Here is a 144,179-nt window from a genome sequence, read left to right as displayed (position 1 = left end):
CAATAGAGCATCACATCTGGAAAACAGTGCCAGAAGTGACTGATGTTGTAAGGCATTAATATCAATTATCTGGTGTTATGAGTTAGCAAATATCCAGTGGGTAAAATTTTACAGCATTTGTTGTCTGTCTCAAACACTTAAAGCCACAGAAAGATTTTGCCATGAGATAAGCACAGGAAGGACAGACAGAATGGAGGTAACATGACCAGGCCTGTCAGAGGCAAGATCTGGTTAGCACATCCTGGTAAACACATTCAGACCAAAATTCCCATTGTGTGAAGAAGCAACTGCATCTACACCTTTCACTGGTCAAACCAAGATCACCCCAAGTTATGAGACAGATGACATCTGCAACCAAAAATGACCACCAAAGGTCCCTCAAATACACCTCAGTAGATATCTGGAACTTGGACTGTAATTTAAGCCTCCCCCAAGCAGGAACTTGAGATAAGACAGAGGTGGCACTATTTTCTGGGTGTCAACTGTGCTCCATCAGCTCCCACTGGGCAGAAGGTAATGGATCAGGGGGAGATCATAACCACTGACTCATGCCCCACCAAGCCAGCAAACCCACCACCCCAAAAGAAAAGAAAGGCTGAGCATGCAGACTAACCAGTATTAAAATTTAGTGAATTATTTAACCACTAGAATGAGAGATCTGGGTAGCTAATGAACAGTAATTCCTTTGTTTGCTAAGATGTATAAATAGTGAAGACTATTGGACTATTATTGGACTACTTCAGAAGCTATATCTGTATACCATATATATATATATATATATATATGTATGTTCTCTCTTGATATATATATATAGTATATATATCTATATGCCATATCTATATAGATGAAAAAATATATTTTATTTTTTATTATTTATTTTTTGTACCTTATGTATTCATACATCTATATTTTAGGCATGTGCAACCTCCAGAAGAGATATCTAAGAGAGTACCTCAACAATATGTGTAAGTATCCAAAAGGAATGCATCAAAGAGGATGGAGCCAGACTCTGCTCAGAGGTGCCAAGCAATAGGACAGGAGGCAATGGGCAGAAACTGATGCACAGGAAGTTTCCTCAGAATGTGAGGAAGAACTTAGTTTCTGTGCAGATGACTGAGCACTGGAACAGATTACCCAGAGAGGTTATCTCCTGGATTATCTCTCTCGCTGGAGATAATCAAGAATCATATGGATACATTCAAGAATCATCTGGACACAATCCAGTGCAATGTGATCTAGGATATCCCTGCTTGAGCAGAGAGGTTGACATGCCCTACTGTCATTCCACTTCTAATCCTACCCATTCTGTGGTACTGTGATTCTGTAATAACATATGCTATAGATATTAGAAAGAAAAAAAAAACTTTATAGGAAATTATACATGCCAATTTTTTATTTTTAATTACTCAGGAAAGAAACATGCCAGTGTTACAGAATTTTTGATTAAATTGAAGAATCTCTTTCAATGCCTACCAGTCCACATTTCCCCATCTAGATAGCTGGAGAATTAGACAAATGACAGACCATATACTCAACCAGATTAAAGTACAACTTTCTATCTTGGGAGAAAAGAGATGCTTAAGGGACAGATGAGAAACAGAGGTCTTTCCCTTACTTAGCAAGATGAGAGTGGTCACAAGACTGGGTGACTAACAAGGGGGTAAGACTACTCAGGATTCTGAATAGCAGCACAACTTAAGGAACCCTTTGGACTGCTCAGAAAAGATATCTGGGCAGGTGGTAACTTGAGGAGTTAGCCAGGTTTCACAGCAGCCAAGGAGGACAGCTGGGTATGAGGCAAGATGAGAAGCCAAGCATTCTGCCTCATTTCTAGCCAACCCACCATCCTGGGGTCCAATTGGCAAAGATAGTAGCTGAGCATAGTGGCAGAAAATCAGATTAACTAGCAGCTGGCTGTTTGGTCAGGCTATCAGCATTTCTGATTTTCATTGGTGTTTCTGACAAAATCTACATGTTCCCAAACAACCATTCAGTTCCATTCAGAAAAGTATTTTCCATTATAAAAACCTTTTGAAAAATAACCTCACCAGCTCTAGCTATATAGTATATAGAACAGAATATATGGTGAACAATATTGTTATGCATCAGTGTAATTACATATAAATATTTTATTGAAAACCTCAGGAATTCTTTCTTTATGAGATTTCCAGATACCAAGAAGAGGTGAATTACTTATCTGCCAGAAAATATCTGATTTAGGCCTATTCTTCTCCAGTATCTTATCTTTTCAAAGATAATTATATTCTGTCTGCTTTTGGTCATCCTGACTTCCTTAATGTTCACAGTTTTTCTCTAATATAGATTAAAAGTCCTCCTTTACACCTTATTCCTCAGTGAAAATATTACTTAGAGATGGATCTACCATATATCCCTCCATTATCTCAATATAAGCTTCTACCACTTTTTTTTTTCATATATTACTTCCTTAGTCAAATTACCAAGATACTTCACTTAGTCATTTAAAAATTCATATACCAATGAGACTTAATTTTTCAAAAATTGTTTTAGGATAAACATAATTCTGTGTTTTGCTATTCTTACTGAGTTGCCAGTTTTAGACAATGAATACAGTTAATCTTATGTCTTGTAGTCAAAAATAAAGAAAAAAATTGCTGTTGTGCAAATTATTGAAAAAATGGGCATTAGCTAGACTTAAAGTTGGTTGGGAAGTCTTTAAACCTATAAAAGATATTTTCTCTTTCTGGATTTTCCCAGTTTCTCATATGTTGGCGTGTCATTCTTTGGTTAGTGTTGGATCATATTCCCTTTATACGTAATTTCATAGTCACTTAGAATACACAGTACAGAAAGTAAACTGTATATGCCTATATATCCCACATATTTGGATTCATGATTGTGGCCAAATATTATCACCACTGTAATTCATTGAGAAGGGCACCACCGATGGAATATTAATCCTGTGCATTCAGGGAATAAAAAAGATTACCTTACCAATCAGATGCCTTCACTGCTGTAATTGGAAAATTTTGGGTCACACCTGGAGCCATTGTTTTTAATCCAAAAATTTAAGATTATCAGAGGTCTGGGGAGCATCTCCCATGAAGGCAGACTGAGACAGCTGGGGCTGTTCAGCCAGGAAAAAAGAAGGCTCCAGGGAGACCTAATAGTGGTCATCCAGTGCTTATAAAAAAGGTGATTATAAAAAAAAGGGTGAGATTTTTTACATGGACAGATATTGATAGACAAGGGGTAATGGTTTTAAACTAGTAGAGGAGGGAATTAGATTAGATCTAGAAATACTTTCTGTACTGTGAGGGTGGTGGGGCACTGGAACAGGCTGCTCAGAGATGCTGTGCATGCCCCATCGCTGGAAGTATTTGAAGACAGGCTGCATGGGCCTCTGACCAGCATGACCCATGGCGAGGGAAACCAGATGATCTTTAAGGTCCCTGCCAGCCCAGGCCTTGCTATGATTCTGTGAAACCTCCACATGGTTAAAACTAATTAAACTTGTCTACCAAGATAAAATCAGCACATTTAAATATGTATATGTGGATATGTCTGTCTTCATTATCTGAATCGCTTTGTTTAAAGCTCTACAAACTTCAAAACAAATTTCATGGATGAGATTATCACTTCGCTTGAAATGTTGTTTCTTGCTTTTGGTTGTAGGCTTTTTTTTCCCACCAGAAACATATAAACATCTCTTAATAGAACAAAGGAAAAAAAAAAAGGATTTAAAAGCTTAAGAAATGCATGTGAAGCAGAATGTGTTAACCCGCTAAGTCGATAGAGAATAAGACAAGGTGAAACACGGAACTATTCATACAGCCTCCTGAAATTCAGTATCTTTTTTTTTTTTTTGTTTGTATGTTGCTATACTATATACTCAGAAGAATTTCTGTTACATATGCAAATGTAAGTAACATAGCTAAATGCTCAATAGATGTAGGAAGTTACACAAATATTTTCTTAAACCAGAACAAATCCTGGATTCCTAGTAAAACAGCATAAGTCTGAAGAATAGGAAAAAATATTTTTCATTTAGAAAAACCCAAGTTTTTGTAAGGCCATTAAAAACATAAAGGAGAGGTGAGAAAAGATAAACAGGTACCCATCATTTATATAATGTAAGGTGAAAAAAAATTTTGTTAATCAGTATTGAAATTATATAAACCCAGTATTTTAGAACTACAGCAATTTTTTTCCAGTTCCACTCACAGTTAGAAATATCCTTAACAAAACAATAATCCCCCATTCAATGTTTAAGTCTTGGACTTAGAAAAATTATAAAATATTTGATTGACATGAATACATTAATTTCTTTTGGTTGTCCGCCTCAGGCAGCAAGTAGTCTTTGATATCATCGGGGCACAAGAATAGGCTAGAATAGAATAGACTAGAATAGACTAGACTAGACTAGACTAGACTAGACTAGACTAGACTAGAAGTAGAAGTAGAAGTAGAAGTAGAATAGAATAGAATAGAATAGAATAGAATAGAATAGAATAGAATAGAATAGAATAGAATAGAATAGAATAGAATAGAATAGAATAGAAGTAGAATAGAAGTAGAATAGAATAGGAGAACAGAATATTTCAGTTGGAAGGGACATACACTAATCCAGTCCAGAAGCCTGAGTACTTCAGATCCTCATCAGAAGTGTTTACTTTAACTGTGCTTTAATTATATAACTGATTCTAAAAAATCTCATTATTTTGCCTGACCAGACATTTTCCTACTGTCCAACTCCTCACAAGAGACAAACCTTCAATTTTTTAATGTTGTTTTCATTTCAGATATTCTTATGCCAAGGTGAAATCTTATGCACAAACAGACTAACTTTACCTACAATGAACAACAAACAAAACCATCCAAGCAGCTTTGGGGAAAAACTTAGTGCAGCCTTTTTAACTCTTGAAGGGACTTCTGATTCTGGTTTGTGACAACGTTGAAAAATAACCAGAGGCTGTATCACCCCCGATGGCTCCATGAAGAGCAAACCTGCTAGAAATGTTGAAATGGGACAAAAAAGAGAGAAACAGTAAATCACATGTTTCTATGTTCCATGGGAATCACTGTGAGCTTCTCTAACAGAGTTTCACCAGGTCATTCCTCTACTGGATTAAGAGGCTGCTGGAGGAAAAAAGGTAAAGGTAAAGAAACAGATGCTCTGTACATCTTGATCCCCTGCTGATCTCACAGATAGAACAGCAGGTGCTTGTGCAACTGCAAGAAGCTATAAAGAATACACAGATCATCTCAGGCTACCTCTGTACCATTCTAGTGAAATGTTAAAAATGACTTTTTTCACCTATAAAACTTACCAAAATATGGCACAACACATTAAAAATAATAAGATCTCTCTGTGTTTTGTGAAAAATTACTTAATTGTGGGAAATCTCCAGATCTCTGTTTTGTCATGACTCAAGTGAATGTTTGATCCATTGTACTATTCACCCTTCTATAAGGCTGTATCACAAGATATTCCCTCATGTATGTGAGATGATTTTCCTAGTGCAAATGTTATCAGCAAATGTTATCTCTTGAAAAACTAAATTTTTGACTAAATATTCTTTTTTGACCAAAAACCTAAGTCTTTGAAAATTCTTAGTCAGCTCTGATAGTGAGACTAAAGAATTTGTACTGCTTCTTGAATATATAGTTGTTGAATGCAATTAACATTTGACTATGATAGAGACTTGGTTTTTGATTAACCACTTATTTTTTGTATTATTTCATTCCATGATGATAAACAGAGGCAAAAACTTATTCTTCTTTTATTCAACACAGTGATGAAAAACATAATTTTCTTCCTGGAGCTGCAGAAGCTGTTATTCCTTCAACTGTTAGTAATTTGCTTTTTTTTTTTTTTACTGAATAGAAATCACTAGTCCTCCAAAACTGCTATCTTATTTTTGTTTTGAGTGAAAACTTCTGAGATTTAGTTAAAGAAGAGTTACATGAGCTGAAAGAACTTTTGCTGTCCTGTGGAAGTATTTGACTGAAATAAATTGAATAACCCATGTAGCTGACCTAGCAAATTAGAAAGGCAATGTAGGTATGCAGTTTAACTCAGCTGAGAATGTATTGTGGACTCCTTCCCTGATACATTCACTGCACAGTAGTTTTACAGCAGTGTTTAAAGCTGTATATTTGTCAGTGTGGGTCCAAAACAGAACCTTAATATTTTAGGAGGAAAAGATGAGGTAGAAAATTTTATTGAAATTGTGATATTTGAGATGATCTTTGGTTTCTATTATCTATGTATTATATAAACATTGTTATTTCTAGATTTACAGAGTAAGCAGTAAATCTGCTGAGAGTTCTCTTGTTCAAGGTCTTCTGTGAAATTTTGGCCCCACTGAAAACTGTGGAGCCAGAATCTCTATTTCTGATACTGTTCTCTTATACTTCTTGAGTTCCTCTCACAAGAAATAAGATTAATAAGAATAATGACAAAAAATTCTATGTGGACACAGCTTTTAGCCTGAAAAGATGCAATAGGATGTTGTTTCCAGGAACATTTAATTCAGATGGATTTAAAGATGACATTTTAGATGTTCCTGTGAAGTAAAGTAATGGTATGTATCTTCTCATATTTAACTGACTAGGAATTTGCCACAATGAAATCTGGCAGTTCAGAAGTTTTAAGAGCAGAATGACAATAATTAGCCCTATGAAGTTTAAAATTTAATTATTACGTGGGATGTGTACAACATGAGGATATCAAGTTTTAGTTTATGGTGTCTATCCAACAACACAGAGGTACTGCACAGAACCCATATAAATCAGGACGTCTGCTGTAGTTGTGACCAGCACCAGCAGTTCAGGAGAAAAAGATGCTAACACTGAGATGTCAGAGTATCCACATCCATACATCTCAGTTCCAGTTTGGATGCATAGCCAACCTTTCACAGACAAGCTGATTTCTTCTTATTTAAGCTGATCAGTGGTCGTTATCTGGGGCAGTACCACCTGCTGTATCCTTCTTCAAATAAATAAATTTGTTAATTTGTGCTTTTTTGCTTCTTTTCCAAATGCACCAAAACTATTAGAGAGGGCAGATGTAGTTTAGAGCTTTCAGATAAGCCTCTCATACAATCATTATCTTTTCTCTGCTTGCTCTGCCAACCCATAAGTGAATCATCTAATGAATCACAGCTGTGCAGGTGTTCTAAAAATCTCATTTAATTTCACAAATACTCTTGAGTATGTTTTACCTCCAAAGTGTTTGAGGTCTTATTTGGTCAAAGGAAGAGTTCAGACTGGTGTCTTCACTTGGCCCCTCAACTGAGCAATATTTTGAACAGATATAGAAGATGAGACGAAGCCCATGAGTGTCACAACATAGTATCTCAGACTGTAAAAAAGTGAATGAAAAGTGTTATAAGACTTTTTAAAAATGTTATCAGAATGTTGTTAACTAATAATGAAAAAATCAATGCAAACCCCCCCAAAAATAAAATACACCAAAATTTTGTTTTTATCTGTGCATAAAAGAACACAAAAAGAGCAGAACTCCTTTTGTTGATTATTTTTCTATTTGTTGTATTACTTTCCTTGAAACAATAGGGAATTCTGTGTTAAGTTCAGATTGAGAAATGATATTTTATTCACCTGTCAGTGAGAGCCAGAAAAGTCAGCATATACTTCTACTATATTCTAGAATATATAAAATATGTATTTCTAGGAGTACAGCAGCAAAGAATGAATTATTTTGTTTTGTAGTCTATAACTTCACATAATGTACTTTTAAAACTATCTAGAAGCTTTTCTTTTGTAGTGATATGGTTCAATGGAAAATCTTTTTGGGTCAGAGAACTTTATTAACATCTGTGTATCACACCATTTTTGGGAGAATGAACTGCAACTGACTGCTGTAAAAAATTAATAATGGCATGGGGTCTAGAGCAAAGGGTAATAATATATTAAGTAATACAGAAAGGTTGCCTGTCAAGAAGTAAGCAAAGAACTTTGACACAAACAGGTCTGAGAGAAGTATTGTGTACAAATGTAATCCTATAAACTAGAAAAATTTCAATTTGTTTTGATGAAATTTATTAGTGTTTCAGCTATCTCTGTATAGGACTTTAACATATTGATTGAAATGTTGCAGTGGATTGTTGTTGCTGAAATCCTGTATTCTTTTTCTATGAGTGAGAGGGTTGAAGCTAGATGATCTGTCAGCTTCTTCCAACTCAAAACATTCTATGATTATATGATACAAGTTTTAGCAGTAACTTAAAAAACTTTCCCATTGAAAATGTAATGCTGTGAGAAATAAAATGTCATTTACACTATTTATTAGAAACATAAAGCCATAACAATCATATTCTTTCATGCATGTTATCTTTATGCATCAGTCTTGAAAGAGGTATCCTCTTTGCCATCAAGTCTGATGCTATAAAAACACTTCCAAAGTTTGGTATAGCAGTAAAAAGCTGAAGCAGAAAAAACATAAATAAAAATATATTTCAGTAATTCACATGATAATTATGTATTTTTATTTTTTTTTAACATTGGATTCTTTACCCCTCTAGCTACTTATTGCTGTGACATTTACTGACACATGACCTGACAGAAATGGAATTTTCTAGACAGCATGACTGAGCAGTTGAGCACTCAGCAGTTACTGAACTGAATGTTTTCTTTCTGAAATAAAGCCATGGGGAAAAGAGTCATCATTCCTGTCAAGATCCAGCTCAAAAAAGTTTACAGAAACAGCAGATTATTGGCACATAAATCTGCAATCTCAGGTACTAGTTTGAGTAAAAACATTATGTTAACTTTTGAGACAGTTAATTGTCCCTTATTACAACTTTGTGTCACATTTTTTAATGTGGTAATATTCATTTAAGTCTCTTTATAGCTATACACTTTTTAAAAATCCATACTAGTTAGTTCTCCACGTCGAGCTGAAATAAACTGGTGATTTTTGGGAAACGGTGTAGAGAACCAAAAATTATTCTTTTCCTCCAGAGTTCTGGTATCCTGTTAATTAATCAGCTTTGGAAAATCAACCAGTATCTTGAACTTTGGTGTATTCCATACCTATCAGGACTATTCAGTTTATTCACTATAAACTGTGAAACCAAATGTAACTTGGCAACTTGTAGTTGAGTGACCAACCAAACCCTAAACAATAGAAGAAGGCTCAGAATCACAGGGTCATTTAGGTTAGAATATGAATATCTAGAATATGAATATGAATAGGTTAGAATATCTTGTCAAAGAGACCATGGCATTAAGTGCCACATCCAGTCATATCTTGACACCTCCAGGTAGTGTGGCTACACCACCGCCCTGGAGAGCCTACTTCCAACACTTTACAACCCTTTCTGTGAAGAAATTTTTCCTAATATTTCATCTAAACTTCTTCAGACATCGCTTAAAGACATTTTTGCTAGTCCTTTCACTAGCTGCCTGGAACAAAAGGCTGACCCCTACCTTTCTACAGCTCCCTTTCAGGTAATTGTAGAGTAATAAGGGGTCCCCTGAGCCTCCTTTTCCCCAGACTAAACAACATGAGCTCCCTCAGCTGCTCCTCATATGATTTCTACCTTGCAGCCCCTGAGCACAAATGATGTACCTATGAAGCTCAAGGGAGAATGCAGGGGCTGACCAAAACTGTTGCAAAGGAAGTCAAACACCACAACAAAAGGGACCTGGAGACTGGATAGGATAGGATAGGATTTAGATACCTACCTGTAAAAGTTGAGTGAATCAACTGGCTATGTTACATGACTGTAATTACCTGTGTAAGCAACCTTAGGTAATTGTAGAGAGCATTGAGATCTCCCCTGAGCCTTCTTTTCTTCAGGCTAAGCAGCCCCAGCTCCCTCAGCTGCTCCTCATAGAAAAGTCCTTCTTTAGACCCTCCACCAGCTCTGTTGCCCTTCTATGGGCTCACTCCAGCATCTCCATGTCTTTCTTGAAGTGAGGCACCCAGAACTGGACACATGTCCTAGTTTAGGGCAAATTTGCAAGAAAGCTCTAAATGGGGTTCCCCCAGGAAAACAAAATTCAAATGACCCCTCCCCACAACTGCTCCAGGAAAGGAAAAAAAAAATTCTTTGGAGAGAAGTGGAAAAAGCTGTTTATTTAACAGAAATTGAATAATGTTAAACAATAAAACTTCTCTCCGTTTGATGGGATGGCAAATCTAGGAAGAAAAGTCCTTTTCATGTGGTGTAGCTCGGCTCGCTCAGGTTCTTCTCAGTCCTTTCGGTACTGGAAAGTGCTAACCCGGTGGGCCAAAGGCATGAGGTCCCAGGGTTTGGCTGGGTGTTTTTCAGTCTAAAGCAGGTTTGCACAGATCCAGGAAAAAGGGGAAAAAAAAGGTCCAGGGAACTCCTCTGCCTCAGCTAGCTAAAACTAACTAAAAGCCAGAGAGAAGCTCTGTCCCGCTGTCTGTCCGTGCTGCAGACACCACAGTCCAGGAGCAGCATGTGTGGGAGTGATGTTTTCTTTCAACACAAACTGTGGCTTCTTCTTCCCCCTCTCTTGCTCTCAGAGCCAGTCTTAAAGGTGCAGAACTTAATATATAACATAAACCAAGTGGCTGGGGATACCAGTATCGGAAAGTCACTCCAGGACAACACAGCACTCCAGAAACAATGGGATCATCACTTCCCTAGTCCTGCTGGCCACACTATTTCTGATACAAGCCAGGATGTCATTGGCCTTCTTGGCTACCTCGATACATACTGGCTCGTTTGCAGCTGCTGCTGACCAGCACCCCCAGGTCCTTTTCCATCAGGCAGCTTTCCAGTCACTCTTCCCGAAGCCTGTAGTGCTCCATGGGAATGTTGTGACAAGTGCTTGGCCTGGTGGAACCTTACACAATGACTTCTGGCTGTCAATCCAGATCCCCCTGCAGATGTGTCAGTGTGCTGTTCCTGGCCACATTCTGCATTTAATAGCTAGATACCACAGGATATATGCTAAAGCCATTCTTTCTGCAGGATTGAATCAACAATCTGATAGGAATGTAAGAGATGCAGAACCATAATGAAGCAAGGATGGGGGAATATATGTCAGTAAACCAATTCAGCTCTTTTCAAGTATGCTGAAAGCCCTCCTCAGTGAGGCACTGTGAATGTCAAAGGAAGCATGAAATATCTCCAGTGCCAACTTGTATGAGTCACATAAGGGTGATTAATTGATTGAAATCCATATGCATTCTTAACCTTTCTTGTCTCTCTGTTTAACTAATTGCTCTTTAACATTTCCTTCTTCACATATCCCTGGTGAATGTATTATGTAGAAAACTTCATCCAATTTTCCTTTCTTCTCTAACTGATTCTACTTTGTTTTCTGCCTATGATGTAGTGACTACAGAGTACACCTCCTTTACTCTTATGCTATATTCTGGAGTTTAATTCTAATGGGCCGAGCTTCATTCCAGCTATCATTAGCAGTGTAAAAGCCAGTCACATACATCCAATCAGTCATCCTGGCTTCCTGCCTTCCCTGGTAAATGACACTGAGAAGGTGATACATTCCATCTATTAAAGACACCAGTCTCACAGTGGGATGACTTGACTTCTGAAATACTTTGTCTCCCCCTCTCTTTCTTTCTTTCTTTCTCTCTCTTTCTCTCTCTCTCTCTCTCTTCTATCTAGAGATGGGTTGGTTTTTAGGCTTTACTCATAATTTGGCTTCCAAACATCTAATTTTAGGTGAACTGCACTGTCTGCCTTGGTTCTTAGACACCATGAATGTAATTGAAGATACTCTGTGTTTACAAGATTCAAAACCATTTTGTGAAGCAAGTATATAAATGTCAAAACCCTAATTTTGTTAATCAACATGTATGAATTAATTGAATGTTTGATTTTTACCCCATGATGCATTATTAATATTTATATATTCCTCCAAATGAAAACAAGGTACCTGAAAGAATTGATTTTTTTTTCTCCAGAAGTTGCAATAGATACTGATCATACAATAACATGTGACTGCTAGGACTGAAACTCTTGATTGAATATTTGGCTATAACAGAATATTTTTAAAAGAAAAGTTAGTAGATTTGATAGCTTTACATGGAAATAAAATGAAAGATTTCAATGAGGAATGGTCTAAGAAGCAAATAACATATTCATATCACTCTGAGACCATATTAATTTTTATAATATGTGTTTACAATGAGCCAGATGAAGATGATGTAATTTTCAAATGTTATTACTTGCTAAGCAAAACAGTAGCACAGACAGATTGGTTCCCTTTATGCTTTATCTACACTTTTTCTATCTAATGAGGGGGAAAATAGATTAAATATTTATATATATTACAAAAAATATTTGCAATGTTTATTTTGATATGACATATGTTCTGGTGTTTTTTAATAGAAATCATAGCCATACTAAAAACCACAGAAATGCAAAATGATAAAATAAGGCCATATAAGGCATGATAGCATTTAATTTGAAGTACATGATATTTTGTATATTCTGTGATACAGCAGTGTCTACTGTATTGCCATTAATATGCAGTACCTGTTTACTGAAGACTTGTAAACTATTTTTATTGTCTCTCATTGAAATATACTTTTAGGAAAAAGAAATAAAAATACCCACATTATTTTAGAAAGACCTTTCAAAATTTCATTAAATCTTTGATCATATTTATATTTAAAAAGAAGAGGCAATAAACCTAGCAAGTAAAAATAGATATTATAGGATGACACAGGAGGACCTCTACTTTTACATCTCAGATTAATTTTTCTAGATATAGTCTTATTTATAGTTGTCAGGAATAGCTAGTTTTCTATGGAAATGAACAGACAACATATTTCCTACAATACCACATTCAGCTATTTTAAATTCTAGCTGACTCTAAGCATAAGCATAAGCATGAAGCAAAATACTGGATATTTAAATTAGCTTTTTAGGGTAACTTTTGCTGAAAGATAATTCAGGATATCAAACTTGTAGTGAAATGTTTCTAAATAACATCTTTTTATACACTATAATGTTCAGTGTTGACTCACACTAATTAGATAGAGGATTAAAAAAAATAAATGTAAGTGAGTGTATCCTTAGCATCTGCTGTGATGCATCTTTTCACCACTATGGAAATGTATCCACTAATTGCTTAATAGCTATTCTAATATGAAGGTAAACACAAACTAATTAAAATTTTCAGTTGCAGTCCTTAATATCAAAATATTCTTATGTCAGAATAAACTGTACAATATAGATTTTTCTTGAAGTATGGAAACTTTTCACCCACTTCTGTAAATATAACTGCTTTCCATTCACTGGCAGCTCAGAAAAGTGAGTGCCTTGGAGACCGCTAAAGCATATTGATGGAACACTCTCCTGAAGTCTAATGTAAGCTGCCATGTGTTTGACAATACAGCAAAAATAGAAAAGATTAAAAAAACCAATCCAATTAAAAAAAAAAAACAAAAACAAAACTGATGCAGAAATCTATTTCAGATTTTGAAGCAGTTTTTTATTACACAATACCTATCTATAGTAGGCATTTATAGCATAGCAGTACATTGCTAACTAAAAGTTGAAATTATTTTTATACAGCATTTGTGATTATTTTTTATTATTTCTTGGCAAAAAATGTATAACAGAACATACAATATAGATACTACACAGATTACTTGCTCATTTAAAAAAGCCATTGCTAACACAATTCCTCCTAGCACTTGACTGAGGAGTGTACCACAGTGTTTCGAGCAGCCTACTCTACCTGTGTTTTCAGCTCTTTCCAGAAGAGTGATTTTAAATTATTTAGAAATATATTTCTTAAAAGCTTTACTAAACATATTCTGCTCATTTTGTCTGTGCATTCCACCTTCATGAAAATTATTCAATAATTTCTCGTACTATGTCAATATCAGGCAAAAGCTAACACTTGCATTACAGTTTCTACTAAATTAATATTGGCTTAAAACTGTAGAGAGTGAGTGCCATCAAAATGTTTCCAGCACCCAGGATTTTGGTGGACTCAAAATGCCCCTCTAGACTTGCTAGGATATAGAATTAAATATTAATTTGATTTCTAAGTAGGATTTTAGCATCTATATTATTGAAGGTACAGCAGAAAAATATGCAGAAATTGCCCCTAATGTGCCTATCAAAACCAAATTTTGTAACATCTCTAGTAACATCATTATCATTAACTTCCAGGTCTACTAGATTGTAGTGCTGTACTACACTCTTTCATAGCTGGCATCCCCAAACCAACATATTAATTATTCCATGTCACTGAGATGCACATAATCTATAAAAGGTTTCATTGGCTTCTTCCCATGAGGAAACATTGATTTGATGAATGATTTTTGAGCATCTGTAATTACTTCTTTTGTAAGTATGCTATAGATGTAATCTTGAAACTGTTGCACTTAAAATCTTTATATGGGCAAAGGAAATAGAACATACTGGAGTGAAGAAGTTTTTGTTGAACAACATCTTTTTTAAAATTATTCTAATATATAAAATTATTCAATTCAGATGGAAAGCTTCACAGGAAAAGCTTTCACAGGAGAATGAAATAGTAATGCAACCTCCTCTCCTGCCTGGTACGTTTATATTTCTTCTAGTGCAATGTTTGCTCTTGAAGTGGTCCTCTGGGTCTCAGGGCTTACACTTCTGTATGTCTAAAGCAGAAAATTATGACATGACAACACCATCCTGATATTGAATACCTAATATGCTTACTTAATGATAAATATTGTTCTAGAAATTATATTCTAAACTTCTCTAACTTGGTATTTAAAATGAGGAGATATCTACAAATTGGAGGTGAAAACACACATTAAAAAAGTATGGTAGAAATTAAATCATATTAAGATATAAAATTTGTAATAGTGATACTAGTTTTTAAATACACAACTTTGTCTTTCCACATGTAAGTAATCAAATAGGACTGCATAGAGGAGTGGAGTCTTTAGGTTGCTTATTCTTCATATTTTTCATGGTTGTTTCAGAGTCTGTTCCTTAATTGTTTTGCTTTAAATATTGACTTTTCATTGTTAAGGCAAAAATTTTGCCTTTTTAGAAACTAATGCTGCATTTAATGGCTCATTTTTTAGAATATGGTTTATATCTATAGTTTTTTCCAGCTTTCCACGTGTTCCAATTATATATTGCATTCTCCAGGGGTCCTGATTCAGTCATGGAATTTTCACTTTCCACATGTGTACTAATGGCAATCTGCTCTATTTTCCTTTAGAAGCTTCTATCCCTGACGTACCCTTAGCATTTCCTGGCTGTTTTTAAATCACCTGTGTCTGGATGTCATTCGATATTCTGCAAACAATCAGTAAACAGGGCAAAAAGAGTTTGGTTTCTTTGTTTGTTTCTAAAAGATGTTGTGGATACACTATCTTTGTTTAAAATAAATTCTTTATTTAGAACAGTATATGTGGTATGTCTCCATGGCTTTGTTAAATGTTGAAAGTTCACTTTTCAAGGTCAATTTCATTGTACTGGAGATCTTGAACTCAGTAACATTTCTGTTACTCTTTTCTGTCCCATTAAATGAGATCTCTGCCTTACTAAAGAGTAAAAATATAATTCTGAGTTCAGTGTATTTAATATCCAATCCTAGCTCTTCTTTCCTTTATTATAGGTAGGCCGTGGTCTGACCATTCTTTGGAGAGCTAAATATTAAATATATTATTACTAAACTGCTTAAAAATTGATATTTTTCTTCATAATAGAAAAAAATATTAGAAGGGAACTGAAACAAGTTCCATCCTCACAAGGTTTTACCATGAATTTATCCCTAAAAAGAACAATCAAAGCATAGGATTTTCATATGTTCAACATATTTTCTTTTCTGGCTTTGTGGATCTTACTGTTCCATCCATAAGAGTACCATTAGACATTTTTAAGAATAGAGAGAATATTAGCAATTAACCTGAGAAATCTTTCAGTGTTAAGATGAAAGCTTAGTCTTTCATTCTAATAACATGAGGACTTTCCTGATTATGAAAGGGCAATCATAAGATCATGAGAGCATGAGATAGATCATTTTCTTTCTGTCAAGGTTACACACAGCAGAAAAGGATTTGGTATCCAATAAATTCTTTTTCACAGAATTTGTTCAATGCTTTGCTGTTGCCTCTGAAAGTGATAGTGAGATACTGAAGTTCTGGAACCAGAGTGGACTGGTGTGTGGAAAACTTCAAAGAACCAGTTTTGGGCAGGGAGTTGGACTATAATATACTGATCTCTAGGGAATGGAATGATTCAGCCTTCCCAAAAGAATCTGAATGATGTGTAAATGTTCCAGGGAAGATTTCAGTTGAAAGGTATACTAACCAAGGGATAAAAAAAGTAAAGATACTGAGAATCTGGGGATCGCAGTCAGAAGTGCACTTTCACAGTTTTCTCTCAGGTAGCTGAAAACTACCTTTGGCTATTTGGCTCTTGCTATGGTTTGTAGGGGGTTGTTTGATTTGGTTTGCTTTTTTGCTTTTTTTTTTTTTGTTTTGATTTGTTGTTCTTGCAGTTTTTTTGGTTTTTTTTAATAAAGGACATTTCTCTTTTGCTTTTATTAATACTAACAAACCTAGGTCACCCATTTGTAGACTTATAAATACTATGTAAATATAGGGAATGTTGAAGGGTGACAAGTAACTGTAAATGAAATTTAAACAGCATCAACTATCATAATTAACTTTTAAATATTGCTTTCTTATGAAATAAGAAAAGAAGAATCGCCTGTAAAAAATGATTATGTGAGTGACCAGATTTCAATCTAGGTAGATTAATAGTGAAGATTCATAAGAACATTTCTTTGTAACATGAGACATCTCTGACAGAGATATGACTGTTAATGACTTATTCAGAATCTCATAAGGGTATTATATGTTTGTTTGGTATTCCATTTTTAATGGAAAGATTGCAAAGAAGAGAAGTGATTAAGGTTGCCATTCACTGCTAGAGACAAAACAGACTATAAAATTATTGCATCACATGGAGAAAATAAAACTTCTTGGGAGACGTGGACATCATTACAGAGAAATTATTAAGGGAATTATCTGAAAATTGCTAGTAAAGCACATTTTGATTATCCCATACTTCATTTTTACACCTTGATAGACAAGCAGGAGGATCATACTTGATCATACAAACCAGAAAGGAATTGTTGCTTTCAGAAGTAATTATCAGTCTTTACTTTTCTATGCCACCCTTTCATAAAAGTTTATCTGCTAAGTTCTCTGTCCTATTTCTGAATGATTAGCATGTACTGAGGACTGCAATCTGAAGGCTAACAAAGATCTATTAATAACATATTGCATTTCATAAAAGGCAAGTTGCAGCTGGAAATACTAATGAAAGATTACAGGCACTGCATTGATCAATATCTTAAATATAAGCTGAGAAAGGGTGAATTAGTTAGGGTGAAACCTGAAAACTTAGGATAAAGCTGGTTATATTGGTATGATTATATGACATGTTATGATTTCAATGCCATTTTTAGCAGAGGATTACTCTAACTGAGCTGAAATACATGTCACAGCACTATATTAATTTCCAAAAAAAATATTTTTCTTTAAATAATACACTTTTCAAAAAGCTTCCCTTCTTTCTTCTGTTGGAGACAATGACCTAGAGTTCAGTCTTCCTGCTGTCAGTCTGTCATTAACTCATACAGCTGTGAAGTAGGCACAAATACATCTGAGAGGATCTGAGGGAGATACAGTGCTTTCTGAACCCAAATTTTCAATACAGTGTTTTATCTGCAAATAAGAGACATCAAGTCTTTATATACAACAGTTTTGTGTCTTAAATTACAGAGAAGTTACTGTACTGCTGTTGTGAGATTTTAATAGAAATCCAGGTGTATGATAAGCAGAAGCTGACGTATTGCGTTATGTTGGGGGAAGGGAAAATGAAATTCCTGGTACTCAGCCAAAACTCACATAATAAGCATCTAAGTAGTTAAAGATTAAATTCCCCACAGGACTGAAAACTTCAAGTTCATGGTTGTTTACACAGCCGACACATCCTGTTATACAAATGGCAAATATTAGTCTTCTTTTTCTGATCATACCTGCAGAGCTACTGGTGTTTTTTACTAGTAAGTGTGTTGGAAATAATGGATGAAGCAGTGTGTAATGTACAAAAAGACCCCCAAAAGAAAAAAGCCCACAACATAAGTACATCTGCAAAATTCACAGACCTATAGTAAATTTTACACTCTAATAAAACACTTAAAATTTATCAACAAAAAAATTCAGATTAAATTAGCAATGGGATTTATAGATAATTTATAATGCTCAATAATAGCATTTGATGTAGGGAACTTTTTCCTGAATATTTAAATATTCTACTTGTATATGGAGAAGAAAGTTTACTTCTGAGATTCAAAGCCAGACAAGGATTAAGGAGAAAGACAGTATACAAGAAAACACACCAAGAGCAACAACTCATACAGTGATAGGGGACAGGCACTGAGTTGATAGTTCCTTTTCCTTTCAGTTTTGCGTTTATTTATTCATGGTATGCCAAAATAAAATATCAGTAACCTTTTTCTGCCACAATGTTATTGCTGCTTCTTGCTTTACTAAAATCCAGGCCTCGGTACACAACAATACCTGATTCTGCCATCATCTGCCGTCTGCTGCCTTGAGCAACTGACAACATTGCTTTGCTTAAAAACTGCTCTGTTCCTGCCTATTGTGGCAGAAATCTCTCTGCTGCATAGATCTTTAAGAAAGCTTGTTCTGAGTTCCTGACTTTTAATAAAAAAGGAATTCTTTGTATCACAGAAAATCTGATAAACAATCTTTAACTTTTAAATAAAATAGTTATTTTCCATATTGCATATGCTGCTACAGTGTAATAAATTCCAACATAGGCATGTCAAGAATCTGCTCCATCTTAAGTTGCTCCAGCAGCTCAGAATCAAACAATGCTAAGATCAAATATTCCTTTCCCCTATGCTTAGTGACAGTTTGGAAGAAATTATGAAAATAGGACTAAAACCTAAAAATAGTGACCTTTGTTCTATAAATGATTTCACTTTCATTCCTTCAGGGCTTTTCCCCATAATAAGTTCTCTTGTAAACCACATACAAAAGTGGTATCCTGGTTCTGACCAGCACAGTTTTGTAGTAGCTACGAGGGGCCAGAGCCAGGACTCAAATGTTATTTTATGTCACCTCACATGATTGTTGGGGCAGGTGGAAGGAGTCTCTTGTGGAGAGAAGAGGTTCCTTCCAGTGCAGTGAGTGTGGCACTGGCTCTGAGCTGGAGGCAGTGGTTGGGTGGTGCCAGTTCCGAGCCAGAGGGAGCAGCTGGGACATTCCAGCTCTGGGCTGGAGGGAATGGTCAGGGCAGTGTGGCTGCACTTGTGTCAAGCTCTGTGGTGAATGCTTCTGCACGTGAATCACTCTCTGTTTTGTACACTTATTGTCTCTGTAGCTGTTCATATTCCTATCTCATTGGTGTCTCCAGTAAATTGTTTCTATCTCAACCCATGATCTTTGCCTTTTGTGCCTCCACTGTTCTCTTCATCCCACCACAGATGGGAAGGGCAAGGGGGAAGCAAACAGGCAGGACATAGTTTGGAGAGTCTCAGCTAGAGCACTTAACTGGGGAGTACCATTCCTAAGCCATGACAAATGGGTTTTAGCTGAGATTTTTTTTGTTGCTTTGTTAGGGGTTTTTTTAGGATTATGATTGGAGGTAGGAGGGGTGTGTTTATTTTTCATATATTGCATATTTTATAAAGTATATATTATCCTTGAACTTTAAGTAGGAAAAAAGATCAGTTAAATACAGTCTTCCTTGCTACTTAGCCACAGGGGTCACTCTATGCCCCTCCTCATGTTCCCGGTGTTGTCAGATATATCTTGCTTCACCAGTTACTCAAATTACTTACAGATAGTTTGTTACATCTCTAGCATCATAAGAACATCTGTCACATTGTGCTGCATAGAAGTCAACACTGACTTTGCTTCTAGAACTTGAAATTCTTTGGCAAATTTTGTATCAATTACAGGATGGTTATACATCAGTAAAATTCAAGATTTTATTTAAATATGCTAAAGGATTATCATAAAGAGGATGTATTTAGAGGCTAAACAATGTGATGCACTGATAATTCTAATTAAATATATTAAAAAAACTCCTGTTTTTTTTTTTGTTTTTTTTTTAATGTCTGGAAAAATTGCGAAGGAACATTACATCTAAAACTCTGTCACTCCAACAGAATTTGGCATAGACTATTTCAGCTATCATTTTCTGTCATATGAAGGTGTCAGATCACCTTTTAATAGAAGAGAATTTAATGCACTAGTCATGTATATTGCACCAGTGTTATGTTTGGGAAAAAAGCGGAGGGCAGAGTGTTGCAGAAATCTCACAGCATATTTACATTCATTTATAGTACGCTGTCTAACATATGAAAGCTGCAGTGTGCTTTCATAGTCTGCAGAGTTTGTTAGCATGACAGTAAGCATATGCCAGTTCTCTCAGCCTTTAAGAAGAAATTGGTTTTGTTTGCAGTAAAAGAAAGAAACCCTCAAGTCAGTGGTTGTCACTATCTTCTCTCTAAGTTTTAACTGTTTTCTTGTTTTACACTCTATGAGAGAGGGAAGAAAGTTCAGATAATTTTTGACTCATGTTAATTGGTGGAGAAATAATGAAAAAGCTTTCATAATGCATATCAGAGTCAGAAAACTGTCATGCTGATGTGTAAGATCTACTCATATGTCTAGCCAGTCCACTGTCTGTGTATATTTCTTAAATATTAAACCCAGTGATCTGTCGCTAGAGGGCATCAAATCTGTGCCCTAAGAAATGATGAAAGAAAATCTGCAGATGTTTTAATAGAACAAAGAGAATTTACATCTCTGCATGCCAAGTGCTGTTCTGCAGATCATGAATCAATTCATGTGTATTTTTAAAGTCACTTTATGGTAGTTAACCACCTCATAAAGCTGTGCAATAGAAAGCCTTTAAAAAAAAAAAAAAAAGAGGTCATCCCCCACACCCCCAAATAATATCAAAGATCTGACTTTCAGACTCCAGAGGAAGACTTACGTAGAGCTAAAAGGTGGAAACACAGAGTATCTTCCATTGCTGTTTACCATCAAGTCAAGGTAATTATGGAAAAGAAAAAAAAGAGCAAACAAGAAATGGGCAAAGAAACACATACTTTGCACATCTCCTTTGTTTGGTGTCTTCTAAATATAGGTTTCTTTTCAAAGCCACTAAACCTACTTTTACAGTACCTTCTAACTGTGTATGCACGTCTGTCTCACACATACTTTTGTGTCCATTCTTTATTCACTGTCAGATGTCTTTTGCATTCTAGGATATACCTCTCTTCTGGAACTGGACATCCTTTCATGTACTACTTTTATGTATTTTCAGGGGTCTTAGCACCTAGGAAAGAAACTTTCAGATGAGGTCATAACATTATATTGCGCATGAGAATAAGGGAAACTCTCAAACACGGAATAACTTTAGGGTTGTATGTAATGAAGTTTTTGCAAGATAGTGTCATATTTAACCCCAGCTGGTGACTAGCACCACACAACTGCTTGCTCCCTTTGCCTCAGTGGGAAGAGGGAAAATGAGAAAAATGCATTAAAAAAGTTAAAGACTGTTTAATAGGAAAAGTGCACACACAAGCAAAGCAAAACAAGGAATTCATCCATGAGCAGACAGGTGTGCTACCACCCCTGAAAACAGGACTCTATGACTTGTCATGCTGACTTGGGGAGAAAAACATCATAACTCCAAATGTCCACCCCTTCCTTCTTCTTCTTCCCCTGCTTTATATGCTGAACATGATGCCATGAGGTATGGAATGTCTCTTTGGGCAGCTGGAGTCAGATATTCCAGCTGTGTCCCTTCCCAGCTTCTTGTGCAATCCAGGCTCCTCATTGGTGGGGAGGTATGAGAAGCAGAAAAGGTGTTGACTCTGTGCAAGCACTGCTCAGCAGTAATGAGAACTCCCTATTACATTAACAGCTGCCAGCACAAACCCAAAACATAGCCCTATACTTCCTACTATGAAGAAAATTATCTGTCTATCATCCAAAACCAGCACAGATAAATACAAATCAAAGAGATTAATACCCAGGTAAATTTGGTGTGCTTTGATTTCCATAGATTTAATACTTGACAGATTTAACAAACAAATCTTAGCTACTTAATAAATAAATTAAGTAATTCCTGTACCCTTAAAATGTTCTTAATAAAATCGAGGTAACATCAGTCATATTGATTTGATATTGCTTGTTATTGCAGTAGATCCAGAGTTAGCTAGACAGCTTCTCATTTATGTAATGAAGATAATATTGTGTGTTCTGTTAGTTGTTTACCTGCCATATTTAATTTTAATGTTGAAGGGGTTCTCCACACAAATGAGTATTTTGATTTGAAGTTCTGATATAAAAGTATCCGTAGATTTTCTGCATCCAGAACAGTTCAAGATTCTCAAAACCTAGCAGGAAATCATCAACATCAAAGAGAACAAAAGAAAATAATAATGAAATCTCCCATGCAATATAAAATTTTTGAATAGAAAAAAATGTAGCAAAACAGATTGTATAACTATTTACTGTTCTGAAATCTTAGGGAGAAGGCAGTACATACCTGAGACATGGGATATAGAGAACTCCTAATTAGTAAATGTGACTTTGATAGCTATGGAGCACAGCCCACCTCTCAAAGTTTCATTCTTGTACCATATCTTTAACTGTCAATGGAACACAGTGGTATTCCAAAAACTCTTAAGGGAGCCTGTTATTCCTAGAAGTTTTAAAAAATTATTATCCAGAAAAGCACAGGGAAGAGAAATCTGTTTCCGCCACATTATTGCAATTGCTATATTTCTTTCTCACTTACTAAGGCACCTACAAGGACACTAACCTTTTAAAATAAACTTTCATTCCCAGTATTTTGCCTTGTTCTTTAAAGTTTAGAAGTCAATATGTTAAATCAAGCAATACCATAAGGGTTTGATATCTTTTTCTTACTGCTGTTCTAAGTGCAGAGATGAGATTTTATAGAAATGCCATATTTTGTATTATTTTTATAGCTGTTGTTGCATTTTTTACCTGTCAATGATGTCCTCATCAAATAGATCACAGGTGCTGATCGCAAAATAACCTATAGTTATTCCCCTTATGTCTTCACATAGAATTCTGTTATTCACTTAGTTTTTGAGTAGATTTTGGCTAAAGATTCTCTGAAAGCCCATAAAATAGTACAAGCTTTTTACTATTTAATACTGATAAGAGTAAATAGTAGACAGAAAGAATTAAATCTTTATTTAAAACTTAGAAAAGGAGATGGAAATTCATTTTAGAAGATTACATAATATTCCACTTGTATATGGAGTAATAAGAAGACATCATATAACACAGGAAATTGTTGGAAAGACTTTTTCTCTAACCTGAAGCAATTCTTCTTGATAGACTGCTTTATCCCTTCTATTTCTGACTTTTCAGTTTGAAAATATGTTCCCTCTGTATAACAGAATAATATACAGAATGCCTTTCAAAGAACAAGAAAAATAAAGGTAAACCCTAAATTCCAACATCAGTATTTGGTTAAGCTCCGTGGGTTTTGTCTATTTTTCAAAAAAAGGGTAACTTTTTTAGTCTGTTGCACAGAAAAATCTCTTAGTTCTATAAGTACAGTGAGTTCAACGAATGGTGAATTTATTAACAGATTGAAATACCAAGTGTTTTGATCTCTTAAATATTTATTTTGTCTTTATGTTATTTTGTTCTATCTTCCTTAGCAAATGGTAGCATATAAACTATCCATCTAATATTTTATCATACTCAGAATAGGAGTAGAATGGGAAGAAAAACTCTCAAAGACAGCCTGAATGCATTATTAAAACACATTGTCTGTATATCTTGTTAATATCCAAAATTAAGTATTCTTTTATATTTTTCTCTAAATACTGAAATTTAGATAGAGAATTTCAAGGTTACAGCACTGTACTGTAAATGAGACCTGTCCTTGTGACTAACAGAGGAAGACACAGCTGAAAGTGTGGTCATCCTCACTAAATGGTCACTCACATTTTTCCTGAGTCTATCTAGCACGGTTAATTATTTTGTAGACACTTATCCTGGAATTAGCCCAGGGATTCATTTTGCTGACATCAACACTAATCACCACAAAATCATAATGACTTTTTGGCCTCAGGTGTGACAAGTTCATACAGCATCAAAAATTTTAAGCCTCAGTCTGAGAAAAATCTTTTTTTTTTTTTTTAATAGAAGTTGATTGATTCTACATTACTGATTATTAAGATATGGCTGTGTGTCTGCATCATTTAGTAATTGCTAATAAGGAACACAATGGGACAAGGTTGTTACTCTTAGAAGTGATGACAACCTGCATTTATTTAGTCATGTGTTGTCTCCTAATGTGATCCTGCCATTAGTATCCTAAAAATGAGCAAAAAAAATTACTTCTGAAAATAATTAAGCAAATCAGTGCAGAGCAGTAACTGAAGTACAACATTTATTCAGAGAAAAACAGTGTTTATACTTCCTGAGTATAAATCAAAGCTTGTAAATAAGGTGGATTTTAGAAGCCTTTTTCTTAAAAAAGAATCTGTAGTTTCTCTTCACTCAAAATCAACATCTTCTTTTAATGTTTACATTTGTGCATTTGTGCAACATTTTTTTTTGTTTCTTTGAGTATTTTTTATTCCTATAAAAATTGTTATCAAATTAATTTTCTTTGTGTACCACATGGAACTACACTCATGAACTCACAGAGCTTTTTCAATTAAGTTCCTATTAGCTATTAAGGACATCAGCTGCCTGTGAGATTCAGAGTTTTTCCTTACATTTGAAATTGTGAGGCAGATAGACAGAAAATAAAGTGCAAATGTTTTTCATTCATCAAAGGTTATCAAAAAGGCAACATGGGAGATGTAATGATACCTAATTTTTTTAGTGCAAATTAATTACAACACCATCCAGCAGGCTATGGGCAGGAAAGGGAAAAAAATGTCAGATAAAAGTAGGGTTTACCTCCACCACCAAAAATAAGATTATTTCAAGGAATATAAAAAAAAAATATTTGAGATAAAATAATTTATCATGTTGGTTGGCCAGCTTGTTGGCAAATAAAGTCCAGAAGAGAGTGACACCGTTTTCAGTTTAGGGCACTGCAATGTGTAGCAGGAAATCTGCCTATGTACCTTGTACCACCATAAGAGAGAACAAAACCACAACAAACAGTGACACCTAACTACCATGTGTGAACATTTGATTGTTTAATTAACATGTAAGTGCTACAGTCATTTTCTATGGTCTGTCTCACAATAAAACTTGACAAAGTATTTATGTATTTGCAAATGCAATAAGCAGTTTGACTGATTTTGATCTGTTAAACTCTATTTTCAGCTTTAAAAAGATCTCCCCATACATGTTTAATATTTACATTGTTTATATTTGGGATTAATTATTTTAATTTTTTAGAGAAAAATTTTAGGCAAAAACCCAAGCAAACAAGCCAACCAAAACCAACAGCATTCCTTAACATTATTTTAATTATCTGCATGCTAAATCAAGGATTGATTATTCTTCAATCTCTAACAATTAACATAAAATCTCGGTTGTTCACTATCATAAAATAGAGCTTTCAGTATTCAGTAATTCTGACAGTAATTTACTTTTTGTTTCATACTACCTCAACCCTCAGATAGATTTTCCTTGCAGTGTTGGACATATGGTCATGATGTTCTAACTTGCTTAGGAGCATACTACCCTGCAGAACATAAACACATTGATTCACAATAAAGCCAGTTACAATAACTGGAAAAGAGCAGGCTGAATTATTAGTTCTATTGCAGTACAGTAAAGAGACAGAAGATTAAAAAAGCAAAATATCTGAATGTTCATTTTGTTTATCAATGAATGGAACCATAAGGAAACTAAACTGTGTTCTATTAAACCACGCTGTTGTAAGAAGAATCATAAGAGGAAAAGAAACTGTAGTGGTATACAGATATGTTAATAACAAATATAGGGATTATAGCTTTATTATCTGTATTAAGTCTCATGCCTCAATTTTAAACAACACATTTAAACTGACTGGGAATTTTGAGCTGGCATTAGATTTGATCAACATCAAAGTCATAGAGATCTCTCTGACTCTTCAAAATTTCAGGAAAAACTAAACCAAAAATGCGTTGGCTGTGCTTGATGCCACTCAGATTGAAATATAAAAAACACCCAACAAAACAAAGAACACTTTTCTGTGTAGAACAAATACAAAACATTTCAAGTCAGTTCCAATTTGCATTTCATCTCACAAGTATGCTGTTTTACATCAAATCCTGGGATCGTTTTGTCCTTATTTTCCTCTTGGAGGGAAAAAAAATTGTGCAACTTTTGATCAAGCAATATATTTCATCATAGAATATGGCTCCTGAATATGGCTCCCCCTTCCTCCCAGTTTTCAAAGCATCCATTTGTCAGCAGGTATTTAAACTTTAATACTTTAGTCTAAATCCAAAGTCCCTTATACATTGTTGTAACATTGGCAGTTCAGGATAGAATAGCTTGTGCAAAATGCTTGTCATCTTTTCCATTTTTACTATTGATATATATGGTTTCTGTGAAGAGCAAAAGCCATGCTGTGTGTTTGATAACATACAATTTTCAGAGTGTTGTAAAACTCTCTAATATTTAGTTATTAAGTAAATCCATTTCAATGAGAATGAATGCATAGGTGCATCAGCAGCCTAAACTCCACAGGAGTCATGCCAAAAGGAAACCAAGCCCCACAGAGCAAAATTGGAGGGGATTGTAGTCCTTTCAGACTTTTTTGAAGAAAGTGATCTGTCATTAAAAATTCACTAGTAGCAGTAAAAAATTAAAAACACCACTACACATTTTGAAGATTCAGACGATGAGAATATGGGAATTCGTGGTGAAGTGAATGGCATCCACAAGAAATCTGGCCGGACAGAATGAAGGCATGCTAATTTCTTCCCTGAGGTTGCTTGCAGTAGATTCAATAAGACTGTGTTTTCATGTCAGCTTTTAAAAAGGTAAAAATTTTAAATGATGGTGATGGTATTTTTCCATTTTGTATACCCCTAAAAAATAGGGTCTGTATATGACAGAAATACAAATACATGTATCCCAAATTGTCTCCACTGCTTTAATCCTGTGCTTTATCTGAAAAGGACGTTTAGTATATATCACATGCTCATAGACACATATACATACTAATGTTTGCATCTATATATCTCAACTTCAGTGCTACAATAATAATTATTCATTCCTGCAGTTATATATTAGTGTATAAAAGTGTTTATATTAGTGTATAAAAGAGTTTCACCAGGGATGGAGAACCAATAAACAGAAAGAAAATTAAAAAAATTAAAATTAACAAGATCGGAACCATAATTCAACTCAGAGTAGCCTCAAAAATGGATATTATAGCAAAGCTTAAGCAGTGATGCAAGAGAGGAGAGAAATGAGTTGTGAGGAAGGAAAGGGTAGAAAGTGTTTGAATTGAAATTGTTATTCAAAAAATGCATGAAGACCCATAGTAACACTTTGTATATATTTTTTAATTTTCAGTTTTTTAATAATATACCCTTACTGTTAGGGATTTTGTTGTTTTTTTGGGTTTTTTTAAATGAAACCTGTATTGTTCTCATTGCTACACTTGTCTACAGTTTACACCCCATGATGAATTTGATAAATTTACCTATCTCTTACTTCCTGTGAAATAATAAATCAAATTATGTTGCTAACAGTAAAACAAAAAAGCCTGCCTCAGACTCTTGGGTAATTGGAATGTATTAGGCTCTGGTTAAGAGAAAATTTTGCTTATCAGTTTGAAGTCATACTGTCAATGACCATATCTTAAGGAGAAACCTTGTTGGAGTGTCCAAAAAGAAGAAAAATATACCTTATTCCTGGGACAGACTAATATAATTCATGAGAGAGGAAGCCTGGACACAATGAAAGAAGTCAGTCTAGTCCATAATTAGGTATGTAAAAATTAATTCAAACTTTTGCAGATATTCCTGACATTTATCGAACTTTGACAAATGATTTTTTGTTAAGAACCTGAGTTTCCATTGCAAGTGTTATATAATTTACTTGTTTTTTGTTTTTTAATGCCCTGCTCTTTTAATCCTATAATCATGTAATAATCTCTTTTTGGCTTTGAAAAGTAGAAGCTTGGGTATTTTTCAAAGCAGATACTTGAATATGCATAATGATGAAATGATCCAGAATATCCAGGTCATCCTTAATCTACATATCCATAGCCTCCTGTTGAATTCCTGGTGATCTATAGGTGGCCTCCTGGCCTTTTTGTTGTCTATTCATATTCTCCTACATGAGGGTTGAAGCCAAGGGAAAAAAATATCTCCTCCAATACTACATATAAAAACACTTCCACCTATTTTGGTCTTTATCTTACCTCTAATAATTTTTTTATTCTAATTTCTCAGGTAAATAGATTAATATCATTTTTAGAGAGCTGTTGCATGTTGCAGTAAGCTTTTGCTGGTTTAATTGTTTCAGGTTTTTTATGTTTATTTCTACAATAGAGCAAATCTCCTTGCCAGGGAGTGGGAATGTGTGTATAGACAGACAGATATGCCTGATGATATCCCATAATGAAAATATGTTACTTAGTGTGTAAGTGTTAATCACTTCACATATGCTATTGACTAAATTTTTTATCTGGATGTCTGTATATAGACATTGGACCTGCTTCTATTCTTATAAGTTTATTGTTTTGAAAAGACAGGTTTACGTTTTACAAAGCAAAAATCCTAAATTTGTTTTAAATATCATGCTGGCTTGGTGATTGAACTGTAACTTCTAAGAATTTTGGATCCTTTTTTTCAGCTATTTTTCATTAAATACCTCAAGGAGATTGATTGCTAAAATTTTATCTTGCTGTTCAACTCAGACTAACTTTGACAAACCCTGACTCAGAACAACCTGTAAGTTCCTTAGAATAGCTGCAACCTGTGTCTGGCAAAGCAAGCCTGGGCTATGACTGAGACCTTGCATTTTCTCATCCATACAAAGCCTTTGGTCTTTTACTAATATGGGCAAAAATTCCCTACAGCAGACACCTGCTTGATAGTCCTAATCATATTCTCTGTCTTGGTCACTTGGTAAAACCAAGCAGAGAGTTCTCTGAGCCTCCAGAGAAGCAAGAGTTATGTAGAAAATATCTGCTTCATTTGGCAACAGACTTTCTAACCTATTTATTAATGTGTTTATATATTGTGTTAAGTTCTACAGATCACAAAAAGAAAAAAAAAAACAACAAAAAATCAGTTTAGTAATCTATTGTTTGAAACATTAATTTTAAACTGGCACCAACTCCTTAACTTATTAACCTAGTTTTAGGTTACTTGTTTCATGTTACCAGAAATCCTGGAAATATAACATGATCTCATCTTACTCTAATCAGAACCAAACCTTCCTTTGCACATGAGCTCAAAGGCTGATCTTTTTTGAGCTGTTCATAATTCATGCTTGCCATCTGTTTTTACTAAAACAAACTAACCAATTTTTTATTTAAAGATATATTTCTGGGTAGAATAGTTATTAAAAAAAGGATTGAAAACATGATCTTAAAAAGCTCAAGATTTCAAGTATTAAAAAAATTACAAGTGATTGAAAAAACAATAATGTCAGTATTGTTATATATCCTTATTCCTGCATTTTAGTAATTGTTCTGTATACACAGAATATTTATAAAATTGAATTTTACATTTTTCATTATATCCCTACTCTATTTGTTGAGGCAGCTATTGTCATAGACATCAGTGGGTTTTGTTTGGGATTATGGAGAATCCCATAGTATTTTATAGCAATAAACAGATCAGATAACTGAGCTAGTGGGAGGGTGAATGGATTTCAGCTTCTATTTCTCACAGAAATAACAACCGTAGGAAGTGGAGAAATTTTATGCTAGGAGTCAGGAACAGACCAGGAAAAAATAGTCTCTAAATGTCAGACAGAGTAAATGAGCTACTAATTGTTGAAAAAAGGTAGAGGTTTGGTTTTTCTTTTCACTAGAGTATTGGGTGCTAAAAAATAGCTCCCAGAAGGTTATTACTTGCATGAAATTAATTTTTTGTTTCAAAATCCAAATTTGTTTCCATTCCACATAGTAAATTATCGTAAGGGAAAACCTATCTTAGATCATAATTGTCATGGTGGTTAAAAAATTGTCTATTTTTTCTCTGAGGGGAAAATCCAAAATAATAAGAATGCAAACAACCCCCTTGATCACCAAATATCCTTACTTTTCCTATTACATATTGATGGTGAAATCTGAGATTGTAGATTCACAAATCAATTATGATGCCACCGTGTGAGAAAATCATAACATTATCTTACAGTATTCAGAAGCAGAATGTATTTATTTCTATGGCTTGGATTTTTAAATAAAAATGACTGTGAAAAGCCATAACATGAAAACTGCATGTAAGGATGTAAAAAGTTAATATTAATCTTCAGTCTTCATTGTTACAATTTTGTATTCCAATCCTATTTGTTTCTCTAGATTAAAAGTGAAAAGTATTTGTTTATGTATTGCTTTCAAATATCTTTCTAGTGGAAGAAAGAAGAAATGGTTTATTGAAGGAGTTTTCCCTATAAAAGCACAGAAATAGAATGTGATAATTAGAAGAATAATACTTATAGGAAATTTAGACTTGAACAGGTGACTGTTATCTAGAAAAGTTATAAGGTCCTCATTCAACCTTCAGTGCAGGGTCTGACTGTCCTCTGTTATGTTTGTCTCTGACAAAAAAGTATGGAAAGAACTTTTTAGTAGATGACATTTCAAGAATGAGCAGAAAAATTGAGTTTGTCAACTAGGTATGATTTTCACTTAGAGTAAGATCATGACATTTCAATCTTTTTTAAAATATTACTTTATATTTATGAATCTTTGTTTACATTCCCTACAGGCTGAGTTGTGAAATTCTGGTCCATTTTTGCTTCTCTTGTTCTTCACCATGAGTGTGGCAGTATATTCAGCTTTGCAATGCAGGAAAGATAAGAGAAAACTGTTATGAGGCTTGGGTGTTGACTCAGTAGTTTGCTGAAAAAGAACATTTTGCTATTAGACAGTAATTTACAGTACAGTTTTGTAGTAGCTTGACTTGTGACATAGTATTCCACCAAAGAAAACATCTACCTTGTTCTTGTATATTGTTCTTGTATTCATTCTAATTAATTACAGATACATCAGTGTTCCTGCTGTTACCAAGCCTTTAATAACTGCTTCCTTGTTTTTCAATGATTTTTAACCTCTGCCCATCTTGATATTCTTGAATAATTTTTCTCAGCTTGATGCTACTTGAAGTCAGATATCATTTGATAAAGTTTCCATTTAGAAAAACACTTTGCCTTCTACATTCTTTCTAGAACATTACTTTGCACATCCTGAGACAGAAGTGACTGATAACTTATATAATAAGCTTAAATTCTAGCAGGGAACTGACTATCACTGAGGAGACGTCTGTGTTCTGTAAAGAAATCTTTGTTTTCAGTTATGCATCTTTGAAATTAGGTAATTGATTTCTTTTTGCTTCATTGACAGTATAAAATAGACATGAGAATGGTTATATTGCAAATCTCCTTGAACATTGTAACACAATTGCTTGAACTACAGCTGCAAATGTTTGAAAATTCAGAATCTGCTTCTTTTGTCAAAGAGGTCATCAGGTAATCCTGACAAAATTTGCTTATATAGTGTCCAGGGTATTGTGAGTATTGATGAGGGTGTAATGGAAACAGATTATAAATGTAATTTTTATTCATAATTTCTATTTTATTTTATATAGATTAAACATAACAGATGTGTAGTGTCCCAACCATAAAGGGAATGGAGCACCCAGGATTCATAGATGCTTGTGTTCAAAAAGAAAAGATGTAAATCAGAGGGTCTGCAAAAACTTGCAAAGATTTGTTAGTGTGTTATATACCTGCCATGGAAACTGCTGTTTCCACATGGCAGTGGGTTTTGAACAAAGGAGTAGGGGAGATGGGGAGATAGTAAGGGAGGGAGAGAGAGAAAGGAGGAAAGACACATCAATAGTCCCAGATTGAGTCCCAGATCGATCCATCTAATAGGATGTCCATGGTGCTGGGGTGCCCTGGTGTTGTGTTCCCAGGTGTTGTGAGGGTACCATTATATAGACAATTTTTTCCCTACTCTGGATATATGTTTCTTGCTTCCTATGCAAATTAGTTATCATGCAGGGTCTGTTCCTCTAGACAGAAGTGGTGGTGGAACTGGCTCAGAGATCTGTGGGAGTCTTTGGTGGCCTTGATCCCCACATGCAGCCCATGCCTTCTTCTCGACCTCATTCCTGTACCTGTACTGTACTGTGCCTCTTCAGGACCCAGAACAAGGACTTTTGCCCCAGAAAATTGTTCTCCTACCTCTGTATGTCCCCATTTCCCAGCCACATCCTGTTCTTTCTCACAGTGTGTTCTTACCAACAATCCTTGGCTGGCTTCAGAGCTGTCTGGCTCTCGGTGTTTGAGACGTGCTCATCATCTCCTGTAGCCTTCTAGGCTTCTGCAGTGTGCAAAGAGGAAAAAAGACACCTTAATCTGTAATATATAAGTTTAAAAACATGCTCTGCCATTGTATTGTACTTCAATTTGAATGGGATGCTCTGCCTTTATTCAGACATTGCTTGTTTATTTGTTTTGCTCCCATGTACTGTATTTTTAGATTGTCTGTGAAGAATCTAAACCTCAAAGGCATTAGATATTCAGAAGAAGCTGCCTCACTGGTTTTGTTAAAAAACTAGTGTCAAAGAGGGAAACTCAATCATATTCCATCCACCTAATTTATGGAATTTTTTAATCTTGAAAGCATTTTTAAAAAAATTAAATTCTGTCTGCAATTTAATTATTCACTAGGTTTTACAGTGGACTAGGTTTGAAGAATTCCTCATATACTCTTTTAGAATTGTTCCCAGAAAGGAAAAATAAATTCATAGAAAGAAATATAGACAAATAAAATATATGAGGAGGTGTGACCTAAGATGACAAGAGATTCCCTGAAGAAAAAAAGATTAGCATATATTCTTTTGGTTTCCTAGATGTTTGAAATCCAAAAGCAAAAGAAATTATTTCTCTTTACAAATTATTTAGCTGGAAAGTTTAGTTTTTGTTGTTTTTTTTTTTCTTCTGAGTAAAATGTGCTGAAAACCAAGCAGTGCATTTCACAAACTTTCAGGTTTTGAAATCTGTATTAGTCCAGAAAACAACAAAAATAAATATTTCAATTGTGTTATGTTTCATACATGTCTATTAATAAAATCTCTAATGTACAGGTGAGAAAGACAGGACAAAGATAACCTCCAGTACTATTTATCTTAGTGACTTCCACCAGAAGTGTGACAAGTCAATGAACAGGTCTCAACAGGACAAGCAGAGACTTAGATCCCCTGTGAGTCTCTAAACACACATTTTTATGCATGTTTTATGTCTATCTTTATGCTCTCTCTTTTGTAATTTTTCTACTCTTCATGAATCATTATATATGGAGATGAGGGTTTTCTTGGTTTGTTTGGGGTTTTTTTTTTGTTTTTTTCTTTTTTTTTCACAGAAGTACTTTTTTTTTTTACAGGAAGTCTTTGTTCAGTATTTTCTGTCTACCCTTGCATTCTTTCCAGAATTATTATGACTCCTGCTTTCTAGTGATCTTCTACATTTCAAAGTTGCCATCCTTTCCACTAAGTGCAAAAAGTATTGGAATCTACTTTAGAGAGACTGCACTTTCAAAAACTCTCTTGGGATTTCTGGAAGGGCAGAATTTATGTGTGCTGACTTCACTTTCTACTATAACATCCAACTTGCTATTTTTATGAAGTACACCGGCTTTGAAGCCTAAGTCTACTTCAGGCATATTCACTTTGGATGTTTCCAGAACATGCCTGGTGGGTTTTCATTTAGTATTTCCTTTTCTGTAAGTACTATCCTAGATACTAATGGCCAAATGCTGACCATAGCTAGTTCTGGGCACTGCTCACATTCACTGGAGGAGGCACAGAGCACAGCTGTGACAGCTTAGTCATTGCCCAGGTAATAACTTTATTTTACTCAAAAAGTGAATGAACACCTATTCCCCACTCTTCTGAAAGGATTTTGGTAGAGGGAGTATTTGGATTTTTTAATTTTCTTTTTTTTACTGTGTGGCAAATACATTATGAAGTTACTGTTCTGACAATGTATAAAAGCAGTCCATCCTGCTCATGTTCATGAACATACTTATATACAGAAATGAATATTACACAGAGCTTATAAACAAAAATATTAGCTAAAATAATTGCTCTGCTAAGCTACAAACATTTCATCTAGGTTCACCTCCTAGGTCAAGTGAACTGATTTGCATTACTTTTCCATAGGTTATTTAGTAAACTATGGTCTCTAAAGGCTGTTTCAGAAAGAATTAATTTACTTCAAACCCAGACTGTTTAACATTGCTGAATGTTGAGTTCAGGTATGAATACAGTATTTAACTTCCGATGGTCTAATTTGAAAAAGTAATAATGCAGCATGTGAGCATGAGAGAAACTTCAGTCTTTCACCCACAAAAATTAAAATAAAAACTGCTGGACCTAAGTTCCCTACCTTTTCTCTTTACTTCTCAGTTTTATCCACTTACCAATTTTTTTTAATGATTTATTTGCTTTGAAGAAATCTTTCAAATTAATTCACTTCTATACAATAACATACTTACCATCAAATATTAAAAGCTGCCTACTGAAAGCCCCAGTTAAATGACAACTTAAAAAGTTTAAAGCAGCCTACTAATTTCTTGAAAATCTAAACACATATCAAAGCTGCAAAGAGGACTATACTATAAGTAAAATGAAACAAAACAGAAAATTATCTGATTACAAGTATTGCTCATCCTAACTTTTTAATACTGTTTGTTCAGAAGGGGTACATTCATGACACCACACATCCAGTGTGGTGTTTCCAAATCACTTCATTTATTGGCTTTGTCTCATAAAAACTTATGGGACACCTATATGTAGCTAATATCCTTGGGTTTGTGATTTACATATTTGTGTCTGTAATGTCCTCTAATTAAGAAATTTACAGGGTCATCATTTTGAATTACTTTACTGATAGAACAAGTTTTAAAAAGTGTGATCACATTCCCAGTAAATATTGTCCTACAATAAGACTTCTATTATCCATTAGCATCAACTGAGCATCTCATTCCTTAACATACTTGAATGTCCATTAGTTTGTAAAAGTAAAGAGATCGATGTTCTAGAAATAATAACTCTGTAGTATGTTCAAAACACTTGAGATCATGTTTTCATTTTTTAAAAAAAAGTCAGAAAAAGTCAAGGACTTTTTAGTTCTAAGATGCCTTAGGCTGGAAAACAAAATAGTTATAAGATGTAATTTAAAGTCTGGTTTCCCAGTGCTTATTGACTCTTTTTAAAAAGGCATCAGAGAAAGCGAAAAAAGAACCCTAAGGCAATTTTTTCTCCTAAACCATTTCTTTTGCATTCTTGCTAAAATGTGTTCACAGTTAAAAATAAAAAAAAAAATAAAAAAAAAAGTTAAAGTATTGCTTTTTAATTTATCATCCTAATCAGATAAGATGAAGAAAAATACATAAACAGAGAATCGCTTATTTATTAAATTAAGTCATTGACTGCTCAAATATCTATAGTGGTATATGTACCTATATAGTATCTATATACATAAGAAAAATAAAAGGTATTACAAGACAATGGATATTTCCATTATATCCATTTGACTATATATGATATATTTGAGTTCTGGAGGAGTCAAAGCAGTTCCTCTACTGTGTCTGTCCATGAAGAGCATAATATTGGAAATAATATTGGTCTATTCTGTGTATTTTGACTGCATAAGGCAGAGCATGGTACAGAGATTCCTCCGAGTCCCTGCTAAACTGACAACCATCCTGAGGCATCTTCCCAGCTTGGATCCAGCTACAGCCTGTCTCTATGTATGACATCAAACTTGTGCTAGTGATACTCTGTTGCAAAATGGGGGCATTTCTGTTTGGTTTGCTTCTCCTGTCCCTCCTGCTGCCCACTCACAAGGAAGACAGCAGCAAGCCCCCATGCCATGGGAAGCAAGGCTTGGTGAGGAGTGAATGACACCCTTGCTGACTTCGTTCACTTGGCTTTTTATCACACAGCTGAGGACTTCTTTACAGCTGAGCAACTAATGATTATGTCACAGGAAATATTGATATTGGCCAGCCACTATTTCTGTTATTTGAATACCTTTCTCAATCTTACACCTTGGCAGATTCAGCTTTCTATTTGACATAGCAATAATTAATGTTTTCTATCAACATGGGAGGGGAAGAAGGGGAAAGAGGTCTCCTATGAATGTAACCTTGCTCAGCTATAAATGAGCAGATGGCATCTTCACCTTTTTGCTGTGAACTTTCTAAAACTTCTCAGTAAATTTTCTAAAAATTTCTGTGCACAAGGCACTGCCAAAATTAGTCTGGTCACTTGCAACAAAGCAATTCACAACTTTGAATAAATAGTTTCATAGTAAATCCTCAGGGAAATGCAAAACACTTCACCCATCTACCCTCTCCGGAAAAAAATTATATGGAAGACACTCAAATCCAAATCTAAATAAAGAAAAGCCCTTACCCTCTCACAAAAAACCCCCAAACCCAACCAACCAACCAGCCAACCAGAAAACTCCCTAAACCACAGAAAACTTTAGAAGTTTGTTTTGTTTTTTTTTTTCGGGGGGAGTTGCTTGGGTTTTTTTAATTCTATCTCTTTTCAGGTAAGTTTATAAGAGCCACTAAAGAGATATAAGAATATGCAGACTGTCCATTCTAGGAAACATTACCCATTATTCTTCAACTAAATTTCAGCTTAATTTATGCCTGTCATGGAAAAAGCTTCCTGATGTCAGATCTGGCTGTGTGTAGGGCTGTGCAGGGGGATCAAGCTGTGCAACTCTTTAGGATTCCTGCCAAACAAGTGACATTTCCCAAGAACATAAACAGAATTTTAAAAAGTTGTCTTTGTCCTTCTTAAACAGTAGGTCTAAAGGGGACCTAAGGAAAAGAAGAAGAAGAAAGAAAGAAGACATCCTGATAGGGATACATGGTTGCTAAGAAGGAAAATAACAAAGCTATTCTGAGCAGGGAACAATGTTCCCTTTAAGAATAAACTATGGAAATTAATAATTTGTCCTTTGTAAATGGCTTAATTTCCTATTGTAAAGTGTAAAGTAATTAGAATATTTTTGAAGACAAGTATTTAAATATTTAGCAGCATATTAAAACTGAAGAAAAGGGCATGACTAGATTTAGAATTTTTCCTATCTACAGCATGGAGGCATGGTTCAGTTACTCATCAGGGAGTACAGCAACAAGGATGACAGCATAATAAAGGACTTCAAACTGACCTGTAATTTACCTTTTGAATATTCATTGCATAATTTAAGTTACTGAATTTTTGAATTTTTTTCTATTAAAAAGGTAAAAAATAGTGTGTTTGAATTGAGATGGACAATAACTAATTCCTTAATATTTTGGGGGTTGAATTGAGTAATAGCTCAAGTAGTTTAGTTCCTAAGCAAGGACAGGACCTTCATGCTCCAGGATATGATCTAATCTTTGACTAGAAATAAAAAAAAGAAAAAAAAATAAGGAAATGCTTTGAAGGGCATATTCCAACTTTGCTGACTTTAGCAATTTACAGATAAATTCCTCACCTTAGGCAATATATATATATATATATTTTATTGAAAGCCAAAATTGATCATTAGTTTGTCTATCTTCAGTGCAGAATAGCATTGTTGTGCTTTAATCCTTCATGAAACTTAAAGAATAAAACATTACAATTTATAGACATCTAAACTGTGTGGCAGTGCCAAAAAAGTGAAAGAGAAAAAGGTTAAAACCCGAAAATTTCCATTTGATTAAAATTAAAAATGGTTAAGGGGAATATTGATTTCATTACAGAAGGGAGAGATTACTCATCTCCCAAATTTTGGAAGAAAATTACAGAAAATAATAAAGTTTGAGAATATAACAGATAGTTCATCTAGAAACATTAAAAATATGCTTAAAACTGAATTTCTGAGTTCTGATCAGTCATCTTTGGTCCCCAGAACTTTTGGAGCTTATTTAGTATTGATACTGGAGCAATGTGTTTTTATGAGACACTTTTGAAAGCTGAGACCTTGTTGAAAAAAGTTTACATCCTCTAGGAGAGGAGTCCGGAAAACATTCCAGAGACTAAGAGCGTTACTTAAGAGACTAAGAGCTTTTAGAGACCTTAGAAGGTGACAGATGAGTCTCTGGTTCATCAGAAGACCTAGATTTCTGTCTCCAAAACCAGAATGTCTCCATACCAGAATGTTTAGTTTTCATTTGAAAAACTCTAGGTTCAGTGTCTGTTTCATATACTGCAGTTTTCATGATTTGTAACCTGCCCTTCAACTAGCCTTTTATGTTTTACATGAAATTCAGAATTCCTGTTACAAAGTAAGGACCTGAACCTCAACCGAAGTCAGAACTTCTGCTTTCATAACTTGGAAGTTTGGTCTTGTAGTAGAAAAAAGACTTTCACATTCCTCAGTGTCTCATTGTAACATGTATTTATTTACCACCTTCAGATTTGATATGATGCTTTCTGAGATGAAGGTGAGACACAGTGTATTATGCTTAGAACCTACTGATCTGTACAAAGGCCTCTATTCCTTGCCTTGTCAGATAGCCTCAGTCTCCCACATCTTGCTAGATGAAGTCCAAATCCTACCTGAAAGGAAACATTCAGCCCATGGCTCACTCCTGCTCCCCGCTGAGCTGAGATTGCTGCAGTCTTTCATGCTGAGCCTCAACCGCAGGGGCAATCTGTGCCCACGAATAACAGCATAGGGTTTTGGGCATGGATCTGTTCCTTTCTACAGAAAGACAAGCTCTGCATGATAAAGGAAGTGAGATCTTTCTGCAATGAGAAAGCTCTCAAGAAAAAAAATGCATAAAACAGAGTAACAAAATAATAATTAAAAACCTCTTTGTCTTTTGGTAGGAAAAGGACTATTACATCTATTAATGTTATCAAGATGATAAAATATTGTAATTATATAATATTTTCAGAGATGTTTAAAATGTTATTGCATTATCTGCTTTACAGAATATGCAATATGACAAGTGCACTTATTTCTAATGTTAAAGATAAAAATCTGATAAAAGAAAATGTCTTAAAACTTGGAGATTACAGTAACTAGAGACTGCTAACAGCAAAAAAAAATATCCCTGAAAAGATATCAGAAATCCTATTTCAAGCAATTGAGTTCCCAGCTCTTAATTGTTTTTGGTTTTACTGACAATTTAGAGTAATGAGTCCTTTGAGGTTAGTCACCTGGACACTCTTGTAATTTCACAGAGGATGCCACTATAAGGAAAATAATCTAGACAAGTAAAACAATTACATTTACAATCTGTGTAAAAAATGTAACTCCAAAAAATAATAGATGAGAATTATTTCTGCCATTATCTATTTTATCAGTGTACATTTTTAAGGAAATCTTTAACAGACCCCAGCTTATAAAACACCACTGATTATGAAACACCCTTTTTGTGACTCTTCTAGATAAGTCAAGAACAGGGCTAAAATATTAAATGAATCATCTTTTCATGTATAATTTATTATCAAGTAGATTGCAAATGAAAAAAGTAATTGACCAGCTAATTCATTATTAATTGAAAAAGAATTAAAGGTTTTGTAAGTAGACAATGTGAGAAATTTTCAGTGAGCTCTATAAAACAAAGAGTATAGATTTTAAAGAGCTGTATTAAAAAAGAGAATTTAATCTGCATTCATACATTAATGTCAGATTACTAAAGGCTTCTATACATCTTTCTCTTTAATTTGTTTCTTTCCTGAGCACTCTTTCTAGTATCTGACAGAAAAACTTCTGCTACTTTAAAGCACAGTATTTCTCTTTCAAGTAATTGAGCCATAGGAACAACCAAAATTTATAATTCTTACAAAGTGGTAAATTTTGATAAACTCCTTGCCACCATGCTGTAAGGATGATTTGAGGCTATGGAAGATAGCTGTGTATTGAATTCTTTGTTCCTTATCTCCTTTACTTGTTCAAAAGAAAATAGATGAAACAAGATGAAAGTATTTGAAAGGACATCTATTGAAATTAAAAATGAAAACAGAATGTTGCTTCTTGCTTCTCTAAGAACAATATAAAATATTATCTTTACATAGCATAACTAGGCATTTAGGACCACCGTTTTGAGAACTCTGGATAGATTTTTGTTGCATGGATTTAATTAGTTGTTCTCATCTCTTCATTGTTTCAAGACTTTCATTGATGATATCAGGGCATCTTAAATTCATGAATTTTAATAGTTCTAATAAATATGCAATGAAGTGACAGCAGTCTATTCTAATCTGGATCAAAGACACAGACTATCCTTCAAGTTCAGGTTTAATTCTTGAGTTCTTGTCTTTCTGAGATAGTCTACTTTTCAAAAGAAAGAAAACAGAGGGTTGTTTTTGTTTATTTGTTTCTTTTTGTCCAGATAATATTTCTTGTTTTGATCATCCCTGAATGTTTAGTTTTCATCTGCAAAAGTTTAGGTTCAGACAATTCTTAGTTAGTTTTTTGGTTTTTTTTTTTTAATTTTAATTTACAAGGAAACTTTCACTTCAGAAACCCCAAAGAAAGGATGAGTCATAATTTTTGTTATTGTTGCTTAAGCACGTTGTAAGCACTTCTCTCTGGACTCCAGCTCCTCAGGAGAAATTAAAATCTTAGAGCTGAGTTTGACAAATCAGCATTTTGTCAGGGAAGAAAAAGCATTTCACCAATAGAAAATTTTCAACACTTTAATTAAGGTGACTTGTGTTCAGACAGGAATTAGAAATGATCTCTAATTCTTTCCATTCCTACTTCTTGCCTTCTGTTTGACCCTGTGTATGTGTAACATGGAAGCCTGAACTGCTGTTAAAAATTGTTCTTAAAAAGATCACACTAGCACTTAGAAATGGAACTGTAAATAATCTTTATAAGTAAAAACTATTTAAAGTAGTGTTGCTTTTTTTTTTTTTGCTCTGTTCAAAAGAAAGCTTCTCAAAGGGAAAACCTTTGGATTTACTTATTCGTAGAATGTAAAGCATGAGTTTTTGTAAACTGAGGTGAACATCAAAATGCACATTTAATAGAAAAAAAAAATCTTGCATAATGAAAGTCTGATACTGGATTTTGTCTAGCAGAACAGGTCCTGAAGAAACCACAGATTACACACCTGTATAATTTTCATTTTATTGCACTTCATACTTCACAAAAGGTAAGCATAAATTCTTTCAGCTTTGTAAATGACTTTTCTTTTTTATTGTTGCTCTCCTTTGCAAAAAGTAAAAAGATTAACACAGAATTAGAGCAACAACAGGTGTATATCAAAAATACAAAATTAAAATGTGATATAATCAAAACTGTAAATAGAAAGGATAATGTTGAGATATTGCTGAAAATCTGTCCAAAACTCCTTAAGACCAATGCCTTAAGAAGCAGAGGTTCTTTATTATAGAACCAGATGTACAATGGTATATCTCTACCAAAATTGTGCAGAAAAGTTCAGAAAAACTGTAGATCCCTGTGTTGGTCTCTAGTGGTCCTAGATCCTAGAGTTATACCTGATCATTTGATTCCCAAATATGGAGCTGAGCTAGCATGCCTGGGCTGGTTCATTATTTTCCAAGACCCTTCTTGGTCAACGTTGAACCTGATCCTACAAAACAAGCATTGCGTACTTCCATAGGCTAATGATTTTTTAGAATAAACATTGTATTTTTCCCACTCGGTGAGCAAATAATTCTTTATCTGGCTACAGAGAGATGTGTTAGAAAAGGCAGAAGTGACAGGTTTCACGGCCACCAGGTACTCCTTCAAATGTAAAAAAATCCAAAATTCTTTCACTGCTTATACAGATCAACAAGAAATAATGTATTTTCCCCCATTTAACTAATGAAGCATGTTTCTAGTGTAATTTTAGGATTAAACATACCTAATTGTCACTTAGACACTTTAGTAAGGAATACTTCAAGAAACCCAAAAAACTGAAAATGAGATATACTTGATTTTTTATTCCTACAGACAATGCTGAAAAATCTAAGCCATTTTTTATGCCTTTTTTGTCTGACTATAAGCTCCATTTGAAGTGCTAGGTCTTACAAGAGGAAAAGAGTGATATTTGCTCATAACCATGCTGTATAATTAATGTTCCTTTCTCTAGATATTTTTCAAAAGTATGCTTAACAGGAGTATCCTTTAGAACCTTTCTTACTTCTTTTGGAATGTATATATATATATGTGTATATTCTTGATGCTTCCCTTACTTGAGATAAGAATATTTACCCTTTCCCAAGAATGGAAGACTAATGTGACAGAACTAAGGACACCAATCCCAACCTTTTCCTATAGTCCCAGCAGACACATCTGGGTCATAATCATGATAAAATACTGCCAATAAAAGATGCAAAATGAACATGAACACGAACCCCCCTCAGTGTTACAACAAGAAAGAAGAGACTTTATTTTCTGACTCCAGTATTTATAGATTCTCTACAATGACAAGGGATTGGATAATTAAGTTACCACCTTCCCAATCACACTGGTCATGTGAAATGCCCATCAAAAGACGTTTCTTAGAAGGAATGTGATAAACAACTTATGTTTACAGGACTTTCATGGGAAAGTAACTGAAACTATGAAAACATTATCAGATGGTTTTAGTTTTCAGAGCAACAAAGTACAAATAACCATAATCACTTCTATTGAAATTGGGCCATGACGCTGAGTGTTTTCCTTTCGGAATATCAAATAAAACATTTTTGGTGAACTTAGCTTAACCTGTTCACTGGGAAGCAACCACAAACCTGCAGGGTAGAGCATATTTCTGCTTTGTTCAGGCAACTAATCCTGTTTTTGTAACTGAAAGATAATTTTCTATATTTGTCTCCTGTCAATATTTGTTGTCAAAACATTCATACAACTTCCAGACTCAATTCTGCTACTTACTTGATGCATATTCAAATATCTTTAAACATTCTTTTTTTTTTTTTTCCTTTTAATTTTCTTCTATAACTTTCTCGGTTTTCTTTCCTGTGTACATTAAGTTATAACAATGGTCTGAAAATTCTATTTCCTAAGAAATATTTTGGATGATAATATACCATTCCTCAATGACAATTACTTAAGATACAATCTTTGTAACAATATTTTGCTATTTTTCCTTTAAAGAAAAGGAAAAGGACAAAAGAATAGCCATAAATTTACTTTCCAGTGCTCTAGGAAAATACATATATCTATTAACTGAGTGTTATTTTAAGAGAGAGGCAAAGTGGAATATATTTTTAAGCAAAACTGTCAAATACTATTTTTCTAGGAATTTTTAATCATCTTCCATTCTGTAAGAAGATATTAGAATGAAATTTCTATATTTATAAACAATAATAGGAATGAAATATGTTGCCCTTATCTGTATCCAATAAAATATATGTGGAACATAGCCATTATCTCTTTTAATTTCTTTTCACTTATATTTTTCCTTTCCTTCTTTCCTGTCTTTCCTTAATTATTATTACCAGAACATTGTCCTGCAGTGGAAGAGAAAATTTGACAGTTCAGAAAGAATTAATTGGACACTGAAGTACTAATTGTATTCTAGCTCTTAATCTCACTTTCTAGAAAGTAAAAATTAAAGATACACTTTATCACACTAGGTTTTCTCATTTGTATTAATCTAAACAGGTCACAGGTTGTATGGACTCTCTTTTGAAGTTCCTAAGTTTTCTTTTGAATGCACAATAAGAAATTAAAATATTAGAGGCAGGGAACTAACTGATTTTTAGATGTTAAGGAGCCAAGAATGATAACAATGAGGCTCTTTTTGTTGAGGTCTATTTTTTCTATTTTCTTGTATCTGTTTCATTTAAGAAATATTTTTTTTTATTTCCGTATATGTGAATATCAATACCTCCACACAACATAGTATTTGAGTGTCTCCCAAACATGAATTTAGGAGATTCTTGTGAGTTCCTTTCACTTTATCTCAGTAGAGATGGAGAAACCCAGAACAGGATTAAGCCCTGAAATAGTTTAGGTAAAAATTTTGATATTCTGAATCTTAGAACTCTGACAAACATTATATCAGAAACTGTCATTTGGCTTTATGTGGGTGTTTCAATAAATGAATATGCAATTTAGTGTGGAATATTCCGTGTTCTCAGAAAGGCAGGTTTGCTGTTGTTCAAAGGGAGTATTTATTGGAACATCAAGACCAAACTTCAAATGTTATTAAGAACAGTTTTTCAAAGTTTTCTTATCTCTGTGGTTGTATTCCCAGTTGTTCCAGCCTCGTGAAAGAAGGAAAAATGCCAGAAGAGTTTGATTCTTTTACTTTTTACTATTTTTATTTATTTCACATCAAAATATCATTCTGTATATTACAGAATGACTCCATTACTGAACCTACTTTGAGTAGGTATTTTGCATTGATGTTAGACTTGTATGACCCTTTTGAACAAGACATTCTGTTTAATCTTACATTTGAGTTGTAAGATTTTTAGTTTTATTATTTCCAAATTTCATACAATCAAATTTTTTGTTGAGGATTGTCAAATGAGATGGAAACAGATAACAGGCTAAACACAAAAAGACCCTAAAAGCCATGTTTGAATATGTAAACAGGAAACAGGTTATCCTGCAGTCATAGAAAACACAAATATTTTTATGTATAAAAATGACATATTAATAGACAACACACATTCAATGTTTAAATAAATTTAAATTTCCTTTAAAAATAATATGCTTCCAGAATTAATTAATATGATTTGCAAAATATTTTTAAAAGAGATAATTAAACTAAAATTAATGAAAACTCATTATTTTAAATAATAAAATAATGCACGTTCAACAGATTATATCTATTATATATATAATATTATAGCTAATATTATGTATTAGGTAGTGCAAATTATCACATAACTTTATTTTGATGTTAATATCTACCTGTTGACAGTGTGGCTCTGTATTTTTAATGTTTGTAAGAATACCGTTATTTGCTTTCTTATTGCACATTTTCTCTCTAGGAATATCTTTCATGATTAGAAACATATTTACTGAGTTTATATAATGTCAATCACCTCCAGACTAAACAACCCCATCTCCTTCAGCTGCTCTTCATAAGACCAAGTTTCATGTCTGGTCACATTTCTAAGGCCCTGCACCAGTTCCATTCCTCTCCTCTGGACTCGCTCCAGCCTCTCAATGCCTTTTCTGAAGTGAGGGGCTCAGAACTGGACACAGAACTCGAGGTCTGGCCTCCCCAGTGCTGAGGACAGGGGACAGTGGTCCAGCTGGCCACACCACTCCTGATACATTCCAGGATGACACTGGCCTTTTGGCCACCTGGTCATGCCACTGGCCCATATCCAGACAGCTGCTGACAAGCACGCCCAGGTCCTTTTTCTTTCTCTGCATTGGTATAGCAGAAACTGTTCTTTTGCAGAACTGCTGTGATGATAAGCACGATGGAGCATTGAAACATCACGAAGATTGTTCATGCATAGGTAAGAGAAACAAGATGAAAATGAAAATTTACTGATACAGGTTTTATTTTTGAACAAAGTATGACTTTTTGCTACTTTCTTAGAAAACAGAGGGAAAAGAAAAAACATTGCCTAACAAAATGAAAAGGTCATAGTATTTTTTTTCTCACTACAAGTAACTTCTAGTTTAACATAGCAAGTCAAATCATATCAAGGATAATAAAGAGACAGGAGAATAAATTCATTTTCACACGATACAGTAAATATTTCAAAAGATGTACTATTTTGGCAGCACTGACAGCTTATTTTTCTACAGTAAGAAAGGAAATGTGACCTTGTAACAATTATTTCCATCATTGTCAGGACATAAGACTGTGCATAACATATTTCTTTAGTAATTATGTTTGATCACACCTAAAATATCAGCCAAGCACTATTTTGTTAGTGCAAAATGTAACAAGGGAATTGAAGGACAGAAAGAAAGAATTAGATATTCTGTAAGTATTCAAGTTAAAATTAATCCTTTTTCAGATTGTAGATGTAATTTGGATGACTATAGATTGTTCTCAAATATTTGAAAATTATTTTAAATATTGTGGCTAGAGCAAAAAGATCCCAGACTATGAGTGCTCTGGTAGCTCTGACCACTGCTTTAGAGGCCGCAGAATTTCATTAGTGAAAGGATTATAAACAGCCCTTTTAGGGATGAGTAGAATTCACAAAGTATAATGATCATAGTCATGAGTTTCATAAAGTTTTAAAGAATGTGCAGTACACGTTAATCCCCAAAAGTGACTTGATTGTCTTGCTAACGCTTATCTGGGCATGTACCACTTTAGAAATAATGTATATAGCACAGGAATACTGCCTGGCAATAAAGAAATACATAAGTTATCTCATGCATGGATACTTAACTAACACTGGCATAGATGTCAGCAAGAGTAAAGGTAAATGAGCCTGCACTAAGAGCTGTGTATCTGAGGTTAGATTCCACTTGCAGCTGAGACGCTATTTAGATCTAGTTTGGTCTTCATAACACTACATTGCTCCAATTGTTGTGCAGATAAATACTACATGAGAAACTAATCGACTGCAATGTGTTACTTGTGTTTCTCAGTGGGGTGTTTCAGTCTGTGAGCAAGATCTTGCCATAAAGAAACAAGAGTTGAGAGAAGGCACAGGTGACATTTCAAGGGTTATCACAGCTGCACATGGGAAGAGAATCAGGCGAGTAATGTATTAGGCAGAACCACACTGAGCAGCATTCCTACCTAGACTGAAGAAGTTCCTGGAGAAGTCCTCTTTTTCCATGTTTTTAATCTGTCTGGCAGGCAATGAACCCATAGCAAATTTCAAAATGTGTTCTGCTTTACTTGTGAATATTCAGCCGCTTTCTTGACAATGAATTATGTAAGTTCATGAAGAAAACTTTCCTCCTTTTTTCTTTGAAAATGAGGTGGGTAAATATGTAAAACTACTAGCCAATTGCATTTCAAATCAATATTTTTTTTATTAAATAAAATTAGAAATATAAATTATTACCTTTGATCCATAGAAGTTCAGATATTTAGAAGGAATAAGAAAGCCCTATAATTACATTATTTTTACACAAAAAACAATATTAAATAATAATAATGAATATATCCAACACACCAATACAAAAGGACAGAAAAATTAATTAAATATAAGATAACATGATGAAAGACAGCACTCCACCAATAAGAGTGAGTCCAGAATTAACTACTAATTGTAAATCATGAACTCTACCTAGGGAGTTTTCTGGTTCATATTCAGTTACAATATTTATCTCTATTTTCACAACAAGAGAAAAAAAAAATCTTACACATTCATAACATTCCTAAGATATCTTTGTCACTAAATTTTTAACTTATGTTAACCAGATAATAGGTTTTAATATTCAAATAACTTTATCTGTAGGTCAGAATTTTTTTATCTTCAAATTTTGATCAGCCATCCTGAGATTCTTAAAGATGCAGAGAAAGCAAAGTTCTATTGTTTGATGGAGCCTGTTTTCAAAAGAATAACTTGGAGATTCAAGAAGTGAGTAGAAAAAAGAAGACACATACAGCAGGAAGTTCCACAGCCCATGATGATGATGACACAGTCCCCCAAGAAATCTTTTGCTATGCATGAGTGATAATAACTATAGATTTTTCTTTCCATATTCTTTCTAATTCTATTGCCATATATTTTGATGAGATCCCTGCTTTAAATTTTATTTTTATTTTAATCCTAATTAATTTGCCGCAGTATTTTCATCTTCACTAGTGGAATTGTGATTATCCAGTGAATTAAAAAGAAAAAAATAGAGAGTATGGCTTGGTCCTATAAAGTTTCAAAACCCAAGTCAGTTTTCCTGGCTTCCTTCTCTGAGTCAACTATGATTGATATTTTTTTACTTGAAGCACATCAGAGAATCACACAACGTCTAAAGTTGGAAGGGACCACAGTGGGTCATCTGGTACAGCTCCTCTGCAATGACCTCATGGCACAGGATTTTTTTCTAGATGTTTTTTGATTATCTCCAGTGAGGGAGCATCTATGGGCAACCTGTTCCAGTGTTTGGTCACCCACACAGTAAAGAAGTTCTTCCTGAAATTCAGGTGGAAATTCCAGTGTATCAGTTTCTGCCCATTGCCTTGGGCCCTGTTGATCAGCACCACCAAGAAGTGCCTGGCCCTATCCTCTTGACATCCCTTCTTTAGGTATTTATACACATTGTTGAGATCCCCTTTCAGTCATCTCTTCTTGAGGCTGAACTGGTCCAGCTCTCTCAGCCTTTCCTTTTAAGAGATGCTCCAGTCATTCAGTCATCCTTGTTGTTTCTGCTGGCTTTCCAAGCCAGGAGCTCCATGTCTTCCATTCTGAGGAGCCCAGAACTGGACACAGCACTCCAGGGCTGAGTAGAGGGGCAGGATCTGGCCTGCTGGCAACGCTCTCCCTAATGCACCCCAGGATACCCTTGGCCTGCAGGGCCACAAGGGCACTGTTGGCTCATGGACAGCTTGTGGTCCACCAGGAACCCCAGGTCCTTCTCCACAGAGCTGCTCCCCAGCAGGTCTTACCCTGGCCTGTACTGGTGTTCGGGACTACTTTTCCTTGGGTGGCAGACCCTGTATTTCCTTCTGCTGAATTTCAGAAAGTTCTTCTCTGCCCATCTCTCCAATCTGTCCAGGTCCTTCTGAAGGTCTGTACAACACTCTGGGGTATTGGCTGCTTCTCCCAGTTTTGTATCATCAGTGAGCTCACTGAGTAAACAAAGCACAAGCTGGTGTTAACATCAAAAGATGGAAGACAATTTTTCCTTTGTGAGAAAGAAACATTCCAAAGTGAAAATGATATAAAATTCTGGGCATATCAGTGTGCCCATATAAAATATATTTTCACCAATATGAAATATATAAAGGTAGAATAATCAGGATAATCATCCCTATTTTATAAATATCCCTTTTTTTAAACAAAAATCAATAAAGTACACAATATAGTTGATAACTCCAGATGGTTCTTATTTATTTGATTTTTTTTTTTTAATACAAATACAAAAATAAGGTATCTGATACAGGAATAAGAAAAATACAGCAGAGTAGTCAGGATAATGAAGTATATTAGTTACAGGAATTTCAAGCATTGTAAAGGAAAGAAGGTAGGCAGCAACAGTCAACATGAATGTACAAAAAGCACATTGTATTTGACCATTTTAAGACCTTCTGTGCTGCCACTGTTAGTGTCATCTGCATTCATTTTGAGTTTTTTTGATATTTTCCTGTTTGAACCCATGTCTTAACTAGCTTAGTTCTTATCACAGTTGTTCTTTAAATACAAAATTGGTCTAGTTGTAATGAAGTCCTGCTTTCTATGACTATGTGACTGTTAATATTGACTTATTTTTTAAGTATAAAACTGATACTACTTATATAATTTGTATAATTTTTAGATGGATAATAACTTTTGATTCACCTTTCTGCAAAATGTTCAGTTAGTACTGTAGCAGGAGCACTGAACTGTTTATTAGTGTTTCAGTCTTCTGTATTTTAATCTGAACTGGTTTATTAGTGTCTTAGCCTTCTATATTTTAATAGTTTTTAGAAGTAGAATTCAATTTGATTTAGTTCAAATTATTCAACTTATTCATGTTATCTTTATTTTAGTAAATCCCAGTGAAAATATATAAAAAGTTCTTGTCATCCACAAATAATTCTTCCCTGTTGTCTGCTCGTTTTCAAATGTTCTGAAGTGTATGAATGCTGACTGTTCTTAAACATTGTAAATCTTGCTTCCTAACCAATAGCACTCTGGCTCTTTTACTTACTAATTTGGGACGTGAAACTGTCACATTGTGATTCTCCACTGATATCACTGTGAATTTGTACTGCTCACAGTGGCTGTTATTGTAACCTGCTTGGCCTCTTGAGAGATTCATTGATTCATTTTCTTTTCCCAGACTGTTCTCAGATTGTCAGTATTGTTTCTTAATCTAGTTCATATGGACAGTGAAATTCTCTGTGGTTTAGCTTTCTCACACGAAGAAATGTGCAGCCAGCTGCATAGAAATCCAGGGAGAATTATCTGTTCAGAGCTATAAATCCTCTAATGTTCCAATATAACCTGGTATAATGGTCTGAAACAACCTGTATCTACCTTATTGTTTTACAGCCATTGATACTGGAGGTCCTTTTTTCTTTTCAATATCTACATCAGTGCCCTCCATATGTAAGAAAGAGGAATTAAAAATGTGTTTTCACCACAAGCCAGCAATTCGATTCACCCATTACATTTGATGACAAAAATTAAAACCCAATATGTGCAGTATAAGTAGATATTTGTGCTGTGGTTGTGTGCAATTTTGCAAGATGCATGAAAAAATACGTAGATATCTGAGGACAAAAGATTATAAAGATCTCCCATCTAATATGCATATTCTTTGGAGATGTTTTATTTAGGATTATGTATTATAGCCCCATTTAAATCTCTTGGAACAATTCTTTCAAATTATTCTATTCTAAAAGAAATGTAATTTACTTTTCTTCACTTTAAATGGTTGCTTGAAATTTAAATTTACTTTTTTATCCTTTTTTTATTACATTCCTTCTAAAAACAAAAAGGCAAAGGAATACTGTTGATTCTGTTATGTGGTACAGATGATCTCAAAGAGTAAAAGATAAGTTTGGAAATGAAAACCTAAGGAATCAACTTTTAAAAAGCAAATCATATACATTCCTCTCAAGAAATTTCATTGAAACTCTTCATTATCTGTTTATGTCAGAGGTAAAGGTTTCCAAAAATACTGAAGATAGACATTAGAGGATGTGTAAGGAAATACATTAAATTATTTTGTATCCTATTTAAGGCTCATTAATCATACCTGGATGATACACAATTGATTTTAGCTGGATATATGACTGACACATAAATGAGAATAAATGTGTGAAACACTACAGTCAAGCTTAACTTGGTGTTTAACAAAGCATTCTGTGTTGGTATTTCTCAGCCTTTTTTTTTTATTTTTCATTCAGTTTTACATTTAGCATGAATCTTGATGAAGAAGAAATAATAGGGTAACTTTCATTCCCATGAAGTTAAGACATAGCTGACATAGTATATACAATTCCATCAAGTTTTGTTTGTCCTTGCTACAAGAACAATCTTAAATACGCAAACTGTATTGTTTAATAATTTTATAATTTGTAAAGGTATCCAAGTATCTCTATGGTACAAGATTTCTCAATTATATAATAATCAATAGTTATGACAAAATATTCTAGTAATTAATCCAATAAAATACAATATTTCTATGAACTACAGGGCACATGAGAACATAGTAAATGCCTATTTGTATTTTGATTTGAAGAAATAGTTGAAAAATATTACACACATGTAATTATTTTCTTAGTGGAAAACATTCTCAGTTAAATTCCACAGCTACAGCTTTAGATTTAGGCAAGAAACAAAAAATGTTTCTGTAGGTAATAATCCTAAATGTCATCAACACTGGAAGCTGAATGTGCTGTGTGATTACTGAATTACAGTCCCCTGTTTTGGAGCAAGGAGATTCCTTTGAGAATGCTGAAGCATTTCTCCTCACTTCTTGTCAGAGACACAAATAAAATAAAGTAGGGTGATTGTGTCTCACTCCAAACACAGCTGAGTACTGTAACAATGCTCACCCAGAGACGTTTCTGTGAATACAGAAGTGAAGATCTAACCACAATAAATTTACAGCAGATGTAAACAAAAGGTCTCAACCAGTTTCTCAGACACTTACATGTTCAGTGTAATTCTTGAGAATTAGCAAGATCCAGAAAAGATGTGAATAATGGGAATTGTTGATCAGAGAATTCATAGGAACCTGATTACCCCTGGCAGTACACAACTACTGGTTTGCCTCAGCTGCCTAATGATGTACCCAAAGGAAATTAATTCAAGGACAAGAAAAAGACAAGATTTAAGTAATGAGATCTGCTTCAGAAATATTAATTGGTATTTTAAAGCAGCAAATAGTGTGGTTGCAGGAGGCTAAGACTACAAGAACTAATTTGATGATGCAAAAGCAAACAAAAAAACAAATCTCATAATCAAAAATCACATTACAGAATTATCATGTTTCTTTATGCTTTAGCCTAGAAATTTTAAAATATTTCTATTATTTTGGGACTCCAGAGAAATATAAGGATCCTATTTTTTCTCTTTTTATTCAGCATTTTTTTTAGGGGACAGCACCTAAACTAGAACAAATTTGTTCATTCTTCTACACATAAACTGACCTCATTCTGGTAGAAATTGATGAAAAAGTGCTATAAAAGCTATCACTCTCAAAAAAGAAAAAGTTGAACATCAGCTGCACTAAATGTCTGATTATGGAGAAAGATACTCTTGTGGAAGATCATCACTGTTAACAGCAGGGACACAGAGAGAAAATTTAAAGATATTAAGCCTATACTGAGTCCATCAGTGCCCCTGAAATTTGATAAATTTCTTTATCTAGGGAAACACTATAGTACTTGCTGTAACTATTCTTTAACTTCATAGATAATATATAGTTCTTTATATATGAAAGTAACAATAGGAAGTAATGCAGTTTGTCAGATTTTGTAGATTTCTGTTCTCAAATGTTAAAATAACCCATCACAGCATCTCTCAATCAGGTCAATATTCAGAAACTCTAGCAATTATCCTCCTTTATTCCCTAGAAGCAGGCCAGATAAAACCCATCTGTCCATCTTTGGATTGACATTGTACTCATCCAGTATAATTATAATTGTAACTTAAGAACAGATTACTCAAACCACATGTCAGACTATAACTATGCACCTTTTGCATAGCTTGATGAAAGCCCTGTGCATTTCTTCCCTTTGGCTGTCTGGAACACCATAATATGTATAATATGTATAATTGCCAAAACTGAAAATAAAGAAGCTTTTGTGATGCTATTATCAGCTTTTCTCACAGCATTGCAGAATCACATATGCCATTGGTTTTTGGACAATATGTTACACTATGGTTATAGCCTATCATGTAATAATATAATTCTGTAGAAATAAAGTTATTAAAGTCACCACAAAAGTCGAGAAAGATGTTCATATTAGGAATTGCCAATGAAAAATAGAAAGTTTACTGCACATGTTTTTTTCCTTAACAGTACCTTACGTTATGCATTAATTGTGCAGTAAAATAAAATTCAGTAACTTATCTGATCCTGCAGGACATATATCCTACCGCAATAAATTTTCAGATTTTATTCAATTTTGCAGAATATTTGCAGAATATTTTGGAGAAGAACTGCTTATCTGTTTAAACTGTTTCTTAGTGATTTCATCAGATTCCGGTAAGTGCAAATATACATCTGTTTCAAAAGCAAGGCCTCAGTTGGGACCATTGTGAAAAATTAATTTTGAGTTGAGAGTGAATACATGGTATATGCTTTGTCCCAAATATGGGGGGGTTTTATTCAATTATTGTCAAGCATATATCAAGTAAGAAAGGTTGAGATGCCTGATTGGACAGATAAATTTTCAAGTAGGAAAACACATCTAATTTTTGCTTGCTTAGTCATTCCTTTTATTTGCTTAATTACTTATTTAATATTAAAGTTTGACTGTCATGAAAGTCATTGAAGTTCAGTTTCTCTTATTTTTGAAAGGTGAGCAATGTCAGCATAATTTCCTGGAGAAGAATAAAAGTGCTCAAATTTCAGGAAGTAGAAATCAGATATTGTTGGAATGTGCTTTGCTGGAAGCATCGAACTGTGCTGTGTGCAGGTGCCCAGGCGCCAGGAGCAGAGGCTGCAGGGATGGCCTCTGTCAGGAGAGGCTGGGGCTGCCCTGTGCTGAGCACAGCTGATTCCAGCTGGCTCCATCACAGACCCACAGCTGAGCCCCTCAGACAAGCTGGTATCACCCCTGGGAAAACGTTTAAAACAGAGAACAGTGAGGAAAGAGAGAAAAAAAAAAACCAAACAAACACATGAGAAAAGGCCCTGGTAACATAAAGGCCAAAAAATAAGGAAAGGGAGGGTTTATTCCTGATTGTGGAGCAGTTTTCTCTACAGTCTATGGAGAAAACCATACTTGAGCAATATGCCCACCCTGGAGGCCATGGGAGACTCCACACCACAGCTTGTGAATATTTCCTGAATGAACTGCAGTTGTGTGGAGACCCCAAGGTGGAAGAGGGTGAAAAAATGATGAGAAAAAAGTAAAAAAAAATTAAAATTAAAAAAAAATCAATTAAAAAAATGAAATGAAATTAAATGAAATTAAATTAAATTTTCCCAAGTCAATTTTGTTTTGTTTGTGCCTTTGCCTCTTTGTCTTGACCCATGAGATATTTCATTTTCTCTTCCCATCCCACTGAAGTGGAGAAATGAGACAGCCCAAAACTGCACACAATATTCAAAGTGAAACCACGCTAGTGCAGAGCAGAGAGGGACAATCACCCTCCCTTGCCTGGCTGGTGATGCTGTGCCTGATGCACAGCTTTCTGTAGACCAGATCCCTTTCCACAGCACTGTTTTCCAGTATCTCATCCCCCAGTCTGTATCACATCAACCCAACAAGTCATGGTTGTCCCATTCCAGGTGCAGAATTCATCACTTTCCCTTGTTGTAGCTCATATGGTTGATATTTATAACTATTACTATTACTATTACTATTACTATTACTATTACTAATGTTATTCCAATGAAATCAGAAGTTAATCTAAGTAAAATATTTAAAATAATGAATAATTAGAAGTATTTAGATTTTGTTTTGAGGTTCACCATTTGAGGCATTAACCAGCAGATACTAAGCACAGTTTGATGACAAGTGTTTGACACCTAAAATTCAAGACTGCACTAGCACTAGAGACTTGATTCTGAAAAATACTTGTGGATTTGCTCTTCCTCCCCCACCTGGATTTATGCTTTGGAGTAGAAATCTAATCCTATGGTTCATGTCATGACACCATCAGATCTTGTTTTATATCTAAAATATAAAGTGCAATGCTTTGAATTTGACTGAACAAACATCTTTATAATTTATTTATATAAGTCATAGACATATATAAATATAGAAAAAGATGAAATAGTTTAGATAGATATAGATATAGATATAGATATAGATATAGATATAGATATAGATATAGATATAGATATAGATATAGATGATATAGATATAGATATAGATATAGATATAGATATAGATATAGATATAGATATAGATATAGATATAGATAGATATAGATATAGATATAGATAGATATAAACTGTAGTAGAGATATAATGACTACATAAAATTTGTGAGAAGAGCTCTAAACTGCCCTTGGAGTATTTGGGGGGTTTTGAGCAAGAGAATAGCAACGCAAAAGATGGAGAAGGAAGAAGTCTCAGAAGCCCAGTGTAGCTGTATTTGTCAGTCTCTTTCACCATAAGCCAGAAAACTTTGTTTTACAAATGGGAGTTTTCCTCTTTCAAAAGTGAGACCCCTCTTTTATGTACTTTCTCATCATACTATGAATAAGAACTGGGAGTCAGGGAGAATGATCCTCTTTAACAAAACAAACAGATTTTGAACCAGTCTCTTTTGATGTAGTTTGGTTTTTGTTTAGTTTTTTTTTTTCTTTATACATTTCAACGTTGACACCTTTATTTTACAGGTGTTAGACACCGAGATTTTGACAAGGTTGTAGCCATCCTTTTAGACTCTCCAGTAGTATGCACTCTGGTTAAAATAAAGAGGAGAGACAAGAAAATATTTTTAAAAATTAAAGATAACTCGGTCTTTTTCCTTAGAATTCTAAACCAACAATTTAGAACTATATTTTAGAAGTTCATAACTCCTGTAAACATTCTTTCTATCTGGCATTGTGATAAACTGAGAACATATGATTACTTGTTCTACTTTAAAGAAAAGTCATAAAAATGTATTATTGTACAAGTATTTTTGCATATGATAAATGTGTATTAATTTTGAACATTTAAAACTTGAATCTGAAAATTCCACTAATACATTTTTAATATTTTATTTTATATATGAATTTAACACTATAGTCTTCTGATTTTTTTATAACGAATATTTCCCATAACTTCAAATTTTGGATGTAGAATGAAATCATGGATTATGGAAAGCAGTGGTCACCCAATTCAGGAGGTTCTCTTTTGTTTACACTGGGGGTCTTCCTATGTTCTCCTGGGCGTTTTCTCTGAGTGTGTAACTTGATTTTCTTTGGGGCATCTAGACATGAGTGATAGAAAACATTTTGGAAAAGAGCCTGGCTGCAAGGCAAAAGGAATCTCTAGTGAACTCTAAGAGCTCTGTGGTCTGGATGAAGATCTTCACAGAGGATCATCTTTGAAGCACAGTTCAAAGCTTTTTATTTGATCCTGAAAAAAGATACATTAGCTATTTAATCTACCCTATATAACATTTTTCAGTCTGTCTATCCCGTAAAATGGTGTCCACCTCTCATACACTTTTCTCAATGTTATCTAAATATACATATATATATACACACCTTTGCTTCTTTCCTTTGTGCTCTCATGGTTGAAGGTTTTGTGCTCTGATGAGCATTTCTAACAAAGTTATGCTCCCTGAAGCAAGCAATGTCTGTTTGTCCTTATTCTATCTCTCAGACTAAAGCAACAACTAAGAATTGTCTCTGCATTTAGTAGAAGAGGGATGAGCATCCATTCTTTCATTGCTACATTCCTTAACCAGTATGACCAGAAGATAATCAGGAAGGAAAACAAAAGATGACTTTAGTAAAATAAAAAACCTTATTGAAAAGTTACCTAAGTGTGTGCTTTTTGAAGAGACAAGAGTCTATCGATAACACTGTGGTATGAGATATAAGAAAAAATCATTTCTCATGTGATCTGAATCACACAGCAAAAGTACAACCATTATTAAAATCTCAGTTCACCCATATAAAATTCTGAGAGCCACATACTATGAGGATTTGACCCTGAAATCTAGCTCTGTTTTGTACCTAATAATTACTTTGAAATTGTTCCCCATTTTATACAAAATAGCCAAGAGTTTGGAGCACTTTACTTGAAGGACTTTAGTTTTGGGTCATTTTCAGTTGTAGATTTCTTTAACATCTCACATAAAATACAGTCTGTAAAAGGTTAGCTTAAAGCATTCAGATCTTATCCTCCATTACTTTGAGACAGTCTTAAAAGCTTCCTGATTATTGCTAGCCTTAGAAATACACTACTGTGACTCTTTCATTATGTGACTCTATTAATTCTCAAATCTGTCTATACAAATTCTTTAGACTCTGCTCCACCTGGCTTGCAAGAAAAAGCAACAAACTTAATTATTAATCCATTAATGACAAACACAATTCAGTGAGAACTTGCCTGTATCTGCAATTCCAACTCTTATGAGTTAGATTACAAATTACATTCATGTGTGAGCTGGGAAAACAAAGCACAGAAAATTGTTATGGGCATGTTTAATCCAAAGCTCTACCTTGTTCTTATGGTTTTGATATTCCTAGGAAACAAATCTCAAATAAATGGTTAGTTTTTTAATTGCTGTAGCATGCAAGAAGTGAAATTCATAATAAATTTTTGTGTCAGTAGTGGGAGAAATGAGCAACATGCAGATTTCCCCATGACACACTCATTATCAGAAAAACTACTCCTTAAAAAAAAAAGTAAAAAAAAAAAGTAGAAATTTAAGCTTTACCTTTGAATAATTAGCCTTCAAAAGACAAGGGTCAAAACATATCTCTGGAACACTAACAAGGCATAAATGGATGAAGAACATAGTATAGGTTGGTTCCTTGGATGCTACACTGTACTTAACTTATTTATCAACCCTTCTGAGATTAGACAAAAAAAAAAAAAAAAAAAAAAGAATATCTGTGTTCCAACAGAATGAAATTTTAAAAGTAGCATCTAAACATGACAGAACTAGCAGCTAATCTAAACTGCTAACTGTTAAACTGTTTATGTTTGAAAATATTTTAAGATCACTGACACCAACCACCAACCCAACATTGCCAAATCTACTACTAAACCATGTCCTTAAGTGCTACATCTACATGCCTTTGAAGTACCTCCAGGGGTGATGACTCAACCACTTTCCTAGATAGCCTGTTCCAATGCTTGATAATGCTTTAGATGAAGACACTTTTCCTATTATTCAGCCTAAACCTCTTCTGTCACAACTTGTCACCACCTCCCCTTGTCCAATCATTTGTTCCTTGAGGAAAGAGACTGACCCCCACCTCAGTACAGACTCCCTTCAGGTAGTTTAGAGGAAGGTGGCACTAAGGTGGATCTACCCCATGACCTTCCCTGGCACCAGGGTGAGGCTGACAGGTCTGTAGTTCCTTGATCCTCCTCCTGGTTCTTTTGGCAGATGGGCATTGCAAAGACTAACCTCCAATCAACTGGGACCTCTTTGATTAGCCAGGACTGCTGGTAAATGATTGAAAGTGTCTTCATGAGTGAAGACTCATGAAGTGAAAGCTCCTTCAGTACACTTGGATGTATCCCAACATGTGACACAGACTCCTGTATGCCTAAGCAGTGTAGAAAGTTGTTGACCATTTCTTCCTAGATTATAGCAGTTTCATTGTTTTCACATCCCTGTGTTCCTGCTCAGGGAGCTGGGTACCCTGAGAAAACTGGTCTTACTCTTAAAGATCAAGGCCAAAAAGGCACTGATCACTTCAGTCTTTTTCTCATAGTTTGTCTCTATGAATCCAAAAATCAACTGAGAAATTCCTTAGCCCTCTTTTTGTTGCTAAGGTGTTTATAGAAATGTTTTCTTGCCTTTTGCAGCAATAGCTAGATTAAAGCAGCTACTTGAAAAGACTTTTGCCCTTCTAGTTTTCTCACTGCATAACTTCATGACATCCTTGTAGACCTTCTGAGTTGCTTGCACCTTCTTCCAAAGCCCATAAAGTCTCCTTTCCATGCCTGAGTTCTAGCCAAAACTCAATGTTTAGGCAAACAAGTCTTCTTCCTCATTGGCACATCTTTCAGCACATTGGTTCAGCCTTCTCCTTTGCCTTTAAAATTTCATCTTGAAGAATGTCCAGCCTTCTTGAACTCCTTTACCATTCAGGACTAATGCCCAAGGGACCCTCTCTGTCATATCTCCTATATGGGCCAAAGTCCATCCTCTGGAAGTCGAAGGCTGCAGTTTTGCTAACTCCCATACTTCTCAGAGGATTGAAAACTTTATCATTTCATGATCACTGTGTCCAAGGCAGCCTGCAACTATCAGATCACCCATAACTTCTTCTGTTCACAAACAACAGGACCAGCAGGACGCCTTTCCTAGCTGGCTCATTCACTGGTTGTACCAGGAAGTTATTTTGACACAGTTCCAGGAATCTTTTAGACTGTTTCTTGTCTACTGTATTGCATTTCCAGCAGACATCTGGCAAGTTTAAGTCCCCCCACAAGAACAAGGGCAGTGATTGGGTGACTTCTCCCTGCTGCTTATAGAATATTTCCTCTGCCTCTTCATTGTGATTTTATGGTCTATAACAGACTGCCACCAGGATATCTGCCTACTTGTCCTTTCCTCTGGTTCTTAGCGATAGGCAATCAACCCTATTAGCACCATCATTAAGCTGCAAACAATTAAAATGTTCTCTAATACACAGGGCTGTGTATCTCCTCTCCCTCCTTGCTTTTGCCCCCTGAAGAGTTGAAAGCCATTCATTGCAGCATTCCAGTTGTGAGAATTGTCTCAGCCTCTCTCTGTGATGATGTCTCTAATAGTTTTCCTTCAGTGCAGTGGCTTCCAGATCTGTTTGTTGCTGTGTGCACTGCAGTAGATGCACTTCTATTGGGTTGTTGATCCCACCACCATTTTGGAGGGAGAAAGCCTACTTCCCATGTGATTATTATCAGTCATTTCCACAGTTTCTCAGATGTCAATAACCCTTTTGTCTTCATGGCTTCCTTGATCCAGATCCCCTGCTTCCACTGGGATAGCACACTGAAGTACCTTGCTAGCACACTGTCCTCAAGCCTTGCTTCCCCCAGGCTTGGATCTAGTAAGCCAGGTTTTATTGCCTTCCCACTTCAATGCTAGTTTAAAGCTTTTTTAATGAGGTCTACTAACTTCTGTGCAGAGATCCTTTTCCCCCTTTGAAACAGGTGTACTCCATCTGCTGCCAGCACACTCGCTGTTGTGCAAACCAAACCATGATCAAAACCCCAAATTCTGCTGGTTTGCTCAGGTAAAATTCATCTAAACAGAGACATAAATATTACAGATAAAGAGTATATAATGTAAGAAAATACATTCCCAGTGTAGTAAACAGAAGAAAGTCGATGTGTTTAACAATTGATCTTCTCAAAGAGAACAGTTGGTATGTTTAATATACTAAAAAAAATTTCCATCCTCTTTACCCTGGCATTCTTCACACTTAAAAATAAAGAGACTTAGACAAGTCTTCCTTGTCCCACATTTGCATGGCTCTTTCTTAGAAAAATTAGATTACACACTAGCTTGAAGTAAATTCATGCAGTTAATACATTTATCTTTAAAGAACCAGATGGTCAATTTAGTATTTAAAATACAGTTAAAAAATTTAAATCTTAAATGAGTTTCAGTCACTATTATTTGTGGGTTTTTGCCTTACAAATACTATTTTAAAAATAAGATAAATGAAATTTAAGTTTACTATAAATAATTGAAAACCAACACACAACCTTCCCCTCCCCTCCTCCCCCTCCAAAAAAGTGTATTTTGTTTTCCATCCTTCATCCTTCTCTCTTCTTCCTCCCTGCTATAAATTTCTGGAGTGTCATAACAATTAATGTGCCTTGTAACAAATTTGTTAGAAGCAGTTTTATTACATTCATATTGCATCATTATTTTTTTGCCACAAGTCAGTATTTCAGTCTTTCATTTTTTCATTTGCTTAATTATTTTTAAAAGAAGAAAGACTGGAGAAGTGTTTGTCAGCACCATTCTGTCTTCACCGTTTTTCTTATTAACCTGATTGAAATTGGTTTACCCCAACCATTTTTTTGTGGATTTATTGTGTGTGTATTTATTGTGGATTTATTGATTTACTACTACTACTTTTAGTACCAACAGGCAAATGGATAAGCTTAGACATAAGAAAGGATGTTATGTGAGCACTGGGTACAAGACAGTATTTAAGCACTGTATTTTTAAGGGAACATTTTAGATTTCACAGAAGAAAAACTCTTTAATGGGTATCATTATATTATAGTAACATACCTGCTAATACATACTACACTTTCTAATATACAGTGCTACATATTTTTTTTTTCTTTTTTTTATTTACCTTCCAAAATTTGACCTTGGGTGTTCTCTTTGGGCTCCTTTCCAAGTGACTGAATTAAATTTTCCTTGTTCTAGCAGCCAAATGAGTGGGACATGGAGAGGAAAAAGAATTGTGCTCCAAATGGATCTGCTTTTCCTCAAAGAGAAAAATTAAGAATTCAAAAGGACAAGAAAGGCAGAACAGAAAACTAATTTGCTTTGTTCCCTTAAAAGGAAACGGAAATAGATTAGAAATGCATTTTAAATAAATCTCTTTACTCTGTCTCTTCCCTCATAATATCCTTATACAGAGATCATCCATGTCCCTCTAAAATCTCAAGGCAACTTCTTTGCCTCTTTTAGTCAGTTTGTCACAGCTACAGTCCCACAGAAAAAGCAAGGGGAGATGAAATTCCTGCTGGAGCTGATGGCTGCATCAGAGAGGCTCCACAATAACCCAGAGGGTTAATGCTTGGCACTGCTTCTGCAGTGTTCCTAGGCAAGGGGCTGTTTTAGCAGAACCGCCCACAAATTCTAAGAATTCCAGAAGTCCATTTTTACAACTAAATTCCCCTGTATAAAACAAGAGATGGGAAAATACTAAACGTGCACAGATTGTAAATGGTGTTAATGAAGCCAAATGGCATAAATACCTGATTATTTGCTAATGCTGCATCATGGAAAGAGTAGCAAAGGGAGTGTATCAGCGATCACACTGAAACAAGTTTGAAGAAATAAAATAGAAAAGAGAAATATTTTATTAAACTGATACGAGGAAACAATTGCTTTGAAAGAGACTATACATTAGTTATTTCCTTGTAATGCAAACAAAATTTCTGACAGTTGTCAGAAATATTGTTCTCAGATTCAGTCTATTGTTTTAAATTGTTTTTTGATGAAAAAACCCATTATTTAGCCTTCCTTTTTATGCAATTTTCTTTCCTTGTTTATGTGTTAAAATGCTAATTGTTTTTGTTTGTTATTCTTGTAGTGAGTCTTTCTAATCTACTGAAGCTACTATTTATACCTGACGTGTATTCCTTGCTCCCTGAATATCTCTCTGCATCAGATTCCAAATGAAGCTTGTTCCTGGAAACACTCCAAATGATTATGGCTGTTTAATATAGCTAAAGCAACAGAGCTCCAATTCTAAAAACTCACTGTGAAATTCTTATTTTAGTTTCTTATGTTTCTAAAAATCTGTTATTCAGAATTTGGATGTGCAGGTGTCCTTATATTCTTATTAAATCGAATAACTGGGTAAGCAGTTCAATATTGTAGGAAGGATACTATGTTAGCAAATGTCAGAACTTGGAACGATTCATGATGTTATACTCTTCATCATTCACTCAGTAGTAATGTTTTCTTCTGCATTTGTTCTGTGTGCAGACAGTGTAGGCACAGCAAATGATCTGCAAAATATAGATTTTCTTTTGTCTTGATTGGTTTCTAGAATGAAAGATTCTTTGAAAAGAAACTTCTAATACTGTACTTGTCAAAGTTGTGTAAAAAATAAAAGACAAAGTTGGAGAGAAAAATAAAACCCCGAGGGACCAGAACGAAACTGAAAATGGATGAATGAGAAGAGAAAATTATATTTTAAAGCACTACACATGTTAGAAGAGAAAAAAAATAAAAAAGAAAACCTCAAAGACTGAAAGCTAGAAAATTGAGTGAAAGAGAAAAATCATTATTTTTATTAAGACAGAAACATAAGATGATGTATGGGTCTTTGCAAGGTTTGTGGATATAGAATCAATCTTTAGGCTAGATCATTGCAAACATTTCTTTGAACATGTATGCAATTGTTTGTTGTGATTCTGAGAAGATAAAAAGAGAGAAAGTGTTTTTGCCTGAAGAACTGGTGAACACGAGTCCAATAGTACATCTGGAACAAACTAGTTCAAATGTATACTTTTTCTGGCCCAAGATGAAACTTGTCTTTCTGTCTGCATATACCCTCAGAGTCTGCAGAAAAGATTCAGCTGAAGAAATTCACATCTAAAAGTATCTCACGAACAAAGAACAAACAAGTGTTGCTAGATTCCAGATTTATCTAATAGCCAGGTGGCTGCTGTTATGTGTGAGATATTCTCTGCAGGCCTTCTGAACCTGAAAATTCCACCCTGAACTTCTAAGAAGAACAATAACCATCATTTGTAAGCCCCATAACACGGGAAACTAAACCATGTAGAATTTATTTCATAAATTGATGTTGGCTTAGAATTCAGTTGTGAATTGAACATATACAACCTAGCTATTAAACTGAAAGACTATGCAGTTGGCTTTAATCAATATTTATATATTCTATAGGTGGATATAATTTCCATCTTCAAAATTATTTTGACAGTGAATAATATATTACGGTCATGCACGTAACCACTTTCCATTTTGAATATTATCACAATACTGTTTAGGGAAACACTCAGAATGAGTACAGGAACCCAGTTTGAGTTATTGGTGGACAAACTAATAAAACTAGGGTGATCATCTGTTCCTGCTTACTTTGTGGAGGAATTTGGCTTTGGAGACATTTACTCTCCTAGAAAAGACAGAGCTGATCAGCAGCTCTTCATTTGCCTCTAACACAAAAACTGACATCTACCTCCAGTTGGATTACAGATTGAGCCCAAATGGAATACTGGCTCTCTCTGAAATAAGACCATTTTTTTTAGTTCTGAACTCAACAGGGTTTTGATGCTGTCACCTTTCACAGGGCGGAAATTCACCTGACTGTGTGTCACTTGCCCATCTACATTCTGAGTTTGGTAGGAGCTGGAAGGTATTGCCTTACACAGAGGTGAAATCGGCTTTGTATTTGTCGAATGAGCTGCCTCATGTGGAAACCAGGCCATGAAGGCAAGATGTCACTAGACATTAAATACTAAGTGATATCATACCTCTCTATTAAATGCAAACCCTTAAATACAAGTAACATATCTGTTTCCTGCACGGGTGGAAACAAGCTAGGGTATTATTCTGAGACTTATGGACAGATAATCTTTCAAACAAACAAATTTCACCTAGACTTCTTGCATTCTGCTTGACTTTTATAACTTTTGTGCAATAGACGTAAGCAAACACCAGCAGATTTTTAAATAAGATTCATCTGGTGACACAGTTTTGTATGTATATGGGTTGCTTTTGTTTCTGTTTTTTTTTTATTTTGCGGGTTTCTTCATTCTAGCCTACTTGTTGATGGGACAGAGTGAGAAGTAGGAAAGGCCTATGTAAACACCCTTCAGCAATACATAAAACATTGGTGTGTTATCAACATAATTTTTAGATTTTCACAAATCTAAAACATCATGCCATACAAGCTACTGTGAAGGGAAGTAACTCTGTCCCAGCCAAAGCTTATACAGATACAAACTCAGGCTTGTGACACATTTACTGGGCTGCTTGTTTTCAGGAATATCTCTAATATACATTAAAGCTTTATTTTGAGCCTGAGAAAATGTTAATCAAACTGATGTATCTCTACTGAACCATATTTAAGTACATAATCAGTGTATCTCGAAGAAAGGATGTGGGCATGAAATTAAAAAAAGGGGAAAGATATTTTGTCTACAGTGTGATGTACATGCTGGACTTTTTTATTGTGTACTTTAATCAGGTTGTTAAATAAGTATATTTCTTGGTTTTAAAATATGACTAGAGAAAATTTTAAATCATCTGGGAGCCTTGTGAAACTTAATTCCTGACTGCTTTTTATTCCTTTCTGTCAAATATTCACTCACCAAGGCAAACAGCGCTGGAGCAGGTGTGTTTCTCAGCAGAGAAGGGCATAACAGCACACAGATGGGGGTTTCCTGAGCCAGGGAAATCCCAGAGGAATGCTGAGACTTGCCAGGAGGCAGCAGCTTGCAAGGACACACAGGAGGAAGAAAATTCCCCTGAAGCCTGAGATGCCCTTGGAGAACTGCTTTGCTGCTCTGCAAACTGAAGAGAAAGACCCATTCCATCAGAAAAATATTAGAGCTGAGTTAGGCAGCTCAATCTGCCCACCCTATAACTGCTACAGCAACTACAAAAAGGTAATGGGTGAAAGGCAGCACTCTTCTGAGAGGCAGGAACCCATTTGCTGGCCTGATGATCTCCAGGGAGGTGTGCTTCTTACCAGGGTCTTGTATGAGGGATGTCACTGAGATGCTACCAAGCCCCTCATCCAGTTCACTGGCTGCTATCCCCTGCTGTTGTTTCATGTGGGCAACAATGATACAGACAGGGACAGTCATGAAGTGCTGGGGTTCAACATCCTTAGGGCAATGAGTAGAGCACAGAGCAAGCTCATTACCCTACACTTCAGAATAACAGATATTGGACTCTTCAGGGACCTGTTCAGTATGATACCATTGGATAGAGTCCTGGAGGGAAGAGAGGTCCAAGAAACTTGGTTAATATTCAGGGATTACATTCTCCAAGCTCAGGAGAGATACATCCCAATAAAGAGGAAGTTAGGCAGAAACACCAGAAGGCATTGCATAGATGAACAATGAGATCCTGGACAAACCCAGACACAGAAAAGAGGCCTTCAGAGGGTGGAGGCAAGGACAGATACCCTGGGGGAAATACAGGGAGGGAGAAATTGTGAAAGCAGTCAGGGATCAGGTTAGGAATACTGAAGCCCTGATAAAATTTAATTGGACCAGGGACATCAAGAGAAATAAGAAAAGCTTCCATGGGTGGGTCAGTGATAAGAGGAAGACTATGGAAAATCTGGACCCTCCAGAAGGAAATGAGAGATCTGGTTACCCAAGATGTGCATAAGGTTCAGGTACTCAATGACTGCTTTGCTTCAGTCTTCACCAGCAAGTGTATACCAGCCACAGTTACCGAGTTGCAGAAGATGAAGTCAGGTATTGGGAGAGTGAAAAACCTCCCACTGAAGGAGAAGACCAGGTCTCAGACCATCTAAGCAACCTGAAGGTACACAAGACCATGAGACACAATGGGATAAAAATGCAGGTCCTAAGGGAACTGCCAGAGGAAGTGACACTGTCTATCTTTATTTGAGAAGTTGTGGCAGTCCAGTAAAATTTCCACTGAATAAAAAAGGGGAAATATAACCATATTTTTAAAAAGTAAAAAAAGGGAAGAACTGAGTGACCACATTCCAGTTAGTCTCATCTTGGACCACTCTTAAGGACTAGCAATATACTAAATAATTTTGTCCAAGAATAGGGATGTCACAATAGGGAACATTTAATTTCTTCTCATTTATAATAAATCAAGAAATAAGCACATATAAAGAAAGTCCAAGAAAAGAACAGAAAAGCCAAAACTCAGTCAAATTTTAAAAATTGAAACATACTGATTGAGTTTCCCTAATGCTGCTAACTTTCTTTAAGCAAGGATGACAAACACCATGGACAGAGGTAATAAGCACATCTGTCTTCTTTTGGTTTCATGGAAACTGAAAGTGTCCCCAGAAACTGGAAGGAAAATATCTCAGAAACACAGAAAGAAAAATGAATTCAAACAAACAAACAAACAAACAAACCAACAAAAAAAACCCCAAAAAACACAAAACCAGAGTAAGGATTAAATTTAGAACATATTTAAAATCACGATAACAACCTCAACCAGCTTACAAAATGTCATTCAGTCATACAACATCTTAGGCTTATAAATGTAAATATAATTACACCAAACATTAGGGTTTTTTAATGCTAACAGCAGCCTTTATAAAAAATTATACCTAAATTCAAGTGCTGCATATCTAAATGAATGTTGGTTTTCACTTGGAAAATGTAGAATAGATTTCAGATTTGATTGTATATATATATTATAAAAAAATCTCATTCCTGTGTATAAGTGTTCACAGGAGAGTCCCATAATTGCTGCCAGGCTTTTCCAAACCCAAGAAAGAACTGATTTGGCTCAGCATAGCCTGAAGGTTAGAAACCACTGCTCTAGGCAAAAGACAGGACGGCTGTTCATCTCTTAGCTTAGCCTGTGTGCGTGCATGCATGCAGCAGTCTGCACTGTTTTTAGCTGTGAGAAAAGAAAAACAGAAAATTTCCAGATATTTATTTTTAGTCCAATACTTGAGGGTTAGTTTCTAGGTTTAAAATTATTCAAAATAATTCTTGTTTGTGAAAGAGGGAAAAATTGGGCTAGATATGTATAAATTTGCCCTCATCTGAATTCCAGTTTCCAGCAGATTTATATTTATATTAATATAATAAATTATTTTTAAAACTTCATAGAAAAATTTCCAATGTTCTTTATTTCTAGTGACCTGATTTTAACTTTGCAAATTGGCTGGTCGATATAATTATAAAATTAAGATATACAGAAACTTTAGAGTGAACTCCTTGGGTGAAATCTCAGTAAAGGCTACTATTTATATATAGTAAGTCATAGTAGTCAGCAATATGATGAAGGAAAACAGTATCTGTTTCATTTTTGAATGGACAAAGTTGTCCTTCTTGCAAATGCTTAGGAAATTTTTCAGTAAAAGTGGTGAATTTATGCAAATATTTCACAAGCCAGTGAGAAACTTGTGCACCTAGTTATGTTTTCAAATTTCTGCCAAGAGGTGAAGAAAACAATAAAAGAAGATAGAATGACATTGGGAGAGAAAGTTGCTGGTAAGACTTAGACCTTTATCCCTTGAATAAACAAAGGAGTTAAAGAAATCTGTAAAAGAAAGTTGCGCAGTGATGGGAAAGGTTGTGGTTCCTTTGCTTAGTTTTCTTTTTCACTGATTTATTTTTGCTTTTATATTTTCCTATGTATCAGTTGAATTCAAATGAATTTTTAGCTTAGTTTCAACTACCAGGTTAACTTGAGTGGAAAAGGTGAATCTGTCCCATTTTTGATGGAAATAGAGCATGCTGACTAACCTCAGCAAGAAATAAATGTCTTTTCACAGTAAAAGAAAAAAAAAAATTGATCATAATTTTAGAAATAGCCACTGTTAAGAATTAATTATAACAACCTTTGATTACATACACATCTATCAAACATTCTTGTAAGACATCATTGTACAAAAACACTGGTTTTAATTTGGATGTATTATTGATTTTTGTGTGCTTGTCCTTTCTATATGTTCAAGAGGAAAAAATATGTTATTTCATTTGCAAGGTCTGGATTCTTAAAGTGAAAGGAGACGATTCTGTCTTAATTCTTAATAAACATTAACGGTTTATGTATCCTTATTTTTTCTTAATTAGGACTCTTATCTGATAATATGTACAGTAATTACATTCATTAAACTGCCTTTGGTAATCCTTGCTTCCTGTAAATTAGAAGGAATGCATTGCTTTTTTTGTCTATTCACCCTCTGGAAAAAGAGAAATCGGTTTTAAAAGTAGTTTGTCTGATTATTTAAATAAAAGGAATAAAACTACACATATTCTTCATTATGATACACAGCATTTCTTCAAGTGAAACTATTCTGCTTTCAGAAAAAGGAATTGTAACAGACATTTTGTCTCCTTTTTACACAAATAATAGGCCTGATGTCTGCCTATTTACTTACTAATTTTTAGTCTATTTGCATTCTCTATATCTGAGCCACGCAACAGAGTGAGACTTCAGCAATTTCTTCCTCCAGACACATCTACTCAATCTGAACATAGGTAAGTAATAGATCTGAGGTTTCTAAGTCTTTTGACATTTTAAATATCACAAATTGTACCTCCTAACTCTTTTACCAGATGTGGAAGTTCATAAATTGGTGTAACATTTGATCACTATAATTACGTGTAGGAAATTTTTATTGTAACATTGACAATGGGTAGTTTTTGATGACCTATGTTTTAAACCGTTTTGGTTTTTTTTCATTCAGGAAAAATTTTAAAAATTCAGCTCATTACTCATGACTATTTCTCCAAACAAGAAGATTTACATTTTTTTAATATTTATATCTCTGATAAAAATCTCCACCTCCTAATATAGTTTTGTTTCTTTGACTAATCTGTTTTTCACTTCTATAGGCACTCTTTTCATCAGCTATAAAAAAAGAATAGGAAAGAAGCCTACACAGAAAAACTGTAAATCTAGGTAACACGCTATTTTTTTATGTGTTTGTGACAAGCTCTGTTTGACTACAGAAAACTAAATTCTACTGAAATAAATTAGAGGGGTTTTTTTTTAATCCTAATAAGGATAAAATAATACACCCAGAAATATGGACCTGTACTTATTTTTTTTTTTCTGTGCTGCCCTTACTGCCTTATGTTATTGACTTTTGTTTTCATACAAATAACTTGCCACAAGAAAAGCAAAAGGCATAACCAAACACTCATCCTCTTCTCTTCCTAATCTAAATTGTCCTTGCTTTTGTCACATACACTCAGTCCCACCTTGGTGACATGGCAACAGATGGTGGAGGGGGCTGAGGCCTTAGCACAAAAATTTCCTTCTGCTACTTCTTGCTTCTTGTTTTCCTCACCTGCTCTTTATTTCCTTCTGCTCCTCTGCTCCAATGAGGATCATCCATGGGCTGCAATCCCTCAGGGATGCAGGAATAGCACAAGGTGGCTCACATCCTCCTTCCTTGCAGAATTCCCTGCAGCCCTTGCTATTGAAACCCCTTATTTTATGTTGAATACAACATTGTTGGCTATTTTCAGTTGCATAATAGCTGGTGAAACCCAATCACATCATTCTTTTGGGAGAAAAGGGAGACCACAAGCTAGTTCTTTATTTTGTTATGGAACGCTGATGCTTTGAAAATATAATTAATCAAACTTCTCATGCAAAACCTATTTGTTAGGTTTAGTTGAAAACTCTTTAAATCATCTGTTTTCTGACATAAAATATTGTAGACAGTTTCTAAACATATATTTTCCCTTCATACTATAGGCTACTGAAATTCTAGGAAAATATTTCTATATCTATCACCCTTAAACAACATGAAAAAAAATTGCATAGAATGTTTATGTGTGTGAACATATACCTCTTCTTACAATCATCTGCTTAATATTAGAGAGAAAAAAATTATTTCTATGTTTTTTGAGGTCTATAAGTACTTGTAAGGAAGCCATGAAGAAGCAGGCATGCATTTTACTTAAGGTGTGGGACTCTTAAAACCACACAAGGAATGTGGTTAGACTAATTGAAACCACTGACAGCATGGGGTAGTGGATTAAAATCGAGCAGCTAAAGCTATTGCTGCCCTTAACACTCCTCCATGCCCTCCTGACTAGTGCTGCCTCTCCAGAGGGATGGATCCCTGATTTGCTCATTAATAAGTAGAACCACCACAGCCTTCATCCTTTATCTTATGTTAAAATTACTCCAGTTTTGTTTAACTTCTGTATGAGAGAGTCATGGGGTGATGCTGGATCTCATTTGTAAGTGTATCAAATATACTTACCTCAGGACAGCTCTGTAAATCATTGGGATGGGAAAGATGACTGGAGGTGGTAGGAGCTGCAGCTTATCTGTTATGTCTGTTAGAGCCCTGAGAGGAGGAATATCTTCTTTGATGACTCTAGTTCCCTCCATCTTTCTTCCATGTTCTTAATTTTTCTATTTACCACACAGTGCTGCTCTTATTTTGTCTGGATCTTTGTAATTGATTTTTTTTTTTTTTGCTGTTTGTGAGGTGTTTAGCACTTTCTGGTTGGTCAAAACAGAAAATAATTGAAATGTAAAACAATTAGAAATTAATAATGTTTCTGTGGTGGCAGACCTGAATTTAATTCACAATGTTAACAGTGATAAGTTACCAAGATAAGACCGAAAAATAATTCAGTATATTGTTATGAATGAACAGGGGATTTAATTTGTAAGAAAATTAACTAATACACATCTTAATTTCATATGATGGCTCACACAAGTTATAATCACAGTCTCCCTCAGATGCATTTTGTACTTGCAAGGACGTTATGCCATTTTACCAGTCCACCATAAACAGGACACCGAGCTTAGATTGCTGGGCTGGATATAATATTAGTAACATTTCCAACACAGAACTTCACTTTGTTAAAACATGAACAGACAGAATAGAATCACCCTGGTTCTCAAAAGAAAGTACAGACTGCATTTATAAAATGCCATGTAATTCCTACTCAGAGCCACTCATGAACAGTAAGGGCAATTTAATTATCTAAATAGTAATTAGGAAATTAAATGGAGTTGAAAGCTTACAATCCTTTGAGGCCTGGGGCTGGCAAATATGGAAAAAAAGTCAGACTTCTTCCTGATCATATCTTAAGGGGTATGTGGAAACATAAAACTTCAGAAGAAAGGCTTTTTTTTTTCTCCCTTAAGATAATTAAGGGTGAATATTTTACATCTCATGGAATGAAAAAAAGCTTATATGTTCTATATAAGTATAGGAAAATTCAGAGACTGAAGCTAGTAAAAGGGACTTCAGATTTTATAATCATAAGCAAATGCCAAAATATGGTTAAAAAACACCTCTAACTCCAGCTCCCTAAAAAACCAGTCACTTCACTTATCCCACGAACTGTACATTGAACCATCTAAACTTGAATAATATCTATTTTCATAAAAGGAAGTAAAGAAGAATCCTGTTTAGGAATAATCTTAAATAGGACAGAAGACTGTAAGGCAGCTGGATTCACAATAAATATTACTATGAAAATGTTCTCAAGATTATGGCACACCAGAAGCCTTTAATTAATATGGAACACTTTGTCTGCAATATATAGAAACAGAAATGTGATTTTGAAATTTCATTAACCACAAATAATTTTAATAAAGAAGGCTATTGTTTGTGACAGTCATAGCATAGTTCAACAACTATTAATGAAGATTATTGAACTACTTACTAAATAGTGCTTATTCACCAACCAGTAATTTAAATGCAGTAGTTATTTTATAATACAAACCTGTATCAATAATTTAAAATTCTTCTAACATGATTCCTACTGCAGTGCTACAATTAGATCTAATATTCAAATATGTGCTTCAGCACAATTGCACCATTGAAAAAAGGCATCTGTGTGATGCCTTTTGAGAAAGGTCATCTATTTCCATTGCCAAAATTTTTAGTACTGAGACAAAGGTGATCTCAATACATAACTTAAAGCTAATGTATCTTAATTAATGAAATAAAAAGGAGCCACTTGGTGCATCCTCTACACCAAGGACTATTTAAAGGTCTCAGTCATCTTCAGGACAAGCCAGTGCTCTTGAATGCTGAGTGGGAGTTGCTGAAGCTAGTACCAGGAAATTTTAAGTTTTCTGCACTGTGCATTTTGGAGTCTTCACTGGGTTTCTGACAGCTGATTTTGGATGGAGAAACATAAATGTTAAGGATTCATGATTCCTAATGTGTGCAGAGTGAAGAAGCAGTAGCTGAAATGACAACAGCTTTTTGGTATTGCAGTCTAGTAACAAAACACACCCCTGATCACAGCTGAGAAAATTTTAATTTCTTCTCTACTTCCATGTCTCTTATATCTCAAGCAGGTAAATTATGAATGTTAAACTCTAGCAGACCCATTCTCTAATATCACTCTAAAAGCTAGATTTGACAGTGCAGAACAGAACTCTATCAAACAGTCCCTCTACTGGGTGCAAGTGGCAAAGTTGTGGTGGCAGGACTGGAGGTATGTGCTTGTAGATGCCTCTGTAAGATGAGGTCAGGGGCTGCACCATGCTTGTTCCTGTCTGTTACAAACAGAATGGACTCAGGACATAACTGAGTCTGTCAGTGAAGTTGCTGGTTCTTCTGGAAATCATATTTAAGAAAGAACAAAATTCCACACAGAGACTTAGCAGTGACAAAAAAACACAAAGAAACAAAAAAATCAAAAACCAAAACCACAAACAAACAGACTCCCAAAAAAGAAAAAAAACCACCAAAAACACAACACAAAAAATACATAAATTACATAATATACATAATAAAATTACATTATATAAATTAAGATATCATAAAATATGTACAAACCTATGTAAAAATCCATATTTGCAGAGTGCCATAAGTAGTTGTTAATCAAGGAATTATTTATTTGGGGTTATTCAAGAGTTTGCATTTGGAGAAGAAGTGCAGAAGGAAGATACTGTTTCATTCAGTACCTGAAAGGTAAAACAAAGAGTAGGATTATTAAGCTTTCAAATTGCAACAGTCTAGGGAGAAGAACACACAATAGCTGGTTTCAAAGCTTCTCATAATGATTTTTAAACAGTCTTGGCCTGGAGAGGTCCCACTTGACTGGAAGGTCATGAATGTTGTCCCAGTTTTCAAGAAGGGGAAGAAGGAGGACCCCAGAAACTACAGGCCTGCCAGTCTCACTTCAGTGCTCAGTATAGTTATGGAGATTTTTTAGGGGGAGTTTTGAAAAACACCTAAAAGACAACACAGTCGTTAGCCACAGCCTGCATGGCTTTGTGAGCCTTACTAAAATCCAGAAAAACTTCATCCACTGCCTTCCCTCCGTCCACTAGGCAGGTAGTCTTATCACAGAAGGATATCAAGATATCAAACAGGACTTATCATTTGTGATAGGGTCATGTTTACTGGCCCTGTTGGTTCCACTGTTCTTTAAATATCTTTCAATAATAGCCAGTGCAATTTTCTCTGTAATTTTTCCAGGAACTGAGACTAGACTGCCAGGTCTGTAGTTCCCTGTGCCCTTTTTGGAGATTGAAATAACATTGGCTAGCCTCCAGTCAGCAGGAACCTGCACAGACTCTCAAGGCCTTTGGTAAGTGATCAATACAGGTTCTGCTCTAACATTCTCTAGCTCCCTCAGCACCCTGTGGTGAATCCCATCAGGCCTTGTGGACTTGTGATCCTCCAGTTGATAAAGCTGGTTCTCACTGTTCTCACACTTGTAGTCCATTACTTAGGTGACTGAGAAGCCCAAGGCTTCTCAATATTGCTAAAGACAGAGGCAAAAAATTCATTGAATAACTCCACTTCTTATCATCCTTATTAATCAGATGACCATTTTCATTTTCATTTAGATCTCTTCTTGCTATCAGGAACTAGTTTAAGAAGCCCTTGTTTTCTGATACAACAGTGCCCAGTGTTATGAACTGGCTTAATCACAGAGGAGTAAAGAGAATTAACTCTGTGAGTAAAACAGAAAGAACTTTGAAGGTTCAAAATATTCCCAAAAAATGAGATAAAAATCAAATGAGATTAAATCTTGATGCCAAAAATTTGATATATTTTTATTTAACAGTAAAAGAGACAAAGAGAAAGAGAGAAGTAGAGAAAAGTTAGAAAAATCTAAAGTTACTTTAAAAAGCATTATCTGCCTTCTCTGATCCCAGGAGCAGTTTGGGTGGAGTGCAGCAGCCCATCCTCCGAGATGCAGGAGCAGTACCCGGTCATTGCAGCTGAACCTCAGTCCGCTTGCGCTGCTCTCAGCACAGGGTGCCAGGGCAGGGTAGGGTTCCACAACTCACTGGTGACCCCAGTCCAAGGATGCAGGACTGGGGAGTTCTCCCCATGCAGGTGATACCAACTCCTGGAGGCCTCAGGGTGTCTTGCAGCAGATGATGGTGGTGATGGGGGGAAGGCAGAGGTGGGGGATTCTGCTCCTCGTTTTCCCCTCCAAACTTTGTACCAGTTTTGCCTTGAGCTGGCCTACTCACATCCCAGACAAAGTTTTCAGGTGTTCAAGAGTGATTATGATAAGCAGACATAATGATGAAGCACTTTTTGAAGCTGTTCTCTTATTATCATGTTCTTACAGTCAGTTCTAACTCTAAATGAGCTTTGGCCTTTCATATCTTCTCCCTGAATATAAGAACCATGATACTCTAACCTTCCCCCAAAGCCTGATCTCCCTTCTAGAAATCATACAATTTCTTTTTCCACTTGAGCTCCACAAGGAGTTCCTTGTTTAGCTCTGCTGCTCTATTTTTCTTGCTGGATTTATGACACCATAACATTGCCTTTGCTCTAATTTCTGAAAGTAGACATAAATGCTATCAAACAATCAAACCTATCCTGTATATATGGTGCAACACCATTGTTGAGGAGGTGTTAGAAATGAGTAAACAAAAGGCACCTGTTAGTTATTGCTCACCTAACAACATAAAAATTATTTTTCTGTTCTATTAGTCACTGGTAAGAAATCAGTAGGTACCTTATTTCAAGTTCAAGACACACAATATTTAAAGATCAGTAAAAAACTCCCATGAGTGTCATTTAAAAGAGCTGAAGGTAAGGAAACCAGAGAGGTGAGATGGTGAAGTATTTCCCAGTTTACCACTTCCCTGAGTATAAGTTATAGCCATTATAATCAAAGAGTCTGGAGGCAGAAGTAGCAATTAAAACTTTTTTTCAGGGTTTTTTTTTTTTCCTCTTAGTTTTCAGTGAACAAATCTGTGAAAAGTACTAAACCTTTTTTGGTTTGGTCACAGAAGATAATGTTTGTTCTGCAAGCAGAATAGAACATCACAAAATAATAGGCCACACAATTAAATCATGAAATTGTAAATTCCAGAGAGACAAGGAGGTAATGTTGTGCCAGATTTTGTCTCAATGTATTATAGTCATCTAAAAGTCCAAGTTAAAAAATGATTAACTGATTCACCCTCCAGGCACAGCAGATGGAAACACTCTGATCCTGATTTGTTGCCTAGAAGACAGCTGATGACTTTGTTTTCTTGACTAATTTTGTGGTTTTATTACACACTGACATGGTCAACTTTTGAAGCTTCATTTGTTCTATTCTGAAAACTTTTTTGATTGCTGAAAATAATCTTTTTTTCTTTAGCAGTTTGGTAATTGAGGTTGCCAGACATAGCTGTGCTTCCTCTTACACTTACAAGCACCATACCTTAACTATATTTGTACTTACTCAGAAGTATAGACATATTTATTGTTATGTCTGAACACTAGACTTTGTTTTAAAAAGTGATAGAACATTTAAGCTCAGATTCCAAATGAGCACATCACTTACCTAATTGTCTTCTGCCTAGAGCTTTTTATTGACCAAGTGTGCATGAAGGCTCAAACTTGAAATGTAACTTCACTGAATCTTGGTTTCAGGTTTTCTATTGCTTTAAAATTTCTTTTTTTTTAATCGGGAAATAAAAAAAGGTAAAACCCTAACCAATTAATAAAACTCAAAAGCCTAAATCCAGTTTCTTTGTTTCAATTAATGCTAACAAACTATGTGGATTAATGCATTTTTCCCAAATGAAAGTTTTTACAATCCAGCTTTTATCTAACTTCCTGTCAAAATCTCTTCACTATCCTACAGGCAGGTGCCCAGGTTAGATCAGTCCCGTCTTAAGCTCAGCATCCTCAGAAAAGCCAGGGTAACTGTGTTTTCTCCCGTTATCCGTTTTAGAATATTGCTAGCATCTGCTCCTTTGGAAAAGTATATGGATTTTGATAACATTTAGCTCTATTTTCAGGTTATAAATGTGCTGGCATGTCTGTCATCATTCATGGAGCAGTGACTGTTGGCAAAAATAAGTGGAGGAGAGACAGTACAATATAATTCTGATACAAAGGACTGAAGAGGAATTAATGGCACCTAAAGCTTCAAATTAAATGGCTCAAAATGAGGTATTAACATAAAATGCTGCCTCTGCTAATTTCTCAGAACAAGCTGCAATTGCAGCTGTTTCTAACTGTCAGGTGGAACTGATATCATGTCTTTGTGGGAAGAATGCCTGTTGTACAGGCATGATGGTGTGTATCAAGAAAAATGGTCCTGGGTCTCCCAGGTCCAAAACTAAGTTCTAAGTGTTCAAACTGTTAGTCTGAATGTCAAAAACCTGGTGAAGACAGGAACAAATGGGTGTGGAGTGGAGGTGGGGGAAAGTAGAACCTACTCAGCACAATTAAGAATTTTTTTTTCAGTATGAAAAAAGTTACAGGGTTGTCTGAGGATAAACCAAATAAATGTTTTTCTGGAAGGATCAAGGAAAGAGAAAATAAAGATTTTCAGTGAAAGTAAAAATAATTTTCTCATACAAAATCAGGCAGATGATGCTATATTCAAAATCATATGTGCAAAATGGAATATGAAGAATTAATTCAAAATCTAATCAAAATGCATCAGTTTATCAGTTACAGCAATACTGATACTCATAGCCTAAATGAATATAGAAAAGCCACATAAGTAAAATTGTTATACATTACATTACCACTAACAGCCCTTTTTCTGTGGTGTTAAGCTCACCTCCCCAGTGTTTCTTTACATCTTCATCAAACTGATTGGAAATGGAGGTTTTGTGACAAGTCAAAATGTGTTCCTTCTTGTCATTGGTTTCCCAGTTACTCAGGGAAATTTTTGATCTTCCTTGTGTGGTGCTCAAGGTTAAACTTTCTGGTAATGACCAGTGATGGATGGCAGTGATTTGTGTTTATAATTTGAGATCTTTGTCTGGTGTCTGCACTCTTCCACAGTATATTTTGTTATAAAATCACACCTATGGTCTTCTAGAGCACATTTTATTCTGAGATCACAGACAGTTCAATCCAGTCAGAACAATTACTTGTTGTTTTTTTCAACAAGGTAAAACTAAAATACATTTTGCAGCTAACTGAGAGTAAAAACTAATTAAAATCAGCTGAGGACAAGACAAGCTAAAAGAAGTCCTGAACCTGTGCTGTCAGGTCAGCATAAAACCTGTGAGCCAGATGGGGCTGCACAGGCAATTGTGATAACTTAAGCTGAAAGAAACTTGGTATACCCAAAAATATGGGGTAAAATTATGTTTTCCAGTCTTCAAGCATGAGATCTGTAGAACTTGCCTGTGTTTCATGAGTAGAATAAATAAGTGTCTAATGAAAAATTGTTTGACCAAGGATTTAGGCTAGTAGGATCAAAATAATTAATGGAATTAATTTCAGAATGTCACCTGAATACAACTTGCTGTTCAAAATGAGGTCAAATATGAGGTCAGACAAAGCCAGTTGGGATTTTATCCACTTTAGAATACAATATACAGAATGGGATATATAAAATCTTAGAGCCATTAGGGTAGAAGGTATCTAAAATATTTACAATGAATTACCCTTTGAAAGTGTCTGTCTTTCATGATTATATAAGAGCCTTAGGTCATAACTGAGTCTAGATGCCTGACTTTTCCACATCTTAAAATGTGCACCAACTTCTGCAGATACTTTTTTTGTCTTCTTATTAAGCACTTCATGTCTTCTGAAAAACAATTTGTTAAATCAGTTTTTCCCAAAACCAATTTTTCTCATTCTCACCTATATCACAGAAGTACAGATCTTCTTGGCTTGCTCCCACATGCTCCATATGCATCAAGCTCATCATTCAATTGCTCCACAATTGGCTTTTTCATTCACTTCTAATTTCTAATCAGAATACAAATGTCCCCTCCATCCCTGGGCATCACCACACCATTTAATTTAATATCAAAATTTGCCTTTTCCCTTATCTAGGCTGTTTTTTGCATTATCACTAAAACCCAATTTAAAAGATACTGTTCTTGTGTAACATGTCAAAAATCCAGAAGTATGTGGAATTTCTCTCAAGTGAACCTTTCCAGAAAATCTTGAAGAAATAGCACCAAGCCTTTATGGTGTACATCAGATTTTCTTCCATTGGGAGGATTATCTGAGGTTCTTAAATGACAAAGAGCTTGCAGGACAGAAACTCAGTAATTTATTTTTTTTCCTAGTCTTGCATAATAAGTTTGTTCATTTACCACTTAAATCCAAAAACAGAAAATAATTTTTATTTTTAAAATGGACATTTAAGTGATAGCAGCAATAGTAAGAGCACTAGCACACAGTAGTTTACTTGTGCAGGCTAAATATCAACTGTGAGAAGCACAAAACCCAGATTTTTTAAACAATTTTCAAGAGCCACAGACAGCTAATCTTGACAGATAAAAAGTACTCAGCACTATCCACAGTGTACTTACTGAAAAACATTACAGAAAATTGAAGACTCAGTTTCACTGCTGTTCCAGAAGAGACAAAATAACATTTAATGATTTCTCATGCTCCTGTGAAATATAACTCGACTATTGATTATTCTGGGACAAGCAGATTTCTTCACAGAATAGATCATGGTTCAGTGGTGCATCAGATAAATAGAAGAATAGATTTAAACAATAATGCTTTGCTTATTTCTACAGTATTTTCTGCTTAATCAAGGTGCTTTTTTAATTTTTACTTTTCCTGAATAAATTGTTGAGACAATGTAAAACACACAGTAACTACAAACAGATTATTCCCCAGATGAATCTCATGACCTGCATAACTTAGTTATGCATGATGGTTTGACCTTGAACAGTAGCTAAAAACCCAGCATGCCTTTCACTCACTCACTCACTCACTCACTCACTCACTCACTCACTCACCCCAACCTGGGAAGAAAAATAGAAAGAATGAGAACAGACTCATGCATCAAGGTAATGCCAGTTTAATCACACACACACACACACAAAAATAAAAAATAAAAAATAAAAAACAAAAAAACAAACAAACAAAAAAAAAAACCACCAGTAAAATATGGAATTAATTTACTAAAAATTAAAGCAATTGCTTACCCATTTCAAGGAAAGCAGGCCTTTAGCACATGTTGTTTGGAAAGACAAACACCATCCCAAACACATTAATTCCTCCCCTCCTTCTTCCTTCATTCCATCAGCTTTTACTGCTTAACATGTTATGATATGGCACCGACTATTCCTTTGGTCAGCTCAGGTCAGCTGTGCTGGCTGTGTCCCATCTCAGTCTCTTGCTGACATCCAGTCAACTCACTTTGTGGGGTTGGAGTGTGGGGGGGAGAGAGACAGAGGAAATCTTGATGATATGCAAGTTCTATTAAGCAGTAGCCAAAACTATGGTGTACTATCAGACTTGAACAGGGGATATTATTTGAATTTATTACTAAAAAAATCAGAGCAGGATAATGAGAAGTAAAAGAAACCTCAAAAACACCTTCTCCCCATCTCTCTCTCCTTCCTGAGCAATACTTGCTCCCCTAGGAGCTCAAGAAAACAGGGAATGTGGGTTACAGTCAGTTCATCATAAGTTACTTCTTCCCTCTGTTCAGGGAGAGGAGTCCTGCTGCACTATGTTATCTCTCCTACGGGAGACACTTCTCCACCATCTTCTCCACTCTGTACTCATCCCACAGGCAGCAGCTCTCCATGAACTGCTGCAGGGTGAGTCACTCTTCCACAGGGTGCAGTTCTTCAGACACATTCTGCTCCTCTGACCTGGGTGTCTGCAGAGTTATTCCTCTCACTTATTTCCACTCTGCTCCTCTCTGGCTGCAATTATATTTGTGCAATAATTTTTATTCTCCTCTTAAATATGTTATCACAGAGTTTTTTACCAACTTTTCTAATTGGCCCAATTTTGTCCAGCAGAATACCTGTCTTGGATCTGACTGGTATTGGCTCTGCTGGACATGGATGACACTGCTAGCAGCTTCTCACAGAAGACACATCTACCTGCTACCAAAACCTGGCTACACAAACCCAATACACATGGCACCATGCAGATAACTGTAAAGGGAGTTAACTTCGTGGCTTCATCCCATCCAGAACCAGAAGACATGTTTACAGTGAACAGTCAATAACAGAATGGAATGATAAACCGTTAGGCATTTTTCTTCCACATCTGCATTCAGAACACTTGTTTTCTAATCAAATATGTTCATCTAAATCTATCTTAAGAAACACAAATTCCTTCTCATCTTGTAGAAACATTAAAACCATCATTAGATAATGAGAACATCTATAACTTTATTCAGCAATAATTTCTCAAGGCTATGTTCTTTGCACCCTTAAGCATGTATTAGTCTTGAAGTCTGAAAAAAAAGTCATATAATACAGTTACAAGATAGTTCATGAAAGTTACTCTGATTTTTGTTTTGTCTCCAGTATCTTATTGACTTGAACATTATAAAGGCAAAATATTACGTACACTGTTTTTTCTGCCACTTGTAATCCTGCATACCCTGCTTAAATAGCAACAGGGGATAGAAATAGCATATTAATTATTTTTAAAATATTTTCAAATGTTTTTTGATATTAATAGAGATTTCTATGTATATAGTGACAGCTCTCTAATCATTTGTACATCTGAAATACCTATAGCACTAGTAGAAAACACTTTCAAGATGTAAACTGAATTTGGTCCATAGTGATCACTGCACTTCATCTCTTGTCAAGGCATGTAACAAGTGTAATATTTATGTATTGTATTTTATTTACATCTCACAAGGAATCAAAACCACATGACTTCATTTATAATTATATATATCCATTCAGATAATCCTCATGCTAAGAGTTGCAAAATTTTAAAGTTGTATGCTGGACTATGTAGTTTCTCAAGACCAATGACCTGCTTTTAATTAATTTAAAAATACAACTACATTGAAGTAATTCTAGCCTTCAACAGTAAAGAATTGATTGGGACATAAATTCAATGTCAATTGCAATGACAAGCTTGATCCTTTGTTGGATTTGGACCTAATCCTCCTATGGCATATCTAAGATGTTCAGCATCTTACATATCATATATATGAAATACTGTCATTAATGGGTGTCTTGACTCAGTAATAATGGCAGGATGATATCATTAAGATTTTGTGGCTAAAATTACTTGAAACCAGAGTATACAAACCAAATAATTATTTTAATTTCTGGTAAAGCTTTAAAACAAAAGTTCAGATTAAATTTTGATTCAAAAGACTTTCACAATTTTGGATGTGAAGGGCAACAGATCTCAGAATAAAAATAAAGGTTTAATTCAAGATATATTTTTAAAAACTTATGGTTTAAATTATTTGATAGTTCAATTTTAGTTTGACTTCCTGCCAAAGAGAATTGTTAATAATCTTTAAACATTTAAAAGTTTTTCACCAAGATGTATATGAAGTATAAGGATGTGCAGTGTCCCTGGAGCTCCTTCTCTGAAGATGTTCAGTCCGGGACATAATGCTCAGTTATGCTCAGTTACATGCTCTAGGGAACCCTGCTTGTCAAAGAGATTTGACTAAGTGATTCTCCAGCTGTCCCTTCCAGACTTACCCATTTTGGAATTCTGTGTTTCTGTGATTGTCCCTTTCTTGTATTCTAAGGTCCAGAACTAGATGGAGAACTCAATTTCTGTGATCTCAGAAATGTTTAGCAGAGGGCAATAGGTACTCCACTCAGCTTCCTGGCTGTGAAAGTAAAGCCAGAAACTGCTAGTTTATGCTCAACTTTTCAAAACCCAAAGAAAATAAGGAGAAACATTATATTAATAAAACTTTGATTTTGTTTTCATTTTTATTTAAAATTAAACAAACTAACAACACACACAACACAAACAAATGAAAGTCAAACAAACCAAAGCAACTTATGCCAACAGAGTTCAAGACTTATGATATTTTGGGTAAAGCCAAGGTTTCAAAATCCTTAATAATTACCTAGGGCCATCTGTCTTAGTTGTTGAAGATACGGTAAGTTGGCAGCTCTCAGCACAAATTCTCATTGAGATGATGGTTTTGCTTGATTGACTGTTTTGATTCACCAGTTTAAGAGAGACATTGAACAACTGGAGAGGGTCCAGCAAAGGGCTGCCAATATGATTAGATGGTTGAATGATTTGGCACAAGAAGAAAGATTGAAGAAATTGGGTTTATTCAGCCTAGAATAGAGAAGGCTCAGAGGGGAACTCCTAATCACAGTCTCTGAGTAGCTAAAAGTGAATTACAGAGAACTTATAGAGGTTGTCTTCTCACTAGGCTGCCAGGTGACAGGACAAGAGGTGACAGGCACAAGTTGCTTCAGGGGAAATTCTGCCTAAATAAAAGAAAGAAATTCCTCATTATGAGAAGATTCAAACACTAGATAAGGTTGCAAACAGACGAAGAAGAATTTGTCACTGGAGAAGTTCAAGATTCATTTTGACGAGGGACCTAGATTGATGTCTTAAATTTTAGCTTTCATATTTTCCAGATTTTGTACTGCATTAGCATATAATTCTGAACTTCATATAAAGTGTTAGCAAGCTCTCTTCACATTTTCATTAGACAAAACAGTCCTTTTCCAGCCAAAGAACCAAGGACACTGTTTTAGCTTCAGACCCAAAAAGTATAAACAGCAGTGAATTGAGGAGAGCAATATGGGAGAATGGGACTTCACAACCTGAAGCTGTAATTGGACAATTAACCCCAGTATGGAAATGGACCAAAACTTATAAAAGTATGAGAACAGGTGACTTGTTGTCCATCTTGGATGTAGCCTCAGCCAAGTTCTTGTACTGCCCAAAGTGTATCCTTTGAAGGCTTTTTAATAAATACCTATTTTACTCCTCTAACACTGTCTAGCCTCTGTTATAGGTAGCTTCTTGAGGCATCAAGATCAGCTTGGCTCTGCTTTACAAGAGGTTTGGAACCAGAGGACTTGCAGAACTCTCTTACAATCTATATTTTCTCATGACTCTGTGATGTATATATATGATGAGAGTTTTATGCATAAACAGAAAACAGCTCTGCGAAAGATTTTATAGATTATTTCAAAAATTATTTTCTCTTACTGCTTGAAAAATTAAAAACTTGTCTCCACATAACTTTTAATGCCAAGTTACTGTTAATATAAATCACAGCAAAAGTAACTCAAACAATACAGTGATAATATTTTTGTTTATTAAGCTGGTCTAGAAGGAAAAAAATAAATGTTTGTGAAGTTATAATTCAGTTTCCCATGCTCTGGCTGGTGAGACCAGTAGCCTGGAGTTAGAAGGTAGGGAAGCCAAGACACTGCAATAACTTTCTAGGGAAGAGGGCATTGAAAAGCAGATGGGAAAAGGGATACAAGTTCTTAGCCTCTGGAGGCAAATCCAATCTAATGTGAAGGAAAGGTATTCTTCAAGGAAGGTTCTATATGCTAGCCAAGCAAGTGGACTCCAATAGAGAAAGGTATCCAATAGCTGAGGGAATTAGCAGAATCAAAGAATCACAGAATCAGAGAATCTATCACAGAATGAGTAGGAATGGAAGTAACCATAGTGGGTCATCTGGTCCAGCCTCTCTGCTGAAGCAGGGTCATCCTAGAACAGAGAATTGCATCCAGACAGTTATTAAATATCTCCAGAGAAGGAGACTCAACAATCTCTCTGGGCCACCTGTGTTAGTGTTCAGTCATCCACACAGTAAAGTTCTTCCTCATGTTCAGGTGGAATTCACTCCATGAACTCCATGTCTCTCTTGTCCTGAGGAACCTAGAACTGGACCCAGAATTCCAGATGTGGGCTCACTATGGCTGAATAGAAGGTCAGGATCCCTCAACCTGTTGGCAATGTTCTTCCTAATGCATCCCAGGACACCACTGGCCATCTTGGCCACGATGGCACTGCTGGGTCATGGGCAGCTTGTTGTTCATCAGGACTCCCAGATCCTTTTCCATAGAGTTGTTCCAGCAGGTTGTCCCCCAGCCGGTACTGGTTCCTGCGAGTTCGTACAGGACCCTGCATTTGCATTTGTTGCAGACAGTTCTCTTCCCATCTCTAAATCTATCAAGGTTCTTCTGAAGAGCTGCACAGTCATTGTGACCTTTTCCATCACTGGGGCTCTGTAGCTAGGTCGATGGATATACCTTACTAAGCTAGATAACAGTAGAAAATAGAATTATGAACCATCTGATGATTATGACATAATGGGGATGTCTAATATAATAGTGAGGGTTCCTCAAAGAACAGTCATGTCATAATATTCTAGATAAAATTTTGAGAATATAAATTCTATTATCTACTATTTTGTTGATAATCCTGGGAGGAATAAAAGCTATGGTTACGTAAGAAACTATAACTCAAGCAACTGAACAAGACAAAGCATCAGTATTTGATCTCCTTTCTGTAAAGTGCACTTCTGACAGCCCTGCAGATCCCTGGATCTTCCTTCTGGCCCTTCTTTTAGATGGGTAACACATTTGCTAACTTCCAGTCAACTGGAACCCACCCATTTACCCAGGACTGCTGATAAATGATTGCAAGTGGCTTGATGAGCTCTTCTGCCAGCTCTCTCAGTACCCTTGGGTAGATTCCACCCAGTCCAATAGCCTTGTGCAGGTCTAAGTGGTGCAGCAGGTTGCTGACAGTTTTTTCCTGAATAACTGGCACTTCATACTCCTCCCCATCCCAAATGAAAATAGAAACCTCCCCTCTTTTAAGATCATGTCGGTAATGTTTATAGCTTCTGTCTATAAATACAGAATCATTTTCCATCTTCTTATTTGAATTCTTCCCTTTAAACATCTTATTTGGAAGGATCAACAGAAATTTACAATTAGAAAGCAGGGAGCTGTTCTAATTTTTTCCTGTAATCTCATGATCTTTGATGTTGCATGAAGAAACTAGCAAAACAGTTATTATGTTGTGGAGGAAACCTCTACAATTATAGTCTTACAAGAGGTCTTTCATTTGAATTAAGTCAAACACTTAGACTTGCTGATCTGGGCATATGAGCTGTTAGAAAGTTTAGATTATATCTTTATGGTAGCACAAATAAGAAATTTTGGTTCTTTCCATGCTTTACCACTTACAGCAAGTAGAAATGGCATTGACTACATCTCTATTCAAAAAAATGTTTTATCATGATTTAATCAGGGAGTTCAGCACACTGCAGATAAGAGCTGAAGATAACTAAATAGCCATAGATTTTAATTGGTTTGTGAACAGAGTCAATCAGCAAAAAATGTAAGCAGAAAAAATGAGTAACAGTGTTCAAGACCTTTACTTGTTTTTCTACATGCAGAATACAGGGTGATTAAAACTTAAAGAACCTGGAAACATTTTTTTCAGTTGTGAAGGTCATGGTCTCTTTTATTTAACATTTTTCTTTTGTATTTAACATTTATCTTTAGAGAATGTTCCCATTATTCTGTCCTTTAGAGATCCCTATAGAGAGGAGACCCACTCTAAAGTGAAAGCTTCTGAAGAGATCAACCTTTACATTTCAAAAACAATATCAACTAGTGCCTGAGTTACAGGGCATAAATGCCATGGAAAATTCTATTACAGAGAAACTCATTTTAATAAAGAAAGGTTTAATAAAATTAAAGAATTGTTTGAAAAAGTAATTATTCAAATTACCAAAATATATAGAGAGTTGTTTTCAGCTCAAGAGGCAATGTTCTTCCAGGAACTCAGTTGAGACTTTGTGGCTCAGAACAAAAATAAACACTTCCACCCCCATATAATATGCAGCAGGTTTATACAGTTAAGTAGTCTGTAGTTTATACTGTCATGCCCTTCAGTCAAATATTTTTCAAACACTCTATTTAGTTTATATGAAAAGGTTTTGGCACTGGGTGGAGGCCAAGGTCTGACCCTGAGGCAGACACAGAAGGTTGTATCTGACTCCAGAACAGGACACAGCAGAGACCCTCATCCACCTCGGTGATGACTCTGTGAAAATACAATTAATAAAAAAAAATAAAAAAATAAAAACATCAAGAGGAGCGGAGAAAAACAGAAAGAGTGAGAAACAGAGGTTCTGTGTATGCCAGGGTCAGAGAAGAAGAAATAAAAGGTGCTCCAGGGGATGGAGCAGGTAATTCACTACAACCTGTAAAAAGCCCATGCTGGAACAGAATTTTTGTGAAGGAGTTCACAAGGAGCCTATGGAGGACCCTTGCTGGAGCAGAAGACAAGCATGAGGAGGAAGGAGCAACATACAGAAACTGTGAAGTGCTGATTGCAGCCTTCCATCCCCAGAGGAAATGAAAGTATCAGTCTGGCCTGGGAGGAGTATAAAGTAAAGGAGTTAAATAAGGCATGGGAAAAGATGGAGAAGAAAAATACTATTTGTGTCTACCAGAATCTATTTTAAGTGGAAAAAAATTAAATAAATTTTACACAAGTTGAATTTGTTCAGCCTGTGACAGTAACTATAAAGTGATCTACCTGTCTCCACCTAACCCATGAGCTGCCTCATTCTATCTTCTCCCCTTGCCATGCTGAGGAGAGAAAACAAGACAACAAGCAACTGTGTGGGCACCTGTCCCTTAGCCCAGGCTATCCCACTGCAAATGTGGGACCTGTTACACACCTAGGAGTTGAGTATAACCCAAAATGATCTTCATGTATATTTATTTATGAGAGGAGAAGTTTTGAAAGCAACCAAATAATGATTTGCATTTTAGTACAACTTTGAGAATTGTTGGCTGGTTTTTACCTTTTTTTTCTCTCCTTAATTTTAAAAAAATATATATTATTATATCTATTATTTTAAGTGAAAAAAACAATTTCTGGATGAAGTGTGCTACAGAATTTGAAAGAAGATAAAACTAATTCAGACAAAGTAATGTCAGGTATAATAATCATAATACTGCTTAACCTTCACAACAACTAAATAATGTAATTAAACTGAAGGTTATTTCAAAGTTTCAGACAAGATCTTTACAGTTGGTATGGAATAAAATTTTTAATAAATTATAAGACTGAGGTAAGAATAGTTATTCTGAAATAAACACCTCTGAACTGGGGAAAAGTGGGGAAAAGGATGAGTGGGAAAGAAAAAAGGGAAGAAATAATTAAGCTAACTCACTTTGTCAGTAAAAATTCATGATAATCTACCAACCAAGAGTCGTTGTATTCAAGGAACCCCCTAATGTTAAATAAATTGTTCTGGAAAATATATACAGAGAGCATCAGTAAGTTTGCCGTGTTCTGATATTCATCATCACCTTCACTTTTATGCTCACTATGTTGTTACGTTGTAAACTTTCACATTTGTTATGTATGAGACTCACTAGGTTAAATCACGGGATTTAATAAGGTGGGGGTTTTTTTGTTAGTTTGTTTTTTTAACTGTTGTTTATCACATATAATTTTCTAGTTTGTATTATGTGTTTGTCTATTAGATAATTTTTTTTTTATTAGAAGTAATTTTCCTACTCTAGAAATTTTTACACAAATATTAAGTTATACTATACTAAACTTCTTCCATATAAATGAAATAGGCTGAGCTCATTTAGTTGTGCTAATCAGAAAGAATTATAAGTTTATTTTAAATCAGTAAATCTAATTTACTAAAGAGGGTGTGTTTATTTGTTTGTTTGTTTGTCTGTGGAAATATTATACATCTGAAACAAATACATACACAAAATGGACATTATCTCGTGCTTGGGAAGAAAGACATGGCCTTGTAATTACATTAAGAAAATAAAAAAGATAAACCAGAAATCGTTTATTTGAACATCTATAAACAAAACTTAAAATACTTAGAAAGGATATTTTGCTAAATGTTAGTCATGTGTCAGGCAATGACAGGTGAGGTCTGCAATCTGAGAACTACATGTTACTTGTCATTTACAAAAGCAGCCACTAGAACCTCTGAATAATTAAACTAATGGAAAAAGATCTGAAAGATAAAAACCACAGAAGTCATGCCTTGTTTTCTCATTGAAATCCATCTCTTTACTCAGCTTTTTGCTGCTCTTAAAAAAAAAAAATAATGCAGATCATCAACAACTTATCTTTTCCAGTTATTCTGCAGTTTCAACTTTCTTTCTTGAATGGAAAGTAGAGATTTATTCTGGATTCTTATTGTAATTTTACTACTTCAGCAGTAAAATCCCAATTAAAAACATGGTTTTTCTTGAGTCTTACTTTCTTTCCAAACCACTGTATGGAACTGGCAACCAGAATTCAGGTATAACATTTTTACTTTTACTTCCTTGTTGCTGCCCTCTATATAATTTCCTTTAGTTCTACTCATTCTTCATAGAACTACAACTGGAAAAAACAAATGTGGATTTTTGCATGCATGTTTTTGAGAAAAAAAATACTTCATTGAAGTTACTGCATTTTTTCTATAAATAATAATAATAGGGCTGCAGTCACTTCCAAACACAGAAGTACAGTGCCAGTCCCTGTCCTGAAGATATTTATAGCTGGCAGTTTTTTATCATGTATTTTTATTTACAGAAATGCAGGATATAATCTATAGCTTCTGTCTATATTTAATCAAACCCCTCATAATTATACTTGATCTAAATCACAGTAAGCTCTTTAAAAGTTAAGGTTATAGTATTAATTTTAATCTAGCATTATAGAAAAAAAAAACCTAATTCAACCAAAATCCATCCCGCAGCCTGCATAAAATGCCATTTACATCTGCCATACAACAAGCCAAAGTGTAGCAGCCCCATGAAACTGTAGCCCAGTAAATTCAACTTTGCCAATACAGGTCAGTGCTGTAGGCTTTATAAGGCCCCAGAACTGGCCAGGGCTTCCCTTACTCTGAGTTGGTTTTGACCATTTGCCTTGGCCACAGGTGTCTGCAGCCAGAAAACATTGAAATAAAGAGATATATATTTTTTGCAGGATTTAGACAGGGTATAATTATAGCCTTGATTGCAGAGAGTTCTGTGCTACCATGTGTACATTTGACTGCCTTTGTGTACAAACATACTTCTCTCTATGAACTTCACTGCCATCCAGAAAAATTTAGAGAGCTGTAATAGAGAAGCCTGTTCTCGCTTGCGGTTCCTGCTCAGTATGTGCAGATGACATAATCTACAGCCCTTGTTTTATCTTGAGATTAAGCAGTTTATCTACAACTAGCATTCCGCTACCTGACAGTAGAAATGAAGAATAGAGCTGTTTACTTGTTAAAAAAAGTCCTCAGGAGCCCTAAAGACCACAGTGGCAAATAAACTCACAGCAGCCCTGTGTTTTAGACACAATTTCCCCTTTCTTTTCTCCCAGAAAACTAACCTGAGGGATAACATGAATTTTTAACTAACCTTCTCCTATAGGCCTGTGTGGGCACTACATGCTGGGTTTTTCATGTGCTTTAATTGCTGTGTCAGTGAACAAAGTTTGAAATACCACAGTTATTTTCTAAAACCTTCTTGCATCCTGTACTGGATTAATGTGACTCCTACCAGAAGTATGAAATATACATATTTATTTCTATCTTACCCTACCTTTCTTCCCCATGTCTTCATTCATTCATTCATTCATTCATTCATTCATTCATTCATTCATTCACTCATTCATTCATTCACTCATTCATTCATTCATTTATTCATTCGTTCATTCGTTCATTCGTTCACTCATTCATCCATCCATCCATCTCTGGAGGTAGAATCAGTAATTCATAGTTAATCACATTTTCTTCAAACAACATCAGAGAATAAACAAGAAACACATGCAGAATTGTAAATAGACAAATAGATGTTTTATACTGGAACAGTACTCTGTCATGCCTTATGCTTTTTCTAACCAAGAGTTCCTCCTGAAGGATAGAAATGACTTTTACTTCTGTCCCTAGAAGAGTTCTAGGGACTTCAGGACTTACTAAAGCAGATCAATAGGAAATTTTGTTAAGTAGCAGAGAAACTAGTGGTCCTCTTCTCTGTTTGGAATAATTGACACTTTTCTGCAAGCTGTAAATGAAATTGTAAAGTACAAATAATGCAACTGTGTAAGACAGTTAAGCAATAGAAGCCAAAAAATAAAATTCATAATATGTTGGGAAAAAGTCTTTCTTGTATAAAAATATAAAACTTGATAAGTATAGTAATTATTAAATATAACCAAAATTGTTTTTATGTCTCAGCAGGATTATAGGAGTTTCTTATTAAGTCAGTGGAAGCTTGCATTTGATTTTGTCCTTTTGGCATATATGGAGTCAAGTGCAATATGAGAATGGGTCCACTGTACCATGAATATATGTCATATAGTACTTAATATTTATAAAAGCAATTTCAGTTTAAAGTCTGGCTTTGGGTTAATGACCCTTAGCTGTAACACATTCAGTTTAAGTTATGTTTGTATATTTCCAATTAAAATAATGAGTAAATTATATTTACTACTTCTGTATCTTTTAAAGGATAATCAAGGTCCTAATCCTCTACTCATGAAAAATATTTCTTATGCCTCAGCTAAATAAAAGAGTTAAACCTTAAATTGATTATATTTACCCCAACTCAACTCTTTTCTCTGGTACTTCAAGACCATTTTGTGTAAAAATATCATTAAATTGAAAGTATTCCGAGGTAACTTTTGAAAAACACTGTTGTTTTTGTGTATTTTTAAGTCAGAGCCACAAACCACCCCCAACAAAAAACAAACTAACAAAAAAAAACCCAACAACAACAACAGAAAAAAAATAAAAGCCAAAAAAATCCCCACAATAAGATAAAAAAAATAAAATTTATTTACTTGACAGTAATTTTCCTGTGCTACATTACTGCTATTTTGGGCTTTGAAATTGACTTTTTTTTTTTTAACCAATCATGTTGAAAGAAATATAATTATGAAGAGCAACTTTCTCTGCATCTTGACTTATTATACCTTAGTTCATTGTTTATTCTAACACTTTAAATATTTTCATCGCTGAGATTTGGATCACAGATAAAATTTGGCTTTTCTTCTGTTGCTGACAACTTTAATTTTGGATTTTCTTTGAAAGAAATTAGAAGCCACTGAAAAAAAACTATGTGAATAAATAACAATAAGTAGTCTGACATTAAATATTTCAAACTTAAACCTTTTTTTTCAGAAAAATATTTTATTGTCTGTTTTCTGTTTTGCAGCAGATTCCCCTTTCAGATGAAACATGTACAAAGGGATCCAATACAAAAGGCCTTTTTGCAGAGTGGGCAAATATAATTTGTTACAGTAATAGTTCGATGGCAAATTGAGAATGCCTTAGAGAGCTTCAAAGTAAGTTCATTTACTGCCTTTGATTGCGTTCCCCTAGAGTTTTAATGTGGAATAGATTAGGGGAACAGTTTGGAAGAAATCCACATGGACTTAAAATAGGTAATTATTACCCAGTGTTTCTATTCATATTCCTAGATAAATTCAAGGGCATCACAAAATGACAAAGACACTTAAAAACCTCAGACTATTACATTATATAATTTTGTGACTTAGTCAAACTAAGATCTCTCAACTATGCCCAAGTCTTTTATTTGTTTTTCCTTTTAAAGTGATGTTTTTATTTTCATTTCCTCTCTTCAGCTCTCTTCAATTATTTTTAAATGTTAAGTGAATTAAATGAAAATTATTTTGTAGATATTTCCCACTTCTGTAATGCAGATCAGCTGGCATTATAAGCAGCTATAAGCAGAATAGCCATGGCATATAGGACTTTAGGTCATATCCCCTTTATTTAGAGACAGAAAAATGAACTTATTGGAACTGCTACAGAGGTTTTAATATCCTTAGGGATTGCAACTACACAGTGAAATTCTCTCAGAGGTGTAGTTCATTTCCTTCCAGCATTGTACTATGGAAGAACTGCTGCAAAGCAGCTAAGCTGAGTCCCAGATTTGTATCTCCTTAACTTCAAAGGAGAAGCCATTAAAACACAACCATTTCCTTTTGCAATGATGTTTCAAATGCATATTAAGAGAAAATTATACTTGCCCCAAGCCCCACTTCAATCTAATTTTAATTGATAGTCATTGTTTGTATTAGAGAAATGTATGCAGATAATGAAGTTACAGACATGAATGTCCCTTATGGAGATATGTTAAGACATAAAATGGGACTTCATTTAACCGTCAGGGTCTTTTAATTTGTCTGGAGAACTAATAAATACTGTCTTCAGAGGTGAATTGAATCCATCTCAGATTAAATTGCACAGGGATTTGGTATGTGTTGAAATGTGTATCAGAATAGTATTCTGAGCACTGAAAAAGAAGAGACTTAAGCAAGGAATAAAAAGATTTTTGGGTTTATTATTGTGATTTTAGGAAAGAATGAGACACAGATTTCTAACTGTAAATCTCTACTGCAAGGGAACACTTATGCAGCCAAGAGGAAGGGACTACCAGTGCAAATAATGGACAGGATTTGGACAGAGCAACAGCAGAAGTGCAACCAAGCACAAGCATCGGCAAAAAAATCTCAATACACTTTAGTCACTCATTTCTTAACACTGTCTTTGTGTTTTCCTTCACTCAGACCTTTTTGATGGATGTACATCAAAGTGTCATTTTTAAAGAACTCTTGTTCTTCAACTGGTTTTGAGTTTCAAGCAGCTGACATGAAAAAAATTAAAAATTGAAGCAGTGACTAAAATATTTGCAATTAATCTTTGTTTTTATACATCTGCTTATTATGATACACCTTTAAGGAATCAGTTGTTTTCACAGACAACATTAATTGACACTTTGGATATTTTTGTTTGAAACCTTAAGACTTGAAATTATGGGTTATTATAGTAAAGAACAACTTTTATAAAAATATAATATACATTATTTTCTTTGTTCAGAACACCACTGAACAAAACCCAAGTGCAAAGAAACCAGAAAACCACAATCATTTTTGTCCATGTAATTTTAGAGTCAAGATATTCAGATATTCACAATCTTCAAGAAAAAGGCAGAGACTACTATTATCCATGATGATTTTCTGTAATGCAAATGCTTTTGGTTTCTTGGGATATCCTTTCTGTTTACTGACACCAAAATATTTTGGAACTCAGCAGTGAATAAGTGGAGTGAAAATTGTGAAAAGATATGTTTTAGAATGATTAGGAAATATAAACAATTAGACATTTCAGAGTATTTAAAGATATCTTTTTGTAAAAGGACATGTTTGCATTCCTTTGTGTTTGATTTGAGAGAAAATTTCTAAGTTCCTTATCTTTAGTTTCAAGACTGCTCTACTTTCCACTTCTTACACATTCTAGTAATTACATATCACTATTTTAAATCCTAAAAAACAGAGAAAATATGTTTTCAATAATAATAAATTAAAATAATAATAATGGTATCAGTAATTATTCTGTAGAATTCCAGAGCAATATCTAAGAGTTCTGGATCACATTTTTCTTTCAGTAAGAACAGCACTAACATTGCTGGATACAACACTGCATTGGGTGTCCCATGGCAAGGCACTGTCCTTGGGGGGCTGCAGAGGTGACTGAGGTGAGAAGAGACCAGAGCTGCCCCATGCCAGAGAGAAGTAGCTCAGAGAAGAAGCAGGAGAAGTTAAAGATCCACATGGCAGAAGAGGTATTCCCTGCAGTCTCTGGTGGAGCAGTTGGATATTACCTGACAGGGACCATGGCCCAAAGAGATCCCATGCTGGAGGAGATCTTTCTCGTGAAGACCTCGAACATATGGGAAGGATCCATCCTGCAGCAGTTATTCTTACTCCTCACCCCTCCACCAGCCATCCTCCCTGTGCCATTCTTGGCAGAGACTGTGGCCAAGGAGGAATAGAAAAGTTAGGAATGAGGGAGCAAAGTTGAATGTTGGCAAAAATGGATGGGAGGTAGGTACCTGTTTCATTGGTTTTTAACACTCCTGCTCTGGTTTTATTTGGTAATAAACTATTCTTCATAAAATTACAGAATGATTGAGGGTGGAAGAGACCTCTTGAGATGGTTTGGTCTACTTCCACCTACTCAAGCAGGGCCAGTTACAGAAGATAGAACAGCTTGATTAGAAAGGACTTTTGAAAATTTAGTCCAAGCCCAGTGCAATAGGCCACCTATTGAAAATGAATCCATCGCACAGTGTTATTTCACTGCATTCTCCCATTTATCTGTTGACATTCATTGTGCCTTTTCTTCAGCTATAAATTTTTGTGAAACAAAAAAAGTCTGTTTTTTATTGAAATCATCATATAGCAATTTAGATCAGAAAACCTCTAAGATAACCAAGCCTAATTATTAACCTAGCACCACCAGTGATGAAATCAAGATCTTAATCCATGTCTAGGAACCATATAAATCGGTTTTTAGTCTTCAGACTTGAGGGCCTGTACAATCCCAGTTTGGTGTCCATCTTTCTTTATTGCACTTAATTGCCATTCATCTTTACCCTGACTTCTTAAATCAGCAAGACAAACGTCATCAGCCTGTGGATCTCTGGAAGCATTGACCAGACAAAAGGCCAAGAAACAAATCTACTAATGAAACACAGTTTGTGAGTAAATTTTTTGTTAACAGACTCTCAAAGTTGTAAACTTGAGCTTAGCATTCCTTGCTACTGAGCCTAGAGAAATGAAGAGTAAAATGTATGTTATCTTCTCCAGTCAATTTGTACTAGCAAAATTGTTCCAATGGTAATCAAGCTGCAGAACCACAGTGAGAGGAGTATTAACTGAAAACTGTGCTGTACACACATTTTTTTTTGGATAGTTGGTTCAAATAGTTCATGAAACCGTATTTCTATTCCAAAAGACACCATAAATAACACAATGCCTTATTTTTCTCACATTTTCACTTTTTTTGCAGAAAAAGTTGACACTTTTAGAACAACTGACCAATTATTAACAAAATAATCTTAATTTAATGATACCAACTGCATTTTCTTAATAGGAAAATACTTTTATACTATGTTTAATACTAAAAGCAAGTTTTGAAAAATTATTTACATTTAAATTGGAAAGAATTTAATACATAAGAGGGGAAGCCTTTTGAGAAGCAGCTTGATTTGTTCAGCCTAAAGAAAAGGAGATTGAGGAAAGACCTCATTTCAGTCTACAGTTTCCTCATGGGGGGAAGCGGAGATGCAGACACAGATCCACAGATCTTTTCTCTCTGGTGACTAATTTTAGGACCTGACAGAAGAATATGAAGCTGTTTTGGGGGACATTTAGGTTGACTATTAGGAACAGTTTCTTCATCCAGAGAGTGATTGGGCACGTGAACAGGCTCCCCAAGGAAGTGGTCACCAAGCCTGCAAGAGTTCAAGAGGCTTTAACACAACACTGTGAGGTACATGTAACTTTGCTTGGACAGGCTGGTTAAGCCCTGCATTTATCATTTCCCTGATAACCAGGGACTGCTGTCTTAAACAAAGAGTTTTCATTCCAGATAAAGGAAAAGGCTGATAAGAAGCAGATGCTGCAGAGATGGGGTAATGCATTTTATCATGCTAATCTTCTCCCATCAGATAAGACACAACTGCATCTGACAGTGTAAACTCCCCTCCAAGTGGAGATATCAAGGTACTCCCACATAGACCAAACGTAGGTAACTTGACAAACTCTTTTTTGCACGGGCTGCATCACCAGTGGATTAAGACTGCAACCACCACTCTGCACACAGACATCAAAATAGAAAAGGTCATCAGTGGATCCGCAGGAGGTGGAATCTTTCCATTCTACTATCTTCTCTTGTACTTATCTTTCTTTCTTTTCCTCATATATTTTATCCATGATATTTTTATAGAAAAGGACAAAACCATATACATACCTACATTCTGCTGCAAACAAATTATATTAAAATACACCTGCCTCATATATACATTGATCATTCAGTGTTGTTTCACTTTAATTCACCCTAAGGGATCTATCAACACCAACCTCAGTTACTCTGCCTAAGAAGCAGGTCATAACAATGTGGTGTGGCTCTTTGTGTTGTCCTGGGCAGGGCCAGGAGTTGCTCTCCATGATCATTCTGATGTAATAATTATCTTAAGAAAGAGACCAGTTATAGCACATTTAAAATTTGCTTTACAGAACTGGTGTATTTAGTCCTTATCTTTATTCATGTGGAGGTTAATGAGAATCTGGCATCAATTTAAGAATTAATACCTAATCAAGCAAGACACCTGAGGCTGAGTAACTAGCAGGTGTTTCTTGAATTGGAACCTTAATGGCTCACCAATCAATAGAGTGCCATAAGTGTATTTCTTCTGCAATCCCAGTCAGAGCAGATGTGTTTAAACAGAAACATAAGTGTTCAATAATTAGCTTATTCAGTGTGACTAGCAACAGTTATCAGTTCAAAGGACAGAGGATACAAAAATAAGGAAGCTTTAATAAAATACATGGATCCTAATCATTACTCTCAAATTAAATATTTTCTCTCCTGATGAAAATACCTCTAAATAAGTGCAAAGGATTTAACTATTTGCTATGCATAGTGTATTAAATTAATTTTCTCACTGGTAAAAACTAATAACTACCCTGAAATTTATACACAAAAGGATCTGTGTTGGAAGAGACCTTAAAGACCATCTCCTTTGAAACCCCTGCCATGGGCAGGAGCACCTTCCAGTAGACCAGGTGGCTCAAAGGGATTGTGAATCACATTGTAAGATCTACCTCTTGAATGCAGTTAAAAAGGATTCAAAGGCTAGGGGGCAAGAGGCTGAATAAGAACACTGGGGTTAAAAAAATTCTTGTTTTCAGGAATTCTCAAGTAGTGCTTATTAGAACAGGAGAGAGTAGTCAAACACTGGAAAGGGTTTCCTAAAAAAATGGTTAATGCCCCAGGCTTGGCAGTGTTTAAGAGGCATTTGGGCAACTTCTGGTCTGGTCTGAAGTGGCCATGCAGTTCAACCAAAAGACAATCAGTCTTTTAGTGTAAGAGGAAGCCTGAAGAAATGTTAATGCTCCTTATCCAGACTGCTGTTAAACAAGAACATTCATAGAAAGAGAATTTTGGGACTAGATGAATTAGAAGAATATCCTTTCTAATCCAAACAACTGCCTGAACCAATGACATTTTTAGTTTAAAAAGGATACAAGGTGTATTTTTAGGGGAATTATATGGATAAGGATTGTTTACATTTCTAAATACTTCAGAAACAAGAACTGTAGTTCTAAGAACATCATGTATAATAAGTGACTAAAAATACATTAAATACTGAATAAAATAATTCAATTTCTTAAAGACAAGCTTCAAGTTTCAGCTGAGATGCTTTGAGATTTTAGGCATCCTCACTGTTCTCTTAGACATGACCTTAGACACACTGGACCTGTGTGAAACCCATATGCTTCTAGAGTAATATCTGATGGCAAGGTGAATAACATTTTTTCATTCTGGGGACCAAAGCCCACCTATTCTGACAGGAGTGATGGCATCTTTGACTGATCAATATAATAAAGGAATTTTTTTTTAAGTGAAAAACTACATACCTTTATCTAAGGTAATTGTAAAAACTGAAATTTGTTTCAGTCTCTTATCTTTAAACAAATTAATCCAATATAAACTATTCTTTTGTCTAAAATGGTTTCAGTTATTGTATTTATAATTGGGAGATCAGAAACCTTTCTCGATGGATCTTTCAAAATTCAGACTTCATGGGCTGTTTTTATTTACTGACTGACTTAAATATTCTATTCTATTTAGTCTGGGTACGACTGCTTTAAGAATTATCTAAACTGAAACAGTGTGCTAAATTTAAGAGCTAGAAGCAAGAAAAGAATAAGTGTAGTAATATGAGCGATTGTGAGCCTACTTAATTTGTATGAATTGTCTTTAATGAAAGAGCACACTTGTTTTCTTCTTTTACACTACTACAGAATTAGACAATTAAACAAAAAGAAAACAAAAAGTATTGATTTCAGAGAAGACATTAGAATATTTTAAGGGATAATCTTAAAAGAAATTAAATTAGAAATTAATCCTTAAAACCTCAAAGAAGTTAATTTTTATGGACTATATGACTCCTAACAGGGAAAAATATATACTGTCATAGAGTAGAAATTTAAACATTAGAATGTACTTTACATTCTAATTTTTATTAAATGTAATTAATTATCAGATTAAGCTGCTAAACCTTTTCTGCAGTCTGGCCACAATTGTCAGCCATACCAGGTAAGGTTCACAAAGACAGAGGTTTTCATGTACCTAAACTATTCTACTTTCCAGGGAACTTAAGGCACCAATTTCCAATGGGATGCAAAACAGGAATTACCCTTAAATGGATGGAGCACCTCTGCTATAAAGAAAGGCTGACAGAGCTGGAGTTACTCATCCTGGAGAGGCGAAGGATCCAGAGGGGCCTCATGGAGTTGTTCCAGTACCCTGATGGAGTCCCATAAGGAGGAAATTTTTGCAAGGGTATGTAGAGACAAGGCAATGCCTTTAAATGAACAGGCGTGGTTTTAGAATAGATATCATGAATTCTTCATTGTGAGGGTGGTGAGACACTGGAAGAGTTGCCCAAAAAAGTTGTGAATGTCCCATCCCTGGAGCTGTTATAAACATATCATTCCATCTCTCAATGAACTATATTCTACTAAGGAAAGCAGATCCAGTTACATGATGGGAGAGAAGGTGAAATACAATTTAATAAATCCTGAACTGATCTTCATAGAGCAAGAATGTCAACTTAAAATTTGATTTGAACTGATTAGATAATTTCATGTGTCACTTGAGAATTTTCTTGATATATGCATACTTGAGATAAGCAAAACCTACCCATTAATTACAAAAGAAAGTGCATTTCTTGGTGAAGTAAATGATTATGTATAACAGAAAGAATAAATTAGATCACTAGAGTTAGTTAGTAAAGAGTTTGTGATAAAGATACAGATACTTCTTAGATTAGAAGACACAAAGTCTGAATGAAATCATTCTACAGGTTGGATGGTATTTCATCACTGAGTTTTAAATGGTTTAAAAAAAAAATATTTAGTATATTTGGCAAGTGAATAAAGGTCAATTCAGAAGATTAAAAAAACAATTTTCACAATAATTTCATTTGAAGGAAATTTTTTTATTTGTTTAGGACAAAAAAAAGCAAAAAAAATATTTTGAGCTATTTCTAGTTTTTGAAATACAAGTGCACAGAATTTCAAAGAGAGGAGAGTTGAGAAACACATCTATGTCCCAAATACCATTAACATGAGTCAAAATGTTCCTCCTCAATTTTGATACAAAATTGAATTCACTTTAAAAACAATTAATTATTATTTTATTGAAATTATGATCAAGTGTTTCCATTTGCACAGGTAATTTGCTTCCATTAATCAGTTATTAAAAAATATAACAAAAATATTATTTAGCGTTTATTTGTTAAGCATTTAAATCACTGGTCTAAGTTCACTTTCCACAATTCTATTAGATGCTAAACTAATGATTTTGTATTTCTTAGTAAATTGGTATACAGATTTTGATACTTTTTAGCAATATAGCAGTCCTTTTAATAAATCTTTAGTCTCCGTTGAACACCTATGAATAACAAAAAGTCCCCTCCCTCAAAAATGTTAATAATTTTTTAAAATTTATTTAGTCACATATAAAGAGTAATTTAAGGAAACATAAAAAAAAAAAACATATGAGACGATTATTTAAAGATCCATTAAAAAAGCAGGTATTTGCTCCTTCGTACTGACTGATTCTTTTTAAGAATTTTTAGAATTATGTCATGGAAATCTATAATATAGAGAGTATCCACCAGAGCCTTTCAATTTTTGGTGGTTCTGTCACAAGAACAAAACCTATGAAAGAGGAAGAGACCAGAGGGACAGAAATATGCTGAGAAAATATTTTTTAGACCTTGTTTCTGAGAAATCCTTTCATAATGCAGGACTTTGAATAGTGAAAGGAAAAAATTGAACTGTTTAAATACACTGAATGAATTCTAAGTCCTCTTGAAGGATAAAAATATGAAGGCCAAATCATTCTGTGCTTCTGTTAATTCAAAGCCCATTTGTGATATTTCTTGTCTCTATTACGTATATATTCCATAGCTGTACTTTGAGCAACTGTAACTGCTGTACTGAAATAGACAGAGAATTGTTCTTTGCTACAACTGTTTTGGAAGGCAAACAAATTCTACTACAATATCCTATGAACTACGCAAAACTGAGAAGAAATAGTTGAGATTATTGCAGAATTAATTTGATAAATTACTCTCATTTTCTTGAGAAAGTAAAACTTCATGATAATATATTTATTTCTAAAATAGTGAAAAGACTGAAATTCATTGTTTTATATCTTTGCTTCATTTAAATTATTTTGAAATATGCAGTTTCAACTTTTCGTTTTGTTGCAATAGACTATTACATCAAAGTAATGCATTTCTACATTAATCTCACATGAGTGAAACACCAAATCAAGACAAAATCGGCAAGCATTTTCCTATGATTTCATAAAGGACTATTAGAAAGTGTAATATTTCTCCATAGAAAATTTAAGTATGAAAAGAAAAAAGGTAAAAAAATAGCATTTCTTCCAATTTAGAGTTTAAAATGTCAAGCCTATTACTCTCCCAATGCAGAAAAATATTGAAAAACACGGAGTTTTTGGGATGAATTTCTAAACTCTCTCACTAATGACATAGATCTGGAGATTCAGCAAAGATAAAGCAGTGCTATTAAGTTGTTTCCACCTCTTCTCATATTTGCTATAACATCAACATTAACATGGTCAGTCTAATATACCCATAACACATTGCAGCTCTGAGATAATCTTTAGCGGTATAACTGGTATTGTTATGCAACAGAAAAATATAGTTGCAGTTTGTGGGCATGCAGGGAACTGTTTCTCTAAAAACAGACAAAACCCCTAGCCAATAACAAAAAAAATCCCCACCAAAAATTATAATACAAGATTAATTTTTCCTGCTGTACTCTTTGCCGTTGTTAACTTGTGCTAGTTTTAAAACTCAGCAAGAAAATTAAGCCCACTCAAACCATCCCCCTTCAACAGGGTGCGTAAATACTAGGAGAGATCATAAATTTGCAATAATAAATTTACAATTTATGAATGAAGAAATCACAGAAACCACAACGCTATTAATAAAAGATTGTACAAAAGAGTGAATGATTTACCCACAAAAAGGGTATTTACCACCAAAAATGTCACCTGGTCCCCTAGGACAAAGCCAGGATGGTGGCCATTCCCACCCACAATGCCACATGGGCCCCCTGAGAACAAAGTCAAGATGGCAGGGGGTTCTCACATGGCTCAAGAAAAGAAAGCAAACAATGTGACAAAAGAGTTTCTGTGGCTAAAGCCCTCACCCAACCAGAACACAGTGGATAACAGCAAAACCTGGAGGGCTATTTCTTTCAGGAGCTTTGTTATTAAGCTGCTCAGTCCGTGCCAGCTGGCAGAGGCTTCCACTGGCAATGGCAAAGTCAGGAAGAGGCTGGAGACTTGTTGGAGATTCCCTCTCCATAGTGAGCCCAGTGTTTTCACCTGTAGCTCTTAAAAGAAACAAAACCAATCCCTTCCGTGAGTGGGTAAAATAAAAGGTCTCTCTTCTGGAGCTCAGCACTCCCCACCAAAAACTGTTCCCACCATGGTGATGTGTGTGGTGTTGAATAAACAGCTCCAAACCTCCACCATTCATCCTTGTACTTGGGGGAGCTTTATAGGAAGTTCTTCATATTTCACATAGAAGACCTAAAGCTCTTGTCTGATCAATTCTTACAAAAGGAAAAACCATCCTACCAAAACCTCCAGACTCCCTTAAACACACACAGGTGTATTAAATATCAATAGTTAGAATATGTTCGTTCACTAAATTACCAACAGGAAAACGCTGAGTGAGCAGAGAAAACACAAATTCAAATACATGTTTATTAACAAAAAAATGGAACTGCAGTAATTGTGTGACACTAACTTTGCCAGCATTGCCTCTTTAAGACAGTTGCAAAAATTTGCAATGAAGTAAAAAAGAATTCATCATGATATCAAGACCTTCAGTTTTATTTCTCTAGTGAACACAATATTCTCTTATATTTCAGTTTTATAACGGCTATGTTTGTAGTTAATAATAATCATTATGTGATGTCTATGTATGGATTCCTTATAGAAAACCTTTAAAAGATGCTTAAAATGAGTCAAAATATGGATCTCAATCTGGAACATTTCCCATATCAATGTGAACAGCAATAATTTTTATCTTATTACAAATATTCATAATGATTTAGTGTAAGATAATTTTATGAGAAAATGGATATTATTCTCATTTCTGAATAATACCATTGTCCCATTTCAACAATTGAATAATGGAGTTCAAAATGCAAATTACTCTTCATTCCTTTAGATTTCTGCCAAATATTACCATTAAAAGTCAGATAGGTTTGCTATGAAAAGTTATAAAGAAAAGCCAGTGTAACCAATTATCAGTATTTTGCATGTTCTTAGATGGTTTTCTTATTATGAAAAAACAGGTAAGTTACATTGTCTTTGTACCTTATGTGCTATATATTTTGTTCCTATTTGATTTGCCATTTGTCAAATCTATGATTAAATAAATAATATATCAAAACCACGGCACTTTAAAGAGTTATCTTACACTCAGAAAGTTATTATTTTTCTTAAAAATTTATCTTTATTTTATTCAGTAATAACTGCATCTACTTAATGGCTGATACGGCTTGTTCTTCACGTCTTTAAATTTAATATCTTTTTATAATGTTATTTTTATACTTCAGGGACACAAAATTTTAACCTGTATGAAAACGAAAATAAGTTCATATTAGCTGTGCTAGAATCTTGGACTAGGTTGATCACAAAAAAAATATCTTTCAATTTATATTTTAAAGCTTTATTTACATTGCTGGAAAATAACATGATACTAGAGTACTTGGTAGGTACTGTAAGTATGTTTTTATTGAAGATTTTTGGAATCATATTCATCACATCCACAATCCTAGCTTGAAATATGCAAAAAAAGAAAAAGAAAAGGGAAAAAAAAAAGTCTCTTAGAGAAGGAGGAGATAATATTCATCTATTTTGATTATGGAAATATGTGTGCCCTGTGGTGCTTTTTTCATAACCCTTCAGAGTAGTCATTTTCTACTTTCTGTTCTCTGTGCAATGACATTAGTGCTTCATTCCAGAATCACCACAAAATAGCCTTTCTTGCTGCTTCATAGAGAAAGCAGCAAGTGAGTGCAATATGGTAATTATAATAAGAATTTTCAAGAATATTACAATGATTTATGTCTGTGGAGAACAATTTAGCCTTCTTTCCACAAAGATCTTATGATTGTCCCTTGTTCAGAAAACATTCTACTATCTTGCTCACTTTGCAAATCCTATTGACCCCCCAGTAATACTTCATATCTTAAAAAGCTTTCAAGGTTCTGCCTCCTTGACCTTCATTGTCCTTCCTTGACCTGGATTAACATGATACACGGAAACACTTCCTTCATGCATGCTGCATGCCTAATGACATACATCTTTCAGTAATTTATTCCAGTGCAACACTCACTTTTACAATGTGCCTTCACAAAACATGTCAGATAGCATAATTTAATCATCAGTAACACTTAGCGGAATATATTGAAATTATTAAAAAAGATTATGCTTATTCAGCTTCTGCCTTCTATCAAGTGTGACTCCCGTGTCATAAGGGAATGCAAATGGCTTAATTAAAAAAGTTTTACATAAATGATTTTTATGAATAGCTTTTAATTTCAACAAATAAGAGAACAGGTGGATATTTCCTTAGAATACTGATTGTGAAATAAAACCAGAGTGTCTTTGCCATATTTTAGGCATTTGTAATAGATGTGAGGCTGAAACAATATTTTTGCTAAGGGATGTTATGAGGTCTGACTCTGGCAGGCTCTGGGGCCCAGGTGTTTCTCTGTCCTGGCTGCTGGAGCTCAGCCTCGTGCCCTGGAGGCCTGGTAGTTGTTTTCCCAGACTGATGCATGCAGCTGCTGCTTTCCCATTTGGAGGCAGTGAGTCTGAGCATGTATTCCAGAGTCCCACTCCTGCACACACCCGGAACACTGACATGGCTGGCTGCAATGACAGCTCTGGACAGGGCACTGTCTTTAACAATCCCCAGATATGGCACCACCAGGACTCACAGAAAACACAAGTACAGATAAAGAAGTCCCTAAAACATAAGTACAAATAGCCAAGTACCTTTTCTCCACTCCAGTTGATGAGTACTGGGGTTCCCTAGTGAAAATTCCCACCCCCCCCCGCCCTGCCCATTCATTCTCTAGGTTCACAGGCATGTTCTCATGCTCATGTATCCCTAAAGTAACACAGCAATTCCCCTGTCCATTGCCTCTGCCTGGATCTTGAGCCCTCTTACTCACTCCATAGGTGTCCTACTCACTGGCTGACCTAGCCTGATGTTCACTAGCAAACACACACATACTCACTTCAAAGATACCCCACATTTGTCCATGGGCCCCTTCCCTGCCTAATATCCCTTCCTGGACCTGGGTTCTCCTATGCCATCTGGGACAGCTTGAAGTTTACTAGTAAATTGGATGCACTCCCACCCCACACATCGCAGGTTTGAGAAAAATGCACTTCCTCCCAGCTGCTGACAGCCAGGCAGACAGGCTCTGTGAGCCACTGTCCCCATCCAGTTTCTTGCACCATGGACATACACACCCTGTCAGGTCTGCCACTCCAGTTGCAAGCTCTGAGTTCACCAACAGTCTCTCCAGTTGCAGTCTGAGTACTCACACATGGGACAAATGGTGAGATTACAAAAACAGTTTAGAAAATACCTTGTAAGAAGACAGGATAGACAGTGATGATTAGGCATAGGGTTTAGTCAGACAAATTTACTGATGACTTACATGCACACACAACAGGCTCCTCTTATCCCTCCTCTTATCATGCACTCTCCTTTTCTAAGTCTCTGGCCCCTTCTTTTTCTCTCCCTTTAAATTTTCCTAAGCATTCCTTAGTAAGTTTTGCAGTGCCACAGCCTGCCTGGCAAATATCCCTGTACTTACGTTCTCTTGCCTCCCTGTTCTTGACAGCTACGGACTCCAGAGTGACAGTCTCCAAAGTTAGGCCTGGAGTTTCTTAATGGGCCATCAATTACCCTTTCAAGAGCTTTAGTCTTCAGTCCCCATGTCACTTGTCTGTCAGATTGGCATCCCTGTCTGTTTCATTCATCACTTTGACTCCTGTTGAACTGGAAAGGAATCTTGATCTGATAACCTAAATGAAGCAGATGCTCTCACATTCCACATTTCATCATATTCTCTTATGGTAGTTAGTCTCTAATGATATTTAGTACATAGTTTTAATAACATCTGTTAACCCAAAACCACCTTAAAGGTAAAGCCACCCCATGACAGATAGTTATTAAAAGATGTTTAAAAGTAAACTCAAATAAGCTTAGAATAATTTTGATCATGTATGTCAAAGTGATTTTGTATATTTTATTGGTGAAATTCTCATTGCCTAAAAATTTCTATAAATTTTCATGAATCATTTTATTGTTCTATTTGGGGAAAATATAATTTTATAGACAAAGAGCTAAAACATGTCATTAGTCTTTTCAAAATATCCCTCTGATTTTGTGAATTCATGCTGGATGAATATTGTTTCTCTTGATAAATGCTGGTGTTACTTAAAAAAAGAACAAAACAAACAAAACAAAACAAAAACCTCAAAAGAAGCTAAGCTGGAAAATGACACTCACCTACCTCAACCTAAGTCATGTGAAAGTTCAGTCTGGAACTTCATACAAGAATCAGCTTTCTTATTCTAGGTCATTCATTATTACAGGGAATATTGCCTCCTGGAACTTTTGTCCATTGACTGAATTTAGTAGTCTAAAGCCCACTGAGATAAACCTTACCTCAAGAAAATTACTGACAATCACAAAGTATGTCTGTAGACAATGAGAACATATGTCTTGCTCAGGATCTTACGTCTTATCCTCTATACATGATAAAATACTACAAATATTTAAGTTACAAATTGTTAAAGAGAAATAAGTACAAAGGAATTATATGAAATATGGCATTCAGTCAGTGGGTTGAATGCAAAGGAGGCAGGTGTTTCCCCATGTGTCATTAATTAGCAACTTTAATAAAAACAAACCAAAATTATGCTCTTGGGATATTTTTCTCTCAGATAAAAAAGGACAAAACTATAAAACTGCAATTTCTTTAGAGAGAAAAAGGTGTCAATAAAAAACTATTGGAAGTACTAGTAAATCTGTTCTTCAAAACAAAGAAAGTAATTTCTGAAGAATTTTGCAAAAACATCTGCAAAGTGGGATTCTAAACCTCAGAATACAGAACCTGGGAATCTAGATGTTGGCATTAGTGGTACACCATTTCAAAGGCTTTCACTCATAGGCATTACTTATACGTTACAGAACACGTGGTACGTTAAAAACAACATGAAATTCTACAGGTTATAAAATCTCAATCTCTCTATGCATGAGCAGTTTTTTATTCTTTTTACTATTAAAGAAAGCCTTTGCACTGGGAAAGCATCTTGGACTAATCACATCTAGTATCATCCATGAGCGATGGTATTACATTACTCATAGAGCAGCTAAGAGGGACGCCATGAATTTGGGTACATCTTTTGTAGTCTGCTCTGTCAATTCAGTGTGCTCTTTGATAATCAAGCACTGTTGTTTCCTGAGTGCAAAGAAGTAGTTTACTATAGTCTTAAATTTTTAGTTATTGGGTTGCAAGGACATAAGCACAATTCTGTGAGTCTTATTCTCTCTAAGAATACATTCTCAATATATACATGTACACAATACATTTATAATAATGTTCCTACAGTCATATGCCTGAAAATTCCATAATTGATTTTTAGTTCCTCACTGTTAATTTATAGCATCTGATGATGCTATATTTAATATCTACTCCTTTAGAGAGAGTTACAGGTAAAATAGACTTTGTAATAGACCATAGGTTTTTAAGCCTTATTTCTAATGGTAATCTATTAAGACTTTATATATACACTTCACACAAATTTCCCTCATTAGATATTTCCTTCTCTTTAGAGAAGAAGTTAGCAAAGATTTTATTTCTCTAGAAGAAAATATAGTCAAAATGAAGTAAATAATCCTTTTCTGCAGGAAATATTCTACTTCAGTAGAGATTAGACTACAGTAAAAAACAATCTAAGCTATCTAATTTGTATTCTCCAAAGACAGCCTAAAAGGTCATGTTGATTCTTCCTTGCATTAAAAAGGAACAGCTTTAGAAAAGGTTAGTATAATTTAGGTTCACTAGGTTTTATTGTTGTTGTTTTTAGTAGTGCTTGAAATAACTCCTTCCAGATGAGCATTTGGACAAAAGAAAAATCACTTACATTATTAAACTAATATGTAATTTCAACTCATAGCTGCACACCTTGTTAAATTGACAACATATAACTATATTACTCATCACAGTGTAGACTTGAATTGAATGTGTTTGCTTGTATTTTTATTTCTTTTTATTGTATTACATTGGTTAAAAATACACTGTAATTTAGCTTGGGAAATTATTCAGAGAATAATTACCTGCAATGTAATATCAATGGTACTGATGAGTAGAATATTGATTTATAATAGCCAAACATGGCCAGGCAGCCCCATGGAGAGCCTGCCAAGGAGAAGAGAATGAATAATTATATTGAACATATTAACAATAGTTCCTTGGATTTAATAATTAATATGTTTTTATATGTGTATATACATGAGTGCATATATCTATATCTATATATCTATATCTATATCTATATCTATAGATCTATATCTATATCTATATCTATCTTCATGTGTCTACAGATATATATGTAGATTGCTATCTGTATTTATACATTCATTCATAAAAGATACATCTATGTTTTTGAGATTTGCCCAGGCTGAAAAATATGCATTAAAAAAAAACCAACAGTCACAGCAAGGACAGAAAAATTACTCAAAGTCATTCAATGATTCCATAGAAGTGATAAAAAGCGAACAGTGGTCATTCAGTTGCTAACTTTGCAGCCAGCATAGCTAGATGTTGTTGTCTCTAGCAACAGAAGAAGAGGATGAACTGCCATGTATGTGTTAAACTTTAAGAGAGAGGATAAAAAAAGGTCAGTCAGGTTAAAAACTTTTTCATCCTCTCTTTCCAAAATCACCAAAGCCAGAAATGGAATTAAAAATTCTGGTGAACAGCTGTTGTGGTGAGGGATGTGTTGAGGAGCTGTCAGACAGCTAAAGGAAAGGGAGCAAAGTAAACTGCTTTCTCTTTACAGCACTCCCAGAGGTACGATAGTCAGAATATGCAAGCAGTAAAAAAATTAAAAATTGAAAGGACCTACTGTAAGATCATAACTATTTTAGTTACATGTGATTTTCATCCAAAGGAGTTTTGACCTTTGATATACCCCTGTTTTATAACAGAAAATATTTCTCAGCTGGCTGAAACACTACCTTTTTCTCAGTTCATTGATTTTAACCTACTATGTGTGGGATTTTTTTCAGTATTCTTGGTAATCAGTCAGGTAAAAAAGACTAAAAATACAGAGGTCAGAAAGAAAATTATGAAGTGCTAGAGGGAAACCAACAAAGGACTAGTGACAGTGAAGTAAATCTGCATTGGGATGGCCTGACATAAGAGAAAAATCCGGCTGCCTAATTTGTAATTTTCCTTTTTTTTTCTCCCTTTAAGAAACATTTTCATTGTAACACAGGAAAAATCTTCATTGACTCTCTCTTCCTGTTAAAGTATATCAAATTTGAATAACATATGAACATTACAAACTGTGAATATTTTAATTGCATAAGCTAGTAAATCTTGCAGGTGTATAGAAGAATTCAATCCCTTTTCTGCAACTGTGTATTTTGAAGAATGCTTTGCAAATAAGAAAATTCAGCTGTATTAAAAAATATTGTCTTGAAGGCCATTACAGTAAAAACAAACTTACTTTATCTTCTTAGGCTTTTCAAAACAGGATTTGCTAAGCAAGGAGTAATTCTCCATGTGCACTGAAAAGATTTAATGAAGTTCCTGTGGGGGGAAAAAAGCCTCAGGCTCTCAGCCAACAAGAATTCCACCATTTAAATAGTTCAACTAATATGAAGGAAATATGTACAAGATAGTTAAAACACAGACCAAACAATGATTTCAATTCATCAAAGTTTAAGACCAGTGAGAACCACTAAATCTGCCTGGCCTATATTTCACAAGCCATTGCCTTTCTCCTAGTTATTTCTGGAGTCAGAGTGATATCTTAATTTTGATGTCAACATAGCTATTTCATTTGGGTTTTTCCTGAAGTAAATCTCCATGTTTGCATTTGTCATGTTTTGCTTCATTAGATAAAACTAATGCTTCTAGTAACTGACATATTCTCCTTTGAAATGTACTTTTAACTGTAGTCATTTCTTCATGTTCTGTTTTGTACAATTTGCCACCTTTCATTATTCATCCCAATCCAAAAGAAAGGGAACTGTCTCAAAAATATAAGGATATTTTCACCATTTATTAAATAACCATGATTTCTCTCTATTTGTCAGTACCCTTGATATCTCTATCCTCATATACATCTCAGGAAGTTCTGAATTGGTACACATCCTCTGTCACAAAGTGAAGCCTATCCAAAAGCACTTCCCAGACAAAGTGCAGCTCTGGCTGGATTAAGCAGGTATGAGCTGGAAAGTAGAGTAACAATTAACTACTTATATGTACTTATATATACTTACTATGTTCACACTTTTCTGTAATAAATGTTGGGCTGGAGATAAAGCCATGACAGATATCCTGGTGGCCATAGTCTTAACTTGGAATTTTTCATTAATACAAAGACATCCAAAGATAATGTTATGAGACTATGTGATTTTTGAGGATTTACAGTGGCAATCAAATACAGGAAGGGCCAAGGATACAAACATCCAAAAGGTGAAGTGCTGGTTATGCATATGGGCCACAAGAACCCAGTGTATCACTACAGGCTTGGGGAAGAGTGGTGGAAGGCTGTTTGTTGGAAAAGGATCTGGAGGGGTTGATTAACAGCCACCATGAGCCAGCATGTGCCCAGGTGGCCAAGAATGTCGATGTCAGCCTGTATCAGAAGTGGTGTGGTCAGCAGGACCCAGGGCATTATCATCCTCCTGTAATCAGCATTCATGGAGCAACACCTCAAGCACAGTGGTCAGTTTTGGGCTTTTCAGTACAAGAAAGACACTGAGGTGCTGGAGCAAATCTAAAGAAGGGGAATGGACTAGCTGAGGGTCTGGAACATAAATCCTATGAGGAAATGCTGAGGGAACTGGGTTTGCTTACCCTTAAGAGAAAAAAAGCTCAGTGGACACTCTACAGCTACCTGAAAGAAGGCAGTAGTGTGATGGGACTCAACCTCTTCTCCCAGACAACTAGCAATAAGGCAAGGGCAAACCACCTTAAGTTGAATCAGGAGAGGTTCAAGTCAAATACTAAAAAAAATGTTTTCACTGAAAGACTGATAAGATCTGGAAAGAGACTCCCCAGGGAAGTGATGGAGCCACCATTCCAGGCAGTTTAAATAAACAAGTTAACATGGTACTTCAAAAAATGGTTTAGTTAACATAGTGATATTCATTTTCCAACCTTAATGATTCTGTGATAAACATATGTTTTCCATTTATTATTTTTCTTTAATTGTACTTATCAAAATTATTTAGGCATGTGTCTTCTCCAATCAGAGAAGCATTAATTTTGCTGTTCTCAAGATCTAAATTTTAGCATTAAATTTTATCATTAAATTTTATCATCTCAAGGTTTAAATTTTCCTTCTAAAATATTCCAACACTAAACCAGAGCCTGAAATGTGAAACCTGGAAAAAGTTTAACTTTTTTTTTTTTTTCTAAATGATCATTTACAGACAGAATTTGCACCAAAAATATTACTAGCACAAGACTAAAGGAAATGAATACTTCTTCCTTTAGCAATAGTCTACAGAGATAATTGAACCTTTATTTGGGCAATGCAGTACACAGAACCTCCCATAAACACTTATAGAATAGGCAAATTAAATCATTTATTTTCTGGTTCTAAATTAAAAAAAACATATTTTATGTTGCCTTTTCTTCACTGCTGTCTTATTGTCTAAATGATTCTTTTGCTGAGTGTGCTTAAAAGTCTCTTCTGTTGCTTCAGTCTCGATTGAAAGTTCAGTCAAGGGTTTATGGACAGCTAGCTAAAAACCATGAAAGATTTATTAAAGATGTTTTGCTAGTGCCTAAGTCTCTTTACAAACATTTTTCTTCTCATTTTATTTTTACAGACCCTAATGATTGAAGTTTGGCTCACTGCTTCTTTATTTTTGTATTAAAAGCAACTGAACAGGCAAAATAGAAATATAATTTTGTGATACCTGCTTTAAAAGAGTAATCTGTATATGTAAGAAATGTGACAACAGTTTGGCTTAAGCAACCATGAAAGTAGTATGAGAAAAGTACAGCAAAGATGCTGAATTTTTCAAAGAAAGTAAAGCAGGTTAAGAATAAATAAATAAATAAATAAACTCACAAAAGTAAGCACTAAGTATAATTTCATCTTTTTCATTCTTGTCTTTATCAGAATATTACAGCACTAATTTTTGACCTAATTGTTTTTTCCTTTTTCCTCAGAAGATATTTTTTTTTTAAAGTGTAAGAAATATAGAATATTGTGGATGGCTGTTCCTCATATTGTTACTGATTAATCATAGTAGTCTTCTCACTATCAGCATTTGATACCTCAGTTGTTCTAAAGTAGTTTTTCTGATTTTATGGTATGAATTAAGCAAGAATATGATAACACTTTTACTATAAGATCTTCATATTTGAATTTTGGTTTGTGTCTGCTTTTACTGGTAATCTAATCTAAAGATACCCATGCAGAGTTAAATTTATTACCTTTTCTAGAGCCTACTAGAGCATAGATTACTGAAATATTCATAGAACTGTTCCATAATAAATAAACAATTTATCTTCCAGTTTATTATTTATAATTCAGTAACGTGAGGGAAAGTCTATGTTATACTCATCTCATATAGAGATCTCATAGAAACAAACATAATGAAATACAGATATTTTATGCACACTGTACATCAATGTTCACTTCAGATTAAACTATTCCCAAGACTGTTGCATTATAATTGCTATTATCTTGGGAGCTATTTAATCAAAATAGTTCTCTTGATTGTGCCACAAGAGGAAACATTAGAAAAATCTTCAGATGTTCAGAGAGACTACATAGTAGGCATTTATCATTACATAGAGAAATGAAAGTGGTATTTGCAATTTCTTCCATTATGATATTTTTTTTTTAATTGAGGTGGAATACCATAGAATAAAATTGTTTTTCATTTGCAAAAAAGGGTTATTAGAGAGTGATAAAATAATCTTTTGTGCCATTTCTAATAAATTTGCCTTTTTCAATACACACATTTTTATAAGAGCTATTAAGACAGCTGAAATAACAATGGTACTTGGTAGAAAGAAGTGGTCCTCTGATGGCTGAAAGTTATTGATTGTGAATATCCAGAAATAAATTTATGCTTGGTTGCTCTCTTATCTGATGAAATCAGGAAAATGTAACTATGTGAGAAAAATCCTTACACTCTTCATTACTTACAAGACCTACTGCAGCCCACTCATAGATTTGGAGGCAAGGCACAGTAATCTTTATCTCTCCAACAGTCTCAGTGTAATAAATCTTTTATTTTCAGAACACAGAAAAAAAAAAGAAAAAAATCATCATCTTATTTTGAAACAAGTTCCAAAACCTGTCTCTTCACAGCCCTAACCAGACAAATGGAGTACATTTGATTACTATCTAATGTGTTAATATTTGATTTGGTATTTAATATTTTTTTATGACATGTAAGATCAATGTGTGTCTGTTGATCAAGTCATTTGTTCTATTTTGAAAACCCCTTTGCAAGACTTGCACCTACTTTTTGACTCACTATGGTGGTAAACTGGAAACTGAAAGAGAAGACAAATAAAATATATCATTAATATTGAGTAAAATACAAATCCTCAAATAGCATGAATCTTGGAAAAAGAACACAAAACTCTCGGTCCTTAGTTTACCAAAAGGTTTCCAACCATGAACATAAAAAACCCATTATTTATACAAAATCATAATTAATCATAAAATCATAACTGATAATTTTAAAATATTTGTGGACATATCTTCAGTGACGTGACAAGTTTTCCAAGACAACAGAGAGTATACAGAGTAGAGTGTACTTTAAAACCAAAACAAGTATTTTTAAAAGACTGTTTATATTGAACTGGGAATTGTAATTGAAAGTCGTCTACTTTCTTGCAAAAAATAATGTGAGTTTTAGGGCATTTTTTTTTCTTTTTATAAACCATACTGTCACTCAGGCTTTCCTCCTATAGTCTATATTCCATGACTGATGCATAAATTAGTGCCACCTAAAAATACTGTACTCAGCAGGGTGTCGATATCTGGAAAGGGATAGAAGGATGCATGTGCTTGGTTTTTTCTTGATACTTTGTGTAGAAAAGTTCTTGATGTTGTACAAAAAAATCAATGGAGAAGATTGTCTAAAACATTAAGACTGTAATATTAAAACACTCAATAGAAAAAATTGATGTTAGCAACCTGAATGAACACAGCCACAAAAAAAATTGAAAAATAGTTTGGTCATGCCAAGTAAGTACCACATAGTGCTTTACTAAGAGCTGCCAAAACTCTTTCCCATGAGAACACACCGAACAATTTTTTATTTTAGAATTATAGGATTGTAGAATCATACAATACTTTGGGATGGAAGGTACCTGAAGGATTATCTAATTCCAAGTTCTACTACCACCAACCATCTATGGCCAGGGACACCTACCACTAGACCAGGTTGCGCAAAGCTCCACTCAACCTGGCCTTAAACAGTTCCAGGCCTGGAGAATTCACAGTTTCTCTGGGCAATCCAGTCCAGTGTTTTGGCACCCTCACAGGAAAAAATTTCTTCCTAATATTCAGTCTAAACCTACTCTCAGTTCAAAGTCATTCCCTTCTGTCTTATCATTACATACAATACATAGTGTATTTGTAGAAAGGCCCTTTCCCTCTTTCTTTTATGTCCCCTTTAAGTCCTAAAAACATCAACTAGGTCTCCCTGGAGCCTTCTCTTTCCAGGCTGAACAATATGAACTGTCTCAGCTGGTGTTCATAGAAGTGCTCCATCCTTCTCATAATCTGTGTGGCCTCCTCTGGACTCACTCCAGCAGGTCCATGTCCTTCTGTTGTATGGCGCAGAGCTGGACGCAGTACTCCAGGTCAGCTCTCATGAGAGCAGTGTAAAGGATGAGAATCCCCTTCTTGGACTTGCCAGTCACACTTCCTTTGATTCAGGCCAGCATGTATTTGGCTTTCTGGGCTGCAATTGCACATTTCAGGGCCTTGTCAAGCTCTTGTCAATCTCTTTGTGGAGATACATTGATAGAGAGCACAACCTCCCTGTGGACAATGTGAACTCCCTAAGAAAAAGGAAGGTATATTTCAAGATTCAGATCTGTGTTCCTGTCCCCACATACTTATGTAAAGCAGATGTAAGGGTTATTGCTGTTAAGTGATTATAAATGCAGGTTGTATAGTGCACTAATCTGTCTCTAATATAATATCTTTGATTAAGAAAAATTGTATATCATGTTTCATACAGAGATTAATAGTATCATTGATAGAAATATAGTTAAGTACTTAATGTTTTCAATATAGTTTGTCATTAATGACCCACCTTATGTCACTCCTGTGGATTCTGAAAACTATTTTTTTCTTAATATTGTAATTACTTCTTAAAAATTATACCCTTTTTAGTTGAATATACTTTGTTCATTCAGGGTAACTTTTGTACAAATTAAAAGCACCTGAAATCACTGCTTCTTCACAATCAACCTAGTCATCTATGCAGAAGATTTTCTATGCAGAAGTCTCATGAAAGGAAACATTTTTAGTATTTGAGACTCTTTCTTTAGAAACTTAAAGAAGGAAAGATTGTATCCATGTAAAATATTTGCTTTCAGGATAAATTCTTATCTGCCTATTCACACAGAGTGAGCATATTGCTCTTTATATCAGGTCTGCTTTTGATCCTGCACAGAAAGTTGCTTACCATTCTTTTTCTCTCTTCAATTTTTGTGCATTTTTTGAAATAAAATTGCACTGTTTCAGTAATTTTACCTGTGTCAGGTGTCATAGTGAATGTAATCCAGTGGGATTTATTTCAGTATTTATTATTGTTAGAGTAATTCTGGTTTTCTATAACTACAAGTATTTAAGGATAAACACATTCTATTAAAAAAAAATAAATTAGATAAAATCAGCAGTGATTGTATGTTATATGTACATTATAGATTTTTTATATTTGTCGTCTGTATGTTGTACTTGAAAATTTGCAAACATCCAATGGAGTGGAATTATATGCTTTGTCTTTTTTTCTCCAAGGTCATGGAATCATAGGATGGTTTGCATTTGAAAGGACCTTGAAGATCATCCAGTTTCATCCCCCTTTCACTAGACTGGGTTGCTCAAAGACGATCCAACCTGGCCTCGAACACTTTCAGTAATGAGACACCCACACCTTCTTCAGTGTCTCACCACCCTCACAATGAAAATTTTGTTTGTAATATCTCATCTAAATCTACCCTATCACTACATGCCCTTGTACAAGCTCCTTTGCCTTTCCTATAGGCCCTCTTTAGGTCCTTCTCTTCACGGAATGGATTAACTCTCTTGACCTGATAATTTCTAATATTATGAAACAGTAAAACCAAAAGGTACATGTTAAAAACACTTCAGCTTAATTTTTAAGTTGGGTAGGTCTGTTTATCTAAAAAAAACCCCACTATTTTACATTTTTAGATAAACTTAACATCTTTAAAATTGACTTTTATTCCATGAAATTTATTCACCTGTTTTGCTGCTGAAATACTTTTTTGCTTTCCGGGTAAGTTAATTTTACTTCAATAAACCCTCAAATATAGCTTTGCTGCCAGCTTTTAGGTGATAGCAGAGTTTTTCTTTGTGAACTGCTGAGTGCTTGCATCTCCCCAGTAGCAAGAAAAATACAATACCAATTCAGTACAACCAAAAAAGACAGTCTATACTTACTCAGATAACAGATGCTTCGCGAAGTGGAGAGCTCCCTTGCAGGTAAATTTCCACCCACTGATTCACTTGTTCATAAGAATCTTCTCTTGTATCTGTAGGTAACCATGGGTTTCATAGAGGATACATCTTTAAATTTGTGCTAAAAATCAGGGAGAAGTTAAATGTACTTTCATACAGTAATAGTCAAAAGAGTGGATTCTGTAAGTATATGTGGAATGTGATAGTGTTTATTTCAGAAATGGGATGCTATGAGAAGGGGGAAGACAATTAAAGAAAAATTGCAGACCTGAAAAACAGCAGCAGATAGAATGACAAGAAACCAATAAAATCAATGACAATAACTGTTGTGCTGTCAAGAAACTACAGGGGTACCTTGAAAAAGGCCATTAAAAAGTGATGGGGACATGGATCTGAGTCACAGGTATGGGGGCATATGGAGTATCTTGGAGCTATGTAAACTGATGGCACAATGTGCAGTGGAAGCAGATTGGGAAGAAGCAACATAGGAATAGACAGAAAGGGGTATAAAAGAAGCTGATCATGTGTAAATTAGGCTAGTTTGTTCCACTGAGCCATGCCTGGTTTCAGTCTGTCCTTTCTTCTTATCCCTAGCTATCTGCCTGTGAAATCTGAATTCCCATCCTATCTGCGTGGAGGGGTGCTGCAGGGACTAAGTGCTAACTGCTGGGAGGAACAGCATGAGTAGATTTGAAGTCAGCAGCTGAAGTGAGGACAAGGATGTCGAGGCCACTATTATTCAGGTTAAAGTGTTAAATTCATAAATAAAATTTTACATTAATTCAAACTGAAGTTGTATATTCTATAATAGAAGCCAAGCGTGCTTCATTGACTTCCTTATTTTTTTAAGGCAGGACACCTATAGAATATAAAAAAAATTGCATGCAATTGGCACAGCAGCTCAAGCACACACAAAATGCTATCAAACAGTCAACACTACAAAAATTTTCTGACTACTGTTCACATTCAATGATCCTTTTACCTCATCAATAATAAAAATTTGTGTAAACTTTGTGTGAAAGAAGATAGAGGGTGTCAAGTGTCTGTTTAAAAGAAAACACGAAAATAATCTTTTTCTGAGATGTATTTGGTTCTGAGATGCAGGAAACTGATAAATTTTAAATGGCTCTTTTAAATGAAAAACTTGAAAATACAGGTGAATAAGAAAGACCATTAAATCTAATAAGAGTACATTTAGAATGTTAAAACAGTACAGTTTGCAGGCGTCATTTGCAAATTATAGTATTAAAATTCTAGTATTAAAATTCTAGTCAAAGGTTTCAGTGCCAATTATTTTAATGAGAAATGGAAGTTAAAGAACTGGAAAGCCTCTAGTGACAATATTCTTAAATGAAGGAAAAAAAGTTGGAAATTTAACCTGATCTCATGACTATATCTCTTGGTTATATTTTTTGTGGGTTTATTTTCCTGTATGCTCTCCTCATAACTGTAACTTGAGTTATATTTGTATTTTTTATTCATCTGTATTTTTATGCATTAAAGCTGACCTGTATTCATTCACAATACACCAGAGTCTCCTGGCTCTATAATCTTAATAGTCAAGATATGTGCCCACAGTAGTACTGAATATACTATACTTGTTTTCCAGACAGCCTAGTATTTAACATGAAGTGTTCGTGCCAGCAAAACTCTCTGCTTGATTTCTTTCAGTGTGACATGCTTTCAGGGCTTGGAACCATTTTGCACAGTTGAATGATACTCTAACTAAAAATTTCTTCAGGTTCTGTAGATAATGGATTACAACAGTGTGCCTTAGGTATATTATCCATTTCCATAAGACACAAGACTTGCAGGCATAAACTGACTTGATTGTTAAAGCACAGTCCTCCTAAGAGTATTCTATTAAAACTATATTAAAAGTTGAATCAGTTACAGCCCGCACAATACGCATACAGACACAGACAAGCTCAGGTTTCCCTATCAGTCAAAGTAAAGGTGGAATTCACATAGTGAGAGATACTCAAACACAGCTAGGCTCTGGCTAGTAAGAAACATTTGTAATAATTGTGGATAAGGACTAAAAACTCTGTAGTTTTAAGTTACGTGGAGCAAAAGTCTCATTCCAATATAAGGAAAAAGTATATAATTTTCTACAGATTTGTGACTACCTGATCAGTCTCCTTATACATACTTATATGTACCTATTTATGGCATTGTTCTTGATGGCTGGACTTCACCCCTTTTAGGAGCAGCTGCTTGCATGCCAGCAGCTGATTAAGGTGTGTGCATACACATTATTAGGTCCCCTAATGTAAATAAATTTTTTCTGTGCTTGAAACCGGGGAAAGGAAAGGTTGTCTGATGACAGTGACAGGCACTTCCCAGGAGAGCCCACAATAATAAAAGTTATGATTTTCAGGTCCAAGACCATGAGAACAAGGGAAAAATGCTGCAACAGTGGATGGGAAAATAGAGTGCCATGGTAGTAATGCTGCAAATGAAAGGTGGGCTACTGAGGTATAAATGAAGGCCTCTCAGAAATATAAAAATCTAATGACCCTTAAGGCACTGTGCAACATTCTTGCACAGAGCTATTAAATATTTATCAAATAGCTTCTACTATTTGCATGCCCCCCTTTTTTCCCGATATTTTCAATTTCTATCAAATATTGAATTTTCTGCTAAGGGATATTAATAGGATCACAGCTGCAATCCTGCTCTCAGGATTTACTAGTCAAAGAGAAATCATTTATATAAACATGCTCCACTGTTTTCCCTTTGACATTCTAACACAGTCTTCACAGGAACAAATATTGAATCAAATATTGTATTCTTGAAGCATTCAATATTTCATTATGATTTTTTAATAAAATACTTTCCACAAGACTGTTCTTTTTATAAAGTCTGATATTAGCCTAGTATATTAGCTTATGTGAGAGATAATTTCCTTTAACAAGCCTGAAGACAGTATTAGGGTAAAGTATTAGATTATTTATTATACTTTCTTGTGTTCTATCTAGTTTGAGAATTTTTGATATTTCATATGAAAACTTTACCATGATGTACCTGTCAGTGTTTAAAAGATAATTTAATACTTCACAAAATCTCCTTTTTTATTTTTTATTTTAATTCTCAGCTTGGTCTTGTTTTGTTGTAGTCTACCTCCAGGAATTAATCAAAATTTTGCATAGCAAAAGAGATTAGATATATATCTTATACAAACTGAAAATAAAATAAATCAACTACATAAAAATTAAAATTTTCCTTTTCCAAATGCTGGTTTTTGGAAAAAAAAATTTTAATTCATAAAAAATTTCTAACCAATTCTTCTCAGGCTTTTGAAAACCTAATAATTTTGAGATGTGAACAGACTTGTCCTGAAAAATATAATAGGAGTTACCTAGCCTATATTAGTTCTTATAAATTTCTGATTTTAATGAATATGGACATGTTTTCCCATTTTTGCAATTAAATGAAGAGGCTGAATTTTCAACTGAGTATCTGTTCCTATTTCCCATATATTTTGTTTTCATTCATTGAATATATAGCATACAGATGCAGTTATATATTCTTGCCTAAGTTACTGTGTGACAAACTTTAAGTATCTCTTGGCAGTTTTTTTTAAACATGCAGGTCTGTTTTCAAAACCTGAAATTTGCAATAACATTTTCCCCATTTGTTTGGACAAATGTTTAAGCTTGCATACCTTTTGTCTTCTACCAGAGGTGTGGTATTTGCTTCACTCTCCTGGAAGACCTTATGCATTTAAAGAAAAATCATATTGAGTGGCAAATATAGAAGATGGATTAGACATAATATACCCCATCCAAAAGAAAATTTGTTTTCCTGCTGCATTGCACCTTCTTTGTTTTTATAAACATTTTACTTTCAATTGTTTTTTATTGATACAAAATCCCAGTTAATGTAGAAACTGGGTTACCCGTAACAAGCTTTTGCTAATGTTAATGCAGAGGTTTCTGAGCCATTATAGAAACTGAGTTCCTTTGTAGGGTAAAATAATTTTGTGAAGGTCAGATGGATAATATTTTTTGGGGTCTGGTGCTTAAATCAATATAAGTAAAGCTTACTTGATTTTGAAACAAATCTCCAAAGATCACTACTTTTGAATTTGAGAAGCTTTCCCTTCCAACACCGAAGAGACCATTCTGTTGATAATAGAATCAACTCCTTTCTCTCAATAAAATAATTAACATCATCTTTACTAGTATTATTTATAGAATTGCTAAACAGTACTCTCACCACAAAACAAACTATCTGGAAATGCCACACCAACTTATTGTTGCCAGTTTTATTGAAATGTGCTCAATCAGTTAGTGACATCTGTAAAGCTCTAAGGTAGGTAAGAAACACAGACATTATTCATCTTGGTTATTTTTCCTTTATATTGATCAGTTGTATTCATCTGATATGGAACAGAAGTGATTTAATGTGTAGCAAATTTATTTTGTGTTAAGAGTACCTCTGTACTCATCGGAGTCCATTAAATAAGAATTACTCTTCTAGTAAAATACTAAATAGATACAAGGCAGAAAATCCCCAGAAAATAGCAAATTAGAAACAAATTATTATACAGATAAGGCACTAAACATACACAAGAGACAAAATAGAAAAATAACAGAGAGCCCTCAGTCCCTTGTAACCACCAGGCAAAATTTCAAAAAATATAGCTAGAGCATTTTGAAACTTGTATTCAAGCAATATTTTGGTCTTCATCCAAAATCTAATGACATCAGGTTTTAAATTACCATTGTGCTTTAATGCACTACATTTTGTCTTCCACTTTATGACACACCTGCTGGAAAGCCTCAGTCCTCCACAGTTAAATTTCCTGTCACTTAAGATCATTTTGGAAGCTATTGAGGACTATGCAGCCTTTTTCCATATTCCTTCCACAGCTTTCATCCACAAATAGTTTTTCTACAGCTGAAAATTGTCCACTGACGTTTTTGTACATATCCTTGACTGATGTTTTTCACTTTAAAGTCATCTATTTTTGTGAATAATGGTTCAGCATTTCTCTCACTGTGTATTTGTTTCTCATAAACTAAAATTCTTACATCTCTGAACTTCCTCTCTGTATTTTTATTTAGAAAATAGCCCTTTGAAGGCTTGTGTTAATAATTTAAAAGGAAATAGCCCAATAACTCTTGCCTAGTTTTAGATAATTTATCAATTTTTGTATGTAATTGTTGTATTTTATTTATACACAGAAAAATACACTTTCTTAGGATCTCATTTACTCTATTTTGAACCGAGTAGTTAAATTATATTAGATATATTTTTGCTAGTTTAATAATACTCACAGTCAAATATGTCATATGATATTGCAGCCACAGTAAACCTCTCTAAAATATAGAGCTAATTTAAGAGCTCAGAATAAAATTTTTATTTTTGTGTTTTTCCATCATTGACGAAATAAGTGATAGCAACACATAATAATTTATAACAATGTCTTCTCTAAATTCCAGATCATGTTAGTTTTTCCTCAGCTCTTCCTGAAAATTCTGTTCAAACCTGTAATTCTAAACAATTTAAGAATCTTTTTCTTTTTTAAAAAAGTCACATTTAAACTGTAAAAATTGTGACAGATTATGAATTACATGATGCAATATACTGGAAATCCAAAAAGAAACATTCTTGCAGATCTGGTGTAAACCAACAGTACAAGGTAAATTGTAAATTTGAAGAGGTTCTGCTGTATTAATGACTTTTAGTTGCTTTTGTAAATAACTGACATTGTTACAGTAAGAAAAACTTGTTTTGGAATATGGGAGAGTCAACAGTATTGGCAAAGTAGTTTCCATTACAAAGTGTTTTTTAGGGTGTAGCATTTCTATATCTGATATATGCATCCATTTTGGCAGCCCCAGTTTTCACTCCTGCATTCAAATGTCTTGATTATGTCACACAGGTGAAGAAAGGAGGGCCTTTGGGCACAGTGACAAACTGCAGGCTTTTGGAAATAAACCTACTATGAATGAACATGTGGTACACAAGGTCTATACTACAAACTCCAGCTATATGCTCTAAGAAATAGAGAATTCAGACATACTTGTGGATGACATAGTTACAAAAGAAAAACCTGAAGACTAAATGCAGATACATCAAAAAATGACTGATTTTTAATGAAGATTGTGCAATTTGGGGAGAAAATAAAGATGCACCAGGAGTCCTGATGACACTTACAGCATTCCCTTGAGGGCCTCTGTGACATAGCTTTGCCCAAATAATGACAGCAGCAGATTTTTCTAATGTAAACATCTCTGAAGCAAACTGAATAATTGCCTTTGAACATGGATACAGAATCTTTCTCTGTTCTCCTCCAAAGGGAAAAAAAAAAGCAAACCCAAAACATAACAAATATTCAGCAAAATCTTAAAAAATTAAGATGTTCATTCCCATCACATGAACATGGATGTCTCTTTAAAAATGTTGGCAAACAGAAACTACAATATGTGAAAATGTTTCCATAAGCAATATATTCAACAGAAAATTATGAAAGCAATCACAGAAAAAATTGACATAACTGACAAGCAACAGAATTAAGTATATTTCTGTCTCCAGAAAGAATGCTTAAGGGTAAATATCAACAGCAGTAAAGTAACCTTCTTCAGCCTCTCTGGAGGGACAGCACTGTCTTGGATAACAAGAAATACAGTCTTCAACTGCACTTTTGGAACCATGCATGTGCAGTATGCTATGCTAAAAATCTTGTTTACAAGCAAAGATGAAACATGATATGTAAATCAAAACTTGCTCATTATACTTGAACTCTTACATCATTAATGATGCACATGTAATTTTTACAGGAAAAGAAAGAATATGTGCATGCCGAAACAAGTTTCAGTATTACTGAAACTACCAGTGTAGTAGTTAAAAATATTATACAAGGACTTCTTTTCTACTCTTCTCTTAAGCTCATGCTTCTCCTGCTTCTCTGGATCCTAAAGTTTATGGCTTAATTCTGGTGTTGTGATGATTATTTAGCATCTGAAGATCTGAGGTTGTGACGAGCATGATGCACATGTTGATGGCTTATTCCTCACTGTATGGTCCACCTGGTATAATTTCTGTGTTTGATAAGATAATTTTATATTTTTTGTTTTTACATTTTATACTGTAACACCAATCTAAATACAAATTTGTTTTACATGGTGACTTTAAAAATGTGTAGATAGCATTTTTGTTGTTTTCTGTTGCGTCTAAAAGCAAATCTTTCTTTTACCTATCATGTATGAGGGTTGTTTATGCCTGTGGAATTTTCAGTGCCAGGGCCATTCCCTATCCCTTATCTTCCCAGGACTGTAGTCCTCCAAAATGCATCCTGCATCACCACTTGTCAGGCCCTCTGTTGTCATATCAGATGTTTTTTCCTGGATTGTGTCAGCCTATTAGACATGTAAAGCCGCAAAGGGTGAACAAGAATAGGAAAGAAATCACTGTAGAGATCTACCTGATTAGAAAATTCTGTGATTCTGTGAAGTTCATTTGCTCCTAGACAGTAGTCTAGGAGTGATTGCATTTCCTGAATGTCACCTCACTTTATGTCAGTCTTACCTGAAGAACTGAATTAGGCCTCGTTGTCCTCAGTGGGTCAAGGAGGAAAGATAGTTTTTTTCAGAGGGTGAATCACTTGGAACCTCTTTCATGGAGAACTTCTTGAGCAGACTGTACTCTGAGCACTTTGAGTTTTGGGTGGTTCATACAGGGGTCTTAGGTAATCACAGACATTGCTCTTGGCAAAGGATAACATTCCAACAGGATTCTGTCAATTTTCCATGCAAATAATCAAAAAATAATTTACTCCTCTTCAGTTTCAGGGCCTGTTCTATTCTGTCACTGCTCATGCCCACCAGGAACCAGCCCATCACTGGAGCTCTGAGCAAGCTGTCCACTAGGAGGGTGTCCCTGTTTGTGGCAGAGGAGTTGGAACCACAAAACCTTTAAGGTCCCTTCCAACTCAAGCCATTCTGTGAAAAGTTGCTGCTACAACTAAATGAAGTAAAGAAAATGTATGGACAGGTCAAAAAACATCAGACAGAACAAGCTTTAGCTTTAGCCTTTATCCTGAGGCCCTCTCGACTCAGCACAAAGGCAAAGATGTGTTGCTGGCAATGACAATTCTGTGTAATACAGAGCTGCCCAGTGACAAGTGTTGGTCTGTGTACTCGGGAAAGAGGGGGAAAACTAACAGTAAAGCAAAATACATCTGAAATGCAGAGCACCTTTTGAGAAGCAAAGTGGAATCTATACGTGCCTGTATGACATTGCAAATATTTGAGGAATATGTAAGGGTATCCCAATGGTTTTTACAAATACATTATTCAACATCAGGGGCCGGTACTCAGGAAAATGCTAATTTCTATGAGAACATTTAGCATGGATTGAATGGGAAAATTGAACTTCTAGTGATTATTAAGCACCAGCTATATAGAGCTGATATATGTTAACTGAGTAATTATGAAGAGTTGATATAGATGGGAAACATAGGTTATTATGCTGTTTCTGTTTTCTACAATGTAGTCATGTCTTTTGAAACTCTGTCATCAACACAACAGATAAAATGTTGTATTTTTCTGGACCCACAAAAAAAATAAATGTCTGGAAAATACTAATCCTTGCAGATTTCCTTGTATTATACAGGCAAGTCATCTTAAAATATTTAATGCTTCTCCTGTTTTCTACTTCCTTTCACAAAATAATGCTTATGTCAACCATTCTAAATATGATTTGGAACACTAGACAGTGGCTATTACAAATTATATAAATGTCAATGGCATTGGATGTATCAGAATGTACTGTCTTTCAAGGACAAATTAAATTAAATGCTCTGGAGTTCATCTATGTCTATCAGATTGCTGATTTACTTTTTTTATTTTTTTTTTTTTTTATGTGTTCTGAACTTTTACTGAAAGTGATGTTCTGGTATTTGTTGCTGGACAAAAGATGCCTGAAACAATTTCATGAAAAGAAGTTGTTATTTTTTCACAAATTTGTGACCTATCCATATAGCCCTTAACTTCAAAATTCAAAACTATGTCAGAAAACACATTTTAATATACATATGCACCTTAATTCGGTAGTCCTTCACATATTCTAAAATATTATTGTGATTTTCAGTGATATACATCTAAAACTACTTCTGGCACTTATGAAACTAAAAAAAAATAAAACCTTTGTTAACAAAATAATATCCCATTTTTTAAATAAAGGCTTCATGTTTCAGCAGAGACAGAGATCTGGTACATTTTGCTTTGTCTATATGTTTGAGTGCTCTGAGAGCTATTTACAAAATAATAGATTAGCAATAAAAAGGAGACACTCAGATCTTTTGTAGCTAATTATTTTCACAGAGGGTTTCTCTACTGAAGATGTGGCAGCCAGAAACTGAAAAACAGCTGATTTAAAACAAAGATGTGAGTCATTATGTTCAAGGTTAATGCAGCTGCCCTTTGCTCTCTTTCTGTATAAAAGGTCTCACTCTGACTCCCTTCCTCACTTTACGAACACCAAGATATGAATTAGTCAAGAGACTTCATAAAAGTCTGCTCGTGCCCAGAGCTGCCGGTCTTCACTTTCTGCAGCTCAGTGGCATTTAATTTTAATTGCTCCCCAAGCTTAGGCCAATTCCGGATGGCAAAAGCAGGGCAAGAATCATTCACTACTCCTTTGAAGTCTGAAAAGCCTGTATTCAGATTGCCTCAGGCTCTCATTCTTACATTTATGTGAAAATGTAAGCTGCTGAGTACTGCTGTTGAACATCTACAACACTGAGTTAACAGGAAATGTCTTGTAAAGTGCAGCTTGATTTTTTTTTTCCTGTGGATTTTGTGTCAAAGATGTTAATAAAAATAATTGAAAAGGTGCAATAAATATTCAGGAAAATCCATGCTAATGAGTTTGGATAGGCGTAGTTTTCAGATCACATAATCCCTTCATTAAACTCCTTTGGGAGGATTCTGACATCTATGTATAGCTCCATGTGCATGCTACAAGTAAGCCACAGCTATACTTTCTCAGTATGCAAAAGTTTCTCACAAAGCAAAATAACTAAATATTGGCCTGATGATGGTTTTGAAAAAGATGGGAGAAATAAGAGTTGTTGTCTTTTTACACCCCTCTTTCTTTCTTTGCCAACAGAAAAATTCAGGCCTCATGGAGGAAATTACTTCAAGCTCTGAGAAAATTGAAAGAGTGAGTCACTACAGGAGATAAGCTGAAGTTGATGATGGTACAGAGAATAACAAATTCCCTTGTGGGTGTTTCTTCATAGGGAGATCTTTGCAACAGGAAAAAGGAAGCAGGCATTACTACCAAAACCTATGTCTCCTTGGAAGAAGAAAGGAATACAGTAAAATATATTTTTCTACATGCACTGGCACTAGATTAAAAGTTGATAAGAGAATAAGTCTAGAGGTGTGACAGTACTCAATCTTCAGTGAAATGAATATAATTATGTACCTTAAAGAAGAATACATTTTCAAATTAAATGTATCAATGTGTTTTTCTTCACACATAATTATATGGAATCTGTGCTGAGCTGACCAGACAAAATGACAAATAAAAGAAAATGGTTGGGGAGAGGGAGCAGAAAATTATTTCCAGATATATGTGGGCCTTAAAGATTGTTTACCAGAGTTATTGTAGAAGCTTTAAATAAAACAAAAACAAAGCAAGAAACCCCCCCAAAACCAGCAACCAATGAACCCCAAAACCAACCCTGAACAACCAGAGAATACAAACACAAGGTATTTGAAAGAAACCAAGGAACCATGTTCCGGTACAACACACTTATGTTTTTCTGATTCCACATTTCTTCAGACAAAAACCTTTCACAAAATTTCTGTTCAGGTTTTCCCCTCACACTGTGACTAAAAGGAGAAAGTCCCCTTATCACAAGTGCTTTGTGTTTGGAAGGGTACTCATCTGCTCTTTTGAAGTTTGTCTCTCTAGTTGTTTTCCCAGCATGACATTCTCCAAAAGAGGCCTTTTAAAATGATAGCTGCAGCTGCAAATTGCCCCTTAACATTAGATAAAAACAAGCAAATACAGCAACTGCAATGTCTTGCCCTGGGTTTCCTTTGTTTACTCCTGAAAACCAACATTTCTCTGATAGTCTTCAAAATAAAAATAACAAGTACATTCAGGGACTTTCACAGAGTACAAAAATTCTATGTTAATTGAACTGCTTGATTTCATTCTTATCTTCAGCATTATTCTTGTCTTAAAGTTGTAATATTTAGCAAAAACAGAAGGTATTGCTTTTAAAATGACTTCATTCTACTTCTAAGTTATATATGTTCTAATAGTTATAATTTCAAAAACTGAATGTTTTTCAGATTTTGAGCTGGTTTTTATTCTATTTTTATGATTTTAAAAATAATTTAATTATTTATTAAAAAATCCCTTCAGTATTACGTAACTTAAAAAAATCATTAGCAACACAAATCTACAGAGTTTTTTACGAGCTAATATTACATCAATCCTTTCTGCTTTATGTGTGGCATGTTCCAGAATATAGAATTCTTTCACTAAGAACTACCTGGCATCTTAAGTTCCCATTCTACAGAAGTACTTAACTATTTATGTTAAAGCATACATTGAAATACAACCTTAAGCAGACAATCCCCAAACTCCTAAAATAACCTCAGATTTCACAATGAAAAAGAAATTTGTATTAAATAGTCTGAAACTCAGATTATGAACATTTGTAAAATGATTAAATTTATATTTGAAATTACAGTCCGATTACTATATTTTTGAATGCCTGCAGGCACAAAAATTGAGCCCCTGAAAGCATTCCACATTTTTCACAACACATATTTTTCAAGAAAAATCTTGTTCGTCATTATCTAAGAAACACAAGTTTAACACTTACACATAACACTTTTAGAAATCATGTAAAGAAGTGATCCAATGTAAAAGGAATAATTAGATAGGGTTCTGTAGGGGGAAGTTATTCTGGTATGGGGTTTGGGATTAGGGTCTTTTTCTCATTTAAATAATAATTTAATTATTACATGTTTTTTTTCTCAAGTTGGCTTAAAACTATCTCTGAGTATTAGGAAATGCCAAAGAGTTTCTCAAGGTTTATTCTTCTACTGAAGAAATTTTTGGTGTTCATCATTTTTGGGGTTTATAATTTTGGGTTATTGTTTCAGTTGGAGTAGAATAATGTCTGCATTATCATAAGAAAACAATTATTTCATATTTAGAATTCTGGATTAGAATTGGGAGAGTTCTATTAGCAGTGTCATGTTTTTAATTTCTTCCTCATTTATCCCTCTGAATTCATTCGTGGAGTTTAGCACTCTTCAAGGAAAGGATCATTTGCTTTCCTTATTTCCCTCCTTTTTTTATTTAAAAAGAAAAGAAAAAAAACACTTGTGACTATATTATATTATGCTATGTGTTTAATTGTTTGCCACCTGCTGGGGCTTCACTTCAAATTATGCTGAGACTTGGTCATTAGTCCATGCAGTTATTTCACGCATGAGAATTATCATTTTTAATTTGGCAGAAGTGAACTAGTACCCCAGCATGTGTCCACAACATCCACCTCAAAAGAGCAGTAAAATGAGTCAACTAAGTTGATTAAGACAATAAAGCTATATCAAGACAGCTTTGGGGCTAACAAAAATGCTTACTTAATCCCATTTAGTGTTTATAATTGTTTGTGTTTTTTTCATTTTTTTTTCTTATGTCAGTAATGCGGACTACTAATTCAAGTACTAAATTAAAATGTCCATAAAGTGGTAATGCATCCTATAAATTTATGAAATCACTCGTTAGAATTCTAATTATGGATATATTTCAGTGTAGAATGTAATATATGGAACTGCATTTATTGAGGTAAAGTCAACATTTTATCTATGTAGAAAGCCTTCCCAACTCTTACAGGAATGAAAGTCTAATTAAGTTTTCTGAAATATACAAGCAACTTTGTAACAGATTCTTTGTTTTCCACAGATGGCCTCCATAGAATATTAAAACCTAGAAATATTCTCTTTAAAGTATAAAATAATGGCTCACTGGAAATTGATTTTTTTTTTTTCCTTTTTGCACTCTGTAACCTTGTGACAATGAAATGGAGACTTAAACGATTAAAATTTCTTATGAAACTGCTAAGATCTTATTCTTTTCCACTATAACCACTATGGACTACATTATAGATCTATTATGTTTTTGTCACCAATCCTCAGTTTTTTCATGTATGTTATAAAGTCTGAGAGTCATTAAAAGAAATTTGACAGATTTTTATATCCTGGCAAAGATCACAAATAGTACATCTTTCTCTGGAAGGCCTTATGCAAATAAAATATTAAGAAGCTTCAACAGAATAAATTCTAAAACTTGAATAGGCAAGAAGTTAAAATATTTAGCATCTAATGCTACTGTTTCAAAGTGTACAGATTTCTTTCCCTTCCTCTCAGAGAAGATGAGGCAAAAATAATGACAGTTTTAGGATGACATGATCTATTTGTGCCCTAAAATTCTTTCTTTCCTTCAATGGTGGTGTTTTCTGACCTCATACTGAGCTTTTCCTCCATTTCTCTACGTATTCTTTTTAGACAGATGCCAAATGTAGGACACAGTACTCACCGAGGCCTTACAAATATAATTACTGAAAAACTCTTGTGCAGAACTTCTATTATTAAATCACAAATGTGAATCTCCTTTTTACTTCAGCGGCATTATACTGAGCTGGTGACCTTGGCTGGCTGCCAGGTGCCCACCAAGCCACTCTGTCACTTCCCTTCCATCAACACAACAGGAAGTGATTAAAAAAAGCTTATGGGTAGAGATAGAAACACCAAGATCTTTCAATTACTGTCATGGGCTAAACAGATTCTACTTGGGGAGTTTAATTTAATTTGTTCCCAGTTAAACAAAGCACTACCCCACCAGCCCTGAACAGCACAAGGAAATGGGGAATGAAAGTAACAGTTCAGTTCCAGCGTCTCCTTTCTCCTCACACTTTTTCTCTGTCCCAGCTGGGGTCCCTGTCACAGGAGACAGTACTCCACAGAGCCCTGCAGTGTGGGTCCTTCCCAGGGGCTGTGGTTCTTCAAGAACTGCTTCAGCATGTGTGCTTTACATGGGGCATGTTCTGTCAGGAGCAGACAGCTCCAGCCTGGGTCTGCGATGGCATCACATGTTCTGCCAGAACCTGCTCTGTTATGGTTTCCTTTCTCCCTAGAGCCACAGATCCTGGCAGGAGCCAGCTCTACCAAGGAGATTCCATAGGAGCACAGCTTCTGTCAGGGCACATGCACCTGCTCTGGCACTGCTGGCAGAGTGGATATCTGCTCCACCATGGATCTCCATTGACTGCGTGGGGCCAGCTTGCTTCACCATGGTGCAGCATCCCTGATTGCCTCTGCTTTCATCAGTGACAGGTCCATCTGGGAGTCAACTGGAACCTGTTCTGTGCGACCTGGGGACAACTTATGGTGCCTTCTCACAACAGCCACCCCTGCAGCCCCCTTGACTACTGAAATCTTACCATGTAAATCTAATACAGCTGGAATGTGATTATTAATTCATTAACCTTCCTGCCTTTTTTTAAACTCACTTTTGAAATGACACCATCATTTCTACACTATATAACTATAATTTTGCTTTTCATAAATGCAATATCTTAGAATCTGTTATAGAATTCTGCATTTCCAGGTTTGGAACATTTGTCCAATTTAACAGAGAGTGACAGTGTCTAATTCTATTCTGTAAAAGTTTTGGCAGCTCCTTACAGCTCAGTGGCACTTTCAGACTTACAAATTTCTATATGTTTATATAGGCAATGTTATAAATGGAAAGGCTACATATGTATTTATATGTATGTCTGTCTGCATCACCACATTGTAATGCAGAGGACTTGTGAAAAATCTTTTGGATTGGATCTCTTATTTTGCCGGAGAACTTTTGAATGTGCGAAGTGCTTTTTCAACCATGATAAACAGAGATCGTGGTTTTATATACAAACATATTTTCCTGCATTTCAAGGGAGTAAGGAAATCTTACAAGTCTATTTATACAAAATCTGTAGTTCCCCCTTGTTTTCCCAGATATTACAGTTAAATCCTAAAATAAAAATCATTTCCTGCTTTTGATAAATCTGGATATATTCCTTATTTTATAGCTGGATGTGTGAACGCACAGAGACACATATCTCTTCTTAAAGAGGTTACCTGGCAGTAGATGTAGTTTTTCTGGGGTTTAGTAAGGCTTTTTATATTGTCCCTCACAGCATCCATTTGGACAAGTTGTCCAGCTGTAGGATGAGCAGGTTAATGGTGCATTGGGCAGAGCTGAAGGACAGAGCTCAAAGGGTTGTGGGGATGGGGCTACATCTATCTCGTGATCAGTCACCACTGATGTTCCTCATGGCTCAGTTCTAGGGTCAGTTCTGTTTGATATATTCATTAATGATCTGGATCCAAGAGTTGAGTGCCCCCTTAGTGAGTTTGCTGATCTTACCAGACTGGGAGGGGGTACTGACTTACCTCACAGGGATCTAGACAGCTTAGAGCTGTGGGCAATGATTAATGTGATGAAATTCAGCAAGTCCAAGTCCTGGATTCTGCACCTAGGACAGAATAAGACTGGGCAGAAGCACAGATTGGCAGAGGACTGCTTGGAGAGCAGCCCTGCAGAAAGGGATCTGGGTCCCCTAGTCGGCAGCAGCTCAGTGTGAGGGAGCAGTGTGCCCTAGCAGCCCAGAGAGCAAAGACATCCTAGGGTGCATCAAGGGCAGCATCACCAGTCGGCCAGAAGTGATTATCCCACTGCATTCAGCATCGGTGCAACCTCATCAATAGTTTAAATTCAGAGTCTGTTGTTAGAGGACACGAAGCAGAAAGCGAGGATTCAATATCACACATCAGCCACTGAGAGTCTGAAACTGTCCCAGGTTCAGAAATCATGTCCACAAGAGCCCTCTCTAAGTGGACATCATGTCCACTTAGAATGGACTCTGAATTTAAACTATTGACCATGTTAATTTTTAAGTAACTGGGATAATGAGTTAAATATGTCTAGAGTATACTAGTATTCCAGTTCTAATTAAACCCAGGAAAAGTTATTCTGATTTTAGTGAGTGGCCTTAAAATTACACTTCTTGCCAAGTACAAAGTAAATTTTTTCTAACAAAATCTGAAATGAGGGGTACAGTTCCAAGGGCACATAAATGCATGCAAAGTTACATGAATACATAGAAATTATACCAATGATATATACAGTTACCTAGCACTTAATTTATTGCAAAGTTTTCTCTGACAAATTGTTAGACATTTCACAACCACCAATTTAAACATGCAATCCTACATCTTCAGTTTGCTTTCTCAGAATAGGAATTAGCATTGTAAATCCAGTCAGTCCTGTTCCTTGGAAACTATTCATATGCAAAACTCTCCTCTGCTTTTAACTCCATCAGGAAAAGCCTTGGTCTCCCTTTCACTGGACCACAGACCAATCCCTCCAAGTTTAAAATTGTAGCAAAGTTTTTTGAATATTAAAACTGGAAATCTTAGTGTGCAATTGAATGGAATACCAAATTTAAATTAGATTACTGCTATGAATGCATTTTAGGAAAGAGTAGCAATGGGAAAAGAGAGGAGACTCAAATCAAGGTCTTAGTGTATTACAAAATAATAAGAGTGTGGCTGGGCCAACTAGAAAGGAGAAAAGAATAAAAAAATACCACCTTCAAGAGTGACAAAGACTATGCATGAAGGGCATTTCATGAGATTATTGCTAAAGGGAAATTTAAGTACTGAAGCATTTATTTGTGAAAAAAATAGTACATCAAGTAATAAACATAGACCAAAATTCAATGCCATATGATGCTGAAGATGTGATTTTCTGAACTAGAAAATTGAAATAAGGAGTTCATAGAATAACAGTTAATTTAAAATGTGCCAAATTAACAACTAAGAAAAAAACTAAGAAGCAGGGTGTCTGTAGGCCAAGAGTTAATGAAGATCTGCAACTGTATTATGATAGGATGAGGGCCTGTTGACTGTAAAACAACCAAAGTATAAAATTCAGAAATATGAAAAATTAACTGCATTCCTAGTGTCTCCTATTGATTAAAGAGAATTCATGTTTGGGTTACAGGTAAGATAAGTTTGCAATAAAAACTGAAACCACAGGTTCACTGTACTTAGTAAAACAGAACATAGGGTATAAAAAAACCAGTTAAAGTAATGTAAAAGAAAAAGATCACCACAGTTCTTTGAACCTGGATTCCTGCAAGCTGTTAATGAGTGAGCAACGTGTGCTAGGAATGATTCTGGCACGATAAAAGAAGTAAATTACTAACCAAAATTATGGCTGTGACCAGCTTGCCCTAGAATGCCCACCATGACAGCAGTATGACTTGGAGAGGTGTTTTGTGAAGAGAATTGCCGTACAGAAACAGATGCTTCAGTCAGCTGGAATCAGGAAGTTGCACAGTCAGTCAAAGATTGTGAGCTACCAGCTGTGCCTCTAAGTAAAGTTAGAGACGTATTCAGATACAGAAATCTGTAAGAGATCATCAAGCCAGTTCTTGGAGACTGTCAGAGCCAACATTTGGATGCAGAAGCAGAAGACAAATCTAAATCTTTTTGTGTTTGTTTCTGATCAAAAAGTGTGAAATGACAGAGAACATGAAATTAAAAGGCAAACTGGGTAAGAAAGCTCACTGTAAATGCTGAAATTAATTTATTAATGTAGAAAAATGTTCATATTAAAATTCATATTTTAATATTTAAATAGATTCAAAAAAGCAGATCTGATTGTTTCCTCAAAGGAAACAATAGTGAATTCCTAAAATGGACAGTTTCATAAAAGAACATCACCTAATACAGGTACATACTAATAGAAGAAAAATATAGGTATTACAGAGATACCCACTTGGAAAAATCAGAACTTCAGCAATGAACTGAAAGGAAACAGGTAAAAACTCCACAAAACAAAAAAAATAGAGAATTTATGAAATTACTAATTAGGATATAAGTTTAAAAAGTTGACTTCAGAGTAACAAAGCAAAAAAATTAAATATTTCAGAATTAACTAGTTAGAAATATAGATGGGTAAAAGAAGTATTAATAATAATAATAACAACAACAATAGCATTTAGTAGCAGTAAAAATAGTAGTATTTCCTTTATTACTGTCTAGGGACAGAAATGCATAAATATTTTACATTCTCATTCTTACCTCATTCTGGCTTGCTAAAGTGTATGTTCCCCACTCTAGCCACAATTTTCCCCTCTGTGGTTAGTTTTTGGGTAGATTGACACTAAAAATAACTGAATAGTATTGTGGAAGAACATATGTAGAGAGACTATGACTGGGAAAAGAGAAGATGCCATGACTAAACTTCTAACTCAGAAATCTTGGATTTAAATTCTTGAAACTATATGGAATGAAGGGGGGACATAGTGTCAATTCTTCAAAAAACAGAAAAAAAGAAAGTCCTCAGAAATCATAAACCACGTTTCAATTTGGTGTTCTCAACTCCAGAGCTCCAGCAAATAAGCACACAAATAAAAAATTTGTAAGTGATTAGGAGAAAAAAGTTGATAAAGAGATCTTCCCTCCACGCTAGGTAAGTGAGAACATAAAAAGTTAATAAGTATATATTTTCTCTGCGTTTTCACATTTAGAAATAGTTTTGCCCTAAACACCACTTTGAAACAGCTGTACAAACAAAATGCATCAAAGCATCATCTTAGTGAAAAATTATAGAAAGCTATTCTGTTAAGATGTGTGAACCTTTCCTTGAAAGAGAACTGATCTAATTTGGCATTAAAAAAATCAGAAAATCATTTTACAAATGTGTTTCTTAGAATCTAAATCTAGAATCTGTATATATGTTCTATTTATTTAACTGATTAATTGCTTGAAGGTTTTACTGCTTGCTATTGACTATATTAATTTAGAAATGATGCCAACAAAAAGGAAACATTGAAATGCAACAGTTGCAAAGAAAATATCATATAACAGTTGGGTGTCCACTAAGCAGTGCTTTAGAAGAAAAAAATATGAAAGGAAGAAAACAATATAGAGCAAAAACCTGCAGTATTTTTCATAAGCTATCATTCACAAATCCACATATATATATATATTTATATATCTAAATGTTACGTTGTTTATTGTATTTATTAATATTTACATATAATTCTGTTGCTTGCAAGTATCTCTGTACACTGAAAAATATTTGCTTTTCCATGATTTTTCTCCAGTTAAACAAATGGTTGTGTGTATTTGTGTGAGGGCACACATGCACAGGTAAGGTATATGAAGGTCTGTATAAGTACAATTACATTGATTAATGTGTGTCTAGTGACTAATTACACTCAGAAACATACCTGATTACTTACTTGAAATTTATTTTCTCCCCAGAAGCTTGTGCAGAATATAAAGCTAAAATCAATAGGTGAATTTACAGTACAGATTTAGCACACATTTAACTGAAAACTGAAAAGAGAAAGTATTTTCCTGTCTGAGAAATGCATTCAGACTATGGTACAGAAAAAAACTTGAACTGGAAAATAAAAGATATGAAAGGGATTATTTAAATGCTATTGTCTTCCAAGACAGTTAGCTATCTGAAAACTTAAATGATTATCCCTTTGAGGCTAAAAGTGTGATTTGCAGCTGATTCCTGCACTTCAGTAAATGTTTTATATGGAAAGTCATCAGAATTTTAATCTGTTTCCTTGTCTATATGCTTGGTTTTCATCAAAAATTCTTTGTTTTATTACTTTTTGAGCTTGGAAAAAGGAAGAAAACTGAGAAAAAAGTAGAGAAATGAATTCCCTGCTTTTCTGGAAAGCAGCTCTAGAAAGCTGAAATAGAATACTCTGATCTGATATCTGGTGTTGTTAAATTTCAAAGTTTCAAGTGTTCCAGGCTCAAAAAGGGAACGTGAAATTAAACAAAAATGTAAATTGGTAAGAGGAAAAGGTAATCTGATGTAGAAACACTGTGGGGAGAGAAGGTGTTTACAAGCACCTCATACTCTGATTGTGTAGTATTCAGATCCTATATCTTTATAAAAAAAATTATGTCTGCTTACATGAAAAGAAATGAAAAAAAGTCTGTGAGTGTTTAGCACATGCATGACTCTACCCTGTTCTAGCAGAACTTCTGTGCATTTCCTTATGGATAAAAACCTATTTTTAGTTCCCTTGGTCATGTGTTCTTGCCTGAAGATAGCTTGGCTACATCATGATTGCAGATTGCTGCAATGGAGACAATGCAATTGGGTTGACTCCACTTTACTGTATGCTTAGGACTGCCTTGATTTAATCCAGTAATTGCACAAAATATGATCTGCCCATATTTTGAATAAACAAGGAAACTCAGGGTTGCCAGTGTGACTTTTTAGATGTAATAAACTTAATATTATATTAATAATATTATTTTCTCTTTATTGCTGATTTTAAGATTTCAAACATGTTAATTCACTGTGACAGCTACTGTTAATACTTACATCATATACTATATACTGATCCTGACATTCCAAGTCTACAAATATAGAAAATATTTCATTTGAAGTACTCTTTTCAATATCTATTTTTTTCAGTAAAGGATTGTGATCAAACTTCTAAACTTCCACCTTTTAAGTAGGTCTCAATATCAATTATGTCTCATATATTTCATTATATCATATGTATCAATTATATCTCATTCATTATTTCATGGAGATACTTAATGTTTTATAGTGATTATGATAATCAACGAGGTAGCACAGAGCAACCATGCTAGACTTGTTTGTGGGGTTTTTTCCTTGGGGGGTTGCATGTGTGTTTGGTTTTGGTGTTGGAGGGGGAGTTTTGTTTAGTTTTTTTGGGGGGGAGATTTGTTTGGGGTTTTTTTTTGTTTTGTTTATATTTTTGGGGAGTGTGTGTTTATATGTTCCTTTGGAACAAGCAAATAGATTTCTGTAGCTGTACACTAATATATCTTAGAGGAGGCATGTGCATTTTTCAGAGTTACAGAGTGAAACATTTAAAACCTGGAGTGTAAAAGATGGTAAGCAGCAGCTTGAATTGAGGTATTAGAGAATAAACATTTCTGTTTTGAATGTTTCAAATCGGTTATCTTTCATGATAAACTTCAAACTTGAAATTGAAGCAGGAACCGTTTTTAACGAATAGTTGGCCAAAAATCTGTGCTATTCTAGGTGTTTATAACCATCTGTGTGGTTTCCAAAAGTACATTTTCATGTGATTTTAGTGAAATCAACTGCTTCTTTAGAAATATACTAGAATGAGTAGAATTTGGAGTGCAATATATGGCTCTATTTTCCTAAATCACATAGTGAGAGTTCATGACCTGAGAGTTCACACCCTGCTCTGTCTTACCCAAGGTCTTGATTCAGTGTCTTTCATGTCAGGAATACACAGGACATTGATCCTTCTGCCATTGACCTCTTCCTCAACACAGCAAGTGGGAGGAAACAAAGCCAAAACACCAAACTGAACTATGAAGTTGAAAAGAATTCAAGTAGTCCTGACATGAAACACAAATAATTTTAAAATGCTGATTTGTTTTTTAAGGATAATACTTCCATATTCGCTGAATATCAGAATTTTTTTTCGCAGTTACATCCAACACTGAAATCTGAAAAGACATTTGGATAATAAAACAGCATTCATCAACATTATGACTACATTTATTATGTCAAGGTTATACCAAGAAAGACAGGCTGCCTATTAATTTCAGTGAGAACAAAACTGAATTTGTAATATTACGATAAGCAAAATTATAGAGAATTAAGTAGTACACAAACAGAATGTATAATTATTCAAGTAGTATTTTTAGAATTGTGTACAATTTACTCAGATCATAACATCATTTACTTACATAACAAATATCACCATGAGGAAAAAAAAATATTTTCTCCCTATAAATATTACGTGTTCCTTTCTTAATTCATGTTTTATACTGAACCTATGAACATTTAATACTACCTGCTATTATCCTTGAGTATTGCTTTTGATTTAAGATTACTTTAGATTCTCTGATGATGCAGGGGTTTTATTTGGTTTGTTTTGTTTTTTTAGGATTTGTGCAGTTTTTATTTCTTGGAAAATTACAATAAATTTCAAAGTCGTGTAGCTTAAGTGTTTCAGAAGTGATTTATTAATATGATGCTGATATTCATAGATCAGGCTGTGAGCCCTGCATGTGACCACATTAGGGAGATTTTACTCCTATAAGCAGCACCATTGATTACTTCTCAGAACGATGGGTAAGAGGATAATAGTCTGACCTTAGATGATCTTAATACTTTTAAAATTAAAATCAGTTTAAAAGAAAGGTCCTGCTCTTGTATGCTTATAGGCAAACAGAAACTTCTTTCTGTGTTACATAGTCATTGGTAAAGATAAAAGTTTATTTCTTTGTGCACTGTTTGGAAAAAATACAGACATAAGTGCTATATATTTATTAGACCTAGTGAGGTAGATGTTGTCTAGATGAAATTTAGATTCCACTGTGATAAAGATGTGTGAGACAGTGATAAAGATGACAACAACTATAATGTTAACAACAGAAAGTCACAAAAGTAATCTTTGGACAAGATTGCCCAGTTGCCTTTGCAACTTGCATTAAAAAAATAATTGTTTCAACAGTCTATATTTATTAGAATGCATTTATTCCCCATGCCTCCAGTTTTTTAAATTTAGTAACAGAAAAAATAAGCTTTCATTTCTTCAGTATCTGAAGGCTCTCAGTAGAAGTGTGTTATAAAATATAAAATATTACCAGTGCTTTTGGACATTGATAAAAATTTTGGTATGTATAGATTAAGTGATAGAGAGACATTGTGTGCTGCTAATTAAGTTATATATTTCGAAAAGTGACAGTGTACTGTGCAGTAATCCATTCCCAGTGTTCTAGTTATGTCATTTTTATATCTGTGTGTTTCAATGTTTTCTTTTTTTGTTTAAAAGAAAACACTGGATTAGATGCTGGTAAGTTTGAATCAGCTCGGGAGGCACCATATAGTTAACATATAGTCCTTATGAAAAGCTATGCAGCTAAAGAAATAAAGGTTTATACAGATAATACAGGTGTGTTAATGCAGGAGCATCAGGAGAGTTAATGGAATTCAGCCAGTCTGACTGGACAACAAAAGAAATCTCAAACAAAAACAAAAATAAAGTTTTGGACATTTTTCTAGGCATAAAAACAGTAATATTGTTGTGAATACCTTGATCAAATAATCAAATGATATAAAAGGGTTAGCTATGATTTTAAGTAGATAATTGTGAAGTATAAGTTCTAGAAACATCCGGAGTGCTGTGTTTGGAATATGTGACTACAGACACCTTGCCATGAAATTACTGGATCCTCATCTTTTGGTCAAGAAAGTTTGGAAATTATCATGCTCAGCAGTTATGATTTCTGGAGACCTAATATCAAGGATTCCAATCAGTAGACCTCATTAGAAGTAGCCAATGATTGTTTTGGAATAAGAATATTGGTGAAGTTATTAATTACTGGAATCAATCAATGTAAAAAGAGCCTGTATAGTGTGCATAATATATAAAAGAATTTATGTAATAATGGCTTAGCAGGAAAAGTATATAAAAGGAGTGAGTTTCATTTGTTGGGTGGAACAAGGTTTCAGAGGAGTTGTCCCCCATGTTCCCAGCACCTGGATTAAAGAAATGTGCACCTATTCACATAAAAATGTTTTTGGATAAGTTTCTTTCATCCCATTTGGTTACAATAACAGAAGATTGAAAGTTTAACAAAAGTAGTATAAATCAGAAAAATCCAGTTAGAATCAAAGGAAAGAAAGCCATTCCAAAATATAAAAGGTGTGCTCTGACTTTCAGATTGCCAGAGCTGCCTCAACTCTCACAAGGAAATAAACATAACTGCATGAATTCTATACCTTCTGAAAAAGCCAGCCATGCCTTCCTCATTTGAGGATATGATATTTATATTGATGGCTCCTGGGAAATACTGAAACAGAATTTTAATTCTGGTTAGCTAGAGGAAGCAAAAAGCCAAAATATTTCATCCATCTCCGTTTCCCTCATTTTCCTATTGCACAGATAGAGTCTGACAAATGGGATCTTGGCACAGGGTAATATGTGCTTGGGGAATCAAGTACCTCCAAGAGGACTGTTCTCTGAATGCCTAAGGAAGGTACGTAAGTTGGATCAGATAAGACTGCACCCAGCCTTTGTTTTGCTGAATCCAGTTGATGGATGGCTACTCCTGCAAACACATGATCTAGCTCTATGGCTGATGTGAAAACACACACAGAACATCACCCAACTAAGTAAATTATGTGTAAAGGAGTGTCCTAAGTGGCTAGGTGTCCATTTCCAGGAACAGTTTCTACTCCCTATCCACACAGGTTTTGATAAATTATGCAGCAAGAACCATGTGACAAGTTGCTGAAAGGACCAGATTTTTTCTCCCAGAATGATTAACACAATGAAAAGGTGTGTACACATCTACACTATTACATCTACAACAAATCTGTGTAGGTACAGCCAAAGATGACTGAATGTAGTCTTCAGGACTGTCTAAAATGCCCTCTCAAAGAGCTCCATCAATGAATCAAATACTTTATTGAGCAGGTGGGTATAATTTCAATTATATTGTTTCAATTCCTTCCACTCTTTAAGATCCATTAACTCATCTGTGTAGATGACTAGACATGGAGTACCTGGACCATCCAGCTAATTAATTTCTCATACATGAATGTATAGATGGGCCCTGCTCTGATGCTCAGTTACATTACAATTGTAACTGTAGAACAAACTTGAGTTTCATATATTTTTTCTATGCCTACAGTGACAGAACTAGAGGAAATGGCCATAAACTAAAATAGAGGAGATTCAGATATTAGATATTAGATATTAGAAATATCTAATAGATACTAGAAACATTTTTTTCTCTTAGGGTGGTCAGGCACTGGAATGGGCTGCCCAGGGTGGTGGACTCACCATCTCTGGAAGTCTTCAGGAGGCATCTGCATCTAACATTGGGTGATGTGGTGTTTTCAGTGGAAAAAAGATTTCAGTTTTATAGTGGAAGTGCTGTGTTGACAGTTGGCCTGGATGATGCAAAAGATCTGTTGAAACCTTGATGATTCTATCCCTATAAATGAAGTTGCCTTGCCACAATCCATGAGCTAAGGTGTGAGAGGGAGGTCTTTTTTCAGCCTTTTGTTTATTTTCACCACGATATGTAGGAATTGTAGTGTTTAATCACTCAATACCTGAAATATACTTTGGAACTTTTCTATTTCTTCCCAATATTTTTACATTCCAAAATGAAGTACAATGAAGAAAATCAGTTAGCTGAGAATTGGTTCCATAAAAAATTTTCTCAGAAGGGAGCTGTCCAAAACAAAAAATATCAGTGCTAAAGATATGTGTTATACCTTGGTTATTTAGTATAAAAAATAATCCATGTGTTTGTGTTTGCTAAATTTACAGCTTTAAAATCTCTTCTGAAGTTGGAAACAGAATTTTTCTTATCAGAACTTGAAAGAAGTTATTTTCTCATGTTTGGGTCTTGGTTTTTTGTTGTTTTTTTTTTTGTTACACGAGACAGTGAGAGTAGAAAGCCTTGCAATCTGAGAACTAAGCATTAGCATTAGAATACATTATGGAAATGGGTACCTAAGATTTAGGTTCAGTTCTTGGTGTTTGCTGTTCATGAAGTACCGTTACCAGGCGTGAAGTCTGCATGGCAAAGTGCAGGGTTGCTAGTTAATATCTTAGGATAACTATAACCTATGCTACTGTGCAGTTTTGTCCCTTTTTTCCTCAACTGAGAAAAGCCTAATGTTGCTGTAATATTTTTTATTCTAGAACTATCTTATTAAAAAAACCCAAAAATCTCTACCAGTTCGGGCTCTAGACATATCTTGCTCAGAGCTAGCTACAGTACCTGTGATTTCTGCATCACTGCATTATGTATACATTGCTGATGAAAAGCATTTACAAACTAAGTATTTGTACTGTGCTTCAGCTCCCTATCTGTAAGTGGGAGATAGCAGCAATCCTTTTGTCTTTCTCATTTAAACAGTTCTAAGGCTCCAAGACTTTTTATTATTGTTTGTTCAGTGGTTAAATCAATATTATAATTGCATTGAAACAAATAATTGTTAAAAATGGATACAAATACTTAGCCATCTAAAGACACAAATATAATTTGTATTTACAATTGAAATTACAGGCAAGTTACAGGGGGTAACCTGTGTGATAGAAATTTATCCCTGGTGGATAATTCTTAATCTCTATATTGCAATATGGGAAGAACTCAAATTTTTCACAGCAAATACTTCACTTTACTTAGACTGCTAGGGGAAAATATGCCCCAAGTGTTTTGGTGTAGAGATATTTACAACTAGCCAATAAAGCTTATGCTGAGTTCATCAGAGTTACTCCCCTCCAAACCTCAGGCTAAGCTCCAGCTGTGGATTCTGACAAGAGCAGACAGCTTTTCTAACATTTCTTCAACAATTTGCAGACATGAATTCTGAAAAATATCAACTTTGGGGATTCATGATCTTGCAGCTTTGCTTTTAATGTCAGAATGCAGATTTCTCATCTGGCCTTGAACAGTCACGTTTTTTTGTATGGTCTTTTCTTTGTGTTTTAACTTCCTAGCTTATATAAAAATGTAAGATTTTATTGGTGTGCTGACCATGCATCCTCCACACTGCATTTTCTGCTCAAGGGGAAAAATGTTCACTTGCAAAACTGGAACTTGATTTCACGCTTCTTGGAGAAATTCCACACACTTCAATTTACAGCTAACACACTAAAGTTTGAAGTGTGAGACAAAGTAGTCTGGATGTAAGGAAGATTGAGGAGGATCCAAACGTGTTCCTGCCATAAATGCATGTATTGTTCTATAATTAGAAGAAATCACTTTACAGAAAATGGATTTTTACAATGAATAACATGATAGTATAACAAATGAAATAGACTACGGATCACCAAATTACAATAAATTATTATGACTACATTATTCTTTCAAATATTTTTACAATTTCCATGAAAGAAAATGTTTTGGCAGGTCAGAGACATTTTAAATACTATTGATTAATTTATAGACTTGAATTTTTAAATCAGAAATAACTAGAATTTATTCTCAGGGCCCGAATTTCATATATTTTTCTTGTATATTTTTAAGTCCTGCATTCTGAAAATAACACCTGCATTCAATTCCAGTTTTAATTCAAATAGCATAGCTATTATAACAGAATCTATTATAATCTACTAATGTACAGGGGACATTAATTTAAATGTTTCAGTATTTAACAAGATGTCTTCTTTTGATAGACTTCCATTCACAGATGAAAACACACTTGTGTTATGCCCACTGTGATTAAACTGTTATCAAAGATGCAAGGTTAAAGGGGAAAGTCAGAGTAAAAGGAAGTGCCTGCTTCAACCAACTAAGCAACTAAAAGACAAAAGGCCATACAAAACCCA

The 144,179-nt window shown here is 34.8% G+C and overlaps 1 long non-coding RNA gene across 1 annotated transcript; it reads left to right on the top strand.

Annotated features, from left to right (window-relative positions):
• Positions 1 to 46,814: 46,814 nt before the first annotated feature.
• On the top strand, positions 46,815 to 51,030 carry LOC147652966 (uncharacterized). The gene is made up of 2 exons (XR_015287478.1): positions 46,815 to 46,986; positions 47,515 to 51,030. It is a non-coding gene; the product is annotated as an uncharacterized LOC147652966 (long non-coding RNA).
• Positions 51,031 to 144,179: the final 93,149 nt, after the last annotated feature.

The sequence above is a fragment of the Cyanistes caeruleus genome, chromosome 5 (genome assembly GCF_971803275.1).
Source record: "Cyanistes caeruleus chromosome 5, bCyaCae1.hap1.1, whole genome shotgun sequence".
NCBI lineage: Eukaryota > Metazoa > Chordata > Aves > Passeriformes > Paridae > Cyanistes > Cyanistes caeruleus.
This window is presented reverse-complemented; position numbering and strand designations above follow the sequence as displayed.